This window comes from Gigantopelta aegis, chromosome 10 (genome assembly GCF_016097555.1).
Source record: "Gigantopelta aegis isolate Gae_Host chromosome 10, Gae_host_genome, whole genome shotgun sequence".
In the NCBI taxonomy this organism is placed as follows: Eukaryota; Metazoa; Mollusca; class Gastropoda; order Neomphalida; family Peltospiridae; genus Gigantopelta; species Gigantopelta aegis.
Window position 1 is genome coordinate 61,542,185 of NC_054708.1, and position 123,869 is coordinate 61,666,053.

Sequence of the window (123,869 nt, forward strand, 5' to 3'; positions counted from 1 at the left end):
ATGATCCAGATTGAAAAAATAGTTCCTTTGTAATGAGCACCGTAAATGGTGGGCAACCAGTTTTTCCCATGTCTAACCAGTTTGATGACCTTGTCTCATACAGAATGGGGTATATGACAATATTAACAAAATCCAGTCATTTAATAACAGTTCCGTGTATCATTATTCGTATAAATTCTCGAACATGATCAGTTAGCAGACGACTGGTATGGCAATACGGTCAGTAGCTGCTACATGTTTGCATTCACATTAAGAAACATAACTGCCACCATTTTAATAAAAAAATTAATTCCAAAGATAACGATCCATGTAAAAGTTTAATTCCTAAGTCGATGATTCCCTAGACAGGGAACGATTGCGTTGTTTTCTCAGCTGTTCCATGGTTTTGGCTCTCTTCCAAAGTTCTGGAGTCGGACATATCTGGCAGTTACTCAAAGTTAGTAATCTAAAAAATAAAAAAATAAGCAATTACGATCAATAAACTATGTAATTACAGACCTCCTTCTAAGTCCTCCTTTTGCAATATTAAAAATGGTAAAAAGTCTTTCTCCTTTGGACCAGTCTATTGTAAAAGGAGGGGAAATGCCATTGGTGGGAGGTCAACGTAAGCTGAAAAAAAAAAGAAAAAAAAAAGAGTTATTTAAGGCCCAGTGATCTTTTGTCATGGCCCCTTCTGAAGACAAATAAACTGGATACTTATCACATGGAAACACTGTTTTTAAAGTTAGTTCTTGGTATGTCACCTTAGTGTTATAATCTTTATCAGTGATTATCAACTAATCAGATGTGATGTGTATATCTCTGAAATTCCAGTCGTCACATGCATCTGAGCCAAAATATTTTAGCATTGTATTTTTCTTATCACTTCCTATCAAAACATTAGTGGGATAAAAAAGTTTCAATTTCAATCTGTAAACAACAATGTCTATCAGCATTTATTGTGTGCCAATGTGCAGATCATATTTCACCTTTTAACACTTACCTCACTAGATTAAGTAATCCATGAAAATCATCAACTGTCATAGCTTTGGGGTTGTCTTTCCTTATTGTAACAAAGTCCTCTTGAATAAACTGAAAATAAATACAAACTTTACTTAACGGTAAATGCAAATATTGGTCTCTACTCTAATATAGCTGGTCATAGTCAATATCAAGTTCACTTGCCAAATACTTTTAAATGACACTTAAATGTCAAGAATATTAACTTATGTGAAATCAGTCTACACTCAGCATACAAATGTAACATAGGAAAGCCCACCCACACTGGTTATTGTGCTCAAGTGCGAGTTAAAATGTATAAAAACTAAACATTTCCAGGTAGACCATATGTAAAATGTAAAACCAGTTATATATTATTATAACCCTTGCTTTTTCTCAAAATGATCTATAAATGTATTGATCAGTCAACGTGACTGACAATTAGCACACAAATTCCTGTTTTTACTGGTCATGTTCCAACCAAGACTCCCGATTTGCAACTGACTGTTTTGATTTAACAACGAGGCTGCTGAAGACACTCACAGTAAATAGTCCGGTACATCTGTCATCAACGGAGTTTGACACTTTTATGTTGTGTATAACTGACAATGTTGGCTACATCACATTTGCACAATATTTAACAAGTGAACTCACCATACCATTTTTCTGCGACCGAGTGTCAGACAATATTCTACGAGCCACTGAATACAAAATTTTCAAAAAGTTGTTCAAAATTTTTGAATATGCGATATGGCCAACGTGGTCACATCCTCTTCCAGTTACAGACATAGAAGTGAAAGTATCTGACTAACAGTAAGGAGCGCTAAGTAACTAGCCTGTAACAAATCCACTGAAGTAAAAAGCAATTGTGACAGATGCTTTAATTATTTATTTTCTTTGCTAAAAAGAAAATGCTTGCAAAATGACTACTCAAGTTTTGTCAGGAAACATTTCATGAGTCACACCTGCTATTGTAAAAATGTTATGGAAGAGAAAAGGAATTGCTTGTTGTGAGTTATGTAATGTTTTCAAACCAATTGTGGGATTTTTATTTATGAAGTAAAATTCAGCCAGTCATTGTCATTTTCTTAATTAACAAATGATTTTCTACCTAGTATTTATTTCCAAACCAATGTGTTGTTATTCTGAAATCTGGGCCGGTTACATTTTGGTTGGACCTGCTAAAATCTTATATGAGTTTGTCAAAAAACCTATAATGAGCCAGTTAGCAACTACGTTGAGATCCCAAACTAGTCATACTTCTGTTATTTGATTCCCAAAAGTAATGATATGTCACAAGTAAGAGTGGGTTTTGAAGTAAAAATATTCTAAACCTATTTGAATATAAAAATTCCCAATAAACAGTCAAACTCCTTTAACTCAACTTCAGTAATCTTGACATCCCAGGATATCTTGAGGTTAAGAACTTATTCTTCCAGCATAAATTTCACTACGTTGATCTTAAACCACCCATATCTCAAGTGCTTTAGTTCGATCCCTTCAACTTCAAGTTTTTGACTGCATAAGTTTCAATGCTGGACAATTTGGCATTACTGACGAGACACTTTACTTGTATAATGTCATGTCTGATACCTTCTGAATGTCACTAGTCATGGTATACTCCAGCTGCTTGGCCAGTGTAAGGAACTGTCTGAACTTGACCAGTGCTTCTGGAGTCAATCTCACATCCAGCTGAGCGAAATGTGTTGGAAAGTCTTGTGGTGTCATTCGCGGATCCAACTTCACCTGACAATCCTTCTGTAAAGAGAATTTTTTTTTTTATGTTATTGCAAAAGGTAAAAGAACTAATTCTGTGAGCATTCACAACATTAATTCACAAGAGACAAATAAACCCTAACTGTTCGTCTTGAGTTTGATTATTTTTTTATCGCCAATTCTAACTATTTAACCTTCTGCACTTTCATCAGTCATTACACCGTATAATCCTAAACTCATACTACTTACAGAAAAGTCACATTATGAAATTAAAATACATTTCTGAAAAAGAAAAAAAAATACTAATACAACGGTAATGACTTAAAACAATGAATACTGAACTATTTCAACAGTAGTCCATGATTGAGATATTAACCTCGTACTCGAACGATTTAAATACGTATTAAATAAATTGCCCAACAGACGCATGATTAAAGAAGTAACAAACTCAACTTAATAACTAATTCAAAAGACAACTAGTCAACACCAGTGTTGATTTCAAAAGACAAGAAGAAAAGAGTAAATACCCAGTCATATGACTTGAGCTTCATTTAATCTGTGATTGGTGTCTGGAACTTCAAACTGTTCAATATATCAGGTGGAAACCTCACTACAGTTTATGGTCATAAGTATTTTTAAAAACAAAACAAAAATCAACAGAACAGTAAAGAAGAGATTTTTAAAGTGTATGGAATGCACGACTCTAGTGGACTTGTGCTTTACTGACTGGCAGCATGGATTCCCCCTCAGACAGCACCAGGACATTGATGTTAGCTGGAAACTCCTGTTTGTGAAAGCTGAAGTCGTACTCCACTTTACACCATCGGATCAGGTGACCGAGCGCTGTAATATTCTTCACACCTGAAACGCAAATTAACATAAAATAAACAAACATATATTATTCAGTGACCGGAACAGGAAGGGGTATACAGTAGAAGAATTTAGGCCATCCCATTGGCTGTTCGGATGTTCAGATCACTCTACTAACCATAGGGAATATGCACTAGTTTTGAGGACAGATGATGTTGAAAATAAAATAATCTACCCACAGTATGATAAATACTCTGTAAATGTTTTGTTATTATTTTAAAATGAGATTGCAAAAATTATCTATAATCAATTGCAAAAGACAAGATGGTTGGCCATAGTAATAACAACTGTTAGTTCAGTACATGACAGTAAAATCCATACTTTAGATTTATAGACTGGATATGGTTGGATTTAAAAAGACTTAGTATGGATTGATGTATACTTATAAAGAATTATATAGAGAACATACTAGTAATTTAAATTTAAAGGTTTACATTTCTCGATTTAAAGAGAATGTTTAAACTTAGATTTATACAAAAATAACAAAGAACATTGTACTTGGATTAACAGACAATTTCCCTGCATAGATGTAAATGGAAAACACTACCTAGATTTATAGAGACCATAAGCGTATGAGACACAGGGGTGAGGGACAATAAGCGTATGAGACATGGGGGTGAGGGACAATAAGTGTATAAGACACGGGGGTGAGGGACAATAAGCGTATGAGACATGGGGGTGAGGGACAATAAGCGTATGAGACACGGGGGTGAGGGACAATAAGCGTATGAGACACGGGGGTGAGGGACAATAAGCGTATGAGACACGGGGGTGAGGGACAATCGCTCACTCCAGTGCTGAAGCAAATTTTCAAATTCGTGTAAAATAACGATGGAGATAAATCTTTTCATCATGTATTTCCATCATTCTATCCACAATATTAGTTGTAATCCATGTAAAAATGTGCAGCGATTCATTTACAACCAACCGTATTCAGCTATTTGGCAGTAATGCTAATATGAATAAATGTTGTTAAATCCAGATTCTGGATTTGTTTTTTTAATTCAGGCAAACATCAGCCTGCATGCACAGATGGGAGCCTCTACCCCTATGATAGAGAACATAGTTAAGATTTGTGATTTATTACCCATATGGTTACAAATATCTTGGTACATTTCAAAGTAATACGTCCCACTAGAATGCTAAGTGGTAACACTTTTGACGTCATCAATTGGCATACTACAACCTTACAGGAACGTCAACGAAATGAGATGAGTGAAATAAATTAAGATCGATTATGGGTAATAAATAGGATATTAAACTCGCTACCATTTTGTATCATGTTTATGGCCCTCGGGAAATAATTTTCATTGTCACTCGCTAAAGTTGGTGACAATCGAAAATTATTTCACACGGGACAAAAACATGATATGAAATGGAAGCTTGTTTAATATCCTATAATTACTGACCATCAGAGTTCAGCTGTCCCGCCTCCAGGGCAGTTTCGTCAACAACGAGATGTGTCGAGTCACTGAGCTGCAGTAAGCCGGTCTTGAGGCGGTTCGCGTTGTAGTCTTTGAATGGAGACAGCTTCGCACTGTTCATCAGGTCGATCGTTATAGGAAGCAGATGAGACTGAAATGGAATGCAATCTACTAGTTACTGTTCAAAGATTCAAAATGACCAAACAACATCTGATACTCGAAGCATCCAAAAACGTTTAAGTACTTGCCACAGCTAAAGATCTATAAGAACAAAAAAAATTGTTTTGTTTAACAACACCACTAGAGCTCATTGATTTATTAATCATTGGCTATTGGATGTCAAATATTTCGTAATTTTAACATAGTCTTTGAGAGGAAACCATGTAGCCCATGTAGTGGCGACAGCGGGTTTCCTCTCAAAATCTGTGTGGTCCTTAACCATATGTCTGACGCCATATAACCGTAAATAAAATGTGTTGAGTGTGTTGTTAAATAAAACATTTCTTTCTTTTTTAGTAGCAAGGGATCTTTTATATGCACCATCCCAGACTGGATAGCACATACCATGGCCGTTGATATACCAGTCGTGGTGCACTGGCTAGAATGAGAAATAGCCCCATAAAGGACAAAATAATGTCATTAGATACTTGACTCATCCAAAAAGAGTAGATACTTATTGCAGCTGAAGATTTAAAAGACATTATCTTGGTTTAAACACATTATGTTGGTTTAAAAAATATTTATTGCTAAAAAAATTAGCAGTCTGGGGATTGGCAAATAAGCATTAGCATCACATTGATCTTAAGTGATCAAAACTGAAACTGAATGATTATTTGTCACTTACAAAGACTGACCAACTTTTGGGATAAAATTAAATCAAGTTATTAATTTGTTTAACCTTGCAAATTACTAAGAATATGAATTATTAACTACATTTTGCAGAGATAAAACATTTGTATTGTGAGATGATTTATATAGCTTAAATGGAACCGACGTTTTTACAGGAAAAACATAAAAAAACAAGAAAATTCCAGTTTTTACCTTGGTGACCAGCCCAGAGACGAGCCTATGTATCAACCTGGAGTAGTGACGAGAATTAGGACAGCCACTAAGATTGAAACACATCTTGCCCAGCGGCATAATCTCTGCTCTTGCATAGCTGTAAACAGACATTTACTAATTATTTACTACATGCCAGGGTTGAAAATTAGCAGTCGGCCGGTTGCCCATGGTGACCTTTATTGGTTATGGGCGACTAAGAATTTTACAAAGGTAGTCCGTTGAGCGACCATCGATTTTAGTGTCTGGCGAGTATGATACTAGTTAAAAAAGAAACACACTGATACTGAATCGAATGTGACAAAACACACCGCGTCTATGTTGGCGCGAACTACAGATCTGGCAGCAGAAGACCTAGAACATGCTCTATATTTTGACAGCGCAAACATAATGAATAAAGATAAAATACAAATAAAAACATATTAATTTATTAAGTTTTAAACCCATACCGTCTGAAATAACATTTTATTGGGGGTAAAAGTGCAGTGTAAATTAAAACAAAAATTCTTTACAAATTACCATCAAACTGCATAGGTCAACATTTTTTTGTGATACAAATTTTAAGGCAATTGATGGAACAGCCACGGTAATCTGAATGACACAACTGTAATACATGATAAGGGCCGTATCTCTGCACAAAGCAGTCGAATGGGCATTTGGCAAAACAGTGGATGATTCCATGGATCTCTATCTAGGAGAACAGCCACTCCTGAGGAAATCATTTGCTAGGAATTTCAGCCCTCTTGTATTACCACAAAGTTTATTCCATCCCTTTTGCATTGCCACAAAGAGGACTGCCAATCCCAGACTAGTTTACTAAAGCATGCGCAATTCTACAAAAGAAAATGGCTGCCCCCAGTTAGCAAGAATAATCACGGTTGTTTATTAACTCTAAAATTACACGTTTTTCATTTGTTAAAGTGTCAGTATGTGTTGGTGGTCCTGGGTATGCATCTTTCCAACACATAAGGCTCATGTTTGAGTTTACTATCCCTTTAATATCCTATAATTCCCATATTAGAAATGCCTCCGTTTTATTGGATTTGTAGATGAGCATGACCAGGAACTTACACGTTTGAAATAAGATGACAGAGCAAGTATTCTGCGGCCAGAGAGTCTCCGAGCAGAGCGTGCTGCAGTATTGACAGAAGTTCCGACCGCAGTGAACAGATTTCTGACTGGACTGTCTGGAGAGCTGCAAACAACATTGGAACTTGTTTAATTAGAAATGTACCTGTTAGTGAATCATAAACAAATGGAAATGTACCTATTAGTGAATCATAAACACATGGAAATGTACCTGTTAGTGAATCATAAACAAATGGAAATGTACCTATTAGTGAATCATAAACACATGGAAATGTACCTGTTAGTGAATCATAAACACATGGAAATGTACCTGTTAGTGAATCATAAACACATGGAAATGTACCTGTTAGTGAATCATAAACACATGGAAATGTACCTGTTAGTGAATCATAAACACATGGAAATGTACCTGTTAGTGAATCATAAACAAATGGAAATGTACCTATTAGTGAATCATAAACACATGGAAATGTACCTGTTAGTGAATCATAAACACATGGAAATGTTATTATGATTACATATGACATATTACACCAGTATTATAAATTTACTTACTTAGGCAAGTGAAAAAATATAATGGACTAATGCTAGTAAGTGTGCTAATCACACTTGCCCTTGGGCAAGCGAGTTTTAAAATTATTTTTCAACCCGTCCCTAGAAATATGGCACGGCATTAGAAAAAAAAAGAAAAAAAAAGAGAAATAAAAATAAATGTAATTAATGTGCTTGCTTTAATAAATGAATAGGAAAATATGTAACAGGCATATTTTATTATTTAATAATACATTTTCTGATTGTTTTATAACGGCAATTTTAGAATTGATTAAAGAAACAGGCTTGATTAATCTCAGGGCAGTATTGTGCTGATTAAGGCAAGATGGTGTTAAACTACTGAGACATGGTTGGTGCCGCACCATGCTAAAACAAGCTAGGGAAAACACTATGATATGAAAGTGTTAATATACTACATGGCTCCCCATAATCTAATTCAGGGGAGCAATTAATTACTTCCCTCAATGGTTTTGATGGTGAGGTCTGTAAAGCTAATAACAACTTTTAAACAGTGAATCTTCACATACCCTGAACACATTCTGGATCCGTAATCACTGCTGGAAGATGGGGGTTATTGTGTACGAGTTTTGAAGATAAAAACGCATGGAGTCTTGGTACCAGTGATGGTGGGGGAGCATGCGCATGTCTTTCAGCTTCGGTCTCAAACTCCAAATGAACATCTGTAGTCTCACTGGAAAAATAAAATACCAAGTGCTGAAAAAGTTTTCTTTGTTTAATGACACCACTAGAGAGCATTAATTTATTAATCATTGGCTATAGGATGTCTAGAAAAAGCCTTCTAAATCATTCCAAGGCATCTTTTATATCGTTGTTGAACTAAAAAAAACCCTCATATATGCAGTCTTTTTCTTTTTCAGTAGATGAAAAAACCTGTTTTGTTACAAGCTGATTCAGTGCAAAAAAATGGCTATTAAGAACTATAATATAAAATCTTTATTATTCATATTATAGTTCTTAAGAGCCATTTTTTACACTGAATCATCTTGTAACAAAACCATTTTTGTCGTCACCTGAAAAACATTTTAAAAATGTAAATATGAGGTTTTCTTAGTTCGACGATATGCACTTTTGCACACAAGACAGCACATACCATGGCCTTTGATTTTCGAGTCATAAGTGGCTGGTTGGGACATGAAAAAAGCTCAATTAGAGAATGTGATCCGAGAAGGTTTGATCCAACAACCCAAGTGCTCTGCCAAGCTAGATCCTGCCCGTAGTGTTGAATTAACCCCAGCTGAACACCAAATATTTGTAGTTTATATGTGCTGAGGTGTCAGTAAACAAACATTCCTTTCCTTTCAACAAGGAGATGGTACTTGTACATATTACTTTATCTTTAAAGATCACAAAGATTGTTTATTTATTTTACTAGATTGGCCAATAACTTACCTGTTATTTTCATTGAACTGAGCCATTGCGGGGTCAACAGAGAGAACACCAATGAATTCAACTGTGTCATTAACTTTAAAGCTGTCAATGTCATCATATATCTGTAGGAAAGAGAATAAATACAATTTTAATTTGTTAAGAATAATAGTATCTCAAATATTTATTTTAAAATTAGTGAATATAAATGAATGCATTCAAATAATCTTTATTTAAATCATCTAGATTAAACAAGCATTCTGAGAGTACTGCTAAAGAAATGTATGTCCCCTACCCATATTTTATATTGCAGCACCTAAAAGGTTTTTCACATGAATGAGGTGGATTTCATAGGTTTCCTACATGTATAAAAATTATGTCAAAATTCTTTCTTTGCCATTATGCCATGCAGGAGAATTTCTAATAGATCAATTTAAGAAACACACCACATCCCACAAGAGAAAAAACTGTATGTATCTGAATAACTGTAATGAATATCATACAAAGGATTTCAAGAAAAAACACATACTGAAATGCACACCAGATGCAGTTAAAAGTTTGTTTTGTTTAATGACACCACTAGAGCACACCAATTTATTAATCATCAGCTACTGGATGTCAAACATTTGGTCATTTTGACATACAGTCTTAGACCGGAAACCCACAAAATTAGTAGTAAGGAATCTTTTATATGCACCATCCCACAGACAGGATAGCAGATCCCACAGCCTTTTTTGATATACCAGTCGTGACCAGACGCAGTGTGCATGTCAAAACCAAAATGTTAACAACTACAAAAAATTGCTATCCTACCTTTATTTTTCATTAGATTTTACCCACATTTTGTCCAGACAGACAACTTGAAAAAACCATTACAATGACACCAATTCCACATACTAGATGATAACCATGTCGCCTACATCGACTTCGCTGTGGGCAAAAAACAAGTTCCAGCTGCCATTTTAACTTGTTATGGAATATTCTCCAAGAGGGGTGAAACGATATAACTTAATTTAACAACGTCATAACATGTTATGATATAAAAGCAAACGTGATAACGTCATATTAATTTATTTGTTTAAAAAAAAAAAAATAATAACAATACCACTAGAGATCATTGATTTTATATTAATTATGTCACATACTTTGGAGGCTTTCACCCCTCTTGAAGAGTATTCCATAAAAAAACAAAATGGCAGATGGCAGAAAACTGCATGTATTTTGCCCTACGCTATCTCAGCGAAGTCGATACTGGCGATATCATTACAGTCTCATATGTGGAATCTGTGTCTCTGTCATGGTTTTTTCACAACTTGTGTCTGGACAAAATTTGGGGGAAATGTAATGGTAATTAAAGGTAGAAGAGTAATTTATTGTAGTTGTTAACAATTTGGTTCGGACTTTAACAGTATTTTCTTTCATTACATTTTATTAGTAAAACAACAAGAATTCCATGGAAATAACCGTCTTGTCTGCCAAATTACTTGATGTCACCGACAGTTGCAACCATAGTCATCTCAATGCATGTTTAAAAATATCTCAAAATTTAACTGTAGTTATAATTTTTTCACATGCATTGTGATGAACATCCATAACTACTACTAAACAGAGCTAGTTCTGCCAATCAACAAAGTCACTAATTGTGAATTTTAAATACAGTTGATGAATTTTAATTTAATTTGGCAACAAAAAAACTAAAAATTGATATTTTGTTGAAAAATAACTGTTTTCAATTTTTAAAATAATTTAGTGAAATTTTCTGATCACCCAGAGATAGCCCTGTCATAAATTGCTAGTGCACACCAACCATGTTTGTGAGAGACGGAGCTACACACGGTACCGTACTGTAACTCAGGGCTTCTAGAATTGTTTTAAAATCCACTAGCCATGGGATCTGCAATTTAAAATTTTACTAGCCACGATTAAAAATTCACTAGCCCTACTTTTCTTTAAGTTAATACAATTCTACTAAATAACAGTAATAATCAGATATGTCACCTAAAGATGGAGATACAGATTAAAAACACTAACATTGGGGGGGTTGGGATGGGGCATGATATTCACATTTACAAAATAAGACGTAACTGCAACATCTGATTCTCCTTTTTTTTTCACTAGAGATCGGGCATGGCAACAGTAGTTATTTACAAGCCCAACATTAAATATCACTAGCCATAGGAGTGGGGCTACCATAATCTAGAAGCCCTGTAAAGTTCTGACATTGAGCTAAATGCAAAAGTTGAAGCTGTCACTTGTAATGGCACGACAAAAATATAAATGGCTGCTTTTCAATAAGACAAGCTGCACGAACCTTCACCAGGCAGGCTGGACCCGCTTCTTCTGGAAGGGGAAAGTTCAAGTCAAGGCACGCTGCAACCAAGGATCCTGGAAGTACAAATATGACAGATTAAACAATATTTTGGAGTGGCACACATTTTTTAGCCTAACTTAGAATTCCTGTGTGATTTTGAGGGGAGTCCGGGAGCTCGAGGCTCACAAAAATCATGTAGAACTCTCTAGCTTGGCTAGCATACGAGCCTGCATGGCTTGTAAAAATTATTTGTACAAATGACACTGATTCTTCAAAATGACACAGTCAACATACATCTCAAAATCCTGGGAAACCACAGTCTTAATAGCGATCTTTTCCATAGTTTCATGCCAAACATTTAGTGTATCTCCTGTTCTAGTGGAGATGCACGGGCTCGCTGGGTTGGTGGCGGGCTCTAAAGATTTGCAAACAGGGAGTCTTTATGACACTTAAATTTTGTTAACCAAAATCGCACACTGTATAGGATGCAAAAAGTCCACCAGCTAAATTTGAAAACCCCATTTTAGCCTTACACACATGCAACTAAAAAGATATACAATGCTCAAACATCTGCATTTAAGAACAAAAGGCTTTGTCAATTCTGCACTAAATGTTTATATCTTTTTATTTGTCATAAAATTCAGAAAGTAATTTATTCTTTAATCTTCTTATGGACTTGATGATAGATGCTGGAACAGAACCTATATACATTTTCCATTGACAAATCTGGACCAAATGTTAAACGTTCCCGACAGTAACAAACCACAAATGTCAGCTGATTGGAGAAAACGTGATTCATTTTTTCTTTCCGTGAATACTTAACCTGCCCTCTTGACAAACACCCCTCCCCTAAAAAAGGACTGGTCTGAATATCCAACAGCCGAATACCCAGGATACTTTTAAAGGGTGAAAATGCCACAGATCAGACGTACGGTCACGTTGTAAAGAATTAAACTGACCCATATTAGAAGTTTCCTTCTTCGACTCCCCGTCCCCATTAACCGGAATCATTTCTTCGTCTGCAGACGGCTCGCTACATCCGACATTACTGGCTTTCCGACTCTCCTCGCCAACCATGTCTTCTTCATCTAGCGACCGTTTCCGACGAACTGCCTGTGAGGAGGTCGATGCAGTGTCCCGTACATTCTGACTAGCATAACCATGGGACTCTTTTAAGGACAAAAACTAACACTTAAAATAATTTCTTTGACATTTGGTGGGGTGGGACACAGCCCAGCGGTAAAGTGCTCCCTTGATGTGTGGTCAGTTGGCCCACTGGACTATTTCTCGTTCCAACCAGTGCACTACAACTGGTATATCAAAGGCCGTGTTATGCGCTATCCTGTCTGTGGGATGGTGCATATAAAAGATCCCTTACTACTAATGGAAAAATGTAGCGTGTTCCCTCTCTAAGACTATATGTTGCAATTACCAAATGTTTGACATCCAGTAGCCGATGATTAATTAATCAATGTGCTCTAGTGGTGTCATTAAACAAAACAAACTTCTTCATGACATTTGGTAGCTAGTCCTTGTTTTATATTCATTCACTTTTTTTTTCAAACCCTTATATGTTGCCACTTGTTCAATATTTTATTACAGAACTAAATCAAAATTACATTAATGTTTTTTACTTTTGGATGTTTGTGATATTACTGATAAAGTAATACCATAAAAATACAAATAGAACTTTAAAGTAATGTGATTTTACGAAAAAATTAGATTACTAGAAATAACCACAGTAAATATTGATTAGTACATTTTTCTTTCCTTGATCTTAGCATGCAATGAAAAGGATATTTCTTTGACCCAGTCCGATTCGCCAGGTATGGGAACACAGTATAATGTCTGGCGATCCATCGTCACGTTTGCGGGGGAATCCACATCGATCTCCTGGTGAGACTGAAAAATAAAAGGTAAAATTAAGTGCTGCATAACATCATCAAAGTCATCCCTAAACAAAATTGGGATTTCTGGAACCTAGCTCTTTTATATTTATATGTTATGAAAATCACTGCTAAAGCTGCCATTTATCAAATCATGAATGAATGAATGAATGGATGTTTAACGACACCCCAGCACAACAATAGAGATCGGCCACTGGATGTCAAACAAGGTAAGTACATCAATAATTATATGATTATTTCCATTTAAAATAAAATATATAATATAATTATGTAAAACACAGTTTAAAGAGCTGTGGAAAATGTACACTAGAATACAATACAAATATCAAGGTATGTATATTTCAAATGCCAATTAAAGTTCTGAAATCTTTTTTTCTTTAATCACCAAAAGCTAATTCAAAAATCAAATGACTACAATATTATGTTGTTTGGCTAACTGAAGCTTGAATATGACTAGATATTTTAACATGGCTTTTGTTTTGGATCCAGCTTAAAAGCTTCAAAGTTACAGTGAAATTCTAAAACTCTCAAGGAATTTAAAGACCACTTTGAATCCTGATGAATAAAAAACCCCATAAAAACAGAGAAAGGATTTAGACGAGGAATTATTATTTGATATGCTGCTGACTGTACCATCCTTTTCTGTATAGTATTTGTATATGTTACAGCTAGACCAATGGTTATTAATTGAATAATGACCTTAGAATAAGCAACCAGGGTTCTCACGACCCGGAGTCCCGGGTCCCTGACACAGCGATCAAGGATGGGACGCACCATATTGCATACACGTGCGTCCCTGTGGACGCAGTATATTTTTATTTAACTTCAATACAATTTTTTTTTAAACATCTAAATTTACTGTAAAGTAAATCAACAACATTCATAAAAATTCTTGAAAATTAGTGTTAACTGGTACAATCAGTTGGTTGTATATAAGTGAGAAACAATATGTATTCCTCATCAATGCACCCACTTCGTGGAAATGAACTCAACCACGTGACCCAGATTTACAACATTAACCGGTACGACAAAACATGACTAATAAAAAGTAAAACTTGTTGTCACTAGTAATCAAACATTTAATATAAAAAATGAAACTTGTCTTGAACTATTTCATTTTATTTAATCGTATTTTCTAGCTTTACGACAAGCAGCTGGCAGTACACTACTGAATAGTAGACTGGCCACGTGGACATGCAAACAGCACTTATTCACACCGTGAGGCGGATCAACTGAACAAAACTGGTTAAAAATGTTTGGTTTTAAAAATCGTGATGGGATTTTTTTTCCCGCCAAACCAAAAATTCTTTCACAATAGTTTATTTTTTGTAATGGCGAAATATTAATAATAGTCACCAATTATGTTTTGTTATATCGATCTGGTTGAAGATACTGGTTGCTATAATTACAAACAAAAGTTTAATACAACAAATTTTAGTGTATGCATTGAATTAGTAACCTTGATAGAATGGTGAAATTTTATTTTAGTTTTTTTTTTGTTTTTAGATGTTGGCAAGGTGGTAGTGAAAATATTTTTTATGTGGGGCATTCTGTATAGAATATATAAATACATATGTATTTGAGTTCTTTTGTGTCATTATTAGACAATTAGATGAATATATATGAGTTACCTGGTATTTGTTTTATATTTTATTATACATTTTAATAAAAAAAATTATTCATGTTCATGTACTTTTTATTACGACATGGGCTAAAACCATTTAAATGTCAATGTTTTTGTGTTGTCAGTTGTTATACAATTCACTTGATATTTTCTCTCAATATTTTTGGATGAATGAGAACCCTGAGCAACATCTTTTTATTATCCACATAGTTCAACACATTCAGGAAAATATAATCAGTATGACCCACGTGTGTCATAATGATTCCATGTGCATGACGAATGACGTAATTTTGTGAAGTGACATCATAACTTAATGTGGCTTCCTCAGTGTAAACGCTTGTCAAAAATGATGTCGTTTCGTCGTCTCTTTTTAGTTACGTTTCAACATGGTCCTAGCTTGTTATTCATAATAATAATACTTTGGATAATGTGGATAATAAAGAAATTATTACACTCGCGTGTGAATCGTACTGATTTTACGAAACTTGTGTCAGGATTCATGTATTACCCTCGCTCTCGCTCGGATAATACAATAATCCTGACATTTGTTTCGTAAAATCAATATGACACACAAGCTTGTATAATAATCTATATATATTTCCCAGATAGTCTCTGTAGATGTTACAGCTAGACCAATGGTTAATAAGTCAATAATGACCTGAGAATCAGCAACATCTTTATATTTCCCAGACAGTCTATGGGTTTCCTGAGTCTTGATGTCCTTGACCTCATACAGCCCCAGGTAGAACTCAGGGTCATACATATCTTGAATCATACAGCGATATTTGACCACTGAATTAGGTCGCAGATTATGAAGTGGCTGGTCATTCAAGGATGGAATCTACAACAAAAACAGTGATGCCAGAATTTGAAATTTGGAGGCTATGCCTACTTTTCATACTTACTGTGTTCAGTAGATATAGCTTCCCAACTTTTCTCAAGCATCCTACTTCATAGCACCATAGTTTGCAGGAACCATTGTGACAGTTACATTAATTTAAATTCACACAAACTGCAAGTGAAGCAGTAAACCACTACACTTTAAAATCAAGTGTTGCAAACTACTTAAAACAATTTTGACACTAAAAAAATACTATGTAGCCTACAGTAAAACTCCTTTAACTGGACACTCATGGTACCAAGTAAAAAGTCTTGTTTTAAGGGGTGTTAGTTTTAGTGAGGTTCTGTTCCAACCGATATTTCAAAAAGGGACGACAAGGCTAGTTCTGGGTGATCAAACAAGTTTGTCAAAATGTCTATTAAACTTAAAAAATGGCAGAAATTAAGTTATTTTCTAAAAATGTCAATTATTACATAAAATTATTTCGTCAAATTAAAATAAAATTTGTCAACTTCTTTCAAAATTCGCAATTGGCAAGTGCCAGTGATAGACCAAAAAATATCCAGTTTCAGGTAATTTTGATTTACCAAGGGTTCGGTTTAGAGGGCTTTCACTGCTTATTATTTGCAAATCAATTTTTTTTAAATACATTTGGAATATATGTAGTATGCAGGGGTGGGGAAAAGCCCTTTTCTCCCGGTCTGGGACCGATTCTCGATCTCTGAGACCGAAATTATTTTTTTAAAAACGTGTGTTTGCCGGTCCCACTTTTGTCATTCTTGTCGGTCCGAAGCACCTGTCCATTTCTATTATTGGAACAAATTCTTATCCGTCAAGTGGACAGGCCTGCCCAGACATCGGTATCTCATGCATGATTTAAAATAATAAATAAATAGTGGTCAATATGGCTAGTGGCAAGACGTCTGTGATTTTGAAGTCTGCCTAAGTATATATCGTCAGTCACTGAAGTCGGACCTACAGTAGTGTCAATCCACAACCACTAGGCTAGACATTAATTTTGTCAAAGTTGCTGAGCCGATCAAGAGATTAAACAGACGTTAACAATAACACCATTCTTGGTGAGAGAGTCATCAAGGTATTACACTCCAATTAAAACAAAGGACCCAGAGTTTGCAACTGGTTACAATCAACACCTGTCAACACCTATGTACGGAGCTTTGTCGGGTCAAGTGTCCCAGTCCGAAGCAAGAGACTTTTGTGCAATACAAACTGCTTGAAATAGCATAAAATATACTGAAATAATCTATAAATGTATTTATTGTTGACTGTTCAATGTAGTCTATCCAATAATTATAAAGGATTTTAAAATTAACAAAAGGTTTCCACTTTTTTGTTAACAAGTGGGAGTAAGCAGAACAGCTACATGTACTGGTTATCTCAGGAGCCAGTAGAGGTCAAATTTCGTCCAATCAGTGACGAGTTATTAATCTCTTTGTCTAAACATGTGCTAGCTCAGGTTGTCAAACGCTTCAACGGTGCAATCTTTTATTAATTTTCAGGACACAGTACTGAATATTCATACTTTTTATACATGTATGGGATTTAAATTCATAGCTTTTATTCCTTTTTTATATTATTTATTCCATTATGTAAAATATATACAATTTGTGGGGTGGGTTTTTTTTCACTGATGTGATAAACAAAAAAGGTTTTTTTATTCCTTTCTTTTTCCCCCCCCTCCCCCCTCCATTAATGATGACATCAAGCGGGACCGATTGACAATTTTATTTTTCCCCACCCCTGGTAGTATGGATCAGTGGTATACGAGTTATAATTAAGCTATTCACCAGTTATGTAAATCTAATTCCTGTCATTGAACTTAACATCTTTAAATGTTGTCCCCTGTTTTTTCCAAAATGATGAACACTTTGCAATGTATTTAAAATATTAAACTAATAGTCAATATGGTAGAGATACATACACATGCAAGCATATCTTTTCCTTGAATCTTCTTCTGGAAATAATTCTTAATACAAGTTTTGTCTGAAATTCCATACTGATCTGCAAGTAAAAAATACAATATTAAATTTTTCTTTAAATTTCACCTTGAATTAAGTGTATCATCAATGTCACTAACAGGGATAAAAGCCAATGTTCGCCCCCTCGCTCTAGGCAAGTAGAAATCCCAGGCGAATAATACTGGGCAGTTGTGACCCAGATTCATGATGCGAACAGTCAAACTATTTTGCCAATGAAACCTGTTAAACATACAAACTGTAGATGTATTTCATCAACATAAATTGCCATGACAGATTGACAAAGTCAAAAAGTATCACAGTTTCTTTTAATCTCAATAAATCTGAATATTTACTGCAAACACAATCGGAACTTTCCGTTTTTTGTTTCCGAATTCCGAAAACTGCCGTAATATTTCGATTATAGATGAGGCATGTTCGGAAGGGAAAATGTTTTTTATTTGGAGTGTGTTTGTGTTGGTGCTTTGTGTTAGTTTCGTCGGTAATAAATAAACGCATTGTAATAGATCATGTTGGCATCAATCGATTTTAACTAGCTGCTTCCAAACGTCTGGAGTTTACCAGTGGACATCAGTGTATTTAGACCGAATAAAATAATTCAGTAACAGTAAAGATAATTCCTGAGTTGTATGGCTTAAATTAATTTAATATTATAATTGCTATTATTTTTGTAAACCCTTTGCTGCCACCTTTGTGGGGGGTGGGGTGTAATTTAAAAAACAAACATTTACTGAATGATGACCAAGTTGGTGTACTTTACTGTAATGTTTATCATATGTAATTATGATCTTTTAACAAGTATTGTTAGTCAGCTTCTAAATAAGGAATCTCCATTAAACAAATACGAAAACTAACCACAAATGACGACACATTTGAAACTTCACTTTTATTCATTTTATTATGAATGTCCATTATATTTGCACCATTAAAGATAAAGTATAAGCAACATAGTAATGTGTGTTCAATCCTTGAACAACTTGCTAGATCCCATATAAGTTTTGTCTTCTCAAACTGCTTCAATAATGAAGTAGGGGTTGGGGGGCTAGTGATTTTTCCTGGGGACTAGTAACTTCCTTCAGCTACTAGTCCTCCAGGCCAGTGGAAAAATTATATTATGCTTGTTTTCTTTGGCACAGTTCAACATCCAATTTGATGTCATCTACTTGTTCATTTGTGAGAGATTTTTTTTTCACAATTGGAGGTATTTTCATTAACAATAAAATTCAAACAAATATTCAAACAACCAGACTTTACAAACCTCTAAAACCATTAATTTTACAAAGTTGTTTTGGTTTATTCTTTTAAAGGAGGGGACAATTAAGGCATTTGGCCTGGTATGCATATTCAACGATATATAATGCACATTATTGCTTAATATCAACAAGTATAATCGTATAGTTAATTAATAAAACGGTTAAATGTGACGGCTATTATATATAACGGGCGCAGCCATTTTGTACCATCCTAGTGAATACGCCCTCTGGGCATGTCAGGAATTAGTCTTCGAACTGAAGAAACAAAACATACCTAATTTTTGCGAATGCATCACAATGTTCTGTAATAATAGCCATCCCAGTAAGCCAGTAACAATTATATATTATTTTTCAATACAATATAAACCACCATTGTCAAAGTGTTGAAATAACTGTATTATGTTTTGTACATAAATTAACCCATGTACTGAAATAATAATCGGAGTGTTTTCTTGGTTAATTGGTCTTTTCTTTCCGTGGCCTGTACCTGTCGTTCCTGATTGGCAGGTGTATATTTAGACGGTCCACAGACACTATGTCTAGACACACTAAAAAGACGTGCCTCTTTTATTAAGATCACAGGGTATTGTGTTATAACCGCACGAATACCCCTCTATTCGTAATGGACATTACCAGCCGCCCTGCGTTATTACTGTAAGTAATTCTGTAAAACCCTTGCTTGAGTAGACTTTCCCATCAAAATCACAAAACTGACCAATTACGTCATCCCCCAAAAATAAAAGTATCACTTGGGTATCTTGAGTGGTTGTTTTTGTTCGAACGTACCCTACCACTAGGCCTAATGATATGCATTTTTTCTTTGGATTTTTCAAAAAACAGTAAAATACTATAACTTCATTTTGTTCTATTGATGTAAACTGAAATATATTTAGTTAAATAGTTTATTATACAATCAAGTCATTTATGTTGTTTTACAAGTCAGGTTGATGAAAGCGAAGCGCCTTGTCGTAAATTAGAGCGTTTGTTTACACTGTGTATAGAGGAGATGGATGGAGCTGACATCACTTCACCCCAAGCTATACCACCGGAAACCCACAAAAACTAAACAAAATGGCTGCCCCCAGTTAGCAGGAATAATCATGGTTTTTTATTAACTATAAAATTACACGTTTTTCATTTGTTAAAGTGTCAGTATGTGTTGGTGGTCCGGGTATGCATCTTTCCAACACATAAGGCTCTTGTTTGAGTTGACCCTACCTTTAAAGTAGATATCGTTAAACTTCTGTTGAAATTAATTATCATTCAGTCTCACGACCTCATGCATGCCATTTCTCGTTCCAGCCAGTGCTCCACAACTGGTATAACAAAGGCCATGGTACATACTATCCTGTCTGTGAGACGGTGCATATAAAAGATCCCTTCCTGCTAATCAAAAAGAGTAGGCCATGGCATGGCGACAGCGGGTTTCCTCTCTTTATATCTGATTCTGAGTGGTCCTTAACCATATGTCCTGTGTCATACAACCGTAAATAAAATGAGTTGAGTGTGTCGTTAAATAACACATTTCCTTCATTTTCGCTTAATGCAGTAAATTTGTTTTACATTCAGGCAGGTTGTTTATTTTTTCATGTGAATTTAACGACAAAGTAGGAATCTTTGACAACCATTTGGTAGGCAGTGATTGCGCAGAGTTTATTAAGATTGGTCTCTGATAATAACATAGATAGTCACAGTGTTGATATCGTCAGAGTACTCCGGCTAAATGATAGTAAATCATAAATGGCACAGTACAGTGTTTTATTATTAATCCGAACGTAATTTGGGATATCGATGGTAACTATTGATTACTATTGTAGATTGTTGATCAGTGAATGTAACGAAGCAAAACATTATAAGCAAAGCATACAGATTCTTAAATACTTACAAAATTTATACCGTATTATTTTAAAATGATACAGTAACAATCGTAATAACGATAATAAATGACATACGAAAACACGTGTCAAAATACCAAATGTGACCAAAATAAACCCCATTAAATCTGCATCGTCTAATACAAAATTAATTTAAGTCTGTCTGAACAATTACAAACCAATTAAACTTTGAATTATGCTCAAGGGATTATTCATCCAATCTTCTACACCAGGCATTTTGACGTTTCCCGTTTTAATTAATTTTGCATGTGCTTTTGTTGTTATTAAAAGCGCGGGAAATATTTGTAACCTACGACCAAAATGTAAATAAAATATTTGTTTAAATATGTAACATAAACATATAGATATGTTAATATTATATGTGGACATACATATCTATTTTATTTCGTATGTCCCTTTAAATATATATAATTTTTATAATACAAACTACTTCATGTAACGTTTTTGTTCGAGAACAAAAAAATAAGTCGCTATCTCGGCTTGGGGCATCTTCATAAATCAAGGCTAATATTCGTTCCTCGTATTCAGCCTTGATACATGTAGTCAAGATTACTGATATTCACTACTAGCGCGGAATACGAGGAACGAATATTAGCCTTGATTTATGAAGATGGGCTTGGGGGTGACTAAGTGGGTTAGGGCACCGTGGCCACGTGACTCTCCCATTCCACCCGTTTGAATGTTTTTCCACAATATACAACACTAGGCATATATTGCCTGAAAACGCGTCTTTTAATATTTAAAAAAAAAAAAAAAATCGGTACTTAGCTCATCTAGGCCTACTTTCGGCAAACTCAAACTTGCCCTTTTTAGAATTTGTGTCTCCCACCCCTACAAAATCATGGATCAAGGATTTTGTAAAGAAATGGGGGTCACATTTTTTAAAAGGGTAATTTGAGTTTGTTGAAGACAATTAAGTAATCCGCATTCCCAATCTTTTAAAAGATCGAGCAAATGTCTTGGGGGGGGGGGGGGGTGGGGGGGGGGACGACATGTTCCCCGATTATTACAATTTTTTAATAATTAAGGATGATTAGAGACGCGTTTTCAAGGAAATAGTGTTGCATTTAGCTATTGTGGATGACTATAATTTAAAAAAAGAAAGGTTTTAAATAAAAAGGGCACTTCAAACGCCACTCCCTCTGGATCCGACAATGTAGGTGTTTTTTTGTGGTTTCTTGTGTGGGTTTTTGTTTTGTTTTTTTGTAGGGGTGGTGGGCGGCGGGGGATGTTTTAACTATTGCTGTGTATATTAACAAGCTTAAACTGATATCGCGCAAGCGGACAAGGAAGCTGCATGCAAGTTTAAAGTATATGCTTTAATATACTTATTGATGTCAAAGCGATATGACGTACATTCTTCAGACTATTGTTTTAACTTCAGAATGTGCAAACTGAATCGCTGTTGGTCTTTAATAATCATATTTATGTTAAATGTGTATAAATGTAAAATATCTGTGCATGGAGCTAATAGTAGGCCTAATCCTACCTATGACGACAGCTAAGTACTGTGCTGTTTTGTGGCAATGTTTTATTTCTAGAAGTGTTGAGTGGATATATCGATAGAAGTAAGTATCAATTGATTGTTTGTTTGATTGTTATCAGGACCGTTGATGCCAGAGTTAGGTACCGCAGACCAAAAAAAAAATTAATTAATTATTTTTCTTTATGGTCATAGTTTCATTAAATATGCTGCTCTTATTGAAAAAACATCACTACATTATCCAAATGAAGCAAAATAAAGTTGTAGTAGCCTTGTACTTCTGTGACCAAAGATGGCCGACATGACGATTTTAATTGTCATTTACGTCCACTTTTGTAAACCAAAAAATAACAGAGAAATTTCTGTTGTAAGCTTATACATGTTATCAATGTTGCATCTCTGAAAATTTCAAGTGAAAATATAAAGGGTTACTATTATTTCTGATAACATATGTATTCTTGGGGTAGGTTCGAAACCGCTCCAAAATGACCAAAAAACACAGGAATCTTGGAATACGTAATTTAATGACATAATAATTGATGCAAATGTTACATCAGAATAACATTTACAGTTCACATTTATTTACGCTTATACAATAATGTACATCCAGACCAATAATAAAAAGGAAAACATAAAGGTTTAGATCGCAGATGGAAAGTGGATACACGTTACATAAAAAATAAGCTTCTTGTTTCAAAATATTTTATATATATATATATATATATATATATATATATATTTACCTAGACTCATAATAATATTGAATACTTGAAGATTTCAATAAAAGATGCAATAAAACTTATCATATGTACCAGTCTTTTAACTCAAACCAGTAAAAACTTATCACACGACGAATGCCAATGATTGGCCAATATGTTTAATCAATTTCTTACAAAAATATTTACATACTTTACACCTTCAATATCATTATTAGAAACAAAGCAATATAAGTAGCCATATTTCACCTTTGAAAGGAATGTCCAAACACTCGTACAATATCAGAAAGGTAAATTTCTATCCAGAAAAAATATCCCCAAAACATATTTTAGCAGCTGAAACACTTAAGGCATTAGACAGCAGTCACACATGTGTGCTAAATAATTTACTAAATGCAGCTATGATTATTTTAGTTCAATAAAGTGCTTTATAAAAACAAATTCAAACAATGAATTATTATAAATATAACTATATACCACTTTGAATTATAATAAAACATTTATGGCTAGATCTACCAAATTTAGCATCCATGTAAGAGTATTAGTCTAAATTTGTCTATGAATTATTGTCACACACTTCATTTCTGTTCCAGGTTCTGTCACAGTTGGAAACAGAAAACATAATAGCATCAAGCTTGAAGTATAATTGAATCTACTGAAAGTTGTCTCATAGCCACGTGTACTCTCCCACTCCGTTTCCATTTCAGGTTTCTCCATAGACGCACAGAGACTACACATTTCCTGGAATAAAGAAAAATACCCATTATGACCATGGTTATTTATCTTTTTGTTTCAAATATTGTAATTAGTTTGACATAATATTTGCAAACAGAAATATTCATTGCATCAGATGAAACACACCTTCAAATGTTTTTTTCTGTATGTAGTTATTTTCACTTTACTTTTAGTATCTTTTACAAACAATTAATTCTTTACCATTTTTAACAGTAATATTCATTGATGAAGTGATGAAAAAGTATAATTATACTTAGAATTTAATGTTACTTGGTTACCAAAAAATTGAAGTTTGTGTCACAATGTGAGAAGTTATGGTACCTGAAACATTTTCTTTCAAAAAGGTATTTACAAATATAACAGACTTAAAAAGTACAAATTCTCTGTTTAATTTATTTCCATTGCATTAATACTATTCTTTTGTATAAAACTGATCCAGTCATATGCTAAACTCATTCAAATGATTTACATAAAAATAGATTTACGTCTATATTTGAATAGTTATGCATTATCAAAATGCTTTTTAAAATCAACTTCAGCTATCAGAAACTGCTGAGTCATCATGATAAGCAAAACATTATTTTAAGTTATTTTGAATTAAATATGCATTGTCTTCTAAAAATAACGCTTCAGTATGATATATATTCTACCCAAAAAGTTAATAATGGGTGGATAAACAATAACAATGCATCAAATACGTTTAATTTTATCAAAATGTGTCCCTGCTGTGAAGTTCTACATTTTCGCTGTTGCGGGTCAGAGTTACCTCCCTTGAAATATTTTCGATGTCGAATTAATATAAGTTGTAGAAGCATCACGAGGGGTATATGGCTTTTTATGTACCCTCTGTGTGTTCTTTTACCCCGAGCCGAAGGCGAGGGGGTAAAAGAGCACACACCAGGTACATAAAAAGCCATATACCCCGAGAGATGCTTCTAAAACGAATTTATCTTGCCGACATGTTAAACCATATAGCCAAATAATCAAAATAACGCCAGAAAATTAACAATTTATTAACGGAGCCGTACCACGCGGACGCGAACGAAACCACTTGCCAGTGACGAAAAATAGTTCCGTCGATAAACGAGATTTTAACTTCAAATGTTTGTAATACGAAATTGTCTGAAACAGATATTAATAACAAAAATAAAAAACACTCTTTTTTTATTAGAAATGTATGTAGTAAAAAAATTAAAATATTAAAAAAAACAACAACTGTTGCTAATCGCGCATTAATACAATAACACCACGACCGTAATTAGGTGACCGAGTTCAACATTGCAGCTTTTAAAAGTATTGAAATAGTGTATTTTATAGTAAAAATAAAATTAATTATGTATACTTGGTTGATTATCAATGTTATTTATAATCTAATTATTGCTTTAGCATTAACTGGGGCGGCTGGAAACTGTTGGAAATTACAGACGGGGTATAAGAGAATTTTGCTCCGCCCACAGGGGGATAAGGGATTTGTCCAACGGCAAACAACCAATGGGATTAAAGAATTTTACATGAAGGCGAGATAAACTAAATTGCTTTTTTTTTTTAAATTACCAAACAAATATTTTTATGCTGTTTTATTATATTACTATATATATCTATCAATATCTCAGTGAAATCGCCCTTTTTGGGGCAAAATAAGACGTATTCAAAATTTCACTTGCCTCAAAAAGTCTTTTTGTAGTCGTTCAACTTCGGAAACACGATATACATCAATCGGAAGGTGTGTATTTGTCATAACAACAAAAAACCCGTGCAAAATCGTCATCAAAATAAGCGTATTCTGGCCTTGAACAACACTACCAAACTCGTGACATTTCGGAATATGGGCGCAGCTGCGCCCCTAGCGGCGGCTGCGGTCGCTACCAGAGTTGTGGTACGTAGGCATTGGCTTAGCGAGGATGTTATATTGAGTGGCCAATCACATTGTTTGGGTGTGTATGGGGTGCGAGTGTGTGACCGAGTTAGGTTATGCAGGGGCGTAGCGTGATCTGGACCTGGGGGGGGGGGTGGGGGGTGAAGGGGGGGGTCGAATATGAACCAAGTGGACCCTTTTTCTATTTTGTTTTTGCACCACCAGAAACTCTATAAACCTGTGTTTTAGTTCTGAAAGCGGACCATTTGCCTCAGCCTATGCCCGTTACGGACCCCATGCTCTGCCCTGGCTACCACAGACTGTACAAGAAATGTTTGCGAGGTTAATGCAGTTCAATTCAATTTTATAATTATTCAACTGGATTATTAAGTTTTATGCATTAATTTAATCATAAGAATTGTCCTTGAGGGTGTTAGAGGTGCGCTCATTTGCAACTGACAAACAAAAATTTCCCTTTTTATAAAAAAAATTCCCCACCCCCTCCTCTACAAAATCCAGCATCTGCCCCTGGTTTGTGGCAGGGTTTATCTCGGTGGTTGCACTCTGAAGTTAAACCTATTAGCCTATTGTTTTCAGTTTCTTTTTGGACACATGCAGGGTTTTAAACGTTGGTGCCCGAAAAAAAAATCAAGCTTAAATAAAGTAAAAAAAATTGCTGATCTCAAAATATTTCACTTAAAAAATCCAATGAAATGTTAAGTTTAAATAGAATAAAATAACCTGAAATATACTTGTGAATATTATTGACAACTCTCCATCAGCTGTTAATGACAGTACTGGTCACTGGCGTAGGAAGCAGAGGAGGTGGGGGTGGTGATGCCCCCTACTTTATAGCAGCAGCAGTTTAAAAAATTTTTTTTTTTATATATGTGTGTGCCTCCCACCCCCTTTTTGAAACCTTTCTACACTGTGTATAACTAAAAGCGCCGTTCCTGCACTTGGGAAAAGACAAGTCTCTATTGTGCCCAAATTATTGGCGAGATACATTATACCATTGCCATATTATTCCCACAAACTAAAATGGCAATAGTTTTGATTCCTTGGCAATATTACTTCCCCCACCCATATTCCTGTAATTATTGTTAACAACTGTATTTACTTTTTTATTTTTAAACTTTACAAGTAGTATTTTATGAAGCTAAATGAAATCTCAGCTATAAAATCTAAATTGTTTATTTTGAGATGGACAACACAAATCAAAATTTCATCTAAAGGATTTTTTTTAATCATTAATATTGAGCAACTGACAACAACAACAGTCTTGTTGATTATTTATTTTTTATTTGGCCTCTCATACATAAGGCAAAATAAATGCCCAACTTGTTTCCTTATATAATTTTGTTAATCAAAGTGTCTCAGAAAAATAATGTTCTTCTCTCATGTTATACACACAATCTTCAAGCAAGCCACAATCATAATAGCTTTGCTGAATGTGTAATAACTAAAATTTAAAAAACAGAAAGAAAAAAGAATATACCATTTAATTGCTTTTCTCTACAATACACAATACTTGAAATTTTCTGAAATAATGTAAAACCACTCTTCCAAGATATCACATTTCCAACATCCAGCAAACAGACAAAACAATAATTATATTTTAACAAATTTTAAGCAGCAATTTAATATTCCAATATTTATTAATTTATCTTTAAGAAATATCCATCAGAAACCCCTCAAAAAAGAAAATTAGACAAGAAGAGAAGGGAAAAAAAGAAGTAAAAAAAAGCTTTAACTTGGCTATATAGCCTATATTTTAAGACAACAAATGGCAAGGAAGCTTAGAGCTATAACTTTATCTCTGTAAGTAGTAGGATAAAAAGGTAGACTATTTTAATAACAAAATTTGGTTTAATAGTTGGAATTTCATATCAATTTTTGTGAAAACAAATTCTGATTATTAAGTATTTCACCGTCAAAATAGCTCATTAGGCCCCGTTATTATTATAGTTTTGTTTTGATAAACTTATTTCCCTCTTTGTCACCATCTGTGTTTACCAGATAATGTCAGAAGTAAGAAATTAAAATATATTGATACAACAAATACATTAAAACATACCTATTTAAAATGGCAGTTTTTAATGTTTAAACACACATTCATCAGTTAAACCCGTAGCCTTTTGAAATTCTGCTTCCAATGTTGCTTACTAAAGTCAACATTGTTGACTAGTTATGTCCCATTCTATTATCATGACATCAACAAATCAAGTGCATGATTATGACACACAATTTTTTCACATAATATCAAACTTCTTAGACACAATCCTTTAAGTCTGTGTCTTCTTAAAACAGGGCATTTATTCAGAAATTTGAAATTTAAAATTCAAGTCTCTTACAGACTTCACTAAAGTTTTTAGTCCAGTCTGGTTTATGTTGAGCCAGCCATTTATTTCTAACGCTCACTATATTAGATTTTATGCTACACAGTAAACTGAATGACTAATATGGGAACCAGACGAAATAATTTACAAACATTTAGCGAAAAATGCCTGGCACTTTCCTTCGAGCGAGTTTTCAAAGTTCTGTTCTGGTACTAAGAACATACTGTTGAAAGTTTCAATGAAGCGAGAATGCTGTCGCAAACATCAAGCTATTCTCAAATCACACCCCAAATCACCTGGTGGCAGGGTTTGACAAACTCAGGCTAGTCAATTTGTGGTCTGGGCTAGTGTATTAGTTTATCAACTGCAGAGGCGGATCTAGGGCCTAGGCCCCTCTAAATTTTGCGACAGTTATAATTTTATTATACATTTATTTTCATCCCTCTTCAAACCTCCCCCAAAGTTCCCATGGCATTCCTCCTCATGTCATTTGGCCCCAACCCCAAATGGATTTTCTGGATCTGCCACTGAACTGTATTACCATAATACATTTGCTGGTAGTGTGATGAGAATGCATTCTCACCTGCTGCAAGCTCAGTTTCAGATACTCATCTACTGTTATTTAGAATATAACCTATTTCATTATTTTGGAAAGCTGAAGGGAGCAGTCATTTCTGTCAAAGTACATATGACCTACAAGTTTTTTTTATTTAAAATTTCCATTTGCTGTAACAGTTTTCTTTTTTACCGACTTGTTAATACATAGCATTTCCAATTTCCCACAATGACATAAATATGTACTAAAAAAACTAGCATGAATTCTCCTGAGTATAATTATACGCTAGTCTTAACAGGCGTGCGACTAGGCTATGATTATCACAACCATTATTAATTTATGACAAATGGTCGTGAGTACCCCACTAACTTAACTGTACATTTCTAAGCATCAGGCCTGTAGGAATTGGGAGGTGGGTGGGTGGGGGTGGGGGTGCGAGGGTCAGGGCTGAAGAAAATGTACATTTTTATCCTAGGCTATATAAAATAAAGCTAATATAGCTTGTGCCCCCCATCCCCCAACCAGAGATCCCCTACTAGGCATCATTCCTACAGGCCTGAGCATGGGTCATGGTGGGTCATATGATTGGCGAAGACTAGTTTTACTGTTAACTATATTCAGTTATAATCAGTCATGTCTGAAATATCACAACTTAAGGTCAACAACAGGCAATTTCCACACCACCATTCTGGCTTTGTACAAAATAAATGCAACATATCTTAATATCATATTGTAATTTTACTTCAAATCCATATTTCATAAATGGTACAATTTTAAAAATTAAATTATTTTTTTAAACAAAGTTGAGATGCATAAATAATCTTAAAAAAAGAAAAAGGCATTGCACATTTTTTGGCATTCTGATAATGGAAGAGTTGTGTACCCAGTTTACTGTTATTGTAGGGCGATGAAGAAGATGTCATCCGAATAATGACATCATTCAAATAAAAAAGAAGAAGCAAAATGCCCAATCTACTTAAAGACGGTCAAAATAGTTCCAAGTTGCACACTGAGCAGATAACACAGGTTACATGTTGGTATGCTTTTATTTTTCATAATTTTAGACAAATTATTTAGTTTAAGTTGAAAAAGGTGAAAGGAAAACGTACCAATCATCAAATATAACATAAGAAATAATTACCATTGGATATGTTATATTTGTTGTGTACGAAGCCAAAGTGATGGTGCAGAAAGTGTCTATTGTCAACCATAGTCGTGGTACTAAATATAAGACTTGGTTAAGCGAGTAAATATTCGGTATTAGTAAATTATATTCTGTGAATTTGTTATTTTCATTTATTTTAGTGAAGGATTTTTATATTAATAGAAATGTTATTTATACAATCATATTGGAAAGTATCTTTTCTGAAAAAATACCACAAATTTATTAGTTTTTGCCAGCATAAATGTCTGCATTAATGTTTAAAGACTGTTTACAGTTACATATTCAAGCAATCAGAACTACATGTCGAAGTTATGAGTTGTAAGTGCAAACAGCAGTGGTAACAGGACACTGTAAAGAGAATGAAATGATTTGAAGTTCCAGAATTCTTGATCACTGTACCAGTGATAATGTGAGATTTACAAAGCCCAATATGAACAGCAACAGGTTTGCAATTGGGTACTGAACGTTATATGCACTGTTTTAAACTATTGTACACATCTTTGAAAAAGAAAGAAGAAAGAAAAAAAACAAGAAAAAAAAGAAGAAAAAAAATCGGGGAAAAAACTTAAATGCTGACAATTTATTTTGAGGTATGTCAAAAAGAATTCCTATGATACCAAACAAATGAGAATGATTGCATAGACAAGAGAAAAATGATTCTATATCAGCTATAGTTAACCCTTACACAAAAATTTCAAAAACTGATTTTAACATCCTAAATAACACAGAGAAATGTCGTTCTAGAAGAGAAGCATTAAAGTGGGCTCAATAAATGAACAGGTTAACAGAGTTAATTTCAGCTATATGTCCTTTGAGATCATGTAATAATTCTTACAAGTTGTACAATTATGAATACACTCATTTAACAATGTTATTATAATCTCTGGTCAGTTTGATTTAAACACAGAAGCAATTACCAATGCACACACTTAGTACTATTACTTCAAACACAGGGCAATTTTATTTAAAATACCAGTAAATTGGCTATGTAATTACAAAAAAAGAATGAGTTTTAACAGTCAAGATAAAAAATTGCCTTATCAAAAAAAAGGAAGGAAATGTTTTATTTAACGACGCACTCCACACATTTTATTTACGGATATATGGCGTCGGATTGCCTTATCAGGTCAAATCAAGTTGTATAATGCATATTTTGTGTATTATTTTCATGAATACCTTTCTGGATTGTCCAAATGGATCTACATCCATTTGGATGAATCTGATTTTGGTAAACGCATCACTGGCTATCAATGTAACACAAAGGTGCAGTGATCAAAATATGATATACAAACAACCATTTGCTATAATGATTTTAAAAAATCATATTTTATTTTTTCTGTTTTGTTATTAATTCAGTATTTACCCATCAAATACATTTATTAAAAGCTAAAAGAAGTGCTCTTACAGTGTAACGTGTAGTTAACACTCTGTAGCATTTAAAGATCCTATGTTTTTTACTAGTTCAGGGAAAACAGGTTCTACAACAGTGATACTTCAAAACACAAAGTTGTTTTATCTTTCCTTCTCAATATTGCATGACACAAAGGTAAATAGTTCAGGAATTTTAACAAAGGTTTTCACTTTCCAGCTACTATTTTTGTCATTGTTGCAGCCATAATATTAACAAAGTAGACAATTTCTCTCTCTCTCTCTCTCTTTTTTTATCATACACAAGGTATATCATTTTAACAGGCAATTTATTCAGTGTTTTGACGTAGTATTATTCACCAAAAATAAGTGGCTTTGAATGCCGATTTTAATATTGTATACTCAAATATTACACTGTGTGAATGCACTTTTGAAGAATGAACTAAATTAACAATCATTACTTAACAGTAGCATGGTTTAATAGCATCAACTACAAGTCATCTTTGTACAAACAAAAATTAAAATATTTTTCAAAATAAGCAAGTTACTCCCTATTTAACAAAATGTTGTTGATGATCATGTGATACATATTTCGATAAATGAATGATGACAATGTTTAAGGCACCCAAACACATTATATTGGGCATTTGACAATTTATATATGTAAACATACTGAGAATACCATTTGCAGTGCAACAGACGTTCATGATTAAACATTTCCACGAGCAGCAAGAGATGTTTTAAATGCACTATCAGGCAGTACATAACTGGGTTCATACAAATTATCATGTCTTTTAATTGTTCACAATATAATCTACCAAACATGTACTAAACCTCAACTTACCACCTCGCCCCCCCCCACCCCCCCACCACCACCATGTACTTTTAAATTTCAAACCTTGTGGTATACCCATTGAGGAAGATTTAATTCAGGCCATTTCTTTTAAATATTCTTGCAATAATTTCAAATGCTATAATTATTATTCTACGTAAATTATTTAATTTACAATTGTGGCATTCATGGGACTTTTATTAACCGACTTGTCAGCAGATGACCTTTGTATATCACATGGTTTTAAGATGCAGAAGGGACACATCTAAAATACTCTTTAGAGACAAGAAGTTGTAATAAAGGTTTCCTTTATATAGATTTGACTGTACAGACCCCTGTACAACAAAAACACTGTCACACACCGACATATAAAAGGAGCATATGGGGTGGGGTGGGGTGTGTGACAGTAGCTGTCACATTAATTTGACACCACCATGTGTTATTTTTAAGTTACAAGATACTCAAGAATTCTTATTCTGAAACTAATCCTAACCCTAATGGGTGAAAAGAATACATACAGGTTCTGTTATTTCGGCTGCAATAAAAATGCATTCTGCCTGAACATATCAAAACTTACAGAGCACCTACATAATTCCGGATATGAGCATTTATCAGTGCAAAAGATATTTATTTTAGGGGATAGGTGTGTATGTATGTTTCTTTTTGCCATTTTACTTTTACACCATCTAACCATCTCCATTTAATAACAAAATGAATGCAGTGATATACACTCTCACATGAACATGTACAGTTTAAACAAATTATACAACAGGCATTCCCCAAACCACAATAGTCCAGACTCGGGGAATTAACCAGATTATACAACAGGCATTCCCCAAACCACAATAGTCCAGACTCGGGGAATTAACCAGATTATACAACAGGCATTCCCCAAACCACAATAGTCCAGACTCGGGGAATTAACCAGATTGTCCACTTACATCATAGGAACAAAAGAAAAAAAAAAGAAAAGAAAGAAAAAAAACAGGTTAAAATATAGGTAATGTTATCTCTGGACTAGAAAATAAAACTTAACGAACAGTAAATAACTGTGTCAAAATGTGGAAGACTGCAGTGAAATGCTACAAAAGAAAATTATAATCACAACTTGTGTTTGAAAAATTTCTGAATTAATTTCTGAACAGTTATTGAAATGTTGGTTAATAAATGTTTGTTTTTATAATAAAAGACACAGAACCCATAAGACAATGCTCTTTTGTTTTTGTACTTATTTGCTTGAAAATAAAAAAAGCAAAATGTTAGAAAACAAAAATTGGTAAATATGTACCCCCAATCCCTCCCTTTGAAGTGGCTGATGTTGACAAGTATTGGCAACACCTCTTTTGCCACCACAGTTTGTAGGTTGTAGGTTCTAAAACAATTTGCCCAAGCATATGGACATTTTACAAATATTTACAAAAACAAACATAAACACTATTTACAACTCCATAACCAATTTTTAATGTCTTTATCAACTCGCTAGTCTCATATTGGCAAACATTTTACAAATCATTTTCTGGGGATTGTGAACTGCTTGTGAAATAGTGTTTAAAAAAAAAATCCATAATATTAACAATTTTTTTTTAAATAAACAGAAATATATATATTACTTAAGCAACAAAAATAAACATTATTTGAAAGCTTTGTCAATAAAGCTTGTTGTTACATTCATGTACAAGACAGACAAATAAATATTTTATTAAATTTCAATAATTCATTGTAACATGTACTGAAAGAATGGCAAACTTCTGATTCATGTATAAAAAATAGACTGGCCCACATCTTCAACACTGTAAATTTAATACAGTTAACATTTTGAGATTGATCTTCTCCAAAGACAAAAAATATTCTGTTTTTGTTGAACAGAATCTTCTTAGGATCATTGAGAAATGTTCTTCAATAGGTAAACACAGTGAGCTCAGTGATTTCGGCTGAAAGCAACAGCACAGCTTTTAATCTTGCATGCTTCAACAATGTTAGGGGAAAAAACCCCACCATCATATCTAGTTTTAATTTCAGTGTAACAAATAAACCTTCACCATAGTTACCAAGTAAAAATCATCAACGACTACTGGAGGGAATATAAATACTTATATTTTTCCTATCATTCGCAAAAAAAGCCCTTCCCATTATTCCAAACAATAAAAACTTCCCACTTCCCCACCATAACGCGTCAAATAATTAAAATCTTGAGCAAGTACACAAGCAAAATAAAATTTTCAAGTCATTTATATTTCATATAGCATACATGCTTACGTGATATCTATTTTAAAAATAACAATTGGGACATTTGGGTTAATGTTTTTACAGATCCATGGATAACTAAAATACAAATCTTTTGCAGGACATGTTGGAAAAGTGGAACATGCTACTTTATTATAAAACATTAATAGATCCACAAGCTATAATTCTTTTTGTTACACTGAAATAACACAAGATGCAACAGAAGTGTTTTGATAATAACAGTAATATAGTATATTCCTACGAGTCCAAGAGCTTTAAAAAAATAAAAAAAAAAAAAAAAAAAAAAAAATCCCAGTCCTGTAACAGAATGAAAGCAGAAACGTCTGGCACATGGTTACATAAAATATCTTCAGACGCCATCAAAACCAAATTTGTTATGGAATTGATTTCTGTAATTTCACCAACCAGACCACTTTTCCTTCTCCTAGCACAACTACTCCAAACGCATGTATCCAAAATAAAGTTTCCAAAATCCATAATGTATAGCACACTGCTATGACTTACTTCCCACAATGAAAGATCTGTAAGAAACAATTTAATGATGATCGTACAACTAAGGACAAGATCCTGAGATAAAAATCAGTTTTGCGGAGTACAAAGCATGACACAGCAGTACTCTGCTGCAGTTTAGAAGGCTGTAGAGTTGGGTCCCTTGAGTGATCTTCAGTGTCGTGACCAAGGTTTCAATGTTACTCGCGTTCACATACAGATTTAATAATCATCTAGATCGTAGTCTTCACCAAGTTCATCAAAATTGCATTCCATACCCTGGAAATCAACTTGATATCGCAAAATGCCTGAAAAGAAATTACAAAAAGAAGTGATATATCTGAATTATATCTGATGAACAGGATAAAAAATACAAAAAAAAATTCCTGATATGAAATGCAAGCCAAAAGTAGCCTAAACATATGTCATAATTAACAAGTCAATATGATGAAAAAAAAAAACCAAGACAAAATGAAGAACAAAAATCTTATTACTCTGCATTGAGAGACAAATGTCCTGTTTGTCAAATCTATGATCTTGGGTATTTTGACAGCATGGTCACAAGTCACAACAATACAAGTGGGGTATTGGGCCAGCGGTAGAGCATTAATCAATCTCTTTATTTACCACAGCTCTAATTTAGACTGGGTGAAATGGAACACATGCATTTAGCACAAAATGGTCACAATGTGAAATATGAAATAGTATAAACAGTGTATGTATATGATAAATATTATATATATATATAAAACAGAGAAGAAACAAGGATTACTGTGTTAAAATTCTGAAAGTACTGCTTAAGCAGTATATGTCCCCTACCAAGCCCAACCAATTTTCTTATCTCCTAAGTTCAAAGGTCAAAACTGTCAAACATGGGTAAATCGACATAAAAGTCATTCATCATCTATAATGGTTTGTGATAAAGCTATATACAAAATTTCAACTTAATGTCTTGAGGCACTGGTGGAAAAAAAATATCTGGACAGGGGGACCGACAAACGGATTGAGATGAAACCTATTGTCCCCTCCGTTTGTACTGGTAGGACACTAATAAATTTAGCTAACTGTAATGTCTCATTATTTGGACTTAAAATGAGAACAAATTGATAAATTTTTAGATGAAGTAAAGAAATTAATGTCTCATACCTCCAATGCCGCCAAAGCCTTTGACAAACTGTGCCCCTTCTTGAGACCTGTCAGTGATGATTTCAAGAGTGGCACCTGCAAAAAGGGATAAGAAATCACAATTATTCTTTCCATCGTAAACAGTAGTCTGTATGTGAGCACAAAAATCTATAATTGCAAACGCTACTAGATGCAAAATTAAAGTTAAGAATAAAACAGATGAAACGATGATTAACATACACGCAAAGCATACTTTTTTTTACCACCCCTCCATCTATCTAAAAGTATACCCTAAAAATGTTGCTTTTGCATGGGCTACTTGTATTAAATTTTTAAAATTTGGTTTTAAAAATGCGTGTCGACATTATCACACACCCCTGGCATATGATTTTTAAATTTAACTATATCAAACTAAATTCCATAGATGAAAATGTAAACACATTACATGGTTAAAATACTATATGCAATATATCAATTAAACAATAAACCATAATTAAATAAGAGTACTAAAGTACTAAGAGTACTAAAGTATTCACTAAAAAAGGACTATGAGCACTTCATGACTAATTTTTTATGAAACAGCATGTTTTTATAACATGTCTAGTTTTACAGGTATCATATACATTTTAAGTACAGTGGTGCTTGATGAAACACGCATTCAGACAGTACTCCTAAAGCAATATATGTTCCCTACTGTGCCCCATAAAAAAAATTATTTGTCAAGTTCAAGGGCCATAACTCTGTCACAAATGTTTTTATTTCTATCTTCCTCAAGAAACAGCATCAATGTTGGCTACCATATGCAGTTTCGTATATATAAAGGAAAGTAATGACATTATATTATTGTGAGTCATCTCACTAACTGTGGGTCACTGACTGGTACCAGAAAAACTCCAATGTGAGAAGGGATTCAACCCAAGCACCTTAAACGAGTGATCTACTAAGATAGACCCCACCCCAAATTACAAATTACTTTTGAAACCTTGACATGCAGATGGGTTCTTGTCAGTGTTTTGTTTCTGTACATATTATTACACATTTTCTTAGAATTTTCGTTGTTGAATTGCAAGGCTAGCTATGGTTGAGCAAACAAATTAGCCAAATTGTGTATTAAACTTCAAAAACTGCAGAAATCAAGTTATTTTCTAAAAAATGTCAGAAAATACATAAAATTATTTGCCAAATTAAAATAAAATTTACCAATTGCTTTCAAAATTCGCAACTGGCGAATTTGGGGAGTGCCAGAGCTAGCCCTGAATTGGCCGACCCCTCTTCCTATAGGATGGTCTTTAAAGACTTGAAAAGTTCTCCAATACACAGCGATATATGGCAATACTTTTAAACAGATTTTTTTTGTAAATACAGACATAAAACTAACATGGCATAGCATGTTACTCACCCATTTAATGAAAGTACTTACCATAGTTCTTGTAATTGTTTGCAAACCATTCTAATAAAGGCATCTGTTCCACCAGTTCCAATTCAACACCCGTCTGTAAAGAAGAATTGAGTTAATACCTCTCTTGGTGATGCTTATTTAACACAAAAACAGTTTTACAGATCATCCTAAAAAGCCGTGCTAACAAAACATATCTTTTAGAAAAGGCACCTTACTAATGGAAGAAGAGAAAAACAATTTAGAAAAAATTAGATAATTATGTTTTTCTTCTGAATTATGTGAATTCATGTATTAGTTTTGGCTAGTTATCATTAGGTACTTACGTCCTTGTCTGTGAAGTATGTTTTGTCTTTTTCTTGCTCAGGTTTGAGAAAGAGAATTTTTTCATCTAAAATAAAAGAAGACAGTTATGGAGAATATCAAGTCATGCAACATACATTCTACTATACAGAAGCATCAATTTGCAAACAGGATTAACCATTTTAATATGTAAGTAATCATGAGATAAACATTATTTTATTTTTTTGTTTAACGACATCACTAGAGCACACTGATTTATTAACCATTGGCTATTGGATGTCAAAGAGATGGTCATTTTTGACAGTCATAGAGAGGAACCCGTTACATTTTTCCATTAGTAGCAAGATATCTTTTATATCCACCATCCCACAGACAGGATAGTACATATTAGAGCCTTTGATATATCAGTCGTGGTGCACTGGTTGGAACTAAACATCATTTAACCTACTTCTGAATGAACCTGACATGAGTGTGTAGTTGAAATTTACCTAGAGAACAATTTTACCAAATATAAAAAACCGTCCATTGAAGGATTAAGAAACTTAACACAATTATGTGACTTTACTTTCAAATCACATTCATGAGACTTGGGGTATTAAATGAAAGTGAAATGTCAAAACAACAAAACTTTAATAATCATGTTAACCATCCCATAACCGTTCACCAAATAATGATAAGTCAAATGACTGGCTACACAGATGGTAACATCATTTTACTGACTTGAAAACATCATACTATTAAGAACAGACAAAATCAATTAAAAATTGTTAAAAAAGACAACTCTTACCATCTGTTTGGTGATTTTTCAGTGTAAACCGTTGCATGTCGAGATTCTCCCACACAATAAGAATATCGACTGCACCCATCTCCATGGCTTTCAGCGTGTCATCGACACCAAAACAAAACTTCCCCGTGTCCTGTGATATTTCATCAAAATAACGACCTGCAAAAACAAAAATATGGTTAAAATACATTAAATTATGCACATGAATTAGTTCTGGGAATCAGCTGAAATTATAATCAGTTATAATTGGTTTGCAAATTCTCAATTAAATAACAATTTGAATTATTTAAAATCTGTACCTATTGTCATATTCACATTGATAAGAGTAAAATATAAAAAATTTACCATTTTTCCTCGATACTTATTCACAATCTGATTTTTTAAAAATGGTGGGGTTTTTTTACATACAAGGGCTTCAACTTAAAAGCAGCATTGATGGCAACTGCAGTAGCTGCAATTTGAATAAGTGTAGGTCAAAGGCTTTACCTAATTATGCTGGTTGAAAGGATAATGTTTGGTTTTAATTTTGAGATAAATTGTTCCAAATTGACAGAGGCAACTTAATTCTTAAGATCAAGCCTTGAAATAATTAAAAGAAACACATATTCATATTCACTGACACCATATTTTAACTTCGTTAGATATACTAAAATTAAAACACACACTTTACTGCTACTTACCTATTAATTTTTTTTCTTGGATAAATTTGACATTAGCTAGTGAATCTGAGGCGAGTTCTATAGCTTGGTTGAATCCATTCTCTCCACCATACGATACGTCCACAATCTTGATGACTCGGGTTTGTAACCTCTGTACAAATTGAAGAGATACATCATCAGTTCAAATTATCATAATTAACTGCAATGGCATCTTAAAGTGATCTTTTCCTCTTTCAGGGAAGTGATACCCATTTAAAAGTAAAAGCAATTTTTTTTTTATTGAAGTTAAAACTAATTATCATACTGAAAAAAAGGTAATTTTTCAGATTTCAGATCACATCAAATCTACTTTGTAAATATTATACATAATAATACCAAAAAAATCACCTGCCTGCGTTCCAATTCTTTCATTACATTTCAGATTAAAATAAATTAGAAACATTAATATCCCTTTTAAAAATATCTTCTCACGTTAAACTTGGCATACATCCTGTTTAAACAAAACTATTTGACATGCAATGGTAGTGTTTGATAAGTATGTGATTTTCAGTGCTTATTGTTTGAAACTTGATGGTGAGCAATAAACTTCATGAAAAAATAATTATCTTACGATTTTGTAGTGCAAATATAGCTTCAAAAGTATGGGGGTTAGCATTTTTCAGTAGATCTACGTGAAAAAGGCATTTTTCTCATGCACAGGGGCTAGTGAATATGTTGACATTTGGTAATGGCATAATAGAAAATAAATATTCAGGTTACATGTATGTTAAACTTACAGGATCAAACATGTCCGACTGGCTAAGTTCCGTCTTGAAATCTGCCGAACCTGCCAACACAAGACCAGCGATATTTGGCTTGTCGTTTGATATGAACAGCTGCACAGCAACCTCCGCTACTTTCCTCACATAGTTGTGTCGCTTCTCCATCCTGAGTCGGGCGAATCGCAACGCTGACTGACCTCCTCTTCCTATCACACACAAGTTAAAGAAAATTAAAAATAACATTCAACTTTAGCAAAACAGCATTTAGCTTTAGTGGCTTGGTATCTGATTATAAAGAAAGCTATATAAATAGAACCTATTTGTGGCATATTTGTTGTTGAAAACCAGATTATCTATTATTGCAAAATACATCAGCAACGTGAAGTTTCTCTTATAAATTTAACAAGGCAAATTATGAAAAGATATGAACAAAATAGTTACAACGCTATTACTTAATGGACGACCATGTTATGTCTAATCGATCAGTTTAAAAACATTTTTTTTCACTCTTACTGAACATAGCACAATTATAGACAACTGCAGAAAAAGCTTGGCAATAAAGGCAGTGTACATTTAATAATTTTTTCATGACACCACTAGAGCACATTGATTTATTAATCATCGGCTATTGGATGTCAAACATTTGGTCATTCTGATAAATAATCGTAAAGAGAAAATCTGCTACATTTTTCCATTGGTAGCAAGGTATCTTTTATATGCACTATCCCCCCCCCCCCCCCCCCCCCCCCCCCCCCCAACAGGATAGCACATACCACGGCCTTTGATATATGTCGTGGTGCACGGGCTGGAATGAGAAATAGCCATGGGTCCACAGATGGTGATCGATCCCAAACTGACTGTGCATGAAGCAAGCGTTTACCACTGGGCTATGTCCCACCCTATATTTACGATATATGCAAATGTTTAATTACATTCACACATTGTCATGTTATATCCTCGGTCAACATATATTTAAAATAAACACAATGTTCCACCTCTCATAAATTTGGGTCAAAGTTCTCTAAGAAACACAAACACAAAAATCCGAATGGAACAACTTACCGTGCTTCTTAGGCAAGTCTACTGTAAATTTGTGAAGCACTTCTCTTGTGTTTCCTGATAATGTTCCAAACAATGCACCATTACCATCCATAACAATAAAACCAAATTTGTTGTCATCTGCTAGCAATGCTGTTAATGCCTGAAATTAAACCAAAAAGTCTCAATGTTACCTTAAAAGAAGAAAGAAATATGTTTCTCAGGACATTTTAAACTATTGCTATTTGGTGTTTGAACATTATTAGATTGTTCCACTCTTGGGACAAGAGGATGAAGAGGACACCCCTGCCACCTCACAGGCTACTCCTACCAAAAAGCAGTAAGGGATTTATTAAATACATTTCCACAAAAACATGGGGTACTGGTTGGGACATGAAAAAATCCAACAAATCCACTGCTGGATGTTAAGCGCTGAATATTGTGATGCATTCAATTAAAGGTTGTGTAAGTAAAATGCATAAGCCTACTGTGATCGTACATATGGAATCCCAGCTTAATTCTAGAACTGAATATTATTATACAAGTTAACTACAATTTATTCTGCAACCACCATTTCTACTGGCCAATTATATAATGACTAATTAAAGAAAAGTCATAAATGCAGTGCTCGCTGTTGGTCAGTAGAAACTTTTGCCAATTTATTTATCAAATTTAAAACAAGCAGAAACGGAGTTCTTTTTCTAACAAAATATCAATTATTTGATGAAAGAAAGAAAGAAATGTTTTATTTAACGATGCACTCAACACATTTTATTTACAGTTATATGGCATCAGACAAATGGTTAAGGACCACACAGATATTGAGAGAGGAAACCCGCTGTCGCCACTTCATGGGCTACTCTTTTCAATTAGCAGCAAGGGATCTTTTATATGCACCATCCCACAGACAGAGTAGTACATACCACGGCCTTTGATATACCAGTCGTAGTGCACTGGCTGGAATGAGAAATAGCGCAATGGGCCCACTAATGGGGACCGATCCCAAACTGACTTCACATCAAGTGAGCGCTGTACCACTGGGCTATGCTTCGCCCCAATTATTTTATGAATTTATTTTGCCAAATTAAAATTTGCCAGCTGTTTTTGAAATGCACAAATGGTGAATGCCAGAGCTAGTCCTATAAACGTATACTAGCAAATTACGAGTTTGATGTCATGTCACATGCATAATCGTTCATTTGACTTCTACGGTCATCGTACCATGTAGCAGAAATAAACAGAAATAATAGTTTTGCCCGGTTTTATATTTGGATTATAGGATTAAAATAGTAACTAGTTAATGATGTTGGCTTCATTATGTTCAGGCATAATGGGATTTTCTGTTCACCAAGCCTTATGGAATTTCCCATTCTTACCTTTACAGGAGAAAAAAAAAAAGTGTTATTCTATGTCATTAACTAGTTATTCTCTATTTGTATGTTACTCACCTCTGTGTGGAATTTGTTGTCACATAAATATAATGATGTATTGATTGGTCTAAATGGTTCAAAATCTATGTTGACTTTCTTTTCTTTACCCTCGTCTGTGATGATTGTCCCGCAATAAATGACAAGACCATTCGGAGGAACTGAAAGAAAATACAATGGTAGAAACAATGTGAAAAAAAGCTAATGGAATATAAGTCGGCAGCACTAAATATGCTACAAGTTGATAGAACAACTGATGTTCAGGATTTGTATAGTTTCATAAATTCAATACAGTGTTCTTGCTGCTCCATTTAAGCGGGGCGCCCCGCCCCGCTATTCCATTTTGCCGCCCTCCTTTCACGTTCCCCGCCCTCCTTTATTTTTGAGCGCCCCTCTTTATTTTCCAGCACCTATCTCCGCTATTTCCAAATGCACACTTTTTTCCACACAAAAAACAATGATCAGTTTGCACACTGGACATCAAAGGAAACAAGCTGCGTTGTGTACGAAAAAGCAATTAACGAAACATTTACGACAGTTACCGTAACGTTATTTAACAGTATTTTTAATAGCCTCTTATTTTGTCCAATATCTGTATTCATTTGTATGTTTGATAGACACAATAAAAGTTATATTTTATGTAAGCAATGAAAACATTTAATTTTTTACGGATTCGGCAATCTCCGATTGAAAAAATCCCTTATTTGGCGCCAAATTTGTCACGTGATCAGGACGGTCATTTTGTTTCCACTAACTATCGTTTGATATTTTGTCCTCAGTTGCAGATATAATTCGTTGTAACTGATGATTTTTACTTTCCGTTATTCTGTTTATTCAGCAGCTCTTTATAAAATATTGTAAACTTTTCATTTTGGGTGGATATGAACGCTTATAAAAACAACAGAAGTGGTAGTGTTTATCATTAAAATCATTTATCTTGAGTGCCAAATAATATATACACCGCCTTTACAAAAACGAAACTTTTTATCAGCTGGCGATAATATTTTATCACAGCGATTGATTCATTCGATGAAGATGGAAATAACAAAAATGTATCTGACATTAGGAGATCACTTTACAAACATCTTTATTGTTTTTCGTATATCTTGAAATCTTTATTAAAAATAATAATATTAAAACTTTGATCGGTCCAGCAAAACCGGAACTGCCCGTGAATGTCAGACCGAGTCTATTTATAAACCTTTTTGCACTTTTTTGTAGGCAAAATAAGGAGTATGTCTTTTCACAAAGTCTACCAACACACAACAATATGGTATCCAAACTACACACACACCCCCCCCTTTTTTTTTGCTTTTCGTTTATTTATTTATTTTTATTTTGAAGGGTGTGATGCTTGGCGGCCGCCCTCCTTTAATTTTCACCCAGCGAGAACACTGAAATATATAAATGCGACAATTAACCAAATTTAATAATAAAATGTCTAAATTCATTTGATTTAAATATCTAAACAGGCTTTCTGCCAGACAATAATTTGAGGGTATGCATTAAAACACAACAGACCATAAGTGCCCTTACTAGGCGTTTATGGTTTGAAATGTTTTAAAATTGGGACACTTCATTTCATGCATTTTGACAATTTAAAAAAACTATTCCCTTACTATAATCTATCCAAATATTTCAAAAATATATCAATTTATTTCCAAGATTTTAAGATAATTAATTTTATTGCCCTCTGACAGAAACTTTGCTAAATACACTGCAAAAATAAATATAGGCCATCCTCTCAATAAAATGTGTGATGTGATCTTACCTCCAATTTCAGCTGTTGATAGTGGGTAAATAAATGAACCTTTAAATGAAATTCTATTTATATTTTACATAATTTATTTGTATTGTTAAAAAAGAAAGAAAAAGAAAATAAGGTTAAAGATGTGTGTACATTTTTAACAACAAAATAGAATGAACACTAAAATTTTAAAATGTATGGTAATATTAGAACGGTATCTGTCATTTTCTCTGCTACTTACCTTTGTTGTATAGTTTGAGCCTTTGCTGTACAGAGGTGATGGCACCTAACACTGACAGTCGATTCACTCGACTTTTTATATTTGATGCTGTTCCAAACTCATCAGCCAACATCTTGTTGACTCTTGCAATCTGATCCTTCGGAGGAATGATGAGGGAAATCATACTTGTGCCGTTGCTGTAAAATGGGTCAAATTAAATGTTATAATTTATATAGAACTACTTGTACTTTTGTCTCAAATGTCAGAAACAAAAGAGGAAAGATGTTATATACAAAGATTGAAAAGTCTGACCTCCCAGCACACTTGAAAAATTCAAGTGACACCAACCAAATTATCACAGAAAATGAAGGAAATGTTTTATTTAACGACACATTCAACACATTTTATTTACGGTTATATGGCGTCGGTATAGAAAATGACTTCAAATTTAGAGGGACACACTTTTGGAGAATTTCAAGTATTTGTACTTGGCTTAGGTATAGCCAACATAAAATTGTAAATGCCCTGAACAAAATCATATTTACTTCCTGTATTACTTCGCCAAAGGTTAAAATTTACAAAAACAAAAACAAACCAAGGCCAGTTAAATTTTCAGCTGGACGATATGTAAAATGATAAACTGTTTCACATTAAATTTTATATCACTTGCTTTTTCTCGAAATGTTTGTTGTTTGTTCAAAGCTGTAATCATGAAGCATTTGATTTAAACATATTGGTCAATGTTATTAACAATCAGTACACCAATTACTAGGTTTACTGGTTACTTTCGAACCCATGCTTGAGGCCACTGTAAAAATTTGGCAGTAAGCAGCACTAATTAACTGGGTCCCATCCCACAAAGCAATCTTATCCACAAGATCAACTTAAGTACATAGCTACCACACTTAAGGTGATCTTAATGCTATGATCACTTTGTGGAACGGAGCCCTGGTCCTTAAACTATGTACGGAAATGAAAAATGTCACGACAGATGCTTTTATTCTTTTCTTCGCTAAAAAGGAAAATGCTTGCAATACGACTAGTGTGTCGGGAAATATTTCATAAGTTGTGATTGCTTTTGCAAAGGTCTTCTATAATAAATATAGTTTACACAAAAATCTTTATTAATATAAAATTACTGGGCATTGAAAACATTGTAGACTTATATCACATTTAGCATCTCGATTTTTTTAAAGATTTGCTGCATTAGCAATGCTAAGTGACTCAAGTGCTTTGTCCGAGAATAGCTGATTACATAGCATCTAATGGAATTGTTACATTGTTGTGTTAAACTGGCCATTCTTATCCTAGGCACTCTTATCATGTGTTGTCGCAAAAAAATTGGTAGCTTCGTTTAGAACGGCAGACTACTTATCGTCCATTAATAATTACATAACACCTGAGGGAGAAGAGGTATCATATGATGTTATAAAATGTTATGAGGGCGGGTGGTGTTTATCAAGTAAGTAGTTTTCAAACCAATTGCTGGATATTAATCATATTTATTTATGAAGCCAGTCATTGTTATTTTGTTAACAAATATATCTTTTCTGTTTTTTAACAAATAGCTTTTTAAAATAAACATCAGGCTCGATCTTCAGCTGCTAGTGCAATATAGTTTACTTATTTAAAAACTATACAATCAGTAATGATGCTTTAGAGGCATGAGTTCGACCCGTATTCCCCTTTCAATGGTTAGGGTAGTTTTGGGGATAGGGTTATAGTCTTTAGAGCCTATGATATTGGGTGTACGGGTCGAACTCTTTCCGTTTAAGATTCTTTGCAGGTTGGTAGACTCTATTTACAAACAAGCCCTGTAATATCAACATGTTGCTATTTTGATATCTGAGCCAATTTCATGTTGGACATTCATAGGCGTCGGAAGATGGCAGCAACTGGGGGAGGGGCACATATTCATATTGTGCTCCCCCTAGTTTCAAAGTTGAAGGCAGTGCCCTCTTCCTCTTCCCACACCCCCACCCCGTTTCCGACACCTATGACCCGAAGACCTTATGACTGGGAATGGGTAATCGGCCAGTCACGTTTTGACCCACACCACTCCCCAATTTCTGTCGTAAAACCATTGAGTTACTTCTATACTCACCCTCTAGCTGCTTCTAAACTTTTGATAAGTTTTTTTATCTTCCAGATCTCGACATTTCTATCCGCACTAGACTCTCCATCCACACCATTTGTTGCCATTTTTAGATACGTAAAAGAAAGGTCCTAACTTTTGTCCGTATGGACACTCTAAGATTATACTTCTCTTTGTTCAAAATTTGATCAAATGATCAAACAGTTTTTATCTCCAATAACGTTTCTTCGAGAAAGATGTATGTAAATTTAAACAAAATGTAGTGAAGCTATTTAAAATGAACTTTCATTCACTTGTGAAACATTTCGCCAAATCGCCATACCAAACCAAACATGTGAACCAGATCTGACGTCATGGGAGTTTTAGGAACAGCGATTTGTATTGACCTATTTGATTGGCTAATACGTCAAGATCTAAAAATAACTTTCGAGTTTCTTTCATTTATTTCATTCATGTGCAGATGATATGTGCAATTATCTAGTCAACCACAGCATAGTATTTAACCAATAATGTTTCTAATTAGTTTTTCTCATTAGTTTTCACAATGAAATATTTCTAATATTGTCAACTAATTTTAACCAATAGCCTCCACTGTCTCAAACGGCGCCATGCCTTTACGTGCTAATATGGCTGCGTCCATACAACACATGTTCATGATGTTGGAAAAAAATATACAATCGTTTGCAAAAATAATGGACATAGATTTATAGCTTATATCTACATAATCGAGATAATTATATTTAAAAAACCAATCATTATAATTAAATATGTCAATGGATTAGTCAATTTCAAGGATTTGTACATAGGTATAATAAAATTAATATCGCATCTATGTGACGTCACAACTTTTTAGAAAAACGTCATTGAATGTAGTTTACTTTAAAGGACTGTACAAAGGGGGCAGTTCTCAATAATAATTTATTAATTTTTGTTTTAAATGTAAAGATTATTCCTTCAGATAGATGCTCATAAAACTAAATGATTTTATTTAGGATTAGAATTTTTTTGTTATACCTATACTGTATCAGGTTTTTCTCTAGCCCGAGTACTCTGACGGTAAGAGAGCTAGACGGACATTTGAACAGTTATCTATGTGCATTACAGTCGGAGACCAATTCATAATTTCTGCGCAATCGCTGCCAACCAAACGGTAGTCAAAGATTCCTGCTCTGATACAACAATAATTCTATTTTTGACGTTAAAGGGAAATGATACTATCGCACTACTATATTTGGCAGCGGTAGACTCGTTAACTAGCAGAACAATAGTGGTGTGACGTCACTAACGATAGGTTTAGCGCTGAAACATACACAATGTCGTAACAAAATAGTCCATTTTCAAAAGATGTTTTATCATATATAATTTTTGTTTGTGTCAACGTAGGGTAAAAAATAATTATTTTTTGGCAAAAACAGATGATGTTATGTGAAATTAAATAAAATTGGACAAAAAATTGTATGATTTATAAATTAAGGATACTGTGATGTATTTCCATGTTAGTCCTAAAATGGACGGCAATCACATGACTGTCATTTTGTCTTCTTATTCAATAAAATATATATTAGTGTAATTTATTTGACTAGTTCGTCATGTTTCACAGGCAGGTCTTTTTTATGACGTCAGTTTCAGTAGATACAGATATGTGGGAATAATCCTCCACCCATTCTTCACCCCGACCCCAGTCCCACCTAAACTCACAATGGAATTTTTTTAATTGAAAATAATGTTATTTGTACTGTGTTTTTAAGAACATAGTTGATCACTCAAATGAAACTGTTTTTAAAACAAAAGTTCTCAAACAATTTATTGTGGACTTTTATGAATTTGTATCTATGTATGGGGTATTTCAAGCTCTGACTGTAAAAAAGTTTCATCGGTGACAGTACATTTTTATTATCTTATATTGATTTACTCATCCAGCATTACTATCTGTGCAAAAATGAAAAAGGTTTAATGACTTAGATTCTGTATACAATTGTAAAGTAAATAGTCTGTAAATGTTTTTAAAAAGTCACTTTTTCCTTTAGTTCCAATGTAGGCCCCTATTTAAAACTCTGTTATAGTAGTGAAGATAGGTACTTGTGTGTCTGCTTGATGTCATTTTAAGCAACACAACTACTGTTCTCTAAGTTGCATTACAAAAAAGTTTAAAATTAAATATGGTTAATGGATATAAAAACATGATTAATAATTAGACTACATACGGAAAAAAAGAAACGTCAAAGTGATTTATACACCTATTCACTTTATGGTCCATGGATCAAAATTTTGTCAGGTGACCTATGATTGTTTTTGACATTCCAGTAATATAAGGATATATCAATAATATGTGAAAATTTCAAGAAGGTAAAATGACTTTTAAATCTTTACCGAATAGTATAATTTTCCCTTAAATATCTTACATTGATAATTTTCGAACTCCCTGATAAAAATGTTTAAACATATTAATCACCAATACACACACACAGGAAGAAACCCGACAGCACCTCCTTTCAATAATGTTCCAGTTAAATACATTGTTGCTGATGGGTTGTTCCTGTAGTGTGTATTGATGATTAAAATGTGAAATGTTATTAGGGAACTCAAAAATGATTGATGTAAAGGTATTTAATGTCAAATTTAGGATTGTTGTTGTATTAGAGCGGGAATCTTTTACTATCGTTTGGTAGGCAGTGATTGAGCAGAATTTATATAGATTGGTCTCCGACGGTAATGAGCGTATAATTGTCCAAATGTCTGTCTAGCTCTCTTACCGTCAAGAGTACTCTGGTTAGTTTGCCTCCTTTCTCTTTACAAAATAACTATGTTTATTGCTATGAAACTTTGTCGTAAAAACTCCACATCAAGATAATAAATTAAGCATTTAATGCATTGCATGGAATGAGTTAGTAACATTTTGTAAATTTTAAAAATTAAAAATATGACTAACCCTTTTTGGGAAGATGTTCTAGATAGCTGGCGAAACATCCAATGTAAACAACCAATATAAAATGAAAACGATATAGCTGGTATAAACATTTGGTTTAACAGTAAAATATTAAAAAATAAGAAGCCTATTTGTTATAAAGAAATATGCAGAAAAGGGAGTTTGTTTCATTAGTGATTTAGTTAAAGCCGCACACCCTAGTTCCATCCAGCGAAAATAAATTATAATTTGGTTAATCTACAAACCTGTAACACACTTAGATCACGTTTTTATCAAATGGAGTGAAAAAGCAGGTTTTATATCGATAAATACCATGGAAATCCCCATGTCCCAATTGCTTGAAATAATTTTGAAAGTTAGTATTCTGATGTCACCGATAGATGTCGCTCGAAGCACAACAATGCCTACGTCACAACAAATTTCACAGACTTGGGGTGCGTTCGTTTCACCTCTCCTGGACATGTTCCAACTGTTCTGTCCTGGTTATATCCCCTCTCCAGATATCGTAAGACTTAGCAAAATTATTGGTTTTAAGGGTTTGTAACATTTTGTATTGAGACACTTACTTGTCTGAACTTTATTGTTACTGAAAATGTTCACGAACTGTGAAGAAAAATCTCACAAATGAACAAAACAAATCGGATGTTGATTGCGCGAACCGTGCACGAGAAAACAAACTGAACCAAAACGATAATGGTCACGTGATATACCAACGTCTGTGACATTGAAATGGAAATATCCCCTCTAAAAATAGATTGGACCTCGCTTGCTTAACGTTTTTTTCTCGACAACACGTCTTGTGATAAAAAGGCAAAAAATGCATTTCGTGGTTTTACAAACATCAGGATTACCAAAAAGCACTTCAGGTGAATGGAAATGTGTATTCTAAATAATAAAATGTAAGTAAAGTGCAATTTTATTTGTGAAAAATGGGGTTTAATAGCGAAAAACAATGCCGTAATGGTTAACAAATAAACGTAACTAGGGTGTGTCCCTTTAATACTGATGGAGGATTTCTAAATTTATGCGATTTTATTGCAAAATTTAATATAAAAACAAACTTTCTAGAGTATGCTTCTTTAATTAATGCAGTGAAATGTTTCATAGGAATATATGGAAAACATAATGATGAAATAAACGAGTCAATTACAAACGAAAAACCAGTCTACCCCACGAGTTAAAACAACTTCTTAAAGACAAAACGGGATGTAGAGAAATATATAAATTGTTATGCTACACAAAAGCCATTCCAAAGTCTCAATTAAAATATAAAAATAAAGGTTTTTGTTATTCACCAGTCGAATGGTATATATTTTACAATATACCATTTAAATGTGTTAGAGATACAACTTTACGTTGGTTTCAATATAAAATTCTACACTGATTTCTCGCTACTAACATATTTCTATATACAATACATTATATTAATTCAAATAAATGTACTTTTTGTAATCGTATGCCAGAGACAGTTGAACATCTATTTTATGATTGTTGTTAATGTTAAAGAATTTTGGAAAGATATTACAAACTGGATATTCAATACTATAGAAGAGTGCATAATTATAGATAAACATATTGCCATTTTGGGTCTGCTTAAAAAAACAAATACATATGCAATAAATTGGTTATTTATTAACATAAAATATATTTATTCCATGAAAATACAAAAACAAAAATTAAACTTCTCTGCCTTAACTATAATTAAAGAAAAGTTGGAAACTGAAAAATGTATCTTATATAAAAATGGTAATTATGAAGATTTCAAGACAATATGGGAGCAGTGGGATAATTTGTTTCAAACATCATAAAAGTTTATTAAATCTATCAAATATTGAGATATATTTATTTCTAAAATACCTTCTTCGCACTTTATATTCCTTCACACACCTTTTCATAATACTTTCTTGTATCAATACTAATTCCATACATAACATCTTTTCCTTTTTCTTTTTTTTCCTTCTTGGCCCCAGATAATAATAATTTAAAAAAAAATTAATAAAAAACAACAACAAAATATCAACAACAACAATATACATAAAGTGTGTGGCTTATATCTATTTGTGTGTATATATTTTGCCATTTATATGTATGTATATAAAACTGTGTATACCATATGAAATTTAAAAAATATTGTGAGACAGTGAGCTCAGGGCACCCCAACCCTGACACTGCCATTTTATATTCTGGGGACAATAAAAAAATAAAAACATTTAGTAAATTATCAGATTTGGAGGAGAGGTAATGCTCTTTGCATTCCTCACACATATGACGCCTATGCATAGACAATTCTTTTTATTATATATACAGTCGGAATGTTTGACATCCAATAGCCGATGATTAATAAATCAATGTGTTCTAGTGGTGTCGTTGAACAAAAAAAAGAAAAAGAAAAAAAAGGTCAGATATTAAGCAGCGACTCCCAAAACAAAACATTAACTTAAACTTGTTGCATCATTACACCATTCAACCAAAGATTGTTGGGAACAAACATACGTCAGTGTTGTTTTATTTGTTACACCAGAGTTCACACCTAACAGAGTTGGGAGAGATCATGGAATGTGTTGTGAAACATGGGAAGGAGATGTTTATAAAAAATTGCATAATGTTTTCAGAATATTATCTTCTAATACAAGTAGAAAACACTGTAATGTGTCATATTACATCACAGTGACAAGGAGTTGAAAAGAGCATTACTTAATTTTGAAAGAATTCAATATGCTTAACATTACAGAATATTATGGGGGGGGGGGGTATGGGGAAATGACAGATTTTGTTTGTAACAGTCCTCTGTCAGCCTTTAACCACTATCTGGTACTTATCTGTTGGATGTGCTGAGTGCGTTGTTAAATAAAACATGTCGTATTTGTTGGTTTTGAGAAAGTAAATTTTGTATTCTTTTCAGCGATAGAAATAAGCATAATTTTTTTTACTAGTCCCACGGACAAGTGCATCTAGAAAATTACTTGCCCGTCAATATGTTCCCTTTTCCAAATAAGTGGTTATGTTGTTCATGTCTGAAAATGAAACTCCAATGTAAATGTTTACTTGTCTACTAGGGTCTCCACGAGTACGCGAGTACGCGAGTACTCGGGCACGGGTCGAGTCTAATAAGACGTAAGTCAGTTCACAGGACTCGAGTACTCGTAAAAGGTGGAATACAATGATCAACTGTAATACAATGGACAATGTAGGACAATAATTTCAGCAGTAAATTATCAATGATATAAGTTACACAATAATTATATGATCATGCACTAGTTTCTCTTTTTAAACTGTCCGTCCGTCCTTCACAACACTGAACATATCAACTGGTTTCTAAATGCAATACAATAGCATGATTGACATCCATGTGCATAATGCTATTTTACTTTATTCTTTAATCTCATCATCTAGTGTAAGCGTCGGGGTCCGAGTCGAGTTTGACCCTAGAGTACATGAGTCCAATATACTGGACTCGTGGAGGCCCTATTGTCTACCAGATAACCATCGAGGTACATTTTACTTATCCAAGCAGATTTTCACCTGTCAGGACAAACTGTCAAGTGATCATTTCATACACCTCTTATATGTCTACCTTTTTATTTGAAATACTTGTATTGTTCAAATTAAGGGTTCACAGGATTTTAAAAACTAAAAGTGGAAGTAAATGTGTCAGTCTCATAATTAAAATTAGTAGCTCAAGATGTTGTGTTTTCTAAATTCAGCTTCAAAATGAGTTCTGTTTAAATTTCAGAATTGTTTGAAGAAACCATTCAGGCTGGAGGGAATCTCATGAACAAAATAAAGGAAAATAGATGTGAACAAAATAGAGGAAAATAGACATGAACAAAATAGAGGAAAACAAACATGAACAAAATGGAGGAAAATAGACATGAACAAAATGGAGGAAAATAGATTTGAACAAAATAGAGGAAAATAAATGTGAACAAAACTGAGGAAAATAGATTTGAAAGAAATGGAAGAAAATGGACATATATAACACATTATCGGTAGTTTAAAGAATGACATCTGATCAAGACTTATTCTTGTTATTGTTTGTGGAAAATAGACGTGAATCAAATAAAGGAAAATAGACACATAACACATCATCAATAGTTTTAAGAATGACATGAGATCATGGCTGTATTCTGAGTGTTTTTGGAATATAGAGGAAAACAGACGCATATAACATATCAATAGTTTAAACAATGACATCAGATTGTGGATGTATTCTCATTTTTTAAAATAGACACATGTAACACATCAACGATAGTTTAAACAATGACATCAGATTGTGGATGTATTCTCATTGTCTGTGGACTTCCAGCATCCGGTAAGTCTTCCCTAATCCACCAGATAGAGACTGGTCTGATGCAGGAGTTTAGGATTATCGTTGTCGAGTATGATCACTTGATGCCAGGAGATGTGGAGAAGATGCTCATAACGGAAACATCAGCCGAGGTTTGTTAAAGATTTATACTTACATAGGTCAGTGGATAAGCTTTTATGCATTTTAATTTTTTTTTTTAACATGGCAGACTCCGTGAGAACCTGTGAAAAATAGACACTAAATTTGGTTACTCAAAGTAACCTGTAATATTTTCTGATATAGTTACAATAAAATGAAACAAACGTTTGTGGTATTCTAATGGGGAAATACACTCGAAAAATAGACTAGAGCTCGTCTCCATAAACGTTAATTCTCATAATGATAAAATGCATTTTATGGCATTACTAACATCAGGATGACCATACACACTTTGGATAAGGAAGTGGACAGGCCTGTACGCGGGGGCGGGGGGGGGAGGAGGGGTGCATACGCACCCCCATAGTTTGCCGAGGTCCATCTGTGGATGTGTAAAAAAAAAAATGCATCTCCTGCATTCTAGATTTAAAAACATTTCGGGGGGCATGCCCCTGGACCCCACTAGCAACTCCGGCCCTTTGGGCCGTCGATTATGCACCCCCCATATAAATTTCTGTGCACGGGCCTGGTGAATATTTAATTCTAAACAATAAAATATAAGTAATGTCTGATATCGATTATCAAAAACAGCTGTAATAGTGAAACGTATGCTGTAGTGTTAGAAAAAATAGTGTCCATCTCTTTAATTGATCCTTTACTCCATCCAACAGCCCATGCACACATCCATCTGTTCATTCACTCACCCACACATAGATCTATCCACTCACTCACCCACCCACACATCCATCTAGCCACTCGCTTGCCCACACATCCATCCATATTCCGGTCACATCCTTCCATACATGCACCCACTCGCACATCCATACATACACCCATCCACACATCCATCTATCCATTCATTCACTCACCCACACATCCATATATATTCCTACCCACACACCCTTCCATACATGCACCCACCCACACAGCCATACACCCACCCTACACATCCATCTGTCCATACACTCGCCCACACATCCATCCATATTCTCACCCACACATCCTTCCACACATACACCCACCCACTCATCCATACATACACACATCCTTACACCCACCCATCTATACATCCACCCGTTCATCCATACACCCATCTATTCATACACCCACCCACCCACACATCTATCCATACACCCACCCACTCATTTATCCATGCACACACCCATTTGTACACCCACCCACACATCCATACACCAATCCACCCATACATTCACCAACACCTCCATCAATACACCCACCTACACAACCATACACCCACTTACACATCCATACACCCAGACATCCATCCATACATACATACCCACCCATGCATCCATTCATCTACCAAACTTATCGAATTGTCCTCCAATGAGTGTGTTCATTGACCTGCCAGTCCATCAAACTACCTGTATACACATCTCATCCATCTTCTAATCCCTCCATGTACTTGCTATTCTGTACGTCTTTACTGGACTATCCATGCATCTGTACAGATGTAAACTGCCCCAGTGGCACCATGAACAAATCACTGCTTTCAAGGCTGTTAAATAGTTAATTTATGAGGGCAGGATTTAGTTCAGATTGCTTGGCTAATAGCCTTCGGTGTCTATGCCTAACAGTGATCCTCTACTGGTATTTAAAAGCTATGGTATGTGCTGCACTGTCTGGAAAATATCTCTAGATGCTATTTGATAGAAATAATGAGGCAGTATTAAAAAGCTTTGATATGTTCTGTCCTGTTTATTTCATTTCAACTTATTTTCGTGCTTATATCCAACTATGGTTCAAGCATGCTGTCCTGGACACACACCTCAGCTATGTGGGCTGTCTGTCCAGGACAGTGGGTTAGTTGTTAGTGAGAGAGAAGTCGGTGTGATCTTACACCTACTGATTGAATTGTTAAAACTTGCCCTGGGTGGGAGCCGGTACTGGACTGTGAAATATATCTTGATGCTAGACATCAAAGTTTTGATTGGCTATATTCCTCAAGTAATATCGACCAAAATATTCCTTTTTTCTTTTCTCTATTTGTATTCCACAATGGGCAATACAAGATTTTAATTTTTAACTTTCAGACACAGCTTTCATCATTCCATGTCATGATATATGATATATATACAATCAGACCTCGTTACTATGACATTTACACTATCCGACCACAAATTGTCGGGAACAAACGTACATCAGTGTTATACTGTTCATTACACTGGAATTCACACCTTCCAACACCGACAGAGCAAATTAGGAACAAACGTGCATCAGCTGTCTGAAAACACCTCTTTACAACGACATTACATAATCACAGATACCGTAGCATGTTGGCAGTACACACACAGCCACTTAGAATCCTTGGTCTCGTAGTGAGCCGACTGTGTCATATGCTGTCCGAGATACTGATGTCTGCGAAATCTGTAGACATGTATTAATTTTGCAAATAAGCCTTTAATTAACCAATTAAAGGATTAACTTCGAACAATAAAATCTTCTATTTTCATGATATTTTGTAAACCAAACAGGTACCAATCGGAGATGACTTTAACCAAGCAATGATTAGACTGAAGGTGAATATGCCTTGTTTAATATATACTCTTCAAAAAAAGAAACGCAAAAGGGTACAAATGGGTTATAACTCCGATTTTATGTTTCCTACCGGTTCATGCTTTGTGAATATAAGGTCATTGCATGTCCCAAACACATTCCCACGGTTACATTCGATAAAACACAGCTACTGTACAATAAAGTTCCAAAATGTGAATATTCGCAAAAACGCAGCCACGTGCAAACCATGTCACCACTGCACGTGCGTTGTCTGCACGTGCAACATGAACACCGACAGTATAAAAGTGCAGGGTGTTCGCTTGCCTGGCCTCTGTATCTGGCCGACAGTTGACAATCCAGGACATGCCACGTCTCAGTGAACCGCAGAGAAACAATGCCATCGGCCGACTAGACGCAGGCGAATCCAGAACGGCCGTTGCCAGGGCATTCCATGTGTCCCCAAGCACCATCTCCAGACTGTGGGACCGTTACCAGCAACATGGATCAACACGTGACCTCCCTAGATCCGGTCGACCACGGGTCACTACCCCCGGGCAGGACCGCTACATCCGGGTACGCCACCTTCGGGAACGATTGACTACTGCCACCTCCACAGCCGCAGCAATACCAGGTTTGCGCAGGATATCCGACCAGACCGTACGAAACCGCCTACGTGAGGTAGGAATTCGTGCCAGATGTCCAGTTCGAGGTGTCATCTTAACACCACAACACCGTCAACTCCGACTGCAGTGGTGCCAGATTCATCGACAATGGCCTCAACTGAGATGGAGACAGGTGTGGTTCAGTGACGAGTCCCGATTTCTGCTCCGACGTCATGATGGAAGATGTCGCGTGTATAGGCGTCGTGGTGAACGTTGTGCAGAAAACTGCGTGCAGGAAGTGGACAGATTTGGCGGGGGGTAGTGTCATGGTGTGGGCAGCCATTTCACACACTGGCAGAACTGACCTGGTCCACGTGCAGGGCAACCTGAATGCACAGGGCTACATTGACCAGATCCTCCGGCCACACATCGTTCCAGTTATGGCCAACGCCAACGCAGTGTTCCAACATGACAACGCCAGGCCTCACACAGCACGTCTCACAACGGCTTTCCTACAGAACAACAACATTAATGTCCTTCCTTGGCCATCGATATCACCGGATTTGAACCCAATTGAGCATCTATGGGACGAGTTGGACCGACAGCAACAACCACAGCCCCAGACCCTGCCCGAGCTGGCAGCAGCCTTGCAGGCCGAGTGGGCCACCATCCCCCGGGACGTCATCCGTACTCTGGTTGCTTCAATGGGCAGGCGGTGCCAGGCAGTTGTCAACACACGCGGAGGCCACACCCGGTATTGACTCCAGATGACCTTGACCTTGGTGGTGTGTCCTATCACTTACTCACAATGGACTAGAGTGAATTGTGAACAATCCTGCAACATTTGGTAATTATCGGACTCACCATTCAATAATTAAATCAATTCTCCAAATGTTACGACAATGTGGTTTTGCGTTTCTTCTTTTGAAGAGTATATTTAATGATGTTTAAAAAAATATATTTAATGTCTGTACGTGTATTTGTTGTTTTTAATAATAATTGCAATGCATTAATTTTTTAAATGCCATTCAGTCATCAGTTAATATTAATGAGTATTTTTTGTTACGTTATTTTGGCAATGGAGATAACTCATGACAATTGGATACACCGGCAATTTCGATATAACGAAAAAGTGACCCAGGGATGAACATGGTTATTGTAACGAGGTCTGACTGTATATATATATATATATGTTTGGTATATGACAAGTTCTTTTGTGCTCAAGTTTAGTGAAATCAGCCTTATTACAAAATTTCGAAGTATTATTAACAGTCTAAATATTATTAGCAGTCTAAATGTTATTTGCAGTAGGACAAAATCGGACACTGTCTTGACAAAAAGTGAGGGGAGTGATCAATTGCTCCCTTAACTTAGATTACGGGGAGCCAGTTCAGATATTACCATATTGATGACATTCATTTCAACTTATTTTCGTGCTTATATCCAATTAAGGTTAAAGCACGCTGTCCTGGGCACACACCTCAGCTATCTGGGCTGTCTGTGCAACAGTGGGTTAGTTGTTAATTGTTAATGGTTAGTGAGAGAGGAGGGTGTAGTGGCCATACACCTAAAACTCGCTTTGGGTGGGAGTCTGTACCAGGCTGAGAACCCTGTATTTACCAGCCTTATGTCCGATGGCTTAACGACGCCACTGAAGCCGGTTATTGATAACACCAAATAAATTCACATGGTAAGGGGAACTGAAAGTTACTCTGCTTAAACTAGTCTCGGGGGAGTAATATGGAGCGAGAATGATGGCTGCCATTAAATGCAGAGGTCTGAAAAATGCAAGTTCGTTTTAATATTCTTGATAACTCCAAGGTTACTGTTTTTGTATATATGTTTTCACTTTACAGGAAGCATCCAAGTGGAAATTATACAGGGAAGAAATTGTGGAATGTGTCGACATCCTTCTTGGAAACCTCAGTGGGTTATCTTCTGTTAGTCCCAAGACATGCTCAGTTGCATCTCAACCGGTGTCTGTCAGTGATGGCTTGTGGATGAAATTTGAAGAGTGTTATACATCAATTCTTGGGAATGAAGTTCCCAGTGGAGCCAGCAGACCATTCGTGATCATCATTGATGACAATATGTACTACAGGAGTATGAGATACCAATACTTTCAACTGGCAAGAAAACGTTGGTGCCTTTGTTAATTTGGGAACACTTTTAGTGGTAGAATTGTTTGGTAGATTGCAGAATGTCATGTATAATTAGTATAACATGTCCTATTATGAAATCTTAAATGCTTTCTGCAAATTTCCGGGAATTTCTGATTTTAGTACCACCTAAAAAATGTTTCTGACCTTGTGTGGTGAAAAACTCCAAATTGTTTAAAACGCTTGTTTTCTGGACTTAATGTTCATGTTGTTTTTATCTCTGCACCCTAGAAAACATTTAACTCATGTTTCATCAGTAAAATAGTCTTTGAAACATTAACTATTGAAAATCACCATTCTATTGTTTATTACTATTACTTTATTGATTGTATGAACAAAGATGTACAGATTACCATAGTAACCTCTTTCAATTCATAACTTAATGGTTCAAAGTAAATAGGTAAATTTAGCCCATTGCACTATTCTTTGTTACGGTGGAGTGTGATCATCTGAAGCCAATGAGACTGGCCTCGGTGGCGTCGTGGCAGGCCATCGGTCTACAGACTGGTAGGTACTGGGTTTGGATCCCAGTCGAGGCGTGGGATTTTTAATCCAGATACCGACTCCAAACCCTGAGTGAGTGCTCCGCAAGGCTCAATGGGTAGGTGTAAACCACTTGCACCGACCAGTGATCCATAACTGGTTCAACAAAGGCCATGGTTTGTGCTATCCTGCCTGTGGGAAGCACAAATAAAAGATCCCTTGCTGCTAATCGGAAGAGTAGCCCATGTAGTGGCGACAGCGGGTTTCCTCTCAAAATCGGTGTGGTCCTTAACCATATGTCTGACACCATATAACCGTAAATAAAATGTGTTGAGTGCGTCGTTAAATAAAACATTTCTTTCTTTCTGAAGCCAATGAGAAATGATATATTTGGTAACAGAAATGTTTTGGAATCTTTTAAATCCAACCAGAATTAATTTAAACGTTTTTAAGGCACTTTGATTTCTATAGTTTTAAAATAATATACTTACACTTATATTTGTATTGTATACTACTCAAAAGAATTTAAGGGTCAAAAATTTATAACCAAATAAGTTTCAGAGTATTAGATTGATGATGTAAACTACACCAATTTTTTTATTTATTGTTCCATATTTACAAAAAAACACAAATAAACGTCACTGTATACAAGAAAGTCACATGACATGCTGTCAGAGTTGAAGGTTGTCAAACATGGATTTTACACATTAGAACATTCGTTTAATAGTGTGTGAATCCACCCCTGGCGCGAATACACTCGACACATCGTTGCCTCATGCTGTTGATCAGACGTCTGAAGAACTCTTGGGGAATGGCCTGCCACTCTGGCATGGTTATCCCGAACTCTCCTGCCTAATTCGTCCCAGGCGTCTCTATTGGGGCCAAGTCAGGCGAATATGCTGGCCAATCCATCCTGGTGATACCTTGTTGTCTGAGAAAGTCCGTTACCACCCTGGCGCGGTGGGGTCTGGCATTGTCATCCTGCAGAACTGCCCCGCCGCCAATCTGCTGAAGGCCTGGGAGAACCAACGGCCCGGATAATCTCATTCAGATAGTGGATTCCATTCAGATTGCCATCCACCACATAGAGGGGGGTCCTGTGGTGGATAGAGATGCCGCCCCACACCATGACGCTGCCACCACCGAACCGGTGACGTTGTCTAACGTTAACGTCAGCGAAGCGCTCCCCAGGACGTCTGTAGACACGAACCCGACCGTCGTTGAACTGGAGACTAAACCTGGACTCATCAGTGAACATCACTCGACCCCACTGAACACGTTGCCACCGCAGATGAAGCGTGCACCAGTGACGTCTGGTCGTTCTGTGACGTGGTAGGAGTGGTGGTCGAACAGCCTGGCGACGGCAGCGTAGATTATTGGCTCTCAGACGATTGCGTATGGTTTGATCAGACACTCGAGTTCCAGTCGCAGTCCACAGATTGTCACGTAATCGGCGTGCAGTGGTTGTGCGTTGACGTAGAGCCATATTGGTGATGTAGTGGTCCTCTCTATTTGTAGTGCTTCGGGGTCTTCCCGAACGTGGACGATTTCGAACAGAATTCGTTGCTTGATACCGTTGCCACAGTCGGCCAACGACACTCTGACTGACACCAAGTCTCAGAGCAACATTTCTTTGCGTATTGCCATCCTGAAGCCAAGCAATAGCCCTTCGTCGATCTTCGATAGTCAGTTGAAGTCGTACCATTGTCGAATTTGGAGTGTGCACCGTACACGAACGCAAGCTCCAATTATACGGAAATCAGCATTGGGAACATGGAATACACGTGCAAAGCGTGCAAATGAAGCGCCTTGTGAAAAAGCAAGTTATGGGCACTTAGCAGACCTTTCGCTTTCGCCCTAATTTACGTGCAAATGTAAGCATGTTTTCGCCATTACAACTAGTCGACAGTGTCAATGACAGTGGATTTTAATTCATTTATGGGTTGCTTAGACCCACTTTCGTCAAAATGGAACAATACCATGCGTGACATTATGGTCTAGCTAATATAATTGACATTCAGAAAATAATGTCGAAAATATCGTCTGACCCTTAAATTCTTTTGAGTAGTATATTATACTTTTCTCCATACTTTACACTGTGGTTTTACATATAAATAATATTTTCATATACTTACCTTTTGTGACGCCCAGTAGCCAATGTGTATTTTTGTGCTGGGGTGTCATTAAGCATTCTTTAAATAAATCAATATTCTTTGTTAACAAAATGATTTACAATAAATAGTGCTGAATAAATTCAGTCAGTTTGGCATCTGTAAAAAAGTTATTTGTCTGTTTAAGTGAATAAAAGTATAAATATGTCATTGCTTTTGCAGACAGGGTTGGGTTTTCGGAACTGTATTTGGACTGTTCCACAGAAACTGCAGTGTCCCAGAATGCAATGCGGGTAGCAGGACAAGTTGATGAGAATGTCATTCGATCAATGGCTACTCATTTTGAGAGTCCCAACAAGGAAACGTGCCAATGGGAAAAGCATTCTTTACAAATGTCAAGTCACTCGGCAATCATCGGGTAAAGGTATTTTTATTTTGAATGTATTTGTGTTTGCTGCTTTAAAAACCAAATATCAAAGACTCAAAAGTACTTTCACAGTTGAAAATTCATAAATAGGCAAGAATGAAATACTCACTGTAAAAACTTTGAATGGTGATAAGACAAAAGGTGAACTTTTAAAGGTTATAATAATTATTGGTGTTTGAAAATTACAAAATAGGTTAAAACAATATATTGTTACTGTATGTGGAAATTACAAAATAGGCCGTTGAAAAGTGCTTGCATTATTTGAATTTTGTTTTAAAATCATGTAGATAAACTCAACAAACTAGATTTAATTTTATTTTTGTCATTTGCTGTTGGTGGTTTCAGTGATAAGACTACATTTAATGTAACAGTTAAAGTTTGTTTTGTTTAACGACACCACTGGAGCACATTGATTAATTAATCATTGGCTATTAGATGTCAAACATTTCGTAATTCTGACTCGTAGTCATTAAAGGAAACCCAATACATTTCTTCTAATGCAGCCAGGGATCTTTTATATGCACTTGTCGACAGTCAGGAAAGCACATACCACGGCCTTTGTCCAGTTGTAGTGCATTGGTTGGAACGAGAAAAATAAATAAAATATCTATATGCACTAATGTCCATCGGTTACATTTATTTTCTATCTTACAGTTTATTACTGATCTTGTTGGGAGAGATGTAGCCCAGTGGTAAAGCCCTCGCTTTATGCGTGGTTGGTTTGAGATCAATCCCCGTCAGTGGGCCCATTGGGCTACTTCTCGCTCCAGTCAGTGTACCACGACTGGTATATCAAAGGCCGTGGTATGTGCTATCCTGTCTATGAGATGGTGCATATAAAAGATCCCTTGCTGCTAATCGAAAAGAGTAGCCCATGAAGTGGTGACAGCGGGTTTTCTCCCTCAATATCTGTGTGGTCCTTAATCATATGTCTGATGCCATATAACCATAAATAAAATGTGTTGAGAGCATCGTTAAATCCTTCCTTTACTGATCTAGTTTTGCTTCAGTGACATCAGATTACTGATTAACAGTGCAATAGAAGATCCAGTACACCCACTTCTTGTGGAAGATGTCGAACAGAAAGAAGAAAGTCGTCAGATTTGTTCTCAGAGTGGTATTCATCAGGCAGATCAAATACTACGCAAACTGATAGCTCAGCAAATGATTGCTGCAAAAGGTGAGTTCAGTTTTAAAGGTTAACTTTATGATGGTGATCTGCCACTTGTGGATATACTTCAGGTTTATTATTTACGTGTTTGCTCCCATCTGCATGAAAGATCGTCTAGCAGTTGACTGATGTAAGACTTGGTTGAAAAGGTTTTTACAATTATAAAATGTCATTGGAAGCTGACATCTAGCAGGATAGATTGATTGAAACTAACTTATTACTTTTGAACAACAAATGTACTAGGCATTCTCCGTAATGTGTATAAAATCATGACAATGATGTATTTATACAATTTAAAATATGAACAGATATAAATATTATTGAGAGAAATAAAGAAAGAAATTAAAGTTCTCTATATGTTCGGTAATCTGTCAGATTTGCTAATAACAAAAAAACAACAAGCAGGATGTCGTAAGTTATCATTGATTAGTCATTTTATCATTGGTACAAATGTAGGAGCAATTTATTGAAGGATTCAGACTACTCAAAATACTTGAGAAGTAATCCTGTTAGCTTCACTTATAAACCAATACTTTTCACCGAGTTGTTAACAAACATACATTTTGTAGTCTACAGTAATAGACTAGTAACTGATGTTGATTTTGATTCCAGCTTCTGGAACATCCACAGACAAATTGAAACAAATGGCTGGACAACTAGCAGAAAAAAGATCAAGAATATTAAAAGACATGAAGTTAGGAATTGTGACTTTGAATTTGACTACTGATGTCAAGAATGCTTCAAAAGATCCAAACAGTCAATTATACAAATTTATTGCATCAGTATTCTGCTGAAGCAAAAATTACATTTGAAAATAGTTAAAATGATTTTAATTGTTATTTAAGTTACTGGCCTGTGGCCCAATCTACAGAGCTGTTTTAAGCAACATTGCATTGTCTTTGGACGTCTTTTTGCATTGTACCGCAACATCACAAAGCTGTCTTAAGCAACATTGCATTGTCTTTGGACGTCTTTTTGCATTGTACCGCAACGTCACAAAGCTGTCTTAAGCAACATTGCATTGTCTTTGCACGTCTTTTTGCATTGTACCGCAACGTCACAAAGCTGTCTTAAGCAACATTGCATTGTCTTTGGACGTCTTTTTGCATTGTACCGCAACGTCACAAAGCTGTCTTAAGCAACATTGCATTGTCTTTGGACGTCTTTTTGCATTGTACCGCAACGTCACAAAGCTGTCTTAAGCAACATTGCATTGTCTTTGGACGTCTTTTTGCATTGTACCGCAACGTCACAAAGCTGTCTTAAGCAACATTGCATTGTCTTTGGACGTCTGTTTGCATTGTACCGCAACGTCACAAAGCTGTCTTAAGCAACATTGCATTGTCTTTGGACGTCTTTTTGCATTGTACCGCAACGTCACAAAGCTGTCTTAAGCAACATTGCATTGTCTTTGGACGTCTTTTTGCATTGTACCGCAACGTCACAAAGCTGTCTTAAGCAACATTGCATTGTCTTTGGACATCTGTTTGCATTGTACCACAACGTCACAAAGCTGTCTTAAGCAACATTGCACTTTGGACGTCTTTTTGCATTGTACCGCAACGTCACAAGCTGTTTGCAATTTACAATGTCTATGGAATTGTTTGCATTGTTCAACGTCACAAATGTCTTAAGCAACATTGAATTGTCTTTGGCGTCACTTGCATTGTACCTCAACGTCACAAAGCTGTCTTAAGCAACATTGCATTGTCTTTGGACGTCTTTTGCATTGTACAACGTCACAAAGCTGTCTTAAGCAACATTGCATTGTCTTTACACGTCTGTTTGCATTGTACCGCAATGTCACAAAGCTGTCTTAAGCAACATTGCATTGTCTTTGGACGTCTTTTTGCATTGTACCGCAACGTCACAAAGCTGTCTTAAGCAACATTGCATTGTCTTTGCACGTCTGCATTGTACCGCAACGTCACAAAGCTGTCTTAAGCAACATTGCATTGTCTTTGGATGTCTTTTTGCATTGTACCGCAATGTCACAAAGCTGTCTTAAGCAACATTGCATTGTCTTTGGACGTCTGCATTGTACCGCAACGTCACAAAGCTGTCTTAAGCAACATTGCATTGTCTTTGGACGTCTTTTTGCATTGTACCGCAACGTCACAAAGCTGTCTTAAGCAACATTGCATTGTCTTTGGACGTCTGTTTGCATTGTACCGCAACGTCACAAAGCTGTCTTAAGCAACATTGCATTGTCTTTGCACGTCTGCATTGTACCGCAACGTCACAAAGCTGTCTTAAGCAACATTGCATTGTCTTTGGACGTCTTTTTGCATTGTACCGCAACGTCACAAAGCTGTCTTAAGCAACATTGCATTGTCTTTGGACGTCTTTTTGCATTGTACCGCAACGTCACAAAGCTGTCTTAAGCAACATTGCATCTTTGGACGTCTTTGGACGTCTGTCTTTTGCATTGTACATTGTACCGCAACCGCAACGTCACAAAGCTGTCTTAAGCAACATTGCATTGTCTTTGGACGTCTTTTTGCATTGTACGTCTGCATTGTACCGCAACGTCACAAAGCTGTCTTAAGCAACATTGCATTGTCTTTGGACGTCTTTTTGCATTGTACCGCAACGTCACAAAGCTGTCTTAAGCAACATTGCATTGTCTTTGGACGTCTTTTTGCATTGTACCGCAACGTCACAAAGCTGTCTTAAGCAACATTGCATTGTCTTTGCACGTCTGTTTGCATTGTACCGCAACGTCACAAAGCTGTCTTAAGCAACATTGCATTGTCTTTGGACATCTTTTTGCATTGTACCGCAACGTCACAAAGCTGTCTTAAGCAACATTGCATTGTCTTTGGACGTCTGTTTGCATTGTACCGCAACGTCACAAAGCTGTCTTAAGCATGGGCGGATCCAGGAAATATTTTTAGGGGGGGGGACCAAAAAAGAAGGGCACATTGACTCGTCAAAAGGGCACCTTACTACAAGTTTTGATATTTACAATTAATATGAATTCCTACAGTTCTACGTCATAATATACTAGCAATAATGAAGTAAATTGGCGTCACTCGCGTTGGAACCTCAATGGGGCCCCATTGAGACTCAATAACACAGACACATATCTGCAAGCTTGCGCATGTACACGAAAATCTTGATTTCATTTATCTACAATATAATTATTGTTTACTTAAAAAAAAAAGAAATTCTACAAACAAAAAGGGCACTTGGACATTTTGAGGGCACTTGAACAATTTTTGGGGGGGACGCGTCCCCCTGGTCCCCCCCCTTGGATCCGCCCATGGTCTTAAGCAACATTGCATTGTCTTTGGACTTCTGTTTGCATTGTACCGCAACGTCACAAAGCTGTCTTAAGCAACATTGCATTGTCTTTGGACGTCTTTTTGCATTGTACCGCAACGTCACAAAGCTGTCTTAAGCAACATTGCATTGTCTTTGGACGTCTTTTTGCATTGTACCGCAACGTCACAAAGCTGTCTTAAGCAACATTGCATTGTCTTTTTGCATTGGACGTCTTTTAAGCAACATTGCATTGTCTTTGAATGTCTTTTTGCATTGTACCGCAATGTCACAAAGCTGTCTTAAGCAACATTGCATTGTCTTTGGACGTCTGCATTGTACCGGTGTCAAAGCTGTCTATTAATGCAACAAATGCAATTGATGATCAACATCAACGTCAAAATTCAATGTTTAAACAAAAACAGTACCGCAACGTCACAAAGCATTGAACGGTGTAAAGAACTGTGCCAAAAATACAAAACGTCACAATATCACATTTTACGGACACCGAATTTTACTCTAAACTTCAATTTGTGCTGTATTGGCCATTCTCAAATTGAATGTGTACTTTGCACACGGTGTTTTTGCATTGTACCGCAACGTCACAAAGCTGTCTTAAGCAACATTGCATTGTCTTTGGACGTCTGTTTGCATTGTACCGCAACGTCACAAAGCTGTCTTAAGCAACATTGCATTGTCTTTGGACGTCTGTTTGCATTGTACCGCAACGTCACAAAGCTGTCTTAAGCAACATTGCATTGTCTTTGGACGTCTTTTTGCATTGTACCGCAACGTCACAAAGCTGTCTTAAGCAACATTGCATTGTCTTTGGCACGTCTGCATTGTACCGCAACGTCACAAAGCTGTCTTAAGCAACATTGCATTGTCTTTGGACGTCTTTTTGCATTGTACCGCAACGTCACAAAGCTGTCTTAAGCAACATTGCATTGTCTTTGCACGTCTGTTTGCATTGTACCGCAACATCACAAAGCTGTCTTAAGCAACATTGCATTGTCTTTGGACTTCTGTTTGCATTGTACCGCAACGTCACAAAGCTGTCTTAAGCAACATTGCATTGTCTTTGGACGTCTTTTTGCATTGTACCGCAAAGTCACAAAGCTGTCTTAAGCAACATTGCATTGTCTTTGCACGTCTGCATTGTACCGCAACGTCACAAAGCTGTCTTAAGCAACATTGCATTGTCTTTGGACGTCTTTTTGCATTGTACCGCAACGTCACAAAGCTGTCTTAAGCAACATTGCATTGTCTTTGCACGTCTGCATTGTACCGCAACGTCACAAAGCTGTCTTAAGCAACATTGCATTGTCTTTGGACGTCTTTTTGCATTGTACCGCAACGTCACAAAGCTGTCTTAAGCAACATTGCATTGTCTTTGGACATCTGTTTGCATTGTACCGCAACGTCACAAAGCTGTCTTAAGCAACATTGCATTGTCTTTGGACGTCTTTTTGCATTGTACCGCAACGTCACAAAGCTGTCTTAAGCAACATTGCATTGTCTTTGGACGTCTGTTTGCATTGTACCGCAACGTCACAAAGCTGTCTTAAGCAACATTGCATTGTCTTTGGACTTCAGTTTGCATTGTACCGCAACGTCACAAAGCTGTCTTAAGCAACATTGCATTGTCTTTGGACGTCTTTTTGCATTGTACCGCAACGTCACAAAGCTGTCTTAAGCAACATTGCATTGTCTTTGGACGTCTGTTTGCATTGTACCGCAATGTCACAAAGCTGTCTTAAGCAACATTGCATTGTCTTTGGACGTCTTTTTGCATTGTAACGCAACGTCACAAAGCTGTCTTAAGCAACATTGCATTGTCTTTGCACGTCTGCATTGTACCGCAACGTCACAAAGCTGTCTTAAGCAACATTGCATTGTCTTTGGACGTCTTTTTGCATTGTACCGCAACGTCACAAAGCTGTCTTAAGCAACATTGCATTGTCTTTGGATGTCTTTTTGCATTGTACCGCAATGTCACAAAGCTGTCTTAAGCAACATTGCATTGTCTTTGGACGTCTGCATTGTACCGCAACGTCACAAAGCTGTCTTAAGCAACATTGCATTGTCTTTGGACGTCTTTTTGCATTGTACCGCAACGTCACAAAGCTGTCTTAAGCAACATTGCATTGTCTTTGGACGTCTGTTTGCATTGTACCGCAACGTCACAAAGCTGTCTTAAGCAACATTGCATTGTCTTTGCACGTCTTTTTGCATTGTACCGCAACGTCACAAAGCTGTCTTAAGCAACATTGCATTGTCTTTGGACGTCTTTTTGCATTGTACCGCAACGTCACAAAGCTGTCTTAAGCAACATTGCATTGTCTTTGGACGTCTTTTTGCATTGTACCGCAACGTCACAAAGCTGTCTTAAGCAACATTGCATCTTTGGACGTCTTTTTGCATTGTACCGCAACGTCACAAAGCTGTCTTAAGCAACATTGCATTGTCTTTGGACGTCTTTTTGCATTGTACCGCAACGTCACAAAGCTGTCTTAAGCAACATTGCATTGTCTTTGGACATCTGTTTGCATTGTACCACAACGTCACAAAGCTGTCTTAAGCAACATTGCATTGTCTTTGGACGTCTTTTTGCATTGTACCGCAACGTCACAAAGCTGTCTTAAGCAACATTGCATTGTCTTTGGACGTCTGTTTGCATTGTACCGCAACGTCACAAAGCTGTCTTAAGCAACATTGCATTGTCTTTGGACTTCAGTTTGCATTGTACCGCAACGTCACAAAGCTGTCTTAAGCAACATTGCATTGTCTTTGGACGTCTTTTTGCATTGTACCGCAACGTCACAAAGCTGTCTTAAGCAACATTGCATTGTCTTTGGACGTCTGTTTGCATTGTACCGCAATGTCACAAAGCTGTCTTAAGCAACATTGCATTGTCTTTGGACGTCTTTTTGCATTGTACCGCAACGTCACAAAGCTGTCTTAAGCAACATTGCATTGTCTTTGCACGTCTGCATTGTACCGCAACGTCACAAAGCTGTCTTAAGCAACATTGCATTGTCTTTGGACGTCTTTTTGCATTGTACCGCAACGTCACAAAGCTGTCTTAAGCAACATTGCATTGTCTTTGGATGTCTTTTTGCATTGTACCGCAGTGTCACAAAGCTGTCTTAAGCAACATTGCATTGTCTTTGGACGTCTGCATTGTACCGCAACGTCACAAAGCTGTCTTAAGCAACATTGCATTGTCTTTGGACGTCTTTTTGCATTGTACCGCAACGTCACAAAGCTGTCTTAAGCAACATTGCATTGTCTTTGGACGTCTTTTTGCATTGTACCGCAACGTCACAAAGCTGTCTTAAGCAACATTGCATTGTCTTTGCACGTCTGTTTGCATTGTACCGCAACGTCACAAAGCTGTCTTAAGCAACATTGCATTGTCTTTGGACATCTTTTTGCATTGTACCGCAACGTCACAAAGCTGTCTTAAGCAACATTGCATTGTCTTTGGACGTCTGTTTGCATTGTACCGCAACGTCACAAAGCTGTCTTAAGCATGGGCGGATCCAGGAAATATTTTTAGGGGGGGGGACCAAAAAAGAAGGGCACATTGACTCGTCAAAAGGGCACCTTACTACAAGTTTTGATATTTACAATTAATATGAATTCCTACAGTTCTACGTCATAATATACTAGCAATAATGAAGTAAATTGGCGTCACTCGCGTTGGAACCTCAATGGGGCCCCATTGAGACTCAATAACACAGACACATATCTGCAAGCTTGCGCATGTACACGAAAATCTTGATTTCATTTATCTACAATATAATTATTGTTTACTTAAAAAAAAAAGAAATTCTACAAACAAAAAGGGCACTTGGACATTTTGAGGGCACTTGAACAATTTTTGGGGGGGACGCGTCCCCCTGGTCCCCCCCCTTGGATCCGCCCATGGTCTTAAGCAACATTGCATGCATTGTCTTTGGACTTCTGTTTGCATTGTACCGCAACGTCACAAAGCTGTCTTAAGCAACATTGCATTGTCTTTGGACGTCTTTTTGCATTGTACCGCAACGTCACAAAGCTGTCTTAAGCAACATTGCATTGTCTTTGCACGTCTGTTTGCATTGTACCGCAACGTCACAAAGCTGTCTTAAGCAACATTGCATTGTCTTTGGACGTCTTTTTGCATTGTACCGCAACGTCACAAAGCTGTCTTAAGCAACATTGCATTGTCTTTGGACGTCTTTTTGCATTGTACCGCAACGTCACAAAGCTGTCTTAAGCAACATTGCATTGTCTTTGCACGTCTGCATTGTACCGCAACGTCACAAAGCTGTCTTAAGCAACATTGCATTGTCTTTGGACGTCTTTTTGCATTGATTGAATGAATGAATGAATGTTTAACGACACCCCAGCACGAAAAATACATCGGCTATTGGGTGTCAAACTATGATAATGCAAATAAATAAAGTGATGATCAACATCAATATAAAAATTCAATGTTTAAACAAAAACAGTGTAAAGAACTGTGCCAAAAATACAAATACAAATATCACAGAATTTTACGGACACCGAATTTTACTCTAAACTTCAATTTGTGCTGTATTGGCCATTCTCAAAGAGAATGTTACACCCCTGCACCACGGTGTCTTTTTGCATTGTACCGCAACGTCACAAAGCTGTCTCAAGCAACATTGCATTGTCTTTGGACGTCTGTTGGCATTGTACCGCAACGTCACAAAGCTGTCTTAAGCAACATTGCATTGTCTTTGGACTTCTGTTTGCATTGTACCGCAACGTCACAAAGCTGTCTTAAGCAACATTGCATTGTCTTTGGACGTCTTTTTGCATTGTACCGCAACGTCACAAAGCTGTCTTAAGCAACATTGCATTGTCTTTGCACGTCTGCATTGTACCGCAACGTCACAAAGCTGTCTTAAGCAACATTGCATTGTCTTTGGACGTCTTTTTGCATTGTACCGCAACGTCACAAAGCTGTCTTAAGCAACATTGCATTGTCTTTGCACGTCTGCATTGTACCGCAACGTCACAAAGCTGTCTTAAGCAACATTGCATCTTTGGACGTCTTTTTGCATTGTACCGCAACGTCACAAAGCTGTCTTAAGCAACATTGCATTGTCTTTGGACGTCTGTCTGCATTGTACCGCAACGTCACAAAGCTGTCTTAAGCAACATTGCATTGTCTTTGGACGTCTTTTTGCATTGTACCGCAATGTCACAAAGCTGTCTTAAGCAACATTGCATTGTCTTTGGACGTCTGCATTGTACCGCAACGTCACAAAGCTGTCTTAAGCAACATTGCATTGTCTTTGGACGTCTTTTTGCATTGTACCGCAACGTCACAAAGCTGTCTTAAGCAACATTGCATTGTCTTTGGACGTCTTTTTGCATTGTACCGCAACGTCACAAAGCTGTCTTAAGCAACATTGCATTGTCTTTGCACGTCTGTTTGCATTGTACCGCAACGTCACAAAGCTGTCTTAAGCAACATTGCATTGTCTTTGGACGTCTTTTTGCATTGTACCGCAACGTCACAAAGCTGTCTTAAGCAACATTGCATTGTCTTTGGACGTCTGTTTGCATTGTACCGCAACGTCACAAAGCTGTCTTAAGCATGGGCGGATCCAGGAAATATTTTTAGGGGGGGGACCAAAAAAGAAGGGCACATTGACTCGTCAAAAGGGCACCTTACTACAAGTTTTGATATTTACAATTAATATGAATTCCTACAGTTCTACGTCATAATATACTAGCAATAATGAAGTAAATTGGCGTCACTCGCATTAGAACCTCAATGGGGCCCCATTGAGACTCGATAACACAGACACATATCTGCAAGCTTGCGCATGTACACGAAAATCTTGATTTCATTTATCTACAATATAATTATTGTTTACTTAAAAAAAAAAAAAATTCTACAAACAAAAAGGGCACTTGGACATTTTGAGGGCACTTGAACAATTTTTGGGGGGGACGCGTCCCCCTGGTCCCCCCCTTGGATCCGCCCATGGTCTTAAGCAACATTGCATTGTCTTTGGACTTCTGTTTGCATTGTACCGCAACGTCACAAAGCTGTCTTAAGCAACATTGCATTGTCTTTGGACGTCTTTTTGCATTGTACCGCAACGTCACAAAGCTGTCTTAAGCAACATTGCATTGTCTTTGCACTTCTGTTTGCATTGTACCGCAACGTCACAAAGCTGTCTTAAGCAACATTGCATTGTCTTTGGACGTCTTTTTGCATTGTACCGCAACGTCACAAAGCTGTCTTAAGCAACATTGCATTGTCTTTGCACGTCTGCATTGTACCGCAACGTCACAAAGCTGTCTTAAGCAACATTGCATTGTCTTTGGACGTCTTTTTGCATTGTACCGCAACGTCACAAAGCTGTCTTAAGCAACATTGCATTGTCTTTGGACGTCTGCATTGTACCGCAACGTCACAAAGCTGTCTTAAGCAACATTGCATTGTCTTTGGACGTCTTTTTGCATTGTACCGCAACGTCACAAAGCTGTCTTAAGCAACATTGCATTGTCTTTGGACGTCTTTTTGCATTGTACCGCAACGTCACAAAGCTGTCTTAAGCAACATTGCATTGTCTTTGCACGTCTGTTTGCATTGTACCGCAACGTCACAAAGCTGTCTTAAGCAACATTGCATTGTCTTTGGACGTCTTTTTGCATTGTACCGCAACGTCACAAAGCTGTCTTAAGCAACATTGCATTGTCTTTGGACGTCTGTTTGCATTGTACCGCAACGTCACAAAGCTGTCTTAAGCATGGGCGGATCCAGGAAATATTTTTAGGGGGGGGACCAAAAAAGAAGGGCACATTGACTCGTCAAAAGGGCACCTTACTACAAGTTTTGATATTTACAATTAATATGAATTCCTACAGTTCTACGTCATAATATACTAGCAATAATGAAGTAAATTGGCGTCACTCGCGTTGGAACCTCAATGGGGCCCCATTGAGACTCAATAACACAGACACATATCTGCAAGCTTGCGCATGTACACGAAAATCTTGATTTCATTTATCTACAATATAATTATTGTTTACTTAAAAAAAAAAGAAATTCTACAAACAAAAAGGGCACTTGGACATTTTGAGGGCACTTGAACAATTTTTGGGGGGGACGCGTCCCCCTGGTCCCCCCCCTTGGATCCGCCCATGGTCTTAAGCAACATTGCATTGTCTTTGGACTTCTGTTTGCATTGTACCGCAACGTCACAAAGCTGTCTTAAGCAACATTGCATTGTCTTTGGACGTCTTTTTGCATTGTACCGCAACGTCACAAAGCTGTCTTAAGCAACATTGCATTGTCTTTGCACGTCTGTTTGCATTGTACCGCAACGTCACAAAGCTGTCTTAAGCAACATTGCATTGTCTTTGGACGTCTTTTTGCATTGTACCGCAACGTCACAAAGCTGTCTTAAGCAACATTGCATTGTCTTTGGACGTCTTTTTGCATTGTACCGCAACGTCACAAAGCTGTCTTAAGCAACATTGCATTGTCTTTGCACGTCTGCATTGTACCGCAACGTCACAAAGCTGTCTTAAGCAACATTGCATTGTCTTTGGACGTCTTTTTGCATTGTACCGCAACGTCACAAAGCTGTCTTAAGCAACATTGCATTGTCTTTGCACGTCTGTTTGCATTGTACCGCAACGTCACAAAGCTGTCTTAAGCAACATTGCATTGTCTTTGGACGTCTTTTTGCATTGTACCGCAACGTCACAAAGCTGTCTTAAGCAACATTGCATTGTCTTTGCACGTCTGCATTGTACCGCAACGTCACAAAGCTGTCTTAAGCAACATTGCATTGTCTTTGGACGTCTTTTTGCATTGTACCGCAACGTCACAAAGCTGTCTTAAGCAACATTGCATTGTCTTTGCACGTCTGCATTGTACCGCAACGTCACAAAGCTGTCTTAAGGAACATTGCATCTTTGGACGTCTTTTTGCATTGTACCGCAACGTCACAAAGCTGTCTTAAGCAACATTGCATTGTCTTTGGACGTCTTTTTGCATTGTACCGCAACGTCACAAAGCTGTCTTAAGCAACATTGCATTGTCTTTGGACGTCTGTTTGCATTGTACCGCAACGTCACAAAGCTGTCTTAAGCAACATTGCATTGTCTTTGGACGTCTGTTTGCATTGTACCGCAACGTCACAAAGCTGTCTTAAGCAACATTGCATTGTCTTTGGACGTCTTTTTGCATTGTACCGCAACGTCACAAAGCTGTCTTAAGCAACATTGCATTGTCTTTGGACGTCTTTTTGCATTGTACCGCAACGTCACAAAGCTGTCTTAAGCAACATTGCATTGTCTTTGCACGTCTGCATTGTACCGCAACGTCACAAAGCTGTCTTAAGCAACATTGCATTGTCTTTGGACGTCTTTTTGCATTGTACCGCAACGTCACAAAGCTGTCTTAAGCAACATTGCATTGTCTTTGCACGTCTTTTGCATTGTACCGCAACGTCACAAAGCTGTCTTAAGCAACATTGCATTGTCTTTGGACGTCTTTTTGCATTGTACCGCAACGTCACAAAGCTGTCTTAAGCAACATTGCATTGTCTTTGGACGTCTTTTTGCATTGTACCGCAACGTCACAAAGCTGTCTTAAGCAACATTGCATTGTCTTTGCACGTCTGTTTGCATTGTACCGCAACGTCACAAAGCTGTCTTAAGCAACATTGCATTGTCTTTGGACGTCTTTTTGCATTGTACCGCAACGTCACAAAGCTGTCTTAAGCAACATTGCATTGTCTTTGGACGTCTTTTTGCATTGTACCGCAACGTCACAAAGCTGTCTTAAGCAACATTGCATTGTCTTTGGACGTCTTTTTGCATTGTACCGCAACGTCACAAAGCTGTCTTAAGCAACATTGCATTGTCTTTGGACGTCTTTTTGCATTGTACCGCAACGTCACAAAGCTGTCTTAAGCAACATGCATTGTCTTTGGACGTCTTTTTGCATTGTACCGCAACGTCACAAAGCTGTCTTAAGCAACATTGCATTGTCTTTGGACGTCTGCATTGTACCGCAACGTCACAAAGCTGTCTTAAGCAACATTGCATTGTCTTTGGACGTCTTTTTGCATTGTACCGCAACGTCACAAAGCTGTCTTAAGCAACATTGCATTGTCTTTGGACGTCTTTTTGCATTGTACCGCAACGTCACAAAGCTGTCTTAAGCAACATTGCATTGTCTTTGGACGTCTTTTTGCATTGTACCGCAACGTCACAAAGCTGTCTTAAGCAACATTGCATTGTCTTTGGACGTCTTTTTGCATTGTACCGCAACGTCACAAAGCTGTCTTAAGCAACATTGCATTGTCTTTGGACGTCTTTTTGCATTGTACCGCAACGTCACAAAGCTGTCTTAAGCAACATTGCATTGTCTTTGGACGTCTGCATTGTACCGCAACGTCACAAAGCTGTCTTAAGCAACATTGCATTGTCTTTGGACGTCTTTTTGCATTGTACGGCAACGTCACAAAGCTGTCTTAAGCAACATTGCATTGTCTTTGCACGTCTGCATTGTACCGCAACGTCACAAAGCTGTCTTAAGCAACATTGCATCTTTGGACGTCTTTTTACATTGTACCGCAACGTCACAAAGCTGTCTTAAGCAACATTGCATTGTCTTTGGACGTCTTTTTGCATTGTACCGCAACGTCACAAAGCTGTCTTAAGCAACATTGCATTGTCTTTAGACGTCTGTTTGCATTGTACCGCAATATCACAAAGCTGTCTTAAGCAAAATTGCATTGTCTTTGCACGTCTTTTTGCATTGTACCGCAACATCACAAAGTTGGTTTAAACAATATTTATTCAGCAATCAAATACAGCGGATTAGGATTGGCCAACAAGCCAATTATGCCTATAAGATCGCAAAGTTGCAAGAGTTTAGTGAATTAGGCCTCTAATTCTGTTTTGTTGAGTTAAATGAAAGGGTATGCACATGGAATTATTCCTGTTATATCAACCGGCGTCATTGGCACAGTGGTTAAGCCATTGGACTACAGGCCGGTAGGTACAGGGTTTGCAGCTCTGCACCGGCTCCAACCCCAGAGCGAGTTCATAAGAGCTCAATGGGTAGGTGTAAGGCCAAGACACCCTCTTCTCTCTCACTAATCACTAACCCACTGTCCTGGACAAGACATCCCAGATAGCTGAGGTGTGTGCCCAGTATAGCATGCTTGAAACTTAATTGGATATAAGCACGAAAATAAGTTGAAATGAAATGTTAGTTATATCAGATCTGCCGACAGAAAATTCAAGCAGTATGACCTGATTTTAATCTGGCTGCTTAAGCCTTTTATAGCATGATGCCACACTGAATGCCCTCAATTTAATTATATTGTGGACATGACACTGAATGCCCTCAATTTAATTGTGTTGTGGACATGACTGCTTCCTGCACCCCACTATTAGTTTGACATCACGAGAAGGCTCAGCAAACGACATCATTCCTGCAGAGAGATGAAAAGGTTAATTTCATTGGATCTAGTGGTTTATCAATGCAGTTTGCATGTTCTCCTCAAGTGATGACCAGTCAGGAGAATAAGGCTTTAAATCTTGTTACAAATGCTGATAAATGAAAAAGGAATGTCAGTTCCTGAATAAAAACATTTGATATGAAAATTATCGGTTACGAGTGGCTGTTGGAGACTGGGAAAACACCACCTAAGAGATCATACAACTGTCTGAAACAAGCCTTCATTCTTTCTTTGTGTTAAAATATACTACTCAACTTTTGCTAGAGATATACCAAACAATGAATCCATGCAGTTTGGATGTCCCATACATACCCACAGTAATGCACGACTACAATTAGGTATGTCATCCATGGAACACAATAAATGCATTTGTTTTACTTGACATGTTTTTCCAAATATCCCAGGCATAAGTTGAGTGGTATACTAAGACAATACTAAGGAAGGTTGTTTTTTTTACTACATGTATTTAATTTTGTTACTTGTAAATAAAAATCTTTATTTATTACATGCCAGTGTATTATTTGATCATATTTAACCCATTATCATTAGGTTATATGCTATTAATCCATTGGATTGTATTACATAGGCCTATTATCATGATTATCCAGTGATTGTCCAGTCACAAAGACAATAAATAAATAACAAAAGAACGTAAGAATATGATCTTTATTGTGTGTATTGCTGAAGTAAGAAACCATAGTAGCCCATTTTAAATAGGTACTGCTCTAAAGTCATCAAAATAAACTAGAGCAGATCCCGTTTAATTAGATATTAAGTCTTTCAAATGAATCGAGGGGAAACTGTAAAAGTATGTCATTAAGAAATGGGGACAAAGAAAAACTGGATGTTCAAGAAAGAAATTTGTTGAAACTGTTTAACACTGCTGCTTTTTACAGTAACTAAGTACAGCAGCAGTAATACATCATAAACATGAACATAAAAACCCACGTAGTTTTTTCTCCGATAGATTTATTGCCTAATAAACGGGGGGTTTTCCTGAAAGATACATTCATAAAACAGGGCTTCTAGGTTGTTTAAATCCACTAGCCATGGGATCAGTGATTTTTAAAATTTACTAGCCACGATTAAATATTAACTAGCCCTACTTAATAATCAGATATGTCACCTAAAGAGGGAGATAGAGATTAAAAACACTTAACATTGGGGGTTGGGATGGGTTCAGGATATTCATATTTACAAAATAAGACTTTAAATGCAACGTTTGACTCTTGTTTTGTTTTCACTAGCCATGGGACATGGCAATAATAGTTATTTGCTAGTCCAACTAGCCGTGGGAGTGTGGGGCTACCATAATAATTAAGACCTGTAAAATAAAGTCTGACCCTGATGTAGTTAACTGTAGTATTGTATTTTGGAACATGTGCTCATTACTAAAATCTATTCATCTGATTTTGTGGGAAGATAAAAATGTATTCAGCAATCACAGAAAATAATGGCCATTCAGTAAAGTTCAAGGAATATACGGATCAAATTTCATCAAAACTATATAACCATCAGGCAATTAAAGATAAATAGATAGATAAAAAAAAACTTTGACCACACATAGGTTGTCAGTTTGAATTCTGCCAACTGTTCCTAAGGTGATTATATAAGCTTGACAACCCGATTAAAGTGAGGTGGATTAAAAACCAGTTTCAGCAGTACTGTGTTACACTGTCAAAATGCTACTTTTATTACTTGTTAATCTATTTTAAAATGTACAAACATGTATTTGTTGTCTTGCCAATTCTTTCTTTAGCAAAGGAATGCATTTTACAAATACAGCATTAATATATGTAAAAACACGTACATGAAGAAATTAGTTTAAAAGTTGAGCTATAATAGCTAGCTAGCACACACACAGTGTCACACACACACACATGCGCAGTGACACACACATCGAAGCATGCATGCACATACATATATACTAGTTCACCAGAGCCACTGGCTATACCAGAGACTGAGTTTGAGATGGATGTGTCTGAACCTTAAATAGGATGTGGACACGTTAATAGAGTACAGGACAAGTGCACCAGAAATACCCAGCACAAGGAAGTCTTCAGAAAGAGCAAGTTCTGAGGAAATTGTTTACAGCATGATGAAAATACCAGACCATCTTACAACTTCACAGAAATCCTGAAGAGACATAAACCTAAAACCCAGCATCAGATGGACAGTCCACTAAGAATGACTCTGATCACTGGAAGAACCACCATAACAGGTCTCCAGATTTCATGGAAACAATCGGTTTCAGTAGCATCTCGGTAGTTTGGGGAAAAAATCATGGAAACCAAAAGACTATCATCACTATCATCATCCACCATTACTATGGTTACAAAAAACCAATATGTTCCAGTGATCAAAGGGCAGAGAACTGAAAGTGTTTTCCATCAAATTTGAAATGCTTTATACAATTTACATCATTGGAAACTGTTGCCATGGTTATTAAAAAAAAGTTTTCAATATGTATAGAACCCGAAAGTGTTTTTCATAAAATGTTAAATTCTTTACGTGATTTACAGGATTGGAAACTGTTGCCATTGTTACTAAAAACCAGTTTCCAATATGTTTCATTGGTCATGTGTATGGAACCAAAAGAGTTTTCCATAAAGTGTGAAATTCTTAGGCCTGCGCATTAATTGTTAACTAAATAATCCAGTGTTGTGCTACTTGCACCTCGCTTTTAGCAGAAAAATGAATCAAGATGAAATATCACTTCTGAAAAACCACAAGTAAAACCTTTATTGGTTGGTAACTTCAGTATCAGATAAACTAATATTAATTGAATGAACAGTTCATGTTACAAGGGATGAGGGACACACATATTTATAAAGTTGGTTTAAATCCTTAAATTTAGTTGGGTTTTTTTTAAGTGTTTTGTGTCACGACACCACAAAAGCACATTGATTCATTAATCATAGACTATTGGATGTGAAATTGTTACTGTGTGGAATATAATACAGTAGTATAATATTTAATTTTCATATTACTAAAAATACTTAAAACCAAATTTCTAATAACATGAAAGTCACATTTTTATTTATCACATTGAACCTTTATTTTGATACATATCCAATTCATCTAGTACATAGTTTCTGTGAAACAGACAACTAACATAAAATCTGAACATCGACTAAATATAAAAAAACATGCCATTGACCATTGACATTATTCATGTGCAAGTGAGGAGTCCTGTGACAATTTAAGGGCCGGATTTATGCAGCTTGTTTTTCTTAAATGCAGGTGTTTAAGCATTGTAAATGTACGTGGTTACACATTCGTAAGACATAAACAGCCTGTGTTGTAAATTCGGCCCCAAGTGTTCTGTTATGCACAGGTATGAAGTTCATCTCTGCTAGCTCCAATACAAAAACTTCACTGGAACCTCGTCACGCATGTCATATGTGCTTTGACTAAAGTATGTTTGCTCAAATAATTAGTGATGTTGGAGTTATCTGTGTAGGTGATACTTGGTTGAGTTGCTACTCAATAAGTTTCTGAAAAACAGCCACACCAAAACATAAAAAACAATAATAAAAAAGAAAAAAAATCCTACATACGGTTACCTTTTTCCAGATGATATGTAGCTGAACCCAGCAATTTCACACTTACATTAATAAAATAATTTTATAACTTCCATGATACTCTTTGTTTATATTAAGTCGATCAAAATTATAATAAGTAAACTCTGGTCTGATTTCTCGTTGATGGTATCAATTTGGATCTGTTGCATACAAAACTAATTGGTGATCTGTTATAAACCAAGTTTATCTGAGCACAGGCTGGGGTTTAAGCCTATAAACACTGGAACCAACAAAGACAAAGAAGACCCTCAATATTTACATGATTGGAAACAGACATTTTCTTATGCTTTGTTTTTTTAATGACTTGTACCATTTTTTCTCAAAATAATAAATTTATAACTGAACATTACACTCCAAAATTTAGTTATAAACATTTGGAAGTACGAACTGCTTTTCAACTGCAAACCTATTAGCTACATCAGGTTATGCTTTAACATGTAGTCACCTTCACAAGCACAGCGTTTCACACATCAAAACAATCAAATATCCCTACAACAGGTTGTGCTTTTGCTTGTATTTAAGTCTTGCTGATTCTAACATTAATGCTTTCCTTTCCTCGAGTGACAAATGTCTTTCTTTTACATTTTTTGAAAAACTCTCAGCCTTGAATGTCACTTGGCTTATCTGAAAGTAGAGAAGACAAGTAAATGGTACCCATTGTGCAGAATATCAAAAAAGAGAATTGCACTGTACTCGCAATCTAACATAACATTTCTAATATTAAATGGACAGACCCTAGTTTTTAAACACTATGACATATTTTTCACTATTTGAGCCATTTCTATACGTCTATCTATGATGGGTCATATTATGGTATGGCGTTGTCCGTCCGTCCGGCCGTCTATTAACTTTTTCTTGTCCGGACCATATCTTGCATACAGAACCATCAAACCTCACACGTAGGAACAACTTGGGATGGCAGTGTGTCGCATACTATTACTAGGTCACTGTGACCTACTTTTCGTGGTCCACTGCATATAACAGTAAATCCTTGTCCAGATCATATCTTGCATACAGATGCATACAGGACCATCAAACCACATTTAGGAACAATTTGGGATGGTGGTTGGTCCAAAACAAACTGTTCATCATCAAAAAATTTCACATAATTAGACTTGAATCATGCCCATAACATATTCATTAATATAGATATGGTTTTCTATCAAACTCCTGATGGGTGTATCACGTACCACACCGGTACACTCTTTGATAACTGAAATAAGGTATTATTTAGATTTTATTGTTTGGTGTGTCGGTAAATATATTTAATGTTCTAGTATGATATACTTACATCGTTAGCTATGTGATGTCCATCACCAATGTTTGGACTTGATTTTTTTTCTTCGGCAAAGGGCACCCGACCCTCAAGGATGTTTGTAATTGTAACATCAACATCACAAGTGACTTCTGTAAAAACAAATATGCAAACAATGTAATTACAAACTTTCTGCCTTTATACAAATTTACTCTATTATAACTGGACACCATCGCTAAAAAACTTGATGTTATCCTTCAACAAACCTCGGAAAATGCAACATTATGACATACAGGTGTGACTTCATTATATAAAGCAGGGTGGGACGTAGCCCAGTGGTAAAGCTCTCGCTTGATGTGTGGTCGGAGTGGGATCGATCCCCATCGATGGGCCCATTGGGATATTTCTCGCTGTAACCAGTGCACCACGACTGGCACATCAAAGGCTGTGGTACTGACGTATCCTGTCTATGGAATGGTGCATATAAAAGATCCCTTGCTGCTAATCGAAAATAGTAACCCATGAATTGGCGACAGCGGGTTTCCTCTCTCAATATCTGTGTGGTCCTTAACCATATGTCCGATGCTATATAACCATAAATAAAATGTGTTGAGTGCGTCATTAAATAAACCATTTCCTTCCTTCATTATACAAAAGGACATCAGAAACTGATTTTTGCTTATTTTTTTTACTAAAGTTGAGTTGATTGTTACTTGCTCCTAATTGGCTGATAAACATGTTTCACAGTTGTCTGCTCATGATTGGCTGTTCAATAAATGAACCAAATACAATAAGAATTACACACATTTTTATCATAAAAATCGATCTCGGTAGTGTAGAGGTTAAGCTACCAGAGTTAAGGCTGGTAGGTACTGGGTTCGCATCCCAGTATCAGCTCCCACCCAGAGTGAGTTTGAATGACTCCATGGGTAGGTGTAATGCCACAGACTTTTCACTTACTAACTACTAACAACTAAAGACAATCTCCCTGTCCTGGATAAACAGCCCAGGAAGCTGAAATGTGTGCCCAGAACAGCATGCTTGAAGCTTAATTGGATATAAGCATGAAAAAGTTATAATAAAGATGAAAGCACTGTTTTAATGTGATGTCTTTTCTCTCTCATATCTTAAGTTTTGATGAGTTTCTCCCTTTTTAAAGTCCAGTTTTAATTTTTTTTAAATAATTATTCAATTTATAGAGATTATTATACGAGCTTGTGTTTCATACTGATTTACGAAATGAGTGTCAGGACTTTTTATTGCCAGAGCGTGAGCAAAGGCAATAAAATGAATCCTGACACAAGTTTCGTACCTTCAGTATGACTACTAACAAGGACCATCTCAAAATGTTTCAAACACAATTGGAAGGAAATGACGAAATCACATCATATTTCACATAACACAGTCTGAGCTAGAAGTAGAACTGTGAAGCAACGTCATGTTATGAAATCACTTTCCAAAAAAGTCGTGTGTGTTCGCTCTGAACGGATATCATCAAACGTATACGCTTGATTCGTCGCCTGTGCCGCCATAGCTCGGCAAAGCACAAACAACAGCCTGTTGTCAGTTTTAGTTAACACGTGTTTACCGATTTCAAATTGTAGGGTTCGTCTCAAAAAATTAAAAGAGAAATCTTGCACTGTACGAAGAACATTCGGTTGAGGATACGGTACTAGAGTCTTTAGTTAAAACCGGTTTGATTTTGACAACGTATTATCGACAGTCGTACCTTCCTATTTCAGAATTGATATTTTATAAAGTGTTAGTAGAACTTTTAAAGTTTAGTTTGTATACTAGTAACACATTAATCATGTATGTATTTAAAAAATAAAATATACTAAAGTAGACAATGAACTTTTCACTTCTTAATTTTACGTGTTAAAATCGACAAATTCAAATAAATATTATTTCGTTTGGAAAGGGTAAAGTTGGGGGGGGGGGGGGGGGGGGGGGGGGTGTTAACGACATCAAAAATAAAGCATATTGATTTAATAATCATCCGACCCCATACAACCATAAATAAAATGTGTTGAGTGCATCGTTAAATAAAACATATCCTATCCTTCCTTCCATCTGCTGTTGGATGTCAAACATTTGGTAATTTTGACATATAATCTTAGAGAGGAATCGGGTGCATGTGCAGGGGGAGGGTATTGGAGGTCAAAACCCTTACTTGCCCAAGCTTAAAAAAAATTGAAAAGTATTTTGGGGGGGGGGGGGGGGGAGCATGGCCCCATATAAACTTCGCTTAACACAGTCTATAACCCCAAGCCCACTGAAATCCCTGCATACGTGCCTTGGAAACCCGCTACAGACAGGATATCACATACCATGGTGTTTTTGTATACCCACCGATGGGGATTGATCCTAGACTGACCGTGCATTTCAAAAAAAACACCTTTTTAGGTCTTAGTAATGAATAAAAATAATATATAGTAAATCGAACACAGTACCCTCTTCCTCTACCCCTAGAGCGTTACGTAATTAGTAACACCCCCTTACATATAACGTGTATGCCAACAGCTGGCCACTGTCAAAATTTCAAGGCAAATCCCCCACTCACCAACCCCTGGAAAGGTGTTATACCATACTTCTATGGATATAAATATGTTTTGGAGATATGAGACGACCTCTCAATCAAGACCGTTAAATTTGTTCAAAAATTGCGAAATCTCACGTGATCTCTTGTTGGGGAATTCTATACTTGTGATAAGCCAATGAAAACCGAGATCTGTACGAGCCCGTCAAAAGTGTCCCACTTTCAAAATACTGGCTTTGTTTTTGACCTGGATAAGCCAGCGTAGTGAAACCAATGCGGAGTGCGGCATCATATATGCACCAAACGTAATTGGATTTTCTGTTCTATATGCTTAAATAATAAAAATATTCCAGGGAATGTAGTTTTAAGTTCTGTCCTGGTTTTTAAAAAGGGACTCTGTGAAACGTCTGGTTTTGAGGGAATTCTGGTTTACAGAGGGTCCGGTCTTGAGAGGTTTCACTGTACCATGTGTGCTTCATATGGTTTTTACTATGTGGATAATAAATACAGAATAAGTAGTTAATGATGTTGGATGTCTTATTTATCCTGTGAAGGTAAGAATGGGAAATTCTGCAAACCATAATAATTAAGGGGAAAAGCTATTTTTCTGTGATTTCAGCCATATTGTACGATGACCTAGAGGTCATATGAACGATTTTGTAATGTAGCTGTGTGTGTGACGTCACATGAGTGACGTCAAAAGTTGTATTCTGCTACTATATGGATATGCCTCTGCTTTATCCGTCAATCATATTCTGTCAATAGAAACAGTGGTTGCAGGATTAAAATATATATATGAACTCAGGGATTCTCGAATTTTTATAAAATCCACTAACCATAGGATCAGAGATTAAATTTTTTTAATAGCCACGATTAAAACTTCATTAGCCCTACTTTACTTTAAAGGAAACATGTCACGTGACCTATATTTGGCACCAACCATGTACAATTAATTATAAATTGAATCACCTAAAAAAAAAATTAAAAATTAAATTAATTACTTAAAATATCTCCGTAAAAAAAAACCCCAGATACGAGCTCTTAGCGGAAATTGCCGATCTTTAATGAGAGGTCCGTGACGTCCGAGACGCGTCGCTCGATCTGAAGCCTTATACTTAAAAGCATTAGTCCGTACCACTCGTAAAGAATCTGAGACTTGCACAGCTTACCAAAACAATGAGTGTTCGTTCACAAAATGTTTTGCCGTATCAATTTGAGCTGTTAGTAAATGAAAAAAGACACACATTTACTTACTATAGTGATTACTGTTCATATTTAGCATAAAGATACACCTCGGTATGATGTATTTAAATATGTAAAAAAATATAAATGAAGGACAAACATTTTTTTTTATAGAAAATATCGCATTTTTCATGTTCGGGCTGTACATAATGAAATCTGTATGCACAGTGTAAACAAACGCTCTAATTTACAAGGCGCTTCACTTTCATTAACCTGACTTGTAAAACAACATAAATGACTTGAGAGTATAATCAACTTTTTAACTAAATATATTTCAATTTGCATCAATAGAACGAAATGGGGTTATAGTATTTTTCTCTTAAACACCCCCCCCCCCCCCCCAGCATATTATTAGGCCTATTGGTGGGGTGCGTTAGAGTAAAAACGACCACTCACGATACCCAAGTGATAATTTTCTTTTCTTTGGTACTACGTAATTGGTCAGTTTTGTAATTTTAGATGGGAAACTCTACTTAATCAAGGGTTTTACAGCATTATTTACAGTAATGAAACAGGGCAGCTGATAATGTCCATTAACATTGTACGATAGTCGCGACAGGTTACGCCACAATACCCTGTGATCTTAAAAAACTGGCAAGTATTTTGTACGTATGTCTAGACAGTGGTAATCACTTACCTGGTTGATACCATGCAATAACACCTGCCAATCAGGAATCACATGTGCAGGCCACGGAAAGAAAGGACCAATTAACTAAAACAACACTCCGATTCTCAAGTCAGCCCGTGGATGAAACATAATAGTTATTTCGACACCGACAGTAGTGGTTTATTTTGTATTGAACTTCGTGTTACTTTGGGGCTTCGGGCGAAGATTAAAAACATTTTTGTAAATTATTTTTGTTTTCTACACGTTTTTTTAAAAACATATTTAAATACATCGTACTGAGAAGTATCCTCATGCCAAATCCCATGTTTGTATATGCCATATTTAATTACTTATTGACGTTTCCTTCTTCGGACATTGAATACAGATTTTGTTATGTAGGCCTACAGCCCCAACATGAAAAATCTTCTTTTTTTTCAAATATAAATACATCATGCTGAGGTGTATCTTTGTGCCAAATATGTACAATGTACACCTCGGCATTCGCAACAGAGTACTGTTTTGGTCTCCGGGTAACGTTCGGGCTCCGGGCTGTAAATAGGCTGACACCAAAGTACTGTGCGGTGTTGGTGTCCAATCTTTTGTTTTGTGATAAAATATACACGTCTTTCTTCAGATACAATCTTTTGGAAAACCGTAAAAAGACAATCCTGATCGTTTAAACTGGTTATTTTTACACCCAAAGGCCGCGCAGTACGGCACTTCTGGACTGAAAAGATCGTAAGCCCCTTACTCCATATATAAACAGTTAACAACAATGGAAGAGTACAGCAGCTCTGACGTCACTTCCGATTTTTCCCGAACGCTCACGAATAAATATGCATAAATCGTACTTTGATACTGATTAGCGTAATTTCTTCATTTTAAGTTAACTACGCGTATTTTATTGCTATAAACTTATTTGTATATTATTGTTATATCATTTTGCTTTTAAAATGAGCTATAATATGGTATCGTGACATGTTTCCTTTAAGTTAATACAATTTTTACTAAATAATAGTACAAATCAGATATGTCACGTAAAGAGAGAGATATAGCTTAAAAACACTAACACTGGGGGTAGGAGTGAGGGACAGGATATTAATATTTACAAAATAAGACTTAACTGCAACATTTTTACCCCAAAATTTCACTAGCCATCAGGCATGGCAACAGTAGTTATTTACTAGCCTAACATTGAATATCACTAGCCATGGGAGTGGGGCTACTATAATCTAGAAGCCCTGTATGAACTGTCAACAGCTCACCAATATCCTTCTTTATTGCTGCTGCTGGAACATGAGGAAGAACTGCTTGGACTTGCTCGATCATCCTCTGTAAATTCGGATCCATCGGCTGTTCCTCAACCCTCACTTCAGACTGTGGCTTTTTATCAGCTTTCTTCTCTGCCGATTGTGCTGAGAATAAATGAGTACCGACTGATACAGCCTTATTCATTAAATGGTTATGCTAAATTTTCGAAGGTCAATGTAAAACAAAATTTCCTGAGGAGTTGTCATAATTTACTTTTTAAATCAGAAGGCAGATGTATGTAAATACCAAGAATATATATTTTTTTAAATTATTAATGCACGTGAAAACAAAAACATTCTCTGTAAATAATACAAGAATGAAACTTTTAAGTATAAAGATTGGCACAGATCATAGCTTTGAAAATAACAGTCACAGCATATTGGTTAAAACTGAGGGAAAATGTCCCACAGCACCTCTGTGCATTATCCCACAGCAAATAATGTCATTATTTCTAATTCTAAAAAAGTAAAGGCAGCTGACATTATGGAGGATTCTGTTATTCTACAGACTGGCAGGTCTTACAAATACAGGTTTATAGTTGCTTTCGTAATATAGTTTAAAAATAAATAAATGTCAAAGAATACCTAACATTTCCTCATTGATAGATGTTATCAATAACTACCCACATCAGTTATATAGTTTTTATTACTCTACTTGGTATGGGGAGATATCAAATGAACGAGAGAGAGAGAGAGAGAGAGAGGATAAAAAAATAACAGAACCAGTTTTGGGGGTGGGTTTTTTCCATTTTGAGAAAGATTACCATTTTGACTAGGTGGTAAGAGTTGCTTTCTCTTGAGGTAATCCGTTTTGTCAGACCGGGTGAAGTCCGTCAGTTTCAGATTCAGCGATTTCGACAGATTGAACCGGACTCTCTCAGAAAACTCAACCGTAGATTCATTTTCTTTCTTTTCCGTTACTGGCAAAAATCTAAAAATACAAACACATCTCCTTACTGACAATTTCCGACAGTAGGTACGTATAGTAGGAGCCTCTTAACAATGCTAGAAGTGACCACACCACTGATTGCACTCTATGTGGCCAACAATTTCTTAACTGATTGTATTATTCCTGAAAGTGTAGAACAAAGAGTTCTTTATATGTTAAGAAGTTAGAGAAAACATATCAGCACCGTTTTCGAGAACAAGTTTATTAAAATCTTCATTTATTTATTCAACAATTAATCTTTGGAATAATTTAAATCCAGTAATTATAAACTCTGTAACTATATCATCCTTTAAAAAAGCAGTACACCAACGGTTGATGTGGTTCAATCATACTTTTGGTAAATTATAGAGAAAATGTATTACACGCATGATTACGACATGGGTGTAGTGCCTGAAGTGCAGATCTGTACAGATCGTGTAATTGGATATTATACAGAAAACAGTATTCAGATTCTTTGTAACTCGTTACAACATGTACAATAAATAAATATACAACTCTTTTTATATGGTCGAATACCTTAAGTGATCTCTATAATAAAAAAATATTTATTTGTGTTCAAAAGTTTATTAAACAAACACATCGTTTTGATTAAAATAGTCTAATCGTTTGACTGCACACGTACTTTGTTTCTATTCTGATTTCTTTCAAAATAATTTGATTTTTGATTGTTATTAAAATACTTTTGGATACAGATTTATATCTATACAATACTATTATATCATAATTAAGTAATTGCCGCCATTTTATTGTATGTATATAGGAAAGGGCCTAGTAAGTTGGCAAACTTGTGCCCAATCCTTTTGTTGTTTATGCAATAAAATATGTTTTTAATGAAATGTGGCCAACATGACTAAGCAGAACACAAGCTGATGGGAAAATAGGTGTGTAGTATGAGTGGCCACACGATACAAGCACCTGTTGCACTTGGAGAGACAAGGACCAGGATATGGAGGTGGAAAATAAAATAAAGAATAAAGATAGCAGCAGCTGTCAGATCGTGAAGAACTGAGGTGGAAATTAAAGGAAAGGAAAAAAGGGTGCAGTGGAATAAAAATAATAATAACCAAAATAATAATAATAATCATAATTGTCACTGGCAAATATGTTAACTTTACATTTGTCTGAACTAAAGACTTAATTCCAATGACATTCTGTAATGTATAAACTAAGCTAATAAAAAAATAATTAGATAAAAATCAATACCCTAGGGATGCTTCATAAATAGAGGATTCGTCACAAGTATTTTTTAATATGGAAAATATCAACCGAGTCTATGTTAATCGGTATTTGTCGAGGTTCTGCCGAGGCAAATACGGATTAACTAGACGAGGTTGATAATTTATCCTATCACTTCTAAAATAATATTTTAATTCAATTTTTTAGTAAATCACAGTACTAAAGTCGCTGCCATCGGTAATACGACGCAATCACGATTGGCACAGATTAGTTTGACGTTATGCATTTCAACTAAATCTTTGAAAGCGTTACACTCAGATATACAGGTCTTATTGGTTTGTAAGTAGCCCGAGTACTCTGTCTGTAAGAGAGCTAGACGGACATTTGGACATAAACACGCTCTCATTACAGTCAGAGACCAACCTATGTCTTTTTTTGGCAATTCCTGACTACCAAACGGTAGGCAACGAGTCCCGCTCTAATACCACAACAATCCTATGTTTGACGTCAAATACCTTTACATCAATCATTTTCGAGTTAAGTGATACAAAAAAATCCACATATTAATCACTAATACACTTACTACAGAAAGAAACCCGACAGCACCCACATTCAGCTACGCTTCGTGACACTCCGTCTCAACAATTGCAAAGCTCGGCGATCTATTTCGAGACGTAGACCACGTGATCGTGCACTGGGCGATTCCGCCTTGTGCAGCAGTTACAGGGGCCGTCTCATATCAAGCGAAGTTACAACATGGAAGAGTTGGCTAATGCCGTTTTGGATGAATTTGGATTTCATTACGTCATTAAACCAAAACAATTACACATTATTGATTCCATTTTGAATTTGAAGGATACATTTGGGGTGTCATCGACAGGATACGGCAAAAGTATGTGCTACGTACTGCCTCCTCTTATGAGATGACCCCTGTAACTGCTGCACAAGGCGGAATCACCCAGTCTCGAAATAGATCGCCGAGCTTTGCAATTGTTGCGACGGAGTGTCACGAAGCGTAGCTGAATGTGGGTGCTGTCGGGTTTCTTTCTGTAGTAAGTGTATTAGTGATTAATATGTGGATTTTTTTGTATCACTTAACTCGAAAATGATTGATGTAAAGGTATTTGACGTCAAACATAGAATTGTTGTGGTATTAGAGCGGGACTCGTTGCCTACCGTTTGGTAGTCAGGAATTGCCAAAAAAAGACATAGGTTGGTCTCTGACTGTAATGAGAGCGTGTTTATGTCCAAATGTCCGTCTAGCTCTCTTACAGTCAGAGTACTCGGGCTAGTTTGTAAGCAAATGACCCACCCACAACAACACATTACCTAGAGACTATGAAAATTTGCATACCATTATTAACCGGGTTAATACACTAAAATTATCTCATGGATTTATGACATGGATATCATGGGTAAGTTTGGTCACAATTACCTTTCTTGAATTTTATGTCACCAACTTGTGTGAAAAGGCAATAATTATTTCACTAACATTCACTTCTTTTCTATGTGTTAAGACCAGTTATCTGTCTAACAGATATGTACTACTTATATTCCATATTTCCTGCACTTTATAGAAGTGTTTGTATTCTAAATACTGCACCTAATAACTACAAACAATAAGGCTTTCAAGCCAAGTTATTACCTTAATGTGTAAACTGTGTAAGGGGCAAAAAGGCACCATAGTAGGTCACACATCCAAGAGCTCTGAATAACAGTCTAAAAACAACAATAACAACAAATAATACTCAAAATAATAATTTAATGCTATGAAATGTAATTTTATCTTTATACTTAATAAATATCAACAGCATATTTAACATTTTAATCAGTGTTCTAGCTAGCAATAAATAGAGGGGCGCTGCGCCCTGCCCCCATTTTGTGCCGCCCTGCCATGTTTGTTTCCGCACGGCCCCTGATTATCGCCACACTGCCCTAATTCATTGTCAAATAAAAATACAAAATCTTGCTTTCCTCTCAAAGCGTGTACAGTCTTGTTACGAGTCTGAATTCCCAACTAAAAAACATTTGACAATACAATACATTACCGTATTTGACTGGAAATTGGCCCATGTCTTTGAATAAGCCCCCCTCCGTTTTGATAGCATTTAAAAAATTAGGCCCTCATTCGTAAATAAGCCCACCCCCAACTTCGTCACCTTATAAATAACACAAAACTGCAAGTTTGCTCAAAGTAGCATGAACCAACAGGAACGATAACTCGTGACAGCATGAATTGCGTCTGCGCAAAAACTGACTCCAGATTTGTCTCATTTAATGGGTACAAACTCCGTCTGAAAACTCTTTTCTGATAGGTTCTGACACGGAAAACATAGCCAATGAGAAAAGTTAATACATTAATCTGCTAGAACATTCTATTTTCACTTAATTATGCACGCATTTGCCTAAAAATAATTCAGAGTGAAAAGTTTGCTTCAGGTAAAAATGTAGTTAGGAGAGGTGTTCTACATCGTGGTTTGGTAATATGAAAAACCATCCATACCTTTATTAGTGTAAATCAGAAGAAAAAATGGGCCTAAAATTGTTGATTTTGGAAGTTTAACAACCCAATGTGACTATTTCCGAGCGCTCACGGAAATCAACGGAAATTTCCGATCGAAATCCAAGATGGCGGCGCCCATCTCCGATCAGTATTTACAAACTTTTAAACATTATGTATTCCTTGACAATGCAATCAATTCTACATGGATTATTACAAGTAAGTTGGGGACATATATCATATAATCAATACTTCGTATATATAGACCTCTATTATTGAGTAGAAATTGTTGCAAATGTTGAAACATTTATTTTGTAACTTCCTCCTCATACCACTTCGCACCCTTTTCATACTATTTAAAAAAATATATTATTGAGACGTTATAATCAAGGTACAAACATCATGTCAACTTCCCCAACCCATTCAGAATATTGTAATGCATGTTTTCCATGTCCATGTTGACAATGATACATCCACTCCGGCTCTACTCCATCGGCACCCGGACACGTCCAACAAACTTTACAAAGATTATTCCAAATCACAGTCCTACCAAGTCAGTTCAGTATTTTGTTTGGTGATTCCTGATGGTGTATTTTGTGAGATCTCTGACTGACGCCCTCTCTGTCTCTGAAGGAAATATTTGATAGATTTTGATTGGTCTATCTATTTATTACTGGCTTCAGGGGTCCCACAAAAGACACCACACCACGTCACCAGCAAAAGTATTTCATGAAAACAAAAAACAAAATATAATTTTCAGACATTGGTGGGTGAATATGAACATGACTATTCTCATTACTGACCCTAGTTGTGGACACGTTACTGTGCCAAAACTCCCGTAATATCCATAGCAGACACAGTACAGGAGTTTTTGCGGAGTTACATGTACGTGCCCACAACTACATGTATACATACCAGTTCATTTTTCACATGCATTCTATAATCATAATGCACTAACATCAACATGGAGGAACCAAAGATATAGACTAAGTAGTTTGTTTCGCTGAAAATGGTGACTTTTTGCTTGCATATATCGTTGTAAAACGATACTTAAAACCATTTTAATTCTGCTTTATATTATTTGTTTCCATTTTCAATCGGATTAGAGGTCATATTACATGTAAAAAACAAAATAATCACCAGTTAGTTGGATGATTGCCCTGTTACATTGATTATATTTATTATACAGGTTTTTGGACAGAAAATGAAAAAAAATATTTAAAGGTCCGTCAACAAAAATTATTTAAAAATTAATTTTTCACTCATTTTCATTAAAACAAAAAGCATTCATCTTCTAAAACCCATACTATTATGTATGCAAACAATGAGTTTCCTATTTGAATTTTTAAAAAATCATTGGTTCATGCTACTCAAAGTTCATTTAAAAGGTCATACCTCCTGCAGATAATTAAACACAAATGTAACACAATATTTTACCACCAGTGAGATTTAGTAGTCTAACAGTAACAGTGTGTAACATTGTTTTAAATTTCATGCCTGCAGCATTTCTTTGAAGTACCCAAACCCAAGTCTGAACTAAAAACCAATGTCTATTTTTACCACCACACTGGGTCCGCAGTTAATGCTAATTAGGCAAATACCTTATTCTGATTGGCTAAGAACAATGGTCTAGATTGACAATTCTTTGTAGTGTAAGCTGGTTGCCTGTCAGAAACGTGTGTATACGCTATTGAGTTTGTTGTTTTAAGTCTTCTCAGCATTAAATTTTGGATGTAAATAAACAGCACTGGTAAGTAATTGTAACATAGAAGGTGTGTTTCTGATAATTAGATACTAGTAAAAAAAACAATTTAATTAATAAACAATTATTATTTATTAATAACAAATGGAACACTAATGAATAGATGTGCTACTGGACGTTTTTTGTTTTCTTCCTAGTTCATTTAATTATTATTTATTTTAATTATTTGGGGTTTTTTGTTGTTTTTTTTCAACAAAACTGGCCCCTTGTCTGGGAATAAGCCCACCCCATGCTAAGCTTACAATGAGTTGTCTGGCCCCCCTGGGCTTATTTCCGGTCAAATACGGTATTTGACCACAGTTGTGAAAGCCGACAGCAGTAACGTGGTATATTTTTTCTTTTCTATTGTTAGTCGATATGACTGCAGACGAGCGAACAGGCAGTCTTACAAAGCTTGAATGCAAAGTAATCCTCACACCGTCACGCACATAACCACACACCACCTAGCAAACACCTAGATGAAAGTAGACTATCATGATAAACTTCGACAGAACGTCAAATGCGAAATTTATTTTGATAAGTAATTTTTGCCTTTGCAAATACCCAGACCAAGATACATATAATTTTAACTGATGTCAGTAGTCCTTATCAATGACACATTGATTGCATCTTTATAATATGGCACAGAGTAAACTAGCAACACCGGTTATTTGGTCTATGTCGGCATAAATGTGTTTTGTTAAAAACATGTCTTCAAACACTATTTAATGAAATCTATCTAGACCTTGACATGCAATAATAGCCGTTTTTAAATGCAGTGAGCAACTTGTTACAAATATATCCGTATGTCAATTTTTTAATTTGTTTGTTCTTTTATTTATTTATTTATTTATTTATTTATAATCATTCTCTTTTTCTTTTTTTTCATTTCTTGATTTCTTTTAATTATTTCATTTATTTATTTTAAATTACATTTGGGCATGATATTAAATGGTATAAATACTATATATAATAGAAAAAAGAATAGGATTTTTTAGGTGATCCAACCTTTTGTAAAACATTTTAATAGTTAAAGTTTGATTTTATTTAACGACACCACTAGAGCATATTGATTTATTAACAATCGGCATTGGATGTCAAACATTTAGTAATTTTGAAATTTAGTCAGAGAAAAACCGGCTACATTTTTCCTTTAGTAGCAAGGGATCGTTTATATACACCATCCCACAGACAGGATAGTACATACCACGGCACATACCAGTCGTGTTGCACTGGCTGGAACAATATTTTTTTAATAGTTTCTATATTTAGTACATTAGTACAATAATATTGCAAACGGCGATGAATGTACTGTTTCATCAAACATCCAAATTTAATAATAATAAATTTGGGTTGTACCCTTCCCTCCAAAAACGTTTTGTAAATTAAAACCAGCATAGATATTTCTACATAAATGATATTTATGAATGTAAAAAAATTCGATCATATCCAGCACTTGCCTCAAAAATAAGATTTTCGCGTTAAAACCACCCTACAATTAAATTAGCGCCCTGCCCCATCAAAATCCCAGCTAGAACACTGTTAATTAGTTATATAATGTAGACTACATTTAATGTAACAGTAGCAATTATAGCACTATAATAATAATATTTGACTTATTAACTATTATATCACTGAAAGAAATTGAAACATTAAAAGAAAATAATAAATACAAAGCTATGTTTCAGTTGTATTAATAATAATTATCAAAATATTTAATTAAAAATTTTTTTTTTTTATGTAACTGGGAGTAAATGCTGAAACTAAAATCATACTTACAATATTTATGTTAAAAACGGTGGGTCGGCTCACTGTAATACCAACCTGGAAAAAATAACATAACAAAAACAAATCAAACGAGAGTAAAGTAAAACAAAACCATAAAGCTTAAACCATAAACCATGAAACTTGCTAATGAACTCCTTTCAGGCTGCCCATTGGGCTATTTCCCATTCCAGCCTGTGCTCCACAGCTGTGTAACAAAGGCTGTGGTATGTACTATCCTGTCTGTGGGATGGTGCATATAAAAGACCCCTTGCTGCTAATCGAAAAGTGTAGCCTATGAAATGACGACAGCTGGTTTCCTCTCTCAATATCTGTGTGGTCCTTAACCATGTCTGATGCTATATAACCGTAAATAAAATGTGTTGAGTGCATCGTTAAATAAAACATTTCATTCCTTCCTTCCTGCAGGCTGTGCCACCTCACAACTCTCCACAGATAAATAGAGAATACTACATGAGTGTCCGTTAGATTACATTTATCTTACAATGACTTGTAAAATGTATCAAACAAGCGAAAGTGAGTTGGATACATTTATAAACTAGTAGTATTCTATTTCTTACATACCTTCAAAAAGCTGTTTAAAAATAAATTTAAATGCCTTTTCCAACTAAAGCCTATGTACGGCCCTATCGCGTATAGTTAACTTGTGCATCACAGACAAGTCAATTTCAAGTTAACTTGTACATCACGGAGTGATCGATTTCAACCGTGGGTTTTTTCATTGGACAGTATGGCATAAGTGACCTGGTCATCACCTAGAAGCAGCCAGTTGTACGTCTTTAAAAGGTTACTGCACGTACACCTGTTAACACTAAGTGATATAAAAAATAACAAATGATGTTCTCACCAACGGTGGTGTTAGAAAATAATCATTTAAATACTGAGGCATTAATGGAATGAAACAACCAACCCACCAATATTAGTCCGTCAGTGATACATTATTCCTAGAAAATAATTTTTCACTATACTTTAATACATTACATACATGTATGTTCAACAATTTAAAAATGAATGAATAAATGAATGAATGAATGAATGAATGAACGAATGAATGGAATGAATGGAATGAATGGAATGGAATGAATGAATGAATGTTTAACAACACCCCAGTATGAAAAATACATTGGCTTTTGGGTGTCATTTAGAAATGATCACAAGTATTTTGCTACTTGCATCCATATTAATAAAATATCACATAACAGTTAATAGTTGTAGTTATAATAAATCAAAATAGTTGTAAAAAAACATAACAGTTTTGTACAGTAAACAGCACATTGTGTTTTAACTACACACTGTCGGATAACTTAGTAAATATTGTATAAAATATTGAGTTAAGTAAAAATATTTAACTATCAATACCACCATTCTGATAATGTAGTAAGTTTTTACGTTAGTTTTGTCCTTGGTGATGCTTTAAAGTTTCAACAGCATGTGTACTTACAGGCTGAATTAAGTGACCTATATCAAAAGGTAGAACACTGAAAAAAGAAGAAAAAAAGAATAAGATAAGTTTTAAGTTTTAAAAACAGAAAATTATATAATACCATGAAACCTGTCTAAACCAGACCCTGAACAAACCGGCACCCTGTCAAGACCCACCATGTTTCACTGTCACTGTATATATATTTATAATACTGTATCCTAACATAATAATGGCATAACTAGTATAAAGAATAGTTTAAATATTTTAAAAACCATTTCACCAACCTGCTTTAATACAACAATAGAAGTTGAAAAAGGGTGCTTAAGAATGCTATAACCACACATTTATCACTTTGGCAACAAAAAAAAAACATTCTATATATATTTATATATGTTTTTTAAAAGGTCATTAATCTTAGGTAATAGATCATAATAATGATCTCACTTGAATTTTAGAAGTCCCACTTTTCCATTTGTTGTTGCCTGCTCTGGATAAAACAGCAGTGGAAATGTAGATTCTGAAAATTATCAAGAAATATTAGGAGTTAACAACATGAAGTTTTTAGATTTGCAGGTGTTATTGTCTATTTGATCCCGCATTTGTGCATAAACATTTGCGGGCATCAAATAGACAATAACACCCACACATCTAAACAAATCCATATAGTTAAGTCCATTGTAAACCGAATTGTTTTTCTACGGAACTAACTGTATATTTTGTATTTCGTGAAAAAAAATACCTGGCTACAATCTAACTGTAGATCCTTGAACCGCCAACTTGGCCTGTTCCAATTGCTAATGATGTCACTTTCTAATGTTTATTTAAAGTTTTATAAGCGTGGGGCCCTAATTTGATTACAATGACAAACTGTAAACATCTCTTCTCTGAAAGCTTTTGCATCCATGAACAAAACACAGAGTAATCTGATTGTAAATTATCACGTATGTTTGAGAACTGTACCATTTTTCTTAACTAGTCAAAATAAAACAATTAGTAAACAAATAGAGCAAAACAATTTTTAAAACAAATCTTTATTTAAATAAAACTGACAACAATCTTGAATACAGCACTTTTTGTATTCACAATGTGTGAAACAATTAAAGGGACATATCCTAGTTTTTAAACAATAAGGCATATTTTTTATCATTAGAGCTGTTTTTGATAACTGAAATCATACTTTACTTAGATTTTATTGTTTAGGTTTTTCATTTCTGTACATTCAAAGTGTTTTGGGTCATCCTGGTGTTTTTAATATCACAAAATGTATTTCTCATATTTCTAAAAATGCACGTGCGTCTGATAAGTAACAGTTATGGAGTCAAATTTTAGTCTATTTTAGAGGATATTTCACCGTTTCAAAGTCACAGACTCGTATTTCACTCAATTGTAACTTTATCCAAATGTGTTAGTTTTGTAGATTAACTAAACTTAGTGTGCATTTTCATGAGCTGAAACTAGGGTCTGTCCCTTTAGTAATGTCAAAAATAGTCTTAAATATTTGTTTATCTTCATATTAAAAATTAAACATCTTGAAACATTAGAAAGAAAAGGTCAAGGTAAAAACGATATTTCTTACCATCACAAAATGATTTAACAAGAGTTTTTATTTCTTCCTTGCTCTTCTCTCTTGGCAGCATTTTTAAACTCAGCAACCATTCGAAGAATGGTGTAACAGGTCTACTAATTGGCTGAAATAAGAAATATGTCTAATTTAAAATTTACTCCACGCAACAAAAATTATAACTTGACAACTGGATACTAGTTCTACATTACACACACGCAAGCACACATACACACACACACTGGTATTTGATACCGATGGATAATTTCTCCACACATTTTCCTTTTAAAATTAAAACTCTACAATTATTATATTTCTGAATCAGTAAATACCAAATGTAAATATTCTTAAAACCCAAATAGGCTCGAGTTTTCAGTACAATTATGTTAATTATGAAACGTAAATATTCCACTTACCATGAAATGTGGAATGAGAATGTCTGTAATAATGTGGTCTAGAAACAATGTGTGGTTTGAGACCAGAATCCTAGCATGGGCATCGTAATTCTCATCTCCATCAGTAGTAAGTATTAGTCCTGTCACGCCCAACATCACCCGCAGCACTATGCTGTAACAGATATAAAGAACAAATAGAGGATGTTTCATGTGTTTGGTAAAATACAATTATACACAATTTGATTATTGTGCAACAAGTGTAATATGATAAAGAGGAGTTTAGAAGATGAGATATAAATTATACTGGACAGAAACAGGTCATAGGATTTCAAACTTCATGGAAAACACTGTTTCGGTTCCGTGTCTTGTGATCATGGGAACTCATCGGAAACTGTTTATATTACTTTTGTTGAATAGTTACATTCAATATAATAATCATGGGAAATAAAATTTCAATTCCGTGATTTTACCGCCACATTACCGTGAAATCTGAATGCCTGCAGAAAAAAAAAAAAAAAAAAAAAAAAAACTAATTTTTTTTATTTGGTACATCTTTCATCATTTTACCTTTATTCTAAGAAAACATACTACACATTTTTTGAAAACCATGCAACTAAGCAATGACATCATTTATCAAAATATAGTAAAAAAAAAAAAAAAAAAAAAGGGAGAAAAATTCCTTTCTCATTAACGATGATATTGCTAATTTACTTTACTAAAAATTACTGAGAATTTCACACTAAGAGCAATTTATCTTTTACATAATTTCAGGAAAGCAGATTTTCAAACCATAAGTGCAGTATAAGTTGATCTTATTACCAGGTAGCAGAAATGGATCTTTTATTAGCACTTTTCCCATACAGAAATGGAACCACATATCATCCTGTCTGAAGTAAGGTCTCACTACACAGATGTCATCTGCCATTGAAACCCACGTTAAATTGCCCAACTTCAAACAAAGATTGCCCATAGAACGGGTTCTCGTTGGCACTAACAACATACACCACTGCAAACATACATTATATAAGCATTTATTTTCACTCCAAAATTGAGAACATTTCCGTCTGTTTTTTGCTATATAACCGCATCTGGCTGTAGTAGCGGTCCGAACAGGTGGTTCATTAACCGATTCACTCCGGCTGTCACTTGCGCTATATACCCATGTCCCAAAAGGTCGATGCACAATATTACAAAATAACATGGGCAAAATACAGCCAGAAGGCTTACCATTAAATATACATATTGTTTTAATTCTTCGCCATTTCCTAGAAGTGAATATGTGAACCATAACTTGTGTCACAATTAAGAACTACAGTGGACCGTGATGAATGAACTCTCACCCGGAAGTCATCTGTGTAGTGAGACCTAATACTGGACAGAAGGGGAAGTAACTCAACTGGTTAAAGGTAGAGTAAACTCAAACAAGAGAGTTATGTGTTGGAAAGATGCATACCCGGACCACCAACACATACTGACACTTTAACAAATGAAAAACGTGTAATTTTATAGTTAATAAAAAACCATGATTATTCCTGCTAACTGGGGGCAGCCATTTTGTTTCGTTTTTGTGACGTCCGGTGGTATAGCTTGGGGCGAAGTGACGTCAGCTCTGTCCATCTGCTCTATGCCCAGTGTAAACAAACACTCTAATTTATGACAAGGCACTTCGCTTTCATCAACCTGACTTGTAAAACAACATAAATGACTTGATAGTATAATAAACTATTTAACTAAATATATTTCAATTTGCATCAATAGAATGAAGTGGAGTTATAGTATTTTTCTTTTTTTAAAAATCCAAAGAAAAAAATGTATATTATTAGGCCTATTGGTAGGCTACGTTCGAGCAAAAATGACCACTCACGATACCCAAGTGATAATTTTCTTTTCTTTGGGACTACGTAATTGGTAAGTTTTGTGATTTTAGATGGGAAAGTCTACTTAATCAAGGGTTTTTACAGAATTACTTACAGTAATAAAGCAGGCCGGCTGATCGATTATGATTAGAGGGGTGTCCGTGCGGTTAACACACAATACCCTGTGATCTTAATAAAAGAGGCACATCTTTTTAGTGTGTCTAGACACGGTGTCTGGGGACCGTCTAAATATACACCTGCCAATCAGGAACCACAGGTACAGGCCACAGAAAGAAAAGACCAATTAACTAAGAAAACACTCCGATTATTATTTCAATACGTGGGTTAATTTATGTACAAACCATAATACAGTTATTTCAACACTTTGACAATGGTGGTTTATTTTGTATTAAAAATAATATATAATTGTTGCTGGTTACTGAGATGACTATTATTACAGAATATTGCGATGCATCCGAAAAAATCAGGTATGTTTTGTTTCTTCAGTTCGAAGACTAATTCCTGATGTGACACGTTAGGTATTACGTAACCACCACCTCGCCAGAGGGTGTATTCACTGGGATGATACAAAATGGCTGCACCCATTATATATAATAGCCAACACATTTAAGCGTTTTATTAATTAACTATGAGATTATACTTGTTGATATTAAGCAATAATGTGCATTATATATCGTTGAATATGCATACCAGGTCAAATGCCTTGATTGTCCCTTCCTTTAAGAGACAAGCTTTATACCGGCTTATTACAATTAAGACTGAACTTAGCACTCTAATGTCTGATCCACAATCAATTATAAATAGTTAAGTGAAAAAGTAAAATCTACAGAAACCTTCTGATAAGCCATGTTTTTGGTAAGATGAATGAAACCAGCACTGTGTGCAGCAGGATGAAGAACCGCAAAACTCCTAAAATCAGTCCAAATGGGAAGTACAATATGACAAATAATGACTGGGCTGAAATGGGGAACAGAGGAACAGGAAATCTGAAAAAAAATATATATATATTAAATTCATGTAAGCTATGAACTTTGTACAGTATAACAGTCAATAATGAGGAAATATAAAATACAGCTAGCACTAACTTTTAAACTACACTGATTCATTAAGTGCTAATTTTAAATACTAATAATCAACTAAACCGATGTAAACAGCTTGCATCATACACCATGTCATCATAACAAGGTAAAATTACGACAATATATCCTGCGTTTGCTTATAAGCTCAAATGTGAATTGTACCTCCAGTGTATGTTTATATCAAGTAGTGATTCATTATAAGTGTTAGTCAAAACACTATGTTTCTTTGCTTCTAAATACACTTTGCATCAAAAATAAATTTCATTTGTTATGCACTTATACTATAAACTTGTGATTAAATGTTTTAACACAACTTAGTACTATAACAAAAATGTAATGATTATACTCCATGTGTACCTATTATCATTACATTCCCTAATGCAACCAGTCTTGTTTTGGATACACAGGTCATATTTTTTCTCTATATGTAGTAGTTAGTAACATTATCAATTATATTTGCCTCATGACCTTCTTCCGAGAATTTTTTTTTATGTTCTGATATGAGAAAAATGTGCTATGATAAATTTCAGTGCACCTGATGTTAGCAGACAACAATATTAGTAACTTAAAGTACATGTAACATACAGTATGAGTAAACAAAATGCAAACTGTCCAAAAACAAATGCAGGTATTTTACTCTAAAACTTAAAAGTCATCAAATACAACATATTCAGATATTTGAGAGAAAAAATATTTTAGTCTTCAATAACTTTGTAATTTTGGCTATTGCATGACATGACAAAATGCACATGTATATTTTAGTTACAAATAGAGATAACATTTTCTCGCCAATTGCAAATTTAAAAAAAAAAACAAACTGGAAAATTTTATTTTAATTTGGCCGAAATAATTTCACAAAATAATTGATATTTTCCTAGAAAACAAGCATTCCGAGCTAAAGCAATTAGGCCCACATTTTTTTTGTATCTTCAAAATTCAAGGGCCATAACTCTGTGAAAAATGGGTAAATTGCTATGAAAGACAAATTTGATAGGTAACAGATTATGATATAGCTATCCACAAAATTTCATCTCAGTATCTTCAGACATTGCAAAAATTTTCTGGGAAACAAATTTTCTTATCTCCCAAGTTCAAGGGCCATAACTCTTCCAAAAAATAGGTAAATCGCCATGTAAGACAGATCTGATCTATAACAATACATGATAAAGCTATACAAATTTTCCGCACAGCATCTTGAGGTATTGCAAAGAAATGTATGGAAAACAATTGTTTGATCTTTTAAGTTCAAGGGCCATAACTGTCAAAAATGGGAAATCACCACATACGTCAAATTTGATCTGTAACAGTAAACGATAAAACTATACAGAAAATTTCAGTTCAATATCTCAAGGCATTGTGAAAAAACCCATCCGGAAAACTATATGTGGGACAGATGGAAGGGCAGAGTTCTTACGGTTCGATAAATAATTTGGTAAAATCTTCTGCTGACCCAGAGCTAGTCCTGTTTAGATATGGGTCAGACGTGGGGGGGGGGGGGGGGGGGGGGAGAGGAGGCACGACCTCCACAATTAATTAAAAATATATGCAACATTTAGCCTATAAATATATATTTTATAAACATCTGTATGGAATTGGGGGGGTGAAATTAATTTTTGCTCAAAAGGATATTTAATGTTTTATTAACTGAATATAAAGAATGTAAATGTTATAAATATTTAGAATGGAAAAATATGTTTGCACTTTTTATTTTATTTTTCCGATTTTAACACTTCTTAGACACCTACAGCAGTTACAAAATACCTGTCTACATCAAACAGCTGTTCAATATCATTTGCAGCCATCAATATAACAAGTTTAAATAGTTTTCAGGTAAGATTTATGACAATATGTTTTATATTTTAATAACTTCTGACAGCAAGTACATCAAATAACAACTTGCTGGGCGCGGCCATTAAGGATAGTGCATTGTGGGAGCTGAACCAAGTAAGTTCCGGTAAAGAACTGAAATGCAACAATCAAATACCAGACAGAAAATAAAAAGTACAAAGCCATACATAAAAAAATAAAATAATAATAATAATAATAATAATAATAATAATAATAATAAAAATCATTGGTAACATGTTATGATATCTTTTATAATTTAATCTACAAACATTCGTTGACTTGTTTTTTTAAATTATTTTTCTTTATGTCAAGCTATAATTTTCGACAATCAATGCGCTTCATATGAACGAATTTACAAATGGAAGATTAAAGATGTTGGCCTTTACGTTTTCAATCAGTTTAGGTAGACTTTGTATAATATCTGTAGTACCTAATAAGCTGTATACATCGAATAAAATAATATAAATATAGGGTGAATCGACTGAAGTCGTGACATTGCATCAGGTTGTCTTGCCATATAATGATATATATGCCTATGGTTGCATTGCATTGTATGGAATAACATTCTTTTTAATGGGATACATATCGGAAGAATAGGCTGATTATTCAATATTTACGAATTCGCTATGTTGAAGAAAGTCAATCTCAATAACATGGGAATAGATAGCCAAAGTACTGTGCCATTTGAAAGCTAGATGGACATTTGGACGGTTATAACCCTTCTCTGTTATCAGAGATAAGTCTATATTAAAAACATGGAATTTCTGTCTGCCACTGGGTAGACAAAGATTTCAACTCTAATACAGCAATAACCCTATGTTTGATGTTAAATACCATTACATTGATCATTTTCAAGTTCGCTGAGGACAAATATTCGACATATTAACCACTAATACAATACAATACAATACAATACAATAACTTTATTTCCATGTTCATATATGTATAATAAAAACATAGTCTGGTTGACCAGCAAAAATAAAGTACATAAAATTAAATGCTAACATCAAAAAAAAAACTAAACTACAATTCTTGTAGGGAATACACACACTTACAGGAAGAAACCTGACAGTACCCCCTTTCAATAATGTTCCTGTTAAATATGTAGGTGCTGACAGGTTTCTTCCTGTAGTGTGTGTATCAGTGGTTATAAATTTGTTATCAACGAACTTGAAAATTATCAATGTATTGGTTCATGTATTTAATGTCAAAGATAGGGGTTAATTGTTGTATTAGAGCAGGAATCTTTGCCTATTCGGTGGTAGGCAGCAATTCTGTGTTTTCTCTGATGGCAGAGAGCGATTATAACCATCCAAATGTTCGTCTAGCACCTAAACAGCAGAGTACTTGGGCTAGGGAATACACTGTAATTCATTTATGAGCTAACTTGGTAGGTATTAGTTTATAAAAGAAACGACGTTGCCAAGTACTGTGTCTATTAAAATAAACTTTTTTCTAACATCACTGAGTTTTAGTTCCATAATTTTTTTAGTTAATGTAAACTAAAGTTATATGTTGGTGACCAGTACAAACACTACAAGAAAGCACCTGATAACTCCTGAGTAAATTCAGTCAGCCGATTTATGGATGTTTGGTTTCTTCTCTTTTTTTTTAATAATATTAATCTGAGTTGTTCATTAGTAAGTTTCTCTACATTTATTGGACCAGGTTTTTCCATTGTGACTGATTGATGTACCCTGTAAGATGCCTTCCTGTATAACCTGTGGTGGCGAGGACTTTGATGTCTGTGATGGGCTGTTCTACTGTTCAATGTGCCAGACGCAAACTCAGGTGACTCAAAATTACAACAGGGCCAAACCAAGTTGGAGTGCAGCAGGGTTCGGGGTCAAACCCCTCCCCCCACTCTGCCCAAGCTAAAAAAAAAATTCAATATATTTTTTGGCAGTGCTTGACTCGACCCCCCCCCCCCCCCCCCCCAAAAAAAAAAAAAAAAAAAAAAACACAACAAAAAATCCCTTCACTCACCACATTTCTAAACCCCCTGCTAAAGTTCCAGCACACACACTCACCTGTGCAGGGAATGGGTGCAGAACATTTTTTGCATGTTAGTTATAATAAAGCAGTACCGTAGGCCTAAATGATGATATATTTTTTTTTTTTTTTTTTATTTATCTGTTACAGTGTAATGTAATAAAACCTTGATTTTTGTTTCTTAACTATTTATTTTAAAATTATTGTTATAGGCTAGCCATTGTTTTTTAAAGGAATTGGTCCAATAATTTTATATGGGAAAGTGCAGACACATATTTCAACTCGATTTATAATCCTTGTTGTGTGTATATGTCAAGCTATAACTACTTATGTTAAACATTGTTGCCGTGACAGAGTGTTTATACAGACAAAAGATAACATTTTACTAATAAATAAAGAGGTTTATGTAACACTGTTAAATACACCCACCCATCCCCTATAATGCTACATAACGTTTGGACCTACACCCACCCACGCCCTCGTTGATACGTAATATTTGAATGGCCACTAACAGAAGTATTTTACATAAATTCTTCATATATTTTACATAAATTCTACACTTGATTTCCATCAACGTTGATGATATTTTTGCAGGATCTGCGTGTGGAGATGGAAGAGGCTTCGTTTATAGAGATGCCCAGCCGCTCACTGTTGGTCAAGTCTAAAAAATCAGAGAAGAAGATAAAAAAAGGTTTTAAAATGTGGTCTTTAATTTTATACATACTAGTATCAAACTTTACTATAATAGAAATCATTGTCTAACGGTGTGGGATCGATCTCCGTCAGTGGGCCCATTGGGCTATTTCTCATTCCAGCCAGTGCACCATGACTAGTATATCAAAGGCTGTGGTATGTGCTATCCTGTCTGTGGGATGGTGCATGTAAAAGATCCCTGGTTACTAATGAAACAATATAGCTGGTTTCCTCTCTTAGACTATATGTCAACATGACCAAATGTTTGACATCCAATAGCCGATGATTAATTAATCAATGTGGTGGTGTCGTTAAACAAAATAAACGTTAATTTTTTCATTGGTTTGCAGTAGAGGATAAAGGTCGTCCTTGGACTATTTACGAAGGTTACCAGTTTGTACTGAAGGCACAGGTCAGAGCTCTTATTATGCTAGGAGCTGATCCGAAAATTGACGTAAGTATTCATTAGATATAAATCTGGGGCAGTAGCTGGGGAAGGTGGATGGGATGTAACAACATTATTGAATAGTCCATCAAGGATGGCTGTTGACGGTTCATGATCCTTGGTGCCAGGGTAAGCAAAACAGTGGCTATATAATCAGCCTTAAGACGAAGTGACATGACATGAGTGCCTCGTACGAGAATAGCCGATTTCAGAGCAACTGATAAAATTGTAATGTTTGTCTTGTCACAATCAGCTTTTCTCGTGGCTCTTCTTGTGTGTACAAGACAATCATATTGTGTGGAGTAACCTTACGGTGTATTATTCTCCAGTGCTCCATAGATATAGCAAATGCCATAGTCCTGTCTGTGTAAAACTATATTTAAAAGACTACTTTGTGCTAATTGGAAAAGTAACTTACCGTATGTCGAATAAACAGATTTATTTTCTCAAGCAGTTATTTTTTAGGTACAGGGGCAGATTATGGGGGGTTTCCCAGTTGCATGGAACCCCCCCCCAGGCTAAAAAAACCACCCACCCCACTACGTAGATTTAAATTGATGTCCACGTAAAATTTATAATTTCAAATTACTGTAAACCGTGAAACAAATGCGTGCGTATAAATTTCGCATCGTTCGCGTCCAACCTTATGTCGCGAAATTAATACGCATGCACTATTTTCCAGTTTGAAGTGTGCTTAAAGTGATGTCTCGATTTTCTAGTAAACCATAAAGGAAAACACAAACAAAATACAGTCATAATTCAATTTATTGAAAGTTGTATTAGAATATTCATTTTACTAAAGGTAACACAAATAAGTTAATAACTGGTAACTAACACTGATCAGAAACAAAAATATTCAGAAATAATTACTAGTAGTTGTTCCATTTCGCCAGCTCATAAACATAAATCTTGAGCGTGTGAATACTAATGTTCGTTTACTTACGAATGTTTTGAATTGCTAACAGATACGTGTACTAGTAATTAAATTAGTCCAGCCTTTCTCCACCCTGTGGTAAAAACTTCACGTTTCCGCTTTATTTCATCAAACACAGAAACGATCCAGTATGCGTGAATAGGTAAACTTACTGTTTACATGTTTATTGAACAAGCTAACATACACTGCGACTAATTGTTTTGTTTTGAAATATTTTATTGAGAATAAAATTCACAAAAAGATTCACTCAACAGGCACAGCCTATACACGAGCTCTCCTTGATGGCGACTAATCGTTAATTGTTTTATGTAACTTCAATCGATGGCGACTAATCGTTTATTGTTTTATCTACCAAAGGGTGTTAACAGTTAACAACTGAAGCTGTGAGTTGTGATTCTAATACAGGTGAGGTGGGCAGGGCCTAATCCCCTCTATAGACTCTGTACCAGGCACAATTGCTTGATGTAGGATAACAGAATATTGATTTACAGACAGTAACTTTATAACAATTACAATGAGCTGTCTTTTATCCACTTTTTTTTTTGAGCTGTCAACGGTCGTTTGCGAAATTTACATGTCGCGAACATGCGCTAAGGTATACATTCGCGAAAAAAACACGTCGCAATATTAATACGGTTTACAGTATAAACATTTACATATTGTTTCAGAAACCCCCCTTATCTAAAGCATAATCTGCCCCTGAGGTAATATGTCACTGTTCTGAATGTCTGCTGCTAGTACTATGTAGGATTTATATCAGTTGGTGGAGTGCTCACCTGAGGTGTTTGAACCGTAGGATTGAACCCCTTTGAACAGTGGATCCAATGGTGTTTCCCCATCCTTATCTCATGACTGTGGTATGTGCTGTCATTTTTGTTTGAAAGTGCATAAATATAAAATATCCCATTGCCGTTTTATCTACCAGGTTTTTCCCTGAAGAGCATGTGTCAAAATTACCAAATGTTTGACATCCAATATCACATGTTTAATTAATTAAACTTTAATGCAAACTTTGTGTTCTGAAATGTTTTATTAGTTTTTTCTTTAGTTTTTTTCCTTTCTATTTTCAGGAAGTTGTTTTTCGGTTGTGGGCACTGTATCTGTCAAAGATTGAAATTGCTTTCTGCAATGATGAAAAACTTGTTCCAGTCAATTTAGAAAAGTGTGCAAGACACAGGTATGGTAAAACATGGTGTTGTCAAATTTCTTACAACTCATAAATTATAATTTAATATAACACACATGTTGAAATAATAATATGAAGAGTGTAATAGTTATTAATTTTCAGTGAATGTAATAGAATAATCTAGGAGAAGCTGGCCATTCCCATGTTTACGATATCTAAATTAATTCTTATTAGATTTATGGTGATCATATTGTCACTTTGCTTTATTTTTTATTAAAATATTCTTTTCTTAAGTGGTTGGTTTAGAAAAGGCCCATGCTCAAAGTTCTGCATCATCTAATATTTAGTTTGGTTTTGCATACTGTTTAAATGATATTAAATGATATTAGATTTCCTAATGTACATGTCTAAAGTATTTATTTGCCAGAGAGATTTATCGAGGTGACATGGAAAACCCTGAAGTGATCCCAAAGAGAGCTATACGTGGAGCTAAGCGGGCTTCTCAGTTCTGTTCAAAATCAGAGACGGTTAGTAAAATTAGGGGTGTGTGTGTGTGTGTGTGTGTGTGTGTGTGTGTGCATGTACAATAGAGTACAGCAAAACTGACTGAGAATGGTTATAGTGTGATATTATTTCTAATGGACGTTCAAATACTAGACATGACATGCTATGCTCAAGAGTCATTGTTGTGACTAAAGCAACTACATAAATGTTATTTTTAGTACTCATTTGTAAAATAAATGTGAAAAGAAAAACTGATTGACAAATACCATTTTACCGCACCATGATAACATGTTGGGTCTGGAATAGTTCATGCATGTCCTGCATGTGCTGTGAAATATTGAGTGCTGTGATTGGCAGAAATGTCTTACTGTGTATTCGGGATTCCCTGCAGAGTGCAAGCTAATGAAACGCGATGTACCATTTAAAATATTAAAAAATATATATATCAACATATACTGAAATTGAAACTAAAATGTGTAGTACTAATTTAAAAACGGTGCATTGTACTGTGGGTCTAAAATATGAACCACGATTAATCATGGCATCTCTAGTCATTATTTCTATATAAAATATGACAATACAATGTGAGATTGAATGTTACTAATATGGGGTTGAATGTCAGTAACATGGCTAGTCAACTTTGAATGACAGTTCCATTATTATATTCTTTTCATCAGTACATAATTCCATATAAATTGGTGACAGACTAATAAAAGAGACTTTTAGTGATAGTTTTGCTATAAATATTGTATACAAATGTAGTAGTGTTGGTATAAAGTGCTCTGACTGGCAGTAGCTAGTGGAAATTTCCCTATTAGCTCAATTGGTAGAGCACTGGACTCTCGTACTGAGAGTCCGTGGTTCGAATTCCCTCAATGGAGGTTGATATTTTTCTGTTACTGAGAGTCCATGCATCAAATCCTTTCAGTGGAGGTTGATTTTTCTGTTACACAAACATATTCCACTGGAATTATAAATTGTATATAATAGTTACATGTAAATGTATGCTACATCATTCCTATAACTTGGTTTTTGAATTACATTATGTACCATATAAATTGCCTATAATGGGTATATTGCTAGAGTATTTGAATTTTTTTTTACATTTGCTATTTATTCCCATTACACAAAAATAATCCTTAAACTAACGATAATGTTGAATTTAGGAAAATCAACTTTTAAAATCAAAACTGAAAGATGAGGAGTTCTATGAGGGAGATAACCCTGCAGAAGAATCAGAGAATAATGACGATGACTCGTCTAGTGAAGAAGACTTGAAAAAGGTAGATTTATATCAATGTTTCTTGGGAATTTCTTCCACCACACTGTCAGCAGCAGGATAAACTCCTATTTTTAAATAGTTTTTTCTTTTTATTAACATTCTTAGAATATGTTAATTCGTAGGTACGACTTTGTGTGCTGGAAAATGTAGCAATAATTTGAATAGATCTTAAACTAATTCGCGAATCATGAATCAAATGTTGGCCTGTTATAAATAATTACTTGATAGTGCAAAATGGGTTGCTTAGGTTTATCACACACTACTGCAACTAAAAGGTACTCCAAAAATTTAATGTGATTTCACAGTGCATTACACCTTATTGCATGATTATTTTTTCCTTTTTTCATGTTTGAAAAAAATTATAATCAGTATTTTTTAATGTTATATTTAAAGTATTGCTTTGGTTGTTATTGCTATTAAACTTCTTTTTTTGCAGTTTCATAATAATTATATTCAAATATATTTTTAAGGATGGAAAAAAACAAAGGTACAAAAACTATGTGCCAGCCTATGTACGGCGCAGTGACTGGATGCATTTGAAGAAGAATCTGGCATTGTGTCTGCTGGGTTTGATGTTCACTAACAACCTGACGACAGCTGCAGACCTCATTAGGCAAGGCATTTTAGACACACTTTAACTTAATTATGTTAGTCTGTTTTGTTTAACAACGCTACTAGAGCAGTATATGTATATTATATAGCATGTTTTTTAGAAACACTTTTTTTCCAAGATATAAAGGTAGAAATCTCATAGAAGATTTAAGCAAATTTGTAATTTGTGTAATGAGGTTTATATGTGAGAGCGTGTCAACAAATGATCTGTATCTACTTTGAATTGTTAAACCATTTTGTTCAGTAGATTCTATGGAATTAAAATATGTTTGTTTTTTTGTCCTGTATTCACAGGTGGATTAAAGAAGGTACCCTACCCTTTATAGAAGTTACTTCTCTCTTGCCGTCAGATGTGAAGTTTAGCGCATTTGATGTTCACCTGTTTAAATGTGTAAGTATGTGTTCTACATGATGACATATTTTTCCTTTTCTATTAAAAGACGGTGAATATCATACATTCAACAGTTTAGTGTTGATTTCTGATACCTGTGTGTCACTTGCTTAGCCAGAGAGGGGGCATGTGGGCCATGGCCTCCCCCGATTTCTGATATTTGTGTGTCATGTGTATAGCCAGAGAGGGGGGCATGGGAGTCATGGCCTCTCCCAATCACACCTATTTTTCTACACCACAGTATATATTTTCCTGTTGCCTCATAGACAATGTAGTTGTACCCCTTCTCCCCTCCCCCCCCACCCCCCATCTGATATAAAATCCTGTCCATGCAAGAGTTGCAAGAATCCAGGAAAATATTTTTTTGTTTTATTTAGAGACTCGTTAGATTGAGTACAGTCACACAACATTCAGACCTACAAAATTAAATGTTTTGCAAATTTTTATACTTTATCACAGATTTATCTTTTAGACATTTATATTTCTTGTCACTTGGTATCTTGTATGCGTTTTTTTTTTTAAACAAACAATTCATTAATATGTTTCTCTCTCTCTTTTCTGCACAGGAATTTCCAACAGTAAATGGGCTGCGATATGAAACAGCAAAAATGGCACACTTTCTAGGATTAGAAGAGTTCCCTCCCTTCCCTATTGAACAGTTGATCAGCAAATACATTCTTCATATGGACCTGCCAGGTAGAACTGAGTTCTGTCCTTAACCTTTTTAAATGGTGTTTGCCATGTTATATCTTCCTTAAGATACAACTTTAAGATACCTCTTGCATATAACAGCTTTAAGATGTCTCCCATATTACAGCTTTATGATATTTCTCACTATCAGCATTTTAATATAAAATACAGGTTTGGGATATCATTATAGCATTAAGATATTTTCCTCATTACAACTTTAAGATACCTCTCGCATATAACAGCTGTAAAGGGACTGTCCTGAATTTACAACCATTGTAAACTGTGTCTGACCAATAAAGCCTTTTCAATGCCGTAACATACAAATTAAATACATGTTCTTATTTTAAATATCAGTGTCTGTATTTACAAGGTGTTTGTTGTCGTCCTAATGCTTGTAGTAGCCCAAACCGGATTTTACCTCCCAATAATTTTGTATGTATGAAAAAATATATATATCACAAATTAAAGTAAAAACTGAGTGCTACAAACATTAGTATACGACCGCAAACACATTTGATATACAGCCACTGATATTCTAAACAAGAAAATGTATTTAGTATGAAATAGTGGTCGCCAACAAGGCTGTGTTATTGCAAACATCTTACAATGGCTGCAAACTCAGGCTAGTCCCTTTAAAATGTCTCCCACATTACAGCTTTAAAATGTCTCAAACATTACACAACATTATAGCTTTAACTTATCTCCTACATAACAGCTTTATCAGACCCATAGAAACTGGAGGGAGGACTGAAATGTAAAACAATTCTCGTATTTTTTGCCCTCTATATAAATAAAGGTAAAAATATGGCTTGCGCCCCCGCCCCCCTCTCCCAAGAGACTATGGCCCCTCCACTAGAGATTGGGTCCCAACACCAGATATTACTCCTATGGGCCTATTTATATCTCTTAAGTTATAGCTTTTAGATAGTTTTGGGGGGGGGGGGATCGATCCCTGTCAGTGAACCCATTGAACTATTTCTCGTTCCAGCCAGTGCACCACGACTGGTATATCAAAGGCCATGGTATGTGCAATTCTGTCTGTGGGAAGGTGCATATAAAAGATCCTTGGCTACTAATGGAACAAAATGTAGCGGGTTTCCTCTCTTAGGCTATATGTCACAACTACCAAATGTTTGACATCCAACAGCCAATGTCTAATAAATCAATATGCTCTAGTGGTGTCGTTAAACAAAAGAAACATGTATAAAGATATTTAAGTCTTGTTTTAACTTTACTTTATTATAAAGTTGACCTTTAAACAGGTGAGATGCATGGTTTTGTGATGAACTTGGTTCGACAGCAGTCTCCAACAATGATATACTACACAGATCTGAAATGCCGGTACCGAAGTAAAATTCCACCATATGAAGCCATCGCCATGAGCTACATCATCATCACCATCAAGCTCTGGTTTGGCCTTGATGATCATACTGAAAGGTTCGCTTGTGTGTTTATTCATCTGCTTAACTGTGCTGGGGTGTCGTTAAAACATTCATTTATTCATCTGCTTAACTGTGCTGGGGTGTTGTTAAAACATTCATTTATTCATCTGCTTAACTGTGCTGGGGTGTCATTAAAACATTCATTTATTCATTGCTTAACTGTGCTGGGGTGTTGTTAAAACATTCATTTATTCATCTGCTTAACTATGCTGGGGTGTCGTTAAAACATTCATTTATTCATTGCTTAACTGTACTGGGGTGTTGTTAAAACATTCATTTATTCATTGCTTAACTGTACTGGGGTGTTGTTAAAACATTCATTTATTCATTGCTTAACTGTACTGGGGTCTCATTAAAACATTCATTTATTCATTGCTTAACTGTACTGGGGTGTCGTTAAAACATTCATTTATTCATTGCTTAACTGTACTGGGGTGTTGTTAAAACATTCATTTATTCATTGCTTAACTGTACTGGGGTCTCGTTAAAACATTCATTTATTCATTGCTTAACTGTACTGGGGTGTCGTTAAAACATTCATTTACTCATTGCTTAACTGTGAACACAGTTTTAATATAATGACTGTTTTTGTTATATTGTGGCTGATTGAAGGGCATTGGTGGATCCAGAGAGGTGTAACAGGGTCACTTTTTAATTACTTTAAAAAAAAAAATTCATCATCCACTACATACAATACTAAATTGTTTGAAAAAACATCTTTGAGAATCTTTATTTCACAATTTTCAGGAGAGAATGTTCCTAAACGCCTCTAGAAATCTTGCTCCCTTTGGGCTTTTGGCTCAGTTGGCTTCGGCAAACTCAAACTTGCCTTGTTTAGAATTTTATGATCCTCCCCTTTAAATGATGCTGAATCTGCCCCAGAAGGGGTTAAATTAAATTTATGTATTTGTCCAACAAAGTTTTAGAACACACACTCAGTGTATTGGATAGTAGTATTGAATCCTTTTGTCAACCCAGTGGGTTATTCCGCATGCAGCTAGAAAAAAAGAAGTTTTGTTTAACAACATCACTAGAGCATATTGATGTATTAATCATCGGCTATTGGATGTAAAACATTTTGTAATTCTCACATAAAGTCTTTCCATTAGTAGTAAGGGATTTTTTATATGCACTATCCCACAGACAGGATAACACATACCACAGCCTTTGATATACCAGTTGTGGTGCACTGGCTAGAGTGAGAAATAGCCTGATGGGCCCCAAGGGGATCGATCCTAGACTGACTACGCATCAAGCGAGTGCTTTACCACTTGGCTGCGTTCCGCCCAGCCATGCAACTAGTGTCTCATGACTGGTAGTATGTGCATATAAAAGATCCCTTGCTGCTATCTGGCAAGTGTAGCTTATGTGGTAACAGCAGAATAAGTGTCACAATAACTGTTTGTTAAACCCTGTATAGATGTAGTTTTAGATTGTGCCTAGGTGTTGTTAACTAATCATTCCTTTCCTTTCCTTTGTCCCACAATATTAATGCCATTTACAAATAAAATTGTTGGGGTTTTTTAAGTTGTGGATTAATTATGACATTAAATGATTTGGTAAGACATTTTTGTTTAAACTGTTTAATACCAAGTAAAAAAGCAAGTAGGTTACAACATTAATTTTTTAAATATTTTTATTAAATTTCAGATGCCTGTCTACATATTCAAGAAAGCTGACAAAATTTATGAAGAATCGTAAGTTGATTTCTGTTCAGGAGGCTGGGCACTTGCGAACATTTTGACTGGTACTATCATCTTCTGTCACATCACATTCATTTTATGTTAAGTACAAGGACCAGTCTAGCAAGAGATCACTATCACTTTCCCTCATGACAGTGTCTCTTGTTAGTCATGCTAGATTAGCACTGAACAGTTTAAAACTTTGTGTTCTGTCTGTGAATGAAGACATATACACTATACTTGTTGCTAGACTTGTTAAAAAGATTCCCTATATAATAGTATTGTATTCTCAAATCTTGGAACAGTGTTAAAAAAAATTGATTGTTTGTTTAATGACACCTCAGCACATTTTAAACGACATATATTCAGTGTCTATGAAACTTTGTCTGAAAGAAGCAACCTGTTACCACCAAATAGCATTGGGATTTTTAAGTGCAAAACATTTCAGTGAATATATGTGAGTAAAAATTATAAACTTGCACCCACTCAACGTGGATTTTATCAAAAATGAATCCAGTAGTCTCAAGGTTAAACATATGGTGGTCACTGTATAAGACATGTTCTGAGGTATTGTCCTTCATTCAAAGAGCGGGATGTTGCCTGATGTGAGGTCGGTCTAGGATCGATCCCCGTCTTATCTGGCTATTTCTCGGTCTTGAAATGATCCTCGTCCCTTTGGGCTATTTCTCATTGTAGCCAGTGCACCACAGGTATATCAAAAGCCGTAGTATGTGCTATCCTGTCTAAGGGATGGTACATATAAAAGATCCCTTGCAACTAATGGGAAAATGTAGCGAGTTTTCTCTCTTTAAGAAGTATGTGTCAAAACTACCTTTAACTTTGTCATTCATTCATTCATTCATTCAAGGGTAGTTTTGCTGTTTCTTTTAAGATTATGGCGTCAAACTGATTAAAAACAAAGTAAGTACAAACTTCCATGGAAACTGTTTTATGAATGACATTTGATAATGTTTTGTAATTTGTTAGGTTTAAACTTAATATGTCTGTGTTTTGTAGATCAACCCCTATTTGTGTTTGCCGACTGGAAAGCCCACATGACTTTGAAGTTTAAACAACACATAAACCAGACACTGTTGCTGTCGGATACAAGGTAATTATTCTTATCTTGGATGTTTACCACCATCATTCCTAACAGGATACCAAGATGGTTGTGTCGATATGGTGCAGAGCTGTTGTCCACAGCTAAAGCTGATTGGAAATAGCAAGTAGGTGTGTGGCATGGATGGACACAAGTTAAAGTTAAAAGTTTGTTTTGTTTAACGACACCACTAGAGCACATTCATTTATTAATCATCGGTTATTTGATGTCAAATATTTGGTAATTTTGACATTGACATATACTCCTAGAGAAGAAGCCCACAACATTTTTCCATTAGTAGCAAGGGATCTGTAATACACACTCAATGGTCAATCATTGTGCTCTAGTGGTGTCATTAAACAAAACAAACTTTAACTTTGTCATTCATTCATTCATTCCAGGGTAGTTTTGTTGTTTCTTTTAGGATTAATGAACATTTGTTGAGGTTGAAGAAACAAGGACTGGGATCAGGGGCAGAGGGGACTGCAAAAAATGTTGGAAAGACTTAAAATAATGATGCTGTTTTGAGCATCTTAGTATGAATGGACTTACACTAAAATATTTTTTTTTTCTTCATGGAATGGATAATGACATATTATTTTTCCTTGCAGCACCATGGAAGATGTCAGTGATGTGGATGAGATTTTAGAACTCTACTCAAACAAAGACAGCGCCAAGCAGAGATTTGGAATTCAGTATTCGAAAAAATCACTCAGAAGTATGAATAAAGTTTTTTGAGATCTGAGAAATACTTTAAAAATTCCTTCTTTTTAATGCATTAGAAATTTAGGGGGGGCTGGATTTAGCTCAGTCATTAGAGTGCTTGCCTGAGGTGCTTGTGTCTCCATTCAACTGATTGGGGTTTTTCTCATTCCAACCAGTGCACCACAACTGGTCAAAGGTCATGGTATGTACTTTCCTGTTTGTGGGAAAGTGCATATAAAAGATCCCTTGCTACTAATGGAAAAATGTAGCGGGTTTCCTCTTTAAGACTGTCAGAGTTACCAAATGTGTGACATCCAATAACCGATGATTAATTAATCAATGTGCTCTAGTGGTGTCATTAAACAAAACAATTTTTTTTTTTAATTTTGTTTATGTACACACAGTGTCTAATATAACTAGCAAAAATATGTTTTATATTTTCTCAATGGTAAAATAAAACATGACATGATCTATTTTATCTAAAATTTTCTTTCAACAGATTTATTTTCACAATAAAATGCACTTGCTACTTTGGAGCAGTTAATATAAAACTAGTTTCAAAAACTAATGCTCCTTAAATATTCGGGCCTGAGAGAGGTATAAATATTCGGGCCTGAGAGAGGTATAAATATTCGGGCCTGAGAGAGGTATAAATATTGCCACATTGCATTGTGCATGCATGTATCAATAGCTTCACTGTGTAACAGTTATATGTCAGGCTAAACATATCAAACCTTGTTCTATATATATTTTTTTAATTTATATATTTTTTTTAATTCACAGAATCCCTGTTACAGAAAAACCTGTCCTCATCTAGGGTGAAATTAAAAGGACAGGCTGTCAACATAACCTTGACTGATTATGTTCTATTTGTTTATTGTTGTTCATTTAACAGGGTTCAAGCTTAATGATGGATATAAATTGCCATAGGTTAGAAACATCACTGGAGGCACTTTTGTGTTATCGGTAAACCTCATCAACGATGGCAAAATGTATATATACCAGGGCTCAGATTTTCAAAGCTTTCTTAACGCTACGATATAGTAAAACCATCATAGACTATAGTGTTTAACATAGTGACAGCAAAGCTTACAACAGTTTTACAATATTGTAGCGCCAAGATAGCTCAGAAAATCTGTAGCCTGGTGTATATTATTTGCCAGTATACAACATTTGTACATTTGAAATATGACCACATATAGCAAAATAAACTTTTAGTCATGTTTATTTGTTGCAAAAATATTTTTTTTAAATTGCCATAGGCAGGCTCACAACTGCTGTCGGTAGGTCTTGTCACTTAAGGCAATTTTTATAAAAATTGCTATAGGAGACAAACTCTTAAGTTCGAGCCCTGATCTAAGTAGTATGTTCTTTATACTGATGGAAAGAAATAAGAGAACACATGGAATTGTAGACCAAATTTAATTCACTACTAGCATAGTAATGTCTGTATTTCATACCAAGTTGTAATGTGGGATTGAATGTTTGTAGTGTTGAATGAGCTGCCTGTATGTTCCCAGTCAATTTCTGACAAATTAATTGATTTTTGATGCAGTCATTATTTCTTGTTGCTATCTGTGTGATCCTTTATTTCTTTCCATTAGTATATTTATGCTTATTTTTATTCATTTAATAAGCATGTTGTTTATTTTGTAGAAAAAATCTACAATCCAGACCTTAGAAAAGCAATCAAACGTCCGTTTCTCCAACTGTCTGAAAAATGGAGTCAGAGTCGGTCAACTCAAGAAGATGACCAATCAAATGACAGCTTCTATACAAGTAGAGAATATGAAGACCCCATGGATGTTCTGAATGAGTCTGATGGAGAAGTTAACATATTGACTCACAGTAAAGCTTGGGATGGCCTTGAAAAACATGGTCCCAAATTGCAGAGAGAAAGAGAAGACTACTTCCGTCGGTGCACACTGAGACATGTAACTCATTCAAAAGAATTTATCAGTGGATTGAACTTGCATGGACTTGATGAGCACCATGTATCACATTCAACTATGGCCAGGTCTGAAGGCTCACGGAATGACAGCAGTGCATTTGCTGCCATGGATGTTTCGTTTGAAAATGACAGCAGTGAACCTGAGACTGCCATGAACCAAGACATATTTTCCTTGAAGTCTAGTCAAAGAAGCCATATTGGCGAGCAGTCAGGGCCACTCAATGGTGACAGAGTACAGGACCCTTTAACAACAGATGCTCCACCAGATGGCAGCACTGAAAGTGAAATAAATTCTGTTATGGAAGACTTTGTTAATGCTCAGGACTCGTACGTGCTGTATAATTCAAATCCATTGGATAAAGACTGTGTAGTTGAGTACCACAAGTGTTACCATTGGTTGCTGACGGTGTGTGGAGCCATGATTGAAAGTACTGTTGCCGACATCACAGAGTGCGTGAATAATCTACAGAGCATCCTCGTCACCACAGGTGCTCTGTACGTGGGCACGAAACAGTCCACTTGTCAGAGTTTTGTCAAGAAATACATCCACAGTAGAAGAGCCAAATTAAGAAGCAGTCCAGTGGTGAATGCAGATCTCGAATAATGTCATGTAAAGAAATATCTCAAACTGTAAAGAAATGCATGTACCAGGGGTGGATCCGGGGAATATTTGTTGGAGGGAGAGACTAATGGGGGAAAAAGGCACTTGGACCAACTCATTAAAAGGGCATCCCAATTGGTGGAAATAAATAAAAGAAGGTTGGGGGAGGGGGAACTTTGATCTGCCTCTGCACATACCTTAAACTGTGATATAAAGAAATCTGTCACTTTGTGTTGTAAAGAAACAATCTGTCACTGTGTGTTGTTAAATAAACACCACAAACTGTGATATATTGAGAATACTACATGATTGACCATCAGATACCATTTTTACATCATATTATATTACATTTGTTTAATTCATTTAAGAAACATTTTATGGAGCAGTGTCGGTACTATCTGTAGTATCGGTACTATCTGTAGTGTCGGTACTATCTGCAGTGTATGTACTATCTGCAGTGTCGGTACTGTCTGTAGAGTCGGTACTATCTGTAGTGTCAGTACTATCTGTAGAGTCAGTACTGCCTGCAGTGTTGGTACTTTCTGTAGAGTCGGTACTATCTGCAGTGTCAGTACTATCTGTAGAGTCAGTACTATCTGCAGTGTCGGTACTCTCTGTAGTCAGTACTGCCTGCAGTGTTGGTACTTTCTGTAGAGTTGGTATTATCTGTAGTGTCATTACTATCTGTAGAGTCAGTACTATCTGCAGTGTCGGTACTATCTGTAGTGTCGGTACTATCTGCAGTGTCGGTACTTTCTGTAGAGTCGGTACTATCTGTAGAGTCGGTACTATCTGCAGTGTCGGTACTATCTCCAGTGTCAGTACTATCTGTAGTGTCGGTACTATCTGCAGTGTCGGTACTTTCTGTAGAGTCGGTACTATCTGTAGAGTCGGTACTATCTGCAGTGTCGGTACTATCTCCAGTGTCAGTACTATCTGTAGAGTCAGTACTATCTGCAGTGTCGGTACTATCTGCAGTGTCGGTACTATCTATAGAGTCAGTACTATTTGCAGTGTCGGTACTATTTGCAGTACCATCTGTAGTGTCGGTACTATCTGTAGAGTCGGCACTATCTGCAGTGTCGGTACTATATGTAGTGTCAGTACTAACTGTAGAATCAGTACCATCTGCAGTGTCGGTACTATCTGTAGTGTCGGTACTATGTAGAGTCAGTACTATCTGTAGCGTCGGTACTATCTGCAGTGTCGGTACTATCTGTAGAGTCAGTACTATATTCAGTGTCGGTACTATCTGTAGTGTTAGTACTATCTGTAGGGTTAGTACTATCTGTAGAGTCGGTACTATCTGCAGTGTTGGTACTGTCTATAGAGTTGGTACTATCTGTAAAGTCAGTACTATCTGCAGTGTCGGTACTATCTGCAGTGTCGGTACTATCTATAGAGTCGGTACAATCTGCAGAGTCGGTACCATCTGCAGAGTCAGTACCATGGGCAGTGTCGGTACTATCTGCAGTGTTGGTACTATGTGTAGAGTACCATCTGCAGTGTCTGTACTATCTGCAGTGTCGGTACTATCTGCAGTGTCTGTACCATCTGCAGTGTCGGTACCATATGCAGTGTCGGTACCATCTGCAGTGTCGGTACTATCTGCAGTGTCGGTACTATCTGTAGAGTTGGTACTATCTGCAGTGTCGGTACTATCTGCAGTGTCGGTACCATCTGCAGTATCGGTACCATCTGCAGTGTTGGTACTATCTGTAGAGTCGGTACTATCTGCAGTCTCGGTACTATCTGCAGTGTGTGTCGGTACTATCTGTAGAGTCAGTACTATTTGCAGTGTCGGTACTATCTGCAGTGTCGGTAGGCCTATTATCTGTAGTCGGTACTATCTAAAACGTCTGTACTATTTGCAGTGTCGGTACTATCTGTAGTGTCTGTACTATCTGTAGAGTTTGTACTATCTGTAGGCCCCTTCTCGTCTATGAATAACTTGCAGCAAAAAGGAATATCATAGGTAGACCAGTTTCGATGAGCATGAGCATTCGGTTCTAAAGCATATCAGTATTTATAAACAGACAGTTGTTATCAAAATAGCTACCTCTTTCTTAGTAATTCTATGCTTCAAACAAGCACTAAACTGGCTGCTATTATATGTAACAAAATGTACCGCACATGCGTCAAAAACTAACATGCATTGGCTGTAAATATTGTTCACTACGTAACCTGTTTCGATGAGTAAAAGGTTTAGTGGTATAGCTTACAGCCAAAACTTTCTGACACAAAACTTTTCATGTTTTATAAAAAAAATGTATGTTGTTCAACAAAACATGTACTTATAATAATTTATACAAATTATTTTAAATATTTTAAGGCAAATTACAAAATGGAGTATATAACAATTGTGATGTCATGCAATCGTGGTATTAGTTGAACAAATGAATGGTTATAATGGTAAAATTGTTTGGTTAAAATATATAAGCTGCATTCTGAGTTTTTATAAATATATAAGCAGATATCCAAAAAGCTATTTATGTTAAGGACCATATATTTTTGGCAAGTATCAGTAAAGGTCGTTTTGCCAGAAAACACCGTGACAGTTGTATGACTTCAGTAACTAGACAGTAGTAGAGTTGAGAACAGACAAAAATAGTTTTTAAAATTGAGGGTTTTTTTCAAATAACATTAACAGTCTTTGAAAATCATAGAAAAAAGAAATGTGCCATATTTATGAGTGCATTAAGTTCAATCTTACTTTCTTTGCACATTTTAACCTTATTTTTTACCAACATTTCTGTGAATGTGACAGACATTTGTTTACTAGCAAAAGTCAATGATGTCAGAAATCTTCAAATGTATGTTCTGTTGCGCATAAACAACGCAACCACCGAAACAAGTCAACGGACAATACAATAAATATTTGGCTATGAACACTAACCAATCACAAATTTTGTGTATTTTGGGTTTGTTTGTTTGGGTGGGGTTTTTTTCACGTAAATTAGGTTTCTCATCCAGATTTGACACCTGTATTTTCCCAACAATTCCAGATTGTAATGCCACCCCAAAACTTGTCGTTGTTCTTTGATAAAAAGCTGACAGTAACCTCTACTATTCAATAATATTTCCATGTATTTACCTTTCTGACACCCAATAGCCGATGTGTATTTTTGTGCTGGGGTGTCGTTAAAGATTCATTCATTCATTCATTCATTCTACTATTCATTCTACTATTCAACTCCATTAAAAAAAAAATTCATTTTCATTTCTGCTCATCATTCAAGTCAAATGTTAGGTCCAGGTAACCGAACCGAAGCATTTATTTATAATTCCACAGTTTGAAATGTCTGTAAGTGGCAGCTTAACAGAGGTGTGTGTGTGTGTGTGTGTGTGTGTGCGTGTGTGTGTGCGTGCGTGTGTGCGTGCGTGTGTACTTCACACAACCAGGCTGACAGTAGTGTTGCATCTTATTATCACCGTTGTCTGATGCACAATTACTGATTTTATTTGGGGGGGGGGGGGGGGGGGGGGGGGGGGGGAAGGATGTAGCCCAGTGGTGAAGTGCTCGCTTTCGTGGTTGGTCTGGGATCGATCCCCGTTGGTGGGCCCATTGGGCTATTTCTCATTCCAGCCAGTGCACTATGACTGGTATATCAAAGGCCGTGGTATGTGCTATCCTGTCTGTGGGATGGTGCATATAAAAGATCCCTTGCTGCTAATGGAAAAATGTAGCAGGTTTCCTCTGATGGCTATGAGTCATAATTAGCCCTACTAAGTGTTTGACAGCCAATAGCCAATGATTAATTAATGTGCTCTAGTGGTGTCGTTAAACAAAACAAATGTCTTTATTTGTTGATAATGGAGTCATTAAATCATTTATTTATTTATTTATTTATTCATTTGTTCATTCATGCATGTATGTATGTATGTATGTATGTATGTATGTATGTATGTATGTATGTATGTATGCATGCATGCATGCATACATGCATACATGCACACATAATTATATTAATTTATTTGTTAACTGTTTA

At 35.7% G+C, this 123,869-nt stretch overlaps 5 protein-coding genes and 1 long non-coding RNA gene across 10 annotated transcripts; 2 read left to right on the forward strand and 4 right to left on the reverse strand.

The window, feature by feature from the left end:
• Positions 1-303: 303 nt before the first annotated feature.
• On the reverse strand, positions 304-21,170 carry LOC121384040 (mini-chromosome maintenance complex-binding protein-like). Its single transcript, XM_041514202.1, has 15 exons — positions 21,061-21,170; positions 17,700-17,779; positions 15,575-15,757; positions 13,186-13,287; positions 12,345-12,546; positions 11,386-11,459; positions 9,099-9,199; positions 8,216-8,379; positions 7,119-7,242; positions 6,030-6,147; positions 4,974-5,139; positions 3,422-3,555; positions 2,572-2,736; positions 983-1,071; positions 304-445 (listed from the first exon to the last, which is right to left on the reverse strand). Exons 1-15 carry the CDS (start codon positions 21,116-21,118, stop codon positions 325-327), a joined length of 1,881 nt encoding a protein of 626 aa, XP_041370136.1. The 5' UTR covers positions 21,119-21,170; the 3' UTR covers positions 304-324.
• A 1,953-nt stretch (positions 21,171-23,123) lies between these two features.
• Positions 23,124-24,712, reverse strand: LOC121384017. The gene is made up of 2 exons (XR_005959329.1): positions 24,535-24,712; positions 23,124-23,842 (listed from the first exon to the last, which is right to left on the reverse strand). It is a non-coding gene; the product is annotated as an uncharacterized LOC121384017 (long non-coding RNA).
• A 2,264-nt stretch (positions 24,713-26,976) lies between these two features.
• LOC121384183 (eukaryotic peptide chain release factor subunit 1-like) lies at positions 26,977-46,569 on the reverse strand. The gene is made up of 11 exons (XM_041514450.1): positions 46,249-46,569; positions 44,166-44,341; positions 42,199-42,338; positions 40,775-40,913; positions 39,728-39,918; positions 38,973-39,102; positions 38,296-38,451; positions 37,532-37,596; positions 37,230-37,302; positions 35,831-35,905; positions 26,977-34,992 (listed from the first exon to the last, which is right to left on the reverse strand). The coding sequence occupies exons 1-11, from the start codon at positions 46,344-46,346 to the stop codon at positions 34,907-34,909; spliced, it is 1,329 nt and encodes a 442-aa protein (XP_041370384.1). The 5' UTR covers positions 46,347-46,569; the 3' UTR covers positions 26,977-34,906.
• Positions 46,570-46,863: 294 nt separating this feature from the next.
• LOC121384106 (L-seryl-tRNA(Sec) kinase-like) lies at positions 46,864-63,903 on the forward strand. Its single transcript, XM_041514340.1, has 6 exons — positions 46,864-47,045; positions 52,899-53,605; positions 58,585-58,867; positions 61,704-61,899; positions 62,919-63,088; positions 63,692-63,903. Exons 2-6 carry the CDS (start codon positions 53,426-53,428, stop codon positions 63,871-63,873), a joined length of 1,011 nt encoding a protein of 336 aa, XP_041370274.1. The 5' UTR covers positions 46,864-47,045; positions 52,899-53,425; the 3' UTR covers positions 63,874-63,903.
• Positions 63,904-79,893: 15,990 nt separating this feature from the next.
• On the reverse strand, positions 79,894-103,787 carry LOC121384728 (lipid droplet-regulating VLDL assembly factor AUP1-like). 4 transcript variants are annotated; one of them, XM_041515250.1, is made up of 13 exons: positions 103,645-103,787; positions 101,638-101,790; positions 98,949-99,099; positions 98,548-98,659; positions 97,416-97,488; positions 96,990-97,026; positions 95,543-95,587; positions 91,168-91,241; positions 88,162-88,328; positions 87,353-87,502; positions 81,736-81,851; positions 80,890-81,068; positions 79,894-80,357 (listed from the first exon to the last, which is right to left on the reverse strand). In XM_041515250.1, exons 1-12 carry the CDS (start codon positions 103,683-103,685, stop codon positions 80,934-80,936), a joined length of 1,254 nt encoding a protein of 417 aa, XP_041371184.1. In that variant the 5' UTR covers positions 103,686-103,787; the 3' UTR covers positions 79,894-80,357; positions 80,890-80,933. The 4 variants fall into 4 exon arrangements, with proteins under 4 accessions (XP_041371184.1, XP_041371183.1, XP_041371185.1 ...); XM_041515249.1 differs by having other exon boundaries at positions 79,894-81,068; XM_041515251.1 differs by having other exon boundaries at positions 79,894-81,068; positions 103,629-103,762.
• A 291-nt stretch (positions 103,788-104,078) lies between these two features.
• Positions 104,079-122,786, forward strand: LOC121384245 (TATA box-binding protein-associated factor RNA polymerase I subunit B-like). 2 transcript variants are annotated; one of them, XM_041514531.1, is made up of 15 exons: positions 104,079-104,134; positions 105,400-105,522; positions 106,318-106,414; positions 106,767-106,870; positions 108,866-108,972; positions 109,349-109,448; positions 110,592-110,708; positions 111,178-111,320; positions 111,614-111,710; positions 112,277-112,406; positions 113,663-113,837; positions 115,493-115,539; positions 116,542-116,635; positions 117,235-117,341; positions 118,985-122,786. In XM_041514531.1, exons 2-15 carry the CDS (start codon positions 105,436-105,438, stop codon positions 119,881-119,883), a joined length of 2,304 nt encoding a protein of 767 aa, XP_041370465.1. In that variant the 5' UTR covers positions 104,079-104,134; positions 105,400-105,435; the 3' UTR covers positions 119,884-122,786. The 2 variants fall into 2 exon arrangements, with proteins under 2 accessions (XP_041370465.1, XP_041370466.1); XM_041514532.1 differs by lacking the exon at positions 104,079-104,134 and having other exon boundaries at positions 104,925-105,522.
• The last annotated feature ends 1,083 nt before the right edge of the window (positions 122,787-123,869 follow it).

Coding starts and splice junctions, on each gene's coding strand:
- LOC121384106 (XM_041514340.1), top strand. CDS start 53,426: ATGACATCAGATTGTGGATGTATTCTCATTGTCTGTGGACTTCCAGCA. Junction 61,900..62,918: donor AGTCACTCGGCAATCATCGG/GTAAAGGTATTT, acceptor GTTTTGCTTCAG/TGACATCAGATTACTGATTA. Junction 63,089..63,691: donor GCAAATGATTGCTGCAAAAG/GTGAGTTCAGTT, acceptor TTTTGATTCCAG/CTTCTGGAACATCCACAGAC.
- LOC121384728 (XM_041515250.1), bottom strand. CDS start 103,685: ATGGCTGCAAATGATATTGAACAGCTGTTTGATGTAGACAG. Junction 99,100..101,637: donor AAAACATGGCTTATCAGAAG/GTTTCTGTAGAT, acceptor TATCTGTTACAG/CATAGTGCTGCGGGTGATGT. Junction 97,489..98,547: donor TGTTAAATCATTTTGTGATG/GTAAGAAATATC, acceptor GATAATTTTCAG/AATCTACATTTCCACTGCTG.
- LOC121384245 (XM_041514531.1), top strand. CDS start 105,436: ATGCCTTCCTGTATAACCTGTGGTGGCGAGGACTTTGATGTCTGTGAT. Junction 106,415..106,766: donor AGAGAAGAAGATAAAAAAAG/GTTTTAAAATGT, acceptor ATTGGTTTGCAG/TAGAGGATAAAGGTCGTCCT. Junction 108,973..109,348: donor GAAAAGTGTGCAAGACACAG/GTATGGTAAAAC, acceptor TTTATTTGCCAG/AGAGATTTATCGAGGTGACA.
- LOC121384040 (XM_041514202.1), bottom strand. CDS start 21,118: ATGCCTGGTGTAGAAGATTGGATGAATAATCCCTTGAGCATAATTCAA. Junction 13,288..15,574: donor AAGATGTTGCTGATTCTCAG/GTCATTATTGAC, acceptor TTTATTTTTCAG/TCTCACCAGGAGATCGATGT. Junction 11,460..12,344: donor GAAGGAAACTTCTAATATGG/GTCAGTTTAATT, acceptor TTGTACTTCCAG/GATCCTTGGTTGCAGCGTGC.
- LOC121384183 (XM_041514450.1), bottom strand. CDS start 46,346: ATGGCAACAAATGGTGTGGATGGAGAGTCTAGTGCGGATAGAAATGTC. Junction 37,303..37,531: donor CATACTTCACAGACAAGGAC/GTAAGTACCTAA, acceptor TCTTCTTTACAG/ACGGGTGTTGAATTGGAACT. Junction 34,993..35,830: donor AGGCTTTGGCGGCATTGGAG/GTATGAGACATT, acceptor ATTTCTTTTCAG/GCATTTTGCGATATCAAGTT.